We start from the raw sequence: 144,179 nt of genomic DNA, 5'->3' as shown, positions 1-144,179 counted from the left end.
ATTCACTTCATATCTAGTGGTAGAATTGTGCACCCAAATCTCCATGCTATTCTTGTTTTGGCACGCATAGTCTTTGTACCACCTGATGATAATTTATATTCATGGCTTTCTTGATGTGTGTAGAAAAATGTTTCCTTGTAGTCATCTGCTGTCTTCACTTATATTTTCTACCTTCCAATCTATCTATCTATCTATCTATCTATCTATCTATCTATCTATCTATCTATCTATCATCTATCTATCTATCTATCATCTATCTATCATCTATCTATTTATCTATCTATCTATCTATCTATCTATCTATCTATCTATCTATCTATCTGTTTATCTATCTATATATTTATCTATCATCTATCTATCATCTATCTATCTATCTATCTATCTATCATCTATCTGTCTATCTATCATCTATCTATCTATCTATCTATCATCTATCTATCTATCTATCAATCTATCATCTATCTGTCTATCTATCCATTTTTTTTGATTGAGCATTTTTCAGTCTTGTTCTCTGCATCTTGGAGAGTTGTGGGTTTGTGTTAGTCACCATCTGCTAATAGAACCTCTTCAGACAAGAACTGAGAGATACACTGATCTGTGGGTACAGTGATAAGTCATTAGGAATCATTTAATACCATGTTCCTTTGACAATGTAATAGTAGAATGTTCTCCCCTAGGACCTAGGACCTGACTAGCCATAGGTTCTTGGCCCAATAATAGTATTAGGTATAATATCAGTTAGATACACATTTGTTTGCTAATAAGGGCATTTGTTAACTAAGTCCTAGCATGACCAAGTTGAGCATGAGGCAAGTGTGATGCCTAGGAAGGAAAATTAACACTAAAATTCATGCCTTTCTAAATTGTTTTTGTCTTAGAAACTTCCGTCACTGCACAGCCAGATGGTGGGATCATGAGGCACTGTGACCATCTAGAAGAGATGGACTTCTTCTAGCCTCCAAATGTGGCAGTCCATAGGCATGTACTTACCTTCAATATCAACTCTTGGACATCTCGGGTCTGATGTTTATTTGCCAAGCCAAATATAAAACATCACACGCAGAAACTGTCAATTTGTCACGAATGTTTTCAGTTTTTAAATGAGCTAAAAACAGACTCTTGGGAATAACAACAGAAGGGGTTTAGGAATAATATGATACTGACTGAGCACCAACCTAGTTTTATTTTAGAAGAATAGATATTGTGGAAGGACACGGTATAATGGCTTTGAAAGACAAAATTAGATCAAATTAGGAAAAATGAAGATGATAAGGCAGAAAGCAAAAATATGTTTCCCAACTTGATTAGTTGCCTCCAAAGGTAAAGGGCAAGTTACACAGTTTCCTGAAATCAGTATGTACCTGTGTATTCTAGAGCGAGGTGAAATCTGTCCCCTTTCAGGTACAGATGGATGAATGACATGGGTGGCCTCTTTCCTAAACTAGTTTGGACTGGCTTCCTTGTCCCGTTCATTGCTCTGTCATAAACCATTTTCTGTGCTCTCAGTAGCTATGGCTATACCATTAGTCTCCGTACAGAAGCCCAGTGCCAAGGAGTAACTTGAATGTCATTTCCTTCGGCAAGTACAGGACACAGCCTCTCCCAGAAGACTTCTCTGACAGCCATTCTAAAACACCTTTGCTCTTCTTTCTCTGTTTACTCTTCCTGTCTTTAATGTTCTCTGTTGCCTTCAAAACAATAAAATAGCATTTTAGCCACACTAATACCTTGTATGATTTACTGTTCCTCTTAGCACATAGCAAGTTCTCAGATGGTTTATGTGAGTTTTGAACAGAATATTACTGTCCATTGTTCATGATCTGGTTCACACCAATGTCATTCACTTGGAGAGTTCTAACTCTTCTGTACTGTTTAAGATCAACACACCCCTTAAGTCTGGGGTTTAGACGCTTTTTTCTTGAATCCTGCTAGATTAAATTGAATCCTGCAACATTCAGGGATTGGTGTCATTTCTAAACCTTTTCAGGAATGTCTGTTGGTTGTTTTCTCCCAATACATCTCTCTCCATTTCAAGCAGAGTTAGATTCTGAGAAGCTTTGCCAAAGGAAAACAGAAGAAGGACTTAAAATATACAGCATTGTCTGTGTTTTGCAAAACTTATTATGTTAATCACTATGAAAGTATTAGGATATTGGCACAGTGGGAGAGAAAAAATGAGGCAGGAGAGAAAGGACTGGGAGATTCACAAGGAAGAAGACATAGGGACAAAGCTCCAAGGTGATGTCACATAGTGTAGGCAAGCATTGTTGGAAGATTGCTAAAGGGCATCATGTTCAGTCAGTAAGAGACAATCTTTCAAAAGACTGTCACAGTCCTAACCAGACCTTTGGAGTGTCAGTGTTCTTGAACTTGATAAAATCACAGAACCTGAGAAACAGTGGCCTTGCAGGTGGAAATACTGAGTGAGAAGAAGCCTTTTGTATGACTTTCAAGCTGGTTCAGAATTGGGTTGGTCTGAAAAGGAACTTGTATACCATTCATTGCAAATACAGCCTAATATTTTATACTTGTTACTCTATTGATTTATTTTGCTTGTTAAGTTGATATAATATGCAATGCTCTAGTTTTTTATTTTGCATTTGTATTAACTCACCTCAGCTATGCAGAAAGCTTTTACCGAATAGTGTGATTTGAGACAATAGTTTGCCATGTAGTGAGTTAGCAACTAGGTTTCCACAAAGAGCTATCCTAGGAGAGCTAAGCAGAAAGACTTGAATTCATCTTATTATCTTCATAGTGGTCACATTTTGGGAAATAGTTCAAATGCATTCAGAAATACAGCAGTAATTGTCCCTATTTTCTCAGTTTTTATGAAATTACTTTATCTCACTGTAGCTGCAGGCATCTAAATTTGCAGTTTATGAGAACATTCTATCCCCATGATGACAAGATTTGAGACTTGGTTTTAGTATAAATGTTAGGCAATCTCCCATTTTCAAACCAGAGTAGATATAGAAACAGGAAAAATACAGTATCAGTTGGTATGCTGTGTCTGGCTCATGGCTATCTTTTTTAATAATATCAACCATTTGTGTGCCGTTACCAGGGAGGAAGGGCTGCAATATTCTTTGGCTTTGATGTAGAGCTCTATGTTAGTAAAATTAGAATTGCCACCTTAAAATTTAGTATATGAAAATGTCCATAAAACGTGGCGAGATCAAAGTTGAATATGGAATGTGAATTTTTTTTTGGAGACAGTGTCTCATTTGTCTCTCAATCCTCAAACTTGTCATGCAGCCACGGATGACCTTAACATTTTGATCCCTTAGCCTCAGTTGCTTCCCAAGTGCTAGAACTATAGGCATCTGCCACCAATCTAATTCATGTGGTGTTGGGATAAAAACAGGACCTGCATAGTAAGCAGTCACCATACTAATGAACTACACTCTCACTCCCATCTGACACACACACACACATACACATACACACACACACACACACATACACATACACACACACACATCTATTTATATACACATGCATCATATACATACACACATCATATACATACACATACACACATACATCGTATAATACACACATACATCACATACATACACACACACACACACCCACACACACACATCTATTTATACACACATACATCGTATACATACACACATACATCATATACATACACACATACATCATATACATACACACACACTTCATACACATACACACATACATCATATACACATACACATACATCACACACATACACACATACATCATATAATACACACATACATCATATACATACACACATCATATACATACACACATACATTATATACATACACACATATATCATATACATACACACATACATCATATGCATACACACATACATCATATACATATACCTGCACATCTGGAGAATCTCCACATATAGTTTTAGTTTCATGTAACTTGTTGGTTATAAAAACATATGAAAATACTAATCTGATTATCTCTGAACAGAAACTCTGATATTTATTATTATTTTTTATTGTACTATGCACACATTAGTAGTACCAACATTGGTGCAAACACCAGGTACCTTCCTCTTTCTAGATCTGATGGGCCCTTCATCTTCTTGGTGCCCTGGAGACAGAAGAGGAACCAATATGTAGTTAACACTTCTGAAGGACAGGTGGTATCCCTGAAGAGAATGTTTTTTTCTCCCGTATGGCCCAATGTGACAAGGACAAGAAGCATAGTAATTGGATTAGATTTGCCAAGTGTTTTGTTTGTTTAAGTAAGTTTCATTTCCATATTAAATGCAATCAGGAGATTTTATGTTAAACTCTAAATTTCTAGTTTCTTTTAGATCCCTAGGGTTTAGAAAAACTGTCAGTGTTTATATAGGCTTACCCGGTCTTGCATGTGGTGTTTTATGAAATTAATTAATTTGTACTTTACCACCAGAAAATTAATGTGATATCAATGAGAGTCCTCTCAATTCGAGTCAGGGTATAGAACAATTTCTTACCATTAATTTGCTTTAAAAGCCTTCATCTCTCATAGGACATTAAGGTGATTTGGAATGAGATCTTTTCCCAGAACCTATTTGGCTTTTGAATTTGACCGACCTCACTAGATTCATACCAGTGATTAGATATCCAATCTCAGGATTTCTTTTCACTCTAAGAAAGTATTGCAGTATTTTACTAAGATGGCTTGGGTCCATCCTTAGTTACCATAGTAGAAATCCAAAGCAGGAAATTACAGTGCATTTATTTATAAGTGAGTTTTAAAGAAACAGTAAATGGACTTTGGTGGCTTATGCTTATAATTATAGAACTGGGAAGGTGGACTGGAGAGTCAGACATTGTCTCAAAGCTCCAAAAAGAATATAAAAGTTAGATTCTAAACACTGAAGAGACTAGTTTTTAGAAAAGTTTACAACATATTGGCTTAAATGGTATTTTAAGAAAATAACTAGAGTTTTCCTCACCAAAATCCTGAAAAGAGAAGTGATTTTGTTTTTCATTTCTGCAAACCTCTTGGTTGCCTGCTGATTATTGTATCTGGTCCATCGATTCTGCCAACTGAGCTCCATCCACAGATGTTCTGATATTACACATTATTTAACCCCCTCGAGGTTGATGTGATAGTATTGTAGGAGAGTGAGCATGAAAAGAGGCATCTTAATAAACTCTTAGGTACTATATAATAAGTATAAGCGTTAGAAAGACCATCATTGCTCAGTTATTTTCAAAATATTATTTGGAGGTTGCTGGGAGCCCTTAAACATTTAGAAGGACAATATGAAGCCAAAAAAACCTCATTTAATAAAAAACACATCATCTTGATAGGATCAGTTGGCTAAATTCTTTCCTTCTCCTCTTCTACCTCCTCTGTTTTCTCCTCCTCCCTCATTTAGAGTATAATTCCTTCTGCCTGTGGATATTACGCAACTGAAGAATTCAGGTTATCAGACCGCAGGCAGATGGACAAATAACTTTCATGTTATGGTTTGAATAGAAAGACATTATTCTGAAGACATCAGTCCCTAGAAGCGTATGGTTACATCAAGAGCAATCCAAGCTGCTGGAATCCAGCATATGCTAGAAGAAATCACAATTTAGTCAAATGACCCTTTCTAGATGATGTATTTTTTTTTTCTTTTTACAAAATGTTGTTTGGCTTCATAATGTCCTTCTAAATGTTCAAGGATTCCCAGAATTCTCCAAATAATATTTTGAGAATATCTGAGCAATTATGGTTTTTCTAGAGATTATATGAATATTCCCATCTTGTGCTAGAGATTTCATAGTGCTGCTTCAGAAACTGAAGGCAGTAGGGACAAATAATAAAGTACGTGCACTATGTACATTTTACAAAATATAAAAATAAAATTTAACTTCTAGCCTTGTAAGTTTCACACAAGGAATAATTTACTACATATGCATTCTTAAGTAAGTTGCTTAACAATAATAAAAATGAAAATAATGAACAGAATAGTGAGGAGTCAGCATAGCGTGATTGCAGACATGTTTAAGAGTGTAAAATCATTATAGCATGTACAATACAGAATGTTTGAAATGCCTAATTAGATTATGAGCACCTTTGTGTGTCTCTGTGTAGATTATGTGTAACTGAATGCATGTGTCTGCAGAGTCCAGAAAAGAAGACTATATCTCTGAAAGGGGGAATTACAGGCATTTGTCAGCTACCTAATGTGCATGCTGGGAACTGAACCTGAGTTCTCTGGAGAAGCAGTTGGAATTCTTAACTGCCAAACAACGTCTATTAACTCACAAATGCTACTTTTGGATTCATATATATTCCTTTGGTCTTTTTATAGCTTCTCATCTACTACAAAGTGGCACTAAATTAATCAAGTATTTGAAATTGTAATAAATTATCAGCTGTATTTTGATTATATATACACACACACATATATTATAACTTATATGGTGGTAGATGATAAATCACTTTGTAGAGGTTGTCTATGACCTGAGGCTCAAATTCTGCCCATTACCCAAGGCCATTAATTTATGTGTTGTCCTTGGTAGTGTTTGAACTAAAAGGTCATAGTGAATCCTCATGGCTCACAAAGTCTAAGATATTGGCTCTCTGGCTCTTTATATATGGACAGAAAAAATCCTGTATCTAGTTTAGAACATTGACCTGAATATTCCTTAAATAACCACAGAAACATGGTTCAGTTTTCTCTAAGATGAGCACTCCATGACTCACATGGTTTTGAGGTTACTCTGAAGACATCAGTCCCTGGAGATGTGTGGGTTACATCGAAAGCAATCCAAGCTGCCGGAATCCAGCATAAGTAAAAATCATTTACCAGTATATCAATGATGACTGAGCCAAATGACCCTTTCTAGCTAGTATCCTCTCCGTTGCATTTCGAAGTTGATTTCCAAGGCTCTAAACTACCCATGGAATCTTCCTCTTGCTTTCCTGGGTGCTTATCATGAAGAAGCAAATGGTCAAATATATTGTTGTGATTCAGGAGTGGCTGCTCAGTTCCTGCTTGATGCACTTCAGGACTGTGCTATTCAGGGCACGTACTGGTGAATTTCTGGTTGACTTGTTGGGAATAAGAATTCTTCTTCCTCTTTCTCCTCCTCTTTCTCCTCCTCTTTCTCCTCCTCCTTCTTCTTCATTTAGAGTATAATCTCTTTCTGGCTGTGGATACAACTGAAGAATTCAGGCTATCAGACCACAGGCAGATGGATGAATAACGTTCATGTTATGGATTGAATAGAAAGAGTCCATACCCTGTCAAACATCCTCTGCCTTGTTGAAAGCTTGGTCTCTAGACGGCAATGAGACTCTTAGAAGTTCTGTGAACTGTAGGAAGGAGCGTGAAGCTAGAGGAGATAGGCCACGGGAGGCATGTTGTTGGGGGTGTTTTTTTTTTGTTTGTTTTTTTGTTTTTGTTTTTTAATGCATGGTCTCTTTCTATGAGGTCAGCAGTCTCTATTATGTGGTTAGTTTGACTCACCACAGACCCAAAATCAATGGACCTGTCAATTGTAGCTGATGCCGCTTACACCATGTACTTTTGTCTTCCTTTGTATTTTTTCATTTTTTATTGGTTAATTTATTTATTTACACTTCAAATGCTATCTTCCTTCCCAGTTTTCTCTCCCTAAGCCCCCAACCATCCCCTTCACACTGCCTCCATAAGGGTGCTCCCCTACCTGCCCATGTACTCCTGCCTCAGTGCCCTAGCATTCCCCTACCCTGGGTCATCAAACCTCCGCATGACCAAGAGGCCCCTCCCAGTGATGCCCAACAAGGCCATCCTCTGCTACATATCTAACTTGAACCATGGGTCCCCACCACAACCACTGTGGACTCTTTGATTGGTAGTTTAGTCTCTGGAAACTTTGGGGTGTCTGGTTGGTTGATAGTGATGTTCCTCTTATGGGGTTGCAAACCCCTTCAACTCCTTCAGTTCTACCCTTAACTCCTCCATTGGGGTCTAGGTGCTCAGTCCAAAGTTTGTCTGTGTGCATCCGCATCTGTATTGGTCTTGCTCTGGTAGAGCCTCTCAGGGGACAGTTATACTGGGCTCACGTTAGTAAGTACATTTTTGGCATCAGCAATAATATCTAGGTTTGGTGCCTGTAAATGGGATGGATCCCTAGGTGTGGCAGTCTCTGGATGGCCTTTCCTTCAGTTTCTGCTCCATTCTTTGTCCCTGCATTTTCTTTTGACAGGAGAAATTAGGTTATGGAAGTTTTTTTGGGTGAAAATAGCTCTTCATAAGCTCACAAGAAGTACCAGATTAGGAGGTGTGGTCTTGTTGAAGGAAGTCTATTCTTGGGGGTGGGCTATGATGTTTCAAATGTCCAATCCAGGACCAGTGTCTCTCTCTCTTCCTGATGCCATAGGTTCCAGATGTAGAAAGAGTTCTCACCTTCGTCTTCAGCACACACCTAACTGCATGTGCAAGTCACAATGCTTCCCACTATGGTGGTAATGGACTAAACCTCTGAACTGTACCCCTCGCTTACATGTCTTCCTTTATAAGACATGCTGTGGTCGCCATGTTTCTTCACAGCCGAAGAGCTTTGACTTAGACACCTAGGTTCAATGCTCACCTAAAGAAAGGACAAAAGGACAAGCAAAAGAAAGGAAATAACAAACCTCTGAACTGAAATCAACTCAACAGGAAACCGTGAAGCCAAAGGATGGTGTTTGAAAAGCTGAAGGAAACAGAGATGACTTCGTGCAGATTCAGGGAAAGAAGAGAAGATTTGAATGAGCCACATCAAGAGAAGAGAGACATAGGCATGCATAGGTGTCGTGGCAGAGCCTATGATGGACGGCTGCAGAAACCTGCCTGCTAACCAAAGGAACACATTGATGCGCAAAACACCAAGCTCACTCAAGAAAAAATGGGTGCTGGTAAATATCTTTTCAGTCACAAAAGAACAGACATAATATGCAGTCACTGATAATTGGATACTAACCCCAGAAAGCTCTGAACACCCCAGAAACAACTCACAGACTATAGGAAGCTCAAGAAAAGAAAAAAAAAGGGAAACTAAAAAACCATTATGCTTAATCTTTACACACCAAGAAAACTTTGACTAATTCCAGGTTACATCTTGTTTTACATGTACTTTATGCTCATTGTAACTAGTAAGATCTTAGTGCACACTATCAAACCTTTAAAAAAACCAAGCACCGACAAAAATGTATTCATATACATTTATGCAAAAATGCTTAAAATCTTTACATTTATCTTTATTTTTTAAAATAAAATTGTTCAATTAAAAAAAAGGAAAAAAAAAAAAAAAAAAAGAAAAATAGGTGCTGTATACTGCCAATATCTGTGAAAGGACTTGCATTCAAAATCCCAAACCTCACAGAGAAAATGCCATGATGTGACCAAAACCCACTTCTGAAAATCCCAAACACAGACATACATATGGAATTCCTGGAGACAGAAAGGGAGAGACTGTAAGACTGCAACATCACAGATCTACAGCATCGTTAGAAAACACATTATTTTTTCCTTTAATATTTTTACTGGACATTTTCTTTATTTACATTTCAAATGTTAGCCCCTTTCCAGATTTCCTCTACATGCTCCCCCAACCCCTCCCCTTCCCCCTCCCTCTATAAGGGTTTCTTCCTTTCAAATCTCTCAGAGCAATCAAAGCCCAACACAGATGGATGTAACTGATGTGCAAACCAGGGTCAGATTCATTGTGGTAAAGACATTTGTATCTGATGAAGTTGGGATTAATTAGTTTACTTCAGTGATTCAACTATGAACAGCTCATCTGTGTTTAAAGAGACAATGCTATTTGCAAAGTGAGACTCTCTACAGATAGAACTGTAGGGAAGACACTCCCTGTCCTTGTTGTTTCCTCTTAACAATCTTTTTCTTAGGGGTATTTATTTATTGACACGAGTCATAGTGTAGCTATAGTAATTGCAAATAATTTTTAATTCTTCCATTTGCCTCAATTGATTACTTGCTAGCATCCCTTGAGCTTTGTTTTATTAAAAACTGTTTAAACAGATGCCATCACTTTCATAATAGCCATTGAGATTAAGAAAGGAAAAAGTAGATTTTTTCCCCTCAGTCACACTGTCAGGAATAGGGGACTGAGTTGAAGGCAGGTGTATTTACTTCTGAGCTCCTCTATGCTTTTATTGACTAATCCTTGGGTGATTCTAGAACCCACATATGGCCTGTCTACATTGTCTTCTATTTTGAATTTACGTTTATCGCTCATAGTCAGAGGTGAGATAATTCACACTGGCACTTAATAAGATTGATTGGGTTGTATATTCCTTTAATAATTATTTTTTATCTCCTCTTACTCTTTGTTTTTACAAAATTAAAAATTTTTATTTACTTATTCCAGCTGGCATGTAAAATAATGGGTTTCATTTGGAAATGTTTGCACATATATCTTAGTGTGCCTTGATTGACCCACCCTTCTTATTTTTATTTATTTTTTTGGTGTGGAGGAATTGAGCCCAAAGCCTTGTGTATGCTAGGTAAGCACTCTACTGCTGAGCTATATATTATTATATATAATCAGCATTGGTCATTTTAAAGTTCTCTCTCTCTTTCTCATATGCACACATATACATTAAACACACACACACACACACTCACACACACACACACACACACACCTTTGTCATATGGCCTGGGCTAGCTAAAACTTACTGTACATCAGAAGCTTGTCTTAGACAATCTATCCCACTCTTACCTTTAATGCTAGATTTACAAGCATGCATGCACCACTTTGCCCATGTGTTCCACTTTTTTTTTATCAACCCATTTTTCCCTTACTCTCGTTACATTAAAGCCCTTAGAGAGCTTTTGGCTTCTGAACATATACATCGAATAGATAATAGCTATGTGATGTTTCTTCTCTAGGGAAATCTGATTTTTGCCAATAAAGAGAATTTGAAGGATGGAATCTCAGACGCCAGCCTGCAAGTTCTATAAAAGTGTGATGTGGGTGAGTGTCCAGGGAGGCTGGAAACCACAGAACATGTATGACTGGGCTTTGTTTTTCCCTAAGGATGAACCATGAAAAATTGGTCTACTTTAGACTGTTCATTTTTTTCAATATTAGTAAGTAGGAATTTTGTCAATTTTTTTCTCTTATTGGAATCTGACAAATGTGTAGCAGTAAATATTTCATTAAAGCATTCAATATCATTAATGGTCAGAGAAATAATTAAAATCACAATATCACTAACCAGAACTAGACAAAACACTTGTTAATTGCATGATAAATAAGCTGGAACTGAGTTAGTTGAGAGCCTCCTTCCTGCTCTCTAGAGTTCTTATTGTTGGAAGATCCTATGCATTCTTTTGGAGGAAGGTAAGGTAATTGACAAAGAACCTTTCTCAGCTTTGGGCTCTTTGAAGTACAATGCCACCTTTGTCTGGCAAGACATGCCCACTGTTGCAAAAGTGGCACAGCTCATTTGGGGGTAACCAATTGATCCCCAATTGGATTTGAGATCTGCTCTATAGGAAGGACTATATATAAACCTCGCTAGAAACCCATGACTGAGAAGGTCATGGGCCAAAGGGCACATTGTTGTTTAGCTAAATTGACTTAGCATCAAACCAAACCATGATGTTTATATTTATAACCATTTAACTCTCATCCTTAACCCGAGACACATCTCTGCAGTGTACTATGCTCATTGCAGACCCATGGTTGCCCAAGTTGCTTAGACTATGTGATGGTTGCGTATCCAGCTCTAAACAGGTTATTTGTACCATCCTTACTGAGCCTCAGTGAACACTGATGGAGAGAGATTATAGAGAGCACCAAGTCCTCATGCTTACAGAGCACTAGGGAAATCAGGAATGTTGGACTTGCAGGCTTTCCACTTCAATGGAAAGGATTTACAACTGTTATCCACAGGGAAATCTGGGATTGGATGTAGCTATCCATTGCTGTAAATGTGGTGATCTCCTGCTGTCTGTTGAGTCAGGCCTCCCCCAAAGATCCCTGACTATTATGTTCATCCCAGACTCCTAAGTGTTTCTCAGTCAATAGAACACATTCTTATGAGAGGTCCCATGTGCTTTGAAAGAGTCTATTACTATACTTATACTAGGTTCCCTTTACCTAGAAACTTATCCTGAGCACTTTTTCTCATCAATAGATTTCCAATTTTCAATGAGGAAATCACACAGGTATTTTGTAAAAGAGTGAGATGTAGTCATAGCTTAAGCTTTGCTGTAGTAATTGCCATGAGAAAACTTTTTTCCCCCAAAGTTGCACTGTGTTTAAATATGTCAAAAATAAACTGATTGGGCTCAGACTCTAGAAGATCCAACAAACTCCAGGAACCCAAGTCATGTTGAACCAGAATTCCATTTGCCTCCTGTGGATCATTCCTCTGCCATCTGTAGCATTCACGGGGACACTCACAGGAGTAGAAAGGATATTAAAGCTAGTGGGTTAGGAAATGCTCTCTTTAGGGCATGACACAGTTATTTCAAATGTGGTCACATAGAATTGTTTGTACTGGGACTGACTGCAGAAGACTTGGCCTGGCAACAGCCAATCATAGACTGGGGAGGGGATCATAAGGTCATATACCTGCATGTTGAGCTATTAGCTACCAATGGATTCTGGGGAAGAGACAGTTACCATCATTAGATGTGTAGTCACCAATGAACCCTTGAGGCTCTAGCGGATAGTTCCAAACTCATGACTATGCAGAAGATTTTTAAGACTGATGTGCCATGAAAGGGAACACAAAGACTTGAATGTGGGAAAGGAAGCAGATGGCAGGTATGGGAGGGAGTTAAGAATGTGTGTGGGTGCAAGGAAACATAAAATATTGCAGGGTAGATTATGTGGTAAAACACGGAGCCTTTGCAAACTATTGATAGGAGTGTTAATTAGCACCGAGAAAAACAGTATAAAGATTCCTTAAAGAAACTCTACAATAGGTTGTCCTATGAAATATATTGTAGTGAAGGGGGTATGTAGCAGGCCCATTCCAAGGTATCTACTTGAGAATTCACACCATGAAACAGATCTGGGAAAATGGGGGGGGGAGGGAGGACCTGAAGAAGGGGTAGAGGCAGATGAGTGGACTTGTATACATGTAGGCGGACAGCAGAGCCATGAGGACAGAGAAGGGGGCAGGGAAAACGGAGAAGAAAAAAAGGGGGATAGAGAGACAGTAGGGTACATGTGGGAGGGGAGAGAGACAGAGACAGACAGAGACAGAGAGAGAGAGAGAGAGAGAGAGAGAGAGAGAGAGAGAGAGAGAGAGAGAGAGAGAGAGAGAGAGAGGTGGGGCAGTCTTCTGAAGCATTGCTAGGTTCCTGGGAGTAGCCTAATGAAATTTCCTGTAAGCTAGCTGATTGTATTTCTGAAGGTATTTAAATGAATATGCTGTGGAGTTGAGGGGTCCTTTCACATTCACTGTAACATTTGCAATAGCCAAGATGTAAAATCAACCTAAATGTCTATTGAAGAATAAACAGAGAATGAAAATGTGGCATACAAACATCATCACATGCTCTTAGGGCATTTCTTTAAGAAGAAAATTCATCTAACTTGCAACAACATAGATGCACCTGAAATCCAAGTGAAAGAAGCCAGACATAGAAAGTCAAGGTTCTCATATATGTGTAATCTAAGTGGTTTGACTCATTCACAGTAGAGTATTTTCAGGAAGCATCATTCCTCAGGAGCTACACTTTATGTTTTGAGACAGGGTCTCTCATTGGCCTAGAGTTCAGCCAATAAGATAGACTTGCTGGTAAGAGTCAAGCCTTCACAGTGCTGGGATTATAAGCACAAATGATTATACCCAACATATTTATGTGGATTTTGTCAGTCAAACTAAAGTCGTGTTTGCATAATAAACTGACTTAGATCTCTCCTCAGCCCAATATATTATATTTTAAAGAGCTGTGAGAAAATTAGATTTTAATTGTTCCTATCTTCACAGATAACAAGCTTACAAAGTAATACATATGACTTTAATTTAGCTAAATTATAACATATAAATCCCTAAATTATACATGTATTTATATAGTATATGTAATTTATATTTTTCAAGTAAAATAAAAAACAAAACTAAATTCTATAATATAGTTCAATGTTGTCTCTTTTCAATGATATTTACAATTTTGTTATTACTTATCCCCTGAATCCAATTAGTACTACCTAAATGAACAGGTGTGTGGTTGTCCACAGAGGCAGGAGCAAGGTACCATGAGCCACATTCTCAAAGAAGGATGACTCTCCCTACTTTAGTGCTCATCAGCTTCCAATAGCTGAAGATGAGGCCAGAGAGCTCTAGCCACAGTCATGCTGGAAATTTGGCTGGCTTGATCTTGCATGAGTCTTATGCATTGATGCATACAACAACCTGATGTGCCCAGGTTACAGTTGCCCTGGTGTCAACATTTCACAGAATTCCACTCTATTTGGCAGCTCTCACATTCTTTCTTCTTTCTCTTCTTTGATGTTCCCAGAGCCTAAGAGGATGGAAGGTTGATATGACTCGTACATATCTGAGTACTCAGAGATACTTATACTCAGCCCTTCATGTGAAGTCATTAACTACTATCCACTACAAAAGGAAGCTTCTTTAACTAAAGTTGAAAACAATAGAAGCAATACATTTATGGATATTAATGTATGTAGTTTGATGGCATGGATACTGAGTAAAACAACACCTCCTACTGCTAGCCTATGATGCCTCTGGTTATGGACAGCTGAGCAGGTTTACAATTCTAGATATGAAATATCTTCTGTAGACTAGAACTCATGTCCAATCAGAAAGCAGTTGGTTACCCCATAACCTTCATGCCACTATTTCAACTGGGCCCATGGTAGCGTCTAGTGTTGGGTAAGATTATCATGGTGTCTTTTCTCCCCCTAGTAACCTCTATAGAATCATTTGGAACTCTGTAATTACTCATCAGGAACAGTTTCCTAGTCAGTTTGAGGCTGATTTGTTAAAGGCCTGAACCCAAAGTGAATGGCATCTTCAGTTATCGTGTCTTACCATCTAGTTACGGTTGGTAGCTGAGAACAGTGACCAAATCCTGTGCTGTTTTGGGAACCCCAGGGGCCTCGATAACCACTGACAAGCAGGAAAATATCCTGTGCCTGGAACGAAGATTTTTCTTTAATAACCCACGTTTTCTGAGATAAACATTTTCCACCTATGTTCAAACTCTTTTATTCTCTTTTAAAAAATGTTTAAACTGAAATTCAATTACATCATCAAAATAGAATTACATCATTTCCACCCTCCCATTCATCTCCCAACCCCTCTCAGGTATGCTTATTACATTCTGTTTAATTAGTTTTTAAATTAACGGATTTGCATAAAACTTCTTTATGTATTCTTAGACTTGACCAACCACCATTACTATCTCTTTGCCCTATCTTCTTATCCCCACACGGACCTTCAACCCTGAGTACATCCTTCATCTCTTTTCTTGTCTCCTGTGTTCTATTGTCCACTTGTGTTCTGTGTCTACTTGATTTTATTTGTGGGGATGGCATATCATAAATATCCAAATAACTTTCAAAAATTTACCTTTTATTTGGGTTGCTTAAGGTTTAACTGCCGAGTATTATTTATTATTTGTATATTGTACAAAATAACAGCTCTTATGAAGACATTTAAAGGCTGGAGAGACGGCTTAGCTAGTAAAGGTTAGGCTAACAACCAAAAAATTAAGATGTTTAAAAACATGCAGCATGTACTTTGAGTATACATATCTCTTTTCACCTTTTCCTCTTTTCAATGGCACTTCCCGCTTGTCAAACAGTCTTCCACATATTTGCATGGATAGTTTCATTTTCACATTGATGCATTATTCCACGGAAGAAGGAACTGATCCCATGCACAATATGCTTTGCCATGAAAGGTTAGCACTTCGCTTCTGTTTTTCAAATGTGACTAGGTACAATGTCTCCTGTAGACCTTGCCAGGTATGTTCACATGATCGCTACAGATGAACTAAAGCACAAACCCAAGAAGGACTCTATACAAACGCATTGTCCACACTCCACATACGTTCACAGCTGGATTAGAGATGTTTTCGTGGGGAAGAAGGACAGCTCTTGTGAGCAAATATATGATGGTTTGTTCCAGAGGCACTACTGTGGGATCAGATGAGCTTAGCCAGGGTGGCCCGAGTGTGTGTCCTAGAACGTTTTCATAGAGATCCATGCTGAAGGCTCTTAAGTCACCAGTGGGATCCCTCTTGATTTCCTCCTATCACTTTGTTTATGGCAGCTTCCCCCTGATTGCTTGTTGTCTCATTTCTAGAACTGTAATGCTTTCTGGCTTCTAAATACTCCCTTATTAACCTGCCAGCCTTGAGGAAACCAGTGGGGAGTCTACAAAGGCTCTTCATATTCTGGGCTCAGAATATTCCATCACATCAGGGTCACGTAACTTTTCCAAGATCTCAGCTCATCAGAATCAAATTGGAGCCTGCTGGCTTTGCATAGAGAAACGAGGGAAAAATAAAATATATCGTTAATTATCATCTTCTGCTCCCAGAGGAAGGATATTCTATAACTTGTCAATTGAAGATGTCTCCCCAGGTGTGCAGTTAGAAGCCTGGGGAATTTTGGCATGATTTCATGTTTCTATCCACAAGCACTGTTTATTAAAAATATAACCCCAGTGAAAAAACTGAGTGTGGGAGATGTTGGGTTTTGTCTTTTGTTTTCACTTAGCAGATTGGCTGTAATTATAGAACACAAAACACAAAGTAGATAAAACATAATAGAATCTGGAATGGTCAGTAATATCATGATAGGCTTCAGGAAACTGAGGCAGGGGAATTGTTCTCAGATTGAAGGTAGCCTAAATTACATAGTGAGTTAGAGGGGAGTCTGGACTACAGAGCAAAATCATGTTATAAAAATCAAACAAGAACAACAAAAAATAGAACACATAAATAGATTATTTGTATATGAAATGTTATGACTTCAAAAAGTTTAATATGGGGCTTAATTAGCTTCTACCACAGAAGCTTCATCTTTCCCAGACTGTGCCTAGGGTAAGATGCTAGGTGGGCTGGCATGTCTTACTTGAAGAATCTATCAGAAAGGTCAGAGGTAAGAAAGAGTTAAGTGAGCTGTAACAAGCTTGAGGTAAAAAAACACTGGACTCCATGAGATATACTTATAATGAATATGTCTATAAAGAAATGCATGTGTGTGTGTGTGTGTGTGTGTGTGTGAGAGAGAGAGAGAGAGAGAGAGAGAGAGAGAGAGAGAGAGAGAGAGAGAGAGAGAGAGAGAGAGAGGAGAGAAGAAATTGTAGAGATTTTAATAATTTTCAGATTCAGAACCTAATTCCCCTATTTACTTTCAATTTTTTTTTGGATTTTGGTCTGAGAATTCTTTGAAACCCATACTCAAAGTGCTACAGTGTAGCTAAGTTTTTTTTCTTTTAAGTGAACCATGTGAAGCTGCAGAGTTTTATAAGTCAATGATAATCAAAGATTGTCAACTCTTTCATGACTCAAGCTGACCTATGGGCCACATTAGATTTTGACTTAGTTTAGGTACAAAGACTGGGTTAAGTGTCCTGGGCAGAGCAAGCCACACTGAAAAAAAAAAAAAGCTATAGGAGGAGAGAGCCAGGCATATGGACTTTCTTCTTTGTTAGCACAGGGTTCTCTGGCAGATAAGTAAAGGAAGAGCTGTCCTTCTTTGCTGCTGCTAATATTATGATGCCTACCATGTACTTCATGTAAAAATTAAAGATACATTTGCAACCTTACAAGGAGCCCATGAAGCAATTTCCACTGTCATTCTAATATTACCAATGAAGAAATGACCCTGTTATAGATACATTTGTCAGCATGAGAAGGCTATAGTGCTATATTGACACAGTTGACACACAATGGTCAGCTTTTGAGGGCAGAAGATTATGCTTGGATTTCAGCTACTAGGCTGCCTTTAGACTTAAGATTACAACTGTCTTAGTCGAGGTTTCTATTCCTGCACAAAACATCATGACCAAGAAGCAAGTTGGGGAGCAAAGGGTTTATTCAGCTTACACTTCCATATTACTGTTCATTACCAAAGGAAGTCAGGACTGGACCCCAAGCAGGTCAGGAAGCAGGAGCTGATGCAAAAGTCACAGAGAGATGTAACTTACTGGCTCTCCTTGGTTGTCAACTTGACTATATCTGGAATGAACCACAGTCCAGAATTGAGAGGCTCACCTTTGATCCTGATCCTGAAGCACAGTGGCTAAGGATCTTAGGCCACGTAGGCATGGAGGTCTCTGAGCTCAAGGTCATTTGGAACAAAACAAGTCCCAGATCCAGGTGTGGTGGTACACACCTTTAATCTGGGACACACCTTTAGTTGGAGACCTACTTAAGGACATTGGAAGAAGGAAGGCTTGCTCTCTTTACCTGCCTGCCTTGTGGGACTGAGCATCTGCTTGGACTTCCACTGACAGCTGCTGCTGACCATTGTTGGGGAGCTGGACTACAGACTGTAAGTCACCAACTCGTACCTTCCTATATAGAGATTACCATAAGTTCTGTGACTAATACAACAACATTAGTTTCTGCCAGAGCCTCAGCCTCAGAGTTGACAGTGAACTTTCCCCTGTATATTTAATCATACATGCATGCATTTATTATTCATTTTCCCGTTATCTATTGTATATATAAACATATGTGCTCTCGTTTCTGTTCCTCTTGAGAACCCTACTATCCCAGAATCTGAGGTTGAGTATTGTTATACTGCCGTATGATCCTGCAGGGTTGGGAGTGATTAACTTGTGTAATGTCTGGAACGTAACTTACTACAGCATATTATCCCCACCTCGACTCTGATTATAGAAAGTGTCTCTCTGTAGTTCTTCACATGAAAATGTGTTTGTCTTATTAGATCATTGTCAAAGAAGGTAGAAGCATTTGTTTTCCTGTATTCTAGCATAGGACCCACTATGTATTCTTTCTCAATACATAATGAAATAATATGTAAGGTGCACTTGTATGCCTAAAATGCTCTAGGATATGAGTTGTAAACGTTCTATAGAAGACAGAATTTTTGTTGAATTTTAAGAAGTAGATATAGAATGTGTTTATTTTTAAGTTAGATTGACACATTGTTCAAAATGCAGAGAATAACTGACTGTTGGGTTGCCAGCCCAAGTTGCTACATCTACAACACAATCTACACCCAGAGCTCAGGGAACCTTGGGGAAGAGGAGACAGAAGCATGGTAAGAAACAGAGGACCAGGACATTACCTGGGAGATTGTGTTTTCTATATTTGAATGAGAAGTTATATAGATGAGATTTCAATAATATGTTTGTCCAAGCAATACCTGAATGATGACACCAGCTGACATGTCCTTATGGACAGGGTGTATCTCCGAGTATGCTGAGAAGGAGAAATTATTCTTTCCTAGGAATATGCCATATATATTATTCAGAATTTAAAAATCATGTGTATGAGCAATAACAAATGGTCTCATCAGGTTGTGTTTGTATATTTATATGCATATGAACACGTAACAATAATAATTAAAGAGAAAATGCAGAAAATGCTTGAAAGTTGAAGGAGGGCTTTGAGCTAGAGGAAGGAGAACAGTGAGGGGCAAATTTGAAGATGATCATCATATATACATATATAAAATTTCATAGTAAAACAGTTTAGCTTTTACAATTAATGAATGCCAATAAAAATGAAAAGAAGTCAGATTGTTCCTAAGCTACACTGAATTTCTAGCACTATTGACACTTGTCTTTAAAGTTTTACACTTCTCCAACAGCAAAAGGCACAAGACAGCTCCTAAGACAAAAGGTAAAAATGGCATTTTGCTAACAATGAAAGGAAGAAACAATCAAGGTCCATTGCGGAAGAAGGCAAAGTTGTCAAGTATTCATCTGGGAAAAGCAGCGAAGTTTGATGTCTTGTGCTAGCTCTGCTTGATTAACAGTGGCTATCTGAGAAGCATGTGAGAAGGATTTGAGATGACAGGGGCCCTGCAGCAAAGTGCCCTGTAATGTCCTCTTGGGACAAGTAAGGAGTAGAGAGAGAGAATATTCTGTGTTCTCTCTCTCTCTCTCTCTCTCTCTCTCTCTCTCTCTCTCTCTCTCTCTCTCTCTCTCTCTCTCTGCTCTCTCTCTATCTCTCTCCTCTCTCTCTCTCCCTCTCCCTCTCTCTCCCTCTCCCCTCTCCTCCTTGCCCTTCTCCCTCCCCCTCCTTCCTTTCCCTCCCCTTCCCCCTTCTTCCCTCTCAGTACAGAGAACAAGAATAAAACTCAATTTGAAAGGGAGCAGAAAGCAAGTTTGAAATCACATTCAAAACATTCTAAGTGTTTAGGGGAAGTCTTATTCCTCAGATGCCAACTTAGTCACATCCATAGCCTTACCAGTTTCTTTCTTTCAGTCACCAACCAGATTAAAAAAAAAAAAAAAACAAAACAAAACAAAAAAAAAACTCAAACTAACAGTATTGGTGCAGGCTTGTTCACAGGATTAGAATAAACAGTCATCTAGGTCCATGTGCAAAGCTTATACTCAGAACATTTAGTGAGAGCCTGTATGTCACCATAAACTAGGCATTAATTCCATAGTTCATGTAGTCGGTGGCTGCTTACTTTGACTCACATATTTATTAGTCCATTCCTCTGGGCACACCAGACACCCATGTAGAACTTCTTCAAATCCAGTACATATTCCTGCATTGGCAGGAACATTTGTGTATATACCCACTTGCCTCTGTTTTGTCTGACATTGTCTTTGTTTCCTCTTGGTTCTTGCTAGGCACTGTAGCTTAGAGCACAACTAAGGGTAACTTTTCCTTGTGTTTTTCTTTCTGATGGAGCCATCAGTCCCCCCACTGCCATTCCTTTGGAGGTGATCTGCCTTTTCTTAGAAGCTTTAAAATAGTATCTTTGTTTTTCTTTGTCGTTTTCAGACTTATTGCTATGCCTAAAAGTGAATTTTATTCTTTTTTCTTTTACTTCTTTTTTTGTTACTTGAGATATATTTGGCTTCCCCTATTTGAAGGCCTTTCAGTGTTATTAGAAATTTTCACCATTGGAAATTTTTTCAAGTGTCATCTATTTCTAATTTTCAAAATAATCTCCCGATTCTCTAATTAGGCTCCATTACAGTCATTGTCGATCCAGGCTCCTTTCAAGTTTTTGTATTTTGAGTTTACTTATGCAATAACCTGCTGCTTCATTTTTTACAAGATTAATGATATAAAATGTTCATTTATTTAGTATTTCTTAATAAATTAATTTAGAACTTCATTAAATCTATTCACTATATGACAGGCTACTTGTTCATAATTGTATTTTTATTTAAATTTATAATATTTTAAAATCTTTTATATCAATATAGTGTGTTTATACTGTTTCCACACCTCTCCTTTTTTTTTTTTTTTTTTTTTTTTGGTCCAATTCCTTCCACGTGTCCCAACTCCCTCTTAAATTCATTACCTCCTCTTCTTCATTTTTGTACACACACACACTCACACACACACACACACACACACACACACACACACACACAGAGAGAGAGAGAGAGAGAGAGAGAGAGAGAGAGGGGGGCACACAGGAACACAGACATACTCACACATTTACACCTATATTTTATTGACCACCTTTAGTGTTGCTGGTATGCCCATATGTTTAGTGCAGACTACCAGTTTTATTAGTTGTTAATTGTATTGAGCCACATATAACACAACTTTGTGACCTATAATATTGCACTGTTTAGTTACTAAACTTGTTTGTTTCAGAAATCTGTTACTTTTTTTCCTCTGTTACATATTTACCCATTTCTAGTCCTCTGTCTAATTTTTATTGTTTTTAGTACATTTGATTTTTTTTGTTTAGATCTCACTTCTTAGTAAGATTAATCACCCAATGTTTTTCTTTCTGCTTCTGGCTTGTTTCACTTAGCACAATGTCCTTTAGGTTATTCTGGGTGATCTCAAAAGGCAAGACTTCCTTTCTCAGGGCTGAGTAGCATCCCATTGTATGTGAAGTTTTTTTGTCACTGCCCACCAGTGTTATAGAGGTTGGCCATCATTTGTCTGTTGTAAAGTATGCTACAATGAACATGAGAGAACAGATATTGATTGGCAAATTTGGGACAAAAATTGATCAGAGGGCCATCTGGTTCTTTCTCTTTCTTTCTTTCTTTCTTTCTTTCTTTCTTTCTTTCTTTCTTTCTTTCTTTCTTTCTTTCTTCCTTCCTTCCTTCCTTCCTTCCTTCCTTTCTTTCTTTCCCTCTTTCTTTCTTTCTTCCTTCCTGTCTTCTTTTTCTTCTCTCAGGTACTAAAATCAAGATAGGCAAATTCCTTTGCCTTCTCATCTGGTAGCAGCAGGCTTCTCAGTGTATTGGGCGTGGGGATTTGGGAGAGTGTTCCTTAGGTCCCTATAGAGTAAGCAACTGAGGTCAGAGGGTGATAATTTGTCATTTTTCCTCTGAGAAAAACTACCCTTGTTGTATGTATGCCCTTAGAGTTTCCAATTCACCTAATTTTTAGGATTTGGCTTTTTGTATTGGCTTTCCCATGTATGTCATCTCAATGGTGCATTTAACATGAATCGTAAGAAGATATTTTATCTGTCTTATTCAGAACAGTTGTTCAAGCTGTGAAACCTGCCATATTGTTGAAAACAGAAGCAAACAGTAAAATGTAAACATGCTACTTTTCATGGGCTTAGGCTGAGAATATTTAGTCAGAACTCATAGAATATCTGTGTTACAAAATCATAGAATATTGACGTTCTTGACTTGGAGTTTTTAAAGTTGCAAATGTATGTATCGGGTCAGAAACCTTCTTCTGTCCTGGACCCTATTATGAAAATCAAGGAGAATTTCTATTGAGTCCAGTTGGGGACTTCTTGGCTCATTTCCGCACATCGTTAGTCACACATGAAAGACCATGCAGCATGTAGGCAGTGGAGAATGGTGAGGTATGTGCTGTATGATGGAGTAGCCGAAGCATGAAAACACGATGGGGCAGAGCTTCATCCTCTCTGGGCCCAAGGATCCAGTCACCATAAGTTTTTATGGGGAAGAACAGGCTGCTCATCAAGAGGACCATCTGGGATCACTCACCCAGATGAGATTTCCCTAAGCAGTTTTCCCATGCTTGGCTCTGCTTCCAGAATGGGTGCGTTTCTGTCATCTGTTCCTTGAGAATATTTTGAAATATCAGTGTTGAAAATGTTAGAGCCATTTCTTTTTGGCAAAGGATGAAGCAGGGTGCTAATTTATCATGGATGTACACATTTGGAAAGTAAAATATTCCCTTGTCGTGAGCTGTTAGCTTGGTCCAAATACGTGAGTCTGAAACAATTGGATGTAAACAAGCTTGTGGCTTGGAACGACATCATTGCAAGTGAAACATTAACAACTACTTTCAAAGAATGAAAACAATTTTAGGCTTCTAACTCTTCCGTGTAGTGTTCTATCACTTTATAGTACTTTGACTAGATAAATAGGCTGTGAATCTTAAGATAAAATCAAGGATGCTGCTTGTAGTAAAATTGCCCCTGGTCTTGTTTAAGTCAAGTAGGTGTGAATCAAAAGAAGTGGAAAGGACTCTTGAGCCTGTCACTTGCAGTTCATGAACTTTCAATGTTATGTTGCTTTGGAATTTATTTATTTATTTATTTATTTATTTATTTATTTATTTATTTATTTATTAAGAATTACATTGTGTGTGTGTGTGTGTGTGTGTGTGTGTGTTTGTTTTGTTCTAAGATTTTCTCTTGTGATTCCTCATTCCTCTATAGCAAGGTACCAAGCCAGACATAGATATTCTTTTTCCTCTTCAATGCAGGTATTGCAGTGGAAATCCTCTATGTAGCTTTGCAGAGTGTATTACTCAATCCACTACACATGGGCTGGGAGTAGGTGAGTCTGTTTATTTGAGTGAAGCTGGGAAACCTCCTGAAGGACTCGGCATTGAAGTCAACGTTTTAAAAGTTTGCTTTATTATCCTTTGTAGGATTTCCTCCTCTCCTTTTCTTACACAGAGAATCAGACACTCCTGGGAATTGCAAAGTGATAGCACCAATGTGCAGGCTTACATGCTGGGCTTCCAATCTACCAACTAAAGCAAATGGAACATTAAAAAAACATAATTACACTCTTAGGAAAAAAACAACAACAAGTGTTTTAAAGGCATCAAGCAGCATCTATATATTCATCTGAAGGCTGTTAGTAGAACACTGACTTCCAGGCAGCTAGAACAAGGATTTTAAAGCCCACACCCACAGTGACACACTAATTCCAGCTAAGCCATACATCTTAATAGTGTCACTCTCTGGGCCAATTGTATTCAGCCAATTGTATTCAAACTACCACATTACACTCCCTGGTCCTCATAGGTGTGTTCAAACACATGAGTCTATGGGGGCCAATCCTAGACATAACATAATGCAAATATATTTAGTTCAACTTCAAAAGTTTTATATTCTATAGCATGTTACTTCACATGTTTGCCCCAGCAAAATATCTAAGACTTTCCAAAGAACCTTTACGTTTCCACGTCAGCAGCAAACTTCTTTCTCCTATTCTGCTTCTACCCCCGTTATCAGCTTCCCTCTGAAGACATGCCATGGCTCTAGTTAGTATCTCCACCAAAGCAGCACTGAGAATGGGTTCCTTCTCAAGGACTGGACCATAGTTCAGATCAGATATTGGTTGGTTACTTCCACAAGCTTTGTGCCACTATTGTGCCAATATATTGCAGGCAGGACACCGTTGTGGACTGAAGGGTTTGTAGCTGGGCTGATGTTTATCTTTCTCCTCTGGTAGTGTGCAGAGAATCTTCTACTACCATGAACACTAGTCACTCAGAGTGAAGTCTTTAGTCAAGCAATGGCCTGACTTCTCCTTGTTCAATGACACATATAGATGTTTTCTTCAGTAATAGTGTTTTACCATCAAAATTGGAGAAGTATTAAGTTTGTTTTTTGCTAATAGAGCAAGATTATAATTTATTAAAAAAAAGACAATGCAGAAGGAAGCTTATGTGTGACTCTGTGAAGATTTTGCTGTAGGCTTAATTTACTGCCTTGGGAGATGAGCCTTTCTTTTGGTGGTAGGAATCTTTGAGTAGGCCACTCGCAATACCACATTAGTATTATTATTTTTTTTTTTGCAAGGATTCTGACTTCTAGGGCCCTAACAGTAACTATTGGCACTATAGTCTGTATTCCTTATAAACTTTGATTCTGCGTGTACAACATTACAAAGTAAGGCTATCATCATGAGACATGCATGCTTTGTCACCTGGTACAGCATTGAGGAGTCTTGCTTAGAGATCTGCTCTCCAAGAATGGCCATGCCATTGCAAAGACGCTGGATTGTAGTGACCAGATCCTTGAGTTCCAAGGAAAGGCCAGGAGAGAGGCATCAGGAGCTGTGGATCTAGAGCCAAGGCAAAGAGACTAGAAAGGACTAGGGAGAAGTGTTCAGTACAGGGCAGCTGAGAAGTGAGGCCAGAGGAAGACAGGGAGGCCATGGAGTCTAAGCTTTTAACCAGAAATTGTTACTAAGTTAACCAAAATAGGGGCTAACTTGACATCTCTATTTTAATAAAAAGCTGATAGACTTGATGCTCCAATGGCTGTCAGCAAATCCAGGTGAGCTGAGTAGTAGAGAGGTATGCCGGCCTGGTGGGTAAGTGAGAGGTCAATGACTGAGAAGGTGAGAGCTGTTGAGTTCATCCACGCACATTTTATTTAAATAGTCCATTCGACTTCCTTCTGCTACTTTGGCCCACTTGGTGGATTTCTTCCACTTTCAGCTTAAATATAACCTCCTGTAGAGAGGCCTTATCTAACTCCCTGTCAAGGATTACAATCCTATTTTTCTTTTCCTGCAAAGCAGGAAATACTATTTTTCTGCCAAATAAAGGCATAGAAAGATTAATTCCAACAGGAATGATAGAGTTGAGATTTGAGCACAGGGCTTCAGTTTCACCAGAAGAACGAGTAAAATGAAGTAAATGAAGGGAAAAGAATAAGCATATGTCTTTATCTATGGGAACATAGAAGCTCATATTGATACCCATAGGTCTGTATTTATGTTTGCATTTATAATGGTATTTTGCTGCCTTAGTTCACACATTCTGAATATTGTGTAACAACATTGGAACTATGGAATAATATACTAAGTATTTATTTGTCTGACACAGGGAGACCCAGGTAACTTTTAAATCATAATTTTAAAGAATATTATACTTGAAGCAGGGGACTGAGCAAGGCAGATCTTCCCAACTGACTGTTAGTCTGCAAATTTCTTCACATGTTTTTCTCAGAATACAAAAATTGCTCAATCCATTTTGGACTCCTATAACAGAATACCACAGCTTGAGTAATTTAATAAACAGAGGCATCAAACAATTACATAGTTGTTGGAATGTGCTGAAGTTAGGGCAGGCTGAAGGCATGCACTGCTGCTCTGTAGGAAACAGTATCAACTAAACTTCAAAGACTTGCTAATCTGTTTATTAGTGATATGCCTTTCCTATTGACAACGAGACATAAGGCTATGTTAGGCCTCTGAGATTTCAGTGGGCATGGTAGTTTCAACTACTCAGAAGCTAAGCCATCACTCTCACAAAGCAATAATAATATCAATAATGACAGAACACCCTGATTTTTATAGTGAAGCGTGGATACCTGGCAATATCTCTGCCCATAGAATATTTGGTGACATAGCTTTACAGCCTGGTCTTTTCCCATACAATTTCCTGCCCAGGTAATTTTTAGTTGTCATCGTCATCATCATCATTGTCGTTGTCATCATCATCATCATCATCATCATCATCATCATCATTATCATCATCATCATCTTCAAGAAATTCAAGAAAACAATGAAATATGTTCTTTCTGATGTCAGTGAGTAGCAAGCAGCATGGTTCATTAACACACTGAGCAAATGAACTAAGAAGCCTAGTTGTTGAGAAAAAGGGCTTGTGAACTTCAAAACAATCATGACTTCAGGTAAATTCTAAATCACATTATTGCCCTGCCAAACAAGGGCTCAGGCATTTGTGGACAGCTACCTCCCTGTGGTCTTTATGAGGGAGGTTAGGGATTCAGACTCATTTGTGGCTCTTCTCCAGGCAAGTTAGCTTGTTAGGTTGTTGTTTGTCTGGGTTCTTCCTGCTGGATTTGCCTCTTACAGTTGCAACTACAGCTTAACATTTTCCATTTTCAAATGAACTTAGCCACTGGAATTGGTGAAACTTCATTACTCCTTGACATAAATCAGGTTAGTTGGGCTGGGTATTTAATTAGGTGGTCGAGTGCTTGACTTGTGTGCATGAAACTCTGGCTTCTGTGTACAAAACCACAAAAATCGGGAATGATAGTGCACATCAGTACTGCCATTCTCAGTAGAAGGGAACAGGCAGATGAGCAGTCCATGATCATCCTGGTTGACTACTGAGTTTGAGGTTAACACGGGCAACATGAGACCTCATTTCAAAATCAGGACAATCAGATAAAGGCATTAAATAAGTACCTTTAAAAGTTGGTGAAGTCCAGAAAGATAATATAGCATTTGGCTTCTCACCTTTATTGTTTCTTTAAGATTTCCATTATAATGGTCTACCTCTTATCAATGTGTACTGGTGTATATTTCTGTATTTCTTCTTTTTATAATTATTGGAAGTCTGTAGGAGACATGACCAAGTATGAGGGAAAAATACAAGATCAAGGTGAGGTAGAAATCTATAAACTGTATTGTCTATGTAATACACATCTTAGTATCCAATATATTTCTTAAATACACTCTACACATTCTTACTTCTCCCATGCATCAAAGAGAGCCCCTTGAAAATTTGAAATAAATACTTCATTCTAAATTTCATCTATTAAAAATATGGTTTTAATAAATAACAAGAGCCAGGGATTTGCAACCAGTGAACTGATTTTAGTTCCTCTTTTGTATGACCAATACTTGGCCGTGAGAGAGTCATTTAGCTTTCCGCTCTATGAGGGTCTCACCTGGAAAGTGAGCAGGTCTTATCGAGTGATGTTTGGACAAGAGGTCCTACTCTTTATTCTGTGGCTTGTCAGCTGATATTAGCCTGACTCTATTATTTTCCTCATGCTAGTTTTGTTTCTGCAGATCTCTCTCAGGATTCAGTCATCTTTCTTTGACCTTCTGGTAATTTATTTTGACTGTATTGATTACTGTGAGTGCCATTCATTTTTCATGATTAAGAAACAGGAGTGTTCTTTGCCTTCATTCATCCCTTGGAGGCCTGTCTGTGTCATGAATTAAATACCAGACACTGAATATGGCAGTGTAAATTGCTGCAAAATACAGATATGACAAACACACGAAAATGCAAAGACCAACAAGGCAAGCAAATCATGCAACCAGCAAAATTTAAGTGTGGTGTCAGAGACTGAAAAAATCCAGAGCAGGAGTTAATTGTCCACAAGGACTGAGGGAAGACACTTGCTTTAAATCACCCTTTCACTGAAATAACATGGCGATAGCTTTCTTTAGATTTTTTTTTTTTTTTTTTTTTTTTTTGGCTTTTTAAAGCTTCAGGTAAAACATTTTGCTTCAGCGTTAAACTTGATTATATCAGTAACTCCCTTTCCTGCTTTCCTCTGCAAATTTCTCCCACTTATCTTTAAGCAGGGCATCTTGAAGGACATTTTAGCTAGAAATGAAGGTGACCAGGCAGACCACAGTTCAGGACACATGCTCACTCAAGCCTGAAATGTGTGTATTTACCTGAAGGAGCTGAAAGCCTCAAGAGTTCCGTTTATGGATCAAGGAATGGCGCAGCTCTTAACTGCACTGGCCTTGGGGATGCAGCAAAGAGGAGCACAATTCACTTCCTTTATCCCTATTAGAACCAAACTAGTCAAGGAAAAGGATGCCTAAGTACCTCTAGTGTGCTTCTCAGTTTTAAATACATCAGAGCCTTTCCTAATTCTCGCAAAGTAACAGAGTGTTGGCCTTTGAACTCAATGCTTCCTTCAATATTTTGTTTTATATTGCAAGCTAGTTTTGCACATAGAAGCAGTTTTATTTCCATGGAGAAAACAGAAATCATAAAAGCACAATGTTTTTCCACATACTTTTCTATGACTTTCAAAGTTCTCCATAGTCTGGGTGAGTGTTGTGTACAGACTTCTTCTGAAATGTCTCAATTAGATATGGTTATATTATTTGTTGCAGTTCTTACTGCTGGAGGATCCTTGGCATCTAATGATATTAATTAAAATTTTATTCTTAATCCCACACTTCTTTCATTCAAAACAACATCAATGCCAAGAAAGCAAAGGGGGAAAACTGAGGGCTTCTTTCTTGACTTCTACTGTCTGTAACTGTTACTGACATATGTGGACATACGTGCAAAACTAAGTCAAGTACTTATAAAACCTTTAATACTTATTTGTTTCTCTTGTTGTTTGTGTTTTTTGTTTTGTTTGCTTTGGACTTTATTTCTTTTGAGGCAGAGTCTCACCCTGTATCCCAAGCTAGACTGGACATTGCCATGTAAGTGAGGTTGTCTTAAAACATAGTCATTTCTCAGCTGTTACCTCTTGACTCCTGGTCTTAAATGTGTGATAGGGATGAGCCACTGCATAGCCTTTGTCTTCAGAGTCCTTACTTTTAGAAAAACATGAATAACATGCATTGTAGGAAAATCTTATCCTAGATAAATTTGGCTCGCTAAATGAAAAGAAACCCATATATTTTTATCTGTCTGAATGTCTTACAGTTAATGACTCATAAGAAAGAACAATTAAATATAACTATGCATTATTATTTAATTCTCGATGAAGCCTTTTAAATATATGCTTAATTGCATTGTCAAAGACATTTATGAATATATTTAAAATTAGAAAAACATGGATTGTGTGTGTATTTGTATTTGCATACATCTGTGAATAAAATGTTACTTCTCCAAATATAGTCAATGTGTTTTCTAATCATATCATAAAGCCTGAATATAGTTTATTGTTTTTTTTGGGAATGGATCAAAAACTATAATAAATGTAGCATAACTGGAGTTTTTTTTTTTAAATTTCAACTCATTTAAAAATGAGAAATAGAGATAATTCTCATATAAAAGTACTGCTCAAGTTATTAGCATTTTTTCAGTGATTTAAACTCTAGACTTGGCATATTGAGATTTTTCATTTTGATTTTTTATATTTTAGAACTTTGAACTATGTATAAGAGGAATTTTTAACAGCTTAAATGAGGTAGGTTTTTATAATTTTCAAAAGCTTGAGGTAGGTGTAAAGGGAATTTGTAATAGATAAAACATTTGCCTAGGTGTTAAGGAATTTTATGAAATAATTTCTGTTTTCATACAACCTTTTAATAGTTCTTGAATATAAAGCTTATTTTATTAAGCACACCCTTATTATTAAAAGTCAAATTATCTTATGAGCAAAAGGCTGTATTTTTTACCATTATTAAGTTCCAGTGAGAGCAGAATAAAGTCTCAGGATTAAAGATTTGTGCTGTGCTTCAGAAATGTGATCATAGACCCTTCTGATATCTTCCTCCTACAGATACTCTTTAACTTGATTGTGTGAAGAAACACATCAATCCCATGCATATTTAAAAATATGAAGCAGCGGTCTTTTCTTAATCTGTTGATTGCCATTTTATCCAGTTGACAGTGTCTTTTGCCTTACAAGAGCTTTGCCATTTTATGAGGTCCCATTTGTCAACTTTTGATGTTAGAGCATAAGCCATTGGTGTTCTGTTCAGGAAAGTTTCCCCTGTGTCTGTGTGTTCTAAACTCTATTCCACTTTCTGTTCTGTTAGTTTCAGTGTATCTGGTTTTATGGGGATGTCCTTGAGCCACTTGGACTTGAGCTTTGTACAAGGAAATAAGAATGGATCAATTTGCATTCTTCTACAGGCTGACCTCCAGTTGAATCAGCATCATTTGTTTTTTACTGGATGGTTTTAGCTCTGTTGTCAAAGATTAAGTGACCATAGGTATATGGGTTGATTTCTGGGTCTTTAATTCTATTCCATTGATTTACCTGCCTGTCTCTGTACCAATACCATACCATTTTTAATCATAATTGCTCTGTAATACAGCTTGAGGTTAGGGATGGTGATTCCCCCAGAGGTTTTTTTTTTTTTTTAATTTTTTTTTTATTGTTGAGAATAGTTTTTATTATCCTGGCTTTTTTCTTATTCCAAATGAATTTGCAGATTGCTCTTTCTAATTGAGTTGGAATTTTGATGGGGATTGCATTGAATCTGTAGATTGCTTTCAGCAAGGCGGCCATTTTTACTATATTAATCCTGACAGTCCATGAGCATGGGAGATCTTTCCATCTTCTGAGATCTTCAATTTCTTTCTTCAAAGACTTGAAGTTCTTGACATACAGATCTTTCACCTGCTTTGTTAGAGCCACACCAAGGTACTTTATATTGTTTGTGATTATCGTGAAGGGTATTTTTCCCCCTAATTTCTTTCTCAGCATGTTTCTTTTGAATAGAGGAAGGCTACTGATTTGTTTGAGTTAACTTTATAATCAGCCACTTTGCTGTAGTTGTTTATCACCTGTATATCTTCTCTGGTGGAATTTTTGGGGTCACTTAAGTATACTATCATATCATCTGCAAATACTGATATTTTGATTTTTCCTTTTTAATTTGTATTTCTTTGACCTTCTTTGTTGTCTAATTGCTCTGGCTAGGACTTCCAGTACTATGTTGAATAGGTAGGGGGAGAGTGGGCAGTCTTGTCTAGTCCCTGATTTTAGTGGGATTGCTTCAAGTTTCCATTTAGTTTGATGTTGGCTACTGGTTTGCTGTATATTGCTTTTACTAGGTTTATGTATGGACCTTGAATTACTGTGTGGAGCAGAGTCTGAAGGAAAGGCCATCCAAAGACTGACCCACCTGGGGATCCATCCCATTTATAGACACCAAACCCAGACACTATTATGGATACCAGGAAGTGCTTGTGGACAGGAGCCTGATATGGCCGTCTCCTGAGAGGCTCTGCCAGAGCCTGAGAAATTCTTGCAGCCAACCATTGGGCTGAGCATGGGGTCCCAAATGGAGGAGTTAGAGAAAGAACTGAAGGAACTGAAGGGGTTTACAACCAGATCCCCAGAGCTCTCAGGAACTAAAACACCAACCAATGAGTACACATGGAGGGATTCATAGCTCCAGCTGCACATATATGAGAGGATGGCCTTGTTTGACATCAGTGGCAGGAGATGCCCTTGGTCCTGGGAAGACTTGATGCTCCAGCGTAGGGATATGCCAGGGCAGGAAGTTGGAAGTCAGTGGGTGGATGGGGAAGCATCTTCACTGAAGCAGGGGGAGAGAGGGTGGAAAAAGGGGTTTCTAGATGGGAAACCAGGAAAAGGGATAACATTTGAAATGTAAATAAGTAAAATATCTAAAAAAAAAAAAAAAAAAGAAGAGGAAAATGCGAAGTAGTTGACTGTGATTTGCTTTGTGTCCTAACAAAAGCACTGTTATACCAGCTATACACAGTTTCTGTGATTGTGTGACATTTGGAATTCCAGGAACTTTTCAGAAGTCACATAACTGTGAGAGGCCCTGGAGAGGCAGTGTGAGCTTGTTGGCCATGTGTGGAGGTTGTGGTTTGTTAGTAGCCATGGTCAAAGAAAAAAAGCAAAAAGTTTCTCTCTCTCTCTCTCTCTCTCTCTCTCTCTCTCTCTCTCTCTCTCTCTCGTTCTAACTCCTTTCTTTTCCCCCCTCTTTCTCCCTCCTTGTGTCTTAGTCTTAGTTTATATTCCTGCACAAAACATCATGACCAAGAAGCAAGTTGGGGAGGAAAGGGTTTATTCAGCTTACACTTCCACATCACTGTTTATCACCAAAGGAAGTCAGGACTGGAACTGAAGCAGGTCAGGAAGCAGGAGCTGATGCAGAGGCCATGGAGGGATGTTACTTACTGGCTTGTTTCCCCTGGCTTGCTCAGCTTTCTTTCTTGTAGAACCCAGGACCACCAGCCTAGGGATGGCTCCACCCACAATGGGCTGGGCCCTCCAACCTTGATCACTAGTTGAGAAAATGCCTTACAGCTGGATCTCATGGAGGCATTTCCTTGACTGAGGTTTCTTTCTCTGTGATAACTCCAGCTTGTGTCAAGTTGACACAAACCCAGCCAGTCCACCTTGTCTCTCACTTTCCCACTTTATTGTTTCTTTCCTTTTCAGTATTAGTGTGTGAAACTAGGAGAACAAAGGGTAAAGGAAAAAGCCTACAAAATAGCAAAGACCAGCTTCAAGGACCCTTGGAATCTAGGAGGCATCTGCATATCAGTCTCACAGATGTGTGAGAAATGCTAGCACTATGATTGAAGGTACTATGAATTATTTTTATTGACTTAGTCTTTGCACTTCAGGAAAAAGAAGGTGATAAGTGATATGTAGCTTAGATACATCCTTATGGAGTTGCCATATGCTTTCCTTCCTTCTTCCTCTGAGATTAAAGGAAATGTGACCAGCCCCGGGTTCTGCTCTGAGAATTCAAGTGTCAGTAACACTCAATACTTATTTCCATTTATTTTTTCCTTGGACTCTTTCCACTAGTGCTTTCAGATTCTGTCATATGCACATTTGAGGTACAGAAAGGCCAAAGTTTCAGAAAGTGATTGCCATGGGAAAGATGCTTTGCTCACCATAGAGCCTCAGAAGGTGGCCATGCTCCCTGCAGACAGATGGGGAAGCTTTTGGAGTCAGGCAGACACACAGGCTCAGCAGGCTGTTGTGATGTCATTGGCTGGGTAAGTCTTCCTTGCTCCTAGGATGATTATGTACAAAGAGTAGCCCAGAGTGCAGAGAACTGATGATGGTGGGGTTTGGGATATGATTCTGGATGGTTGGTTTGCTTCTGAAAACCACACTAGTGGGCTGGTTATTTACCATCCCTGGGAACTGTTTGAATTTAGTTGAGAGAGCTCACTACTGTCGATAAGACCCTAGAAATCAAAACATCAGAATGGAGAATAAAAGGACAGAGCTGAAAGTTTGTCACTTTCTTTGCCTTGTAGACCAGGACCAAAATGTAACCTGGACATCGGTTTCCACAGAAGTTCTAATAACAACAAGAATCTTATTGGTTTAGAGTGAGACATGTTTTGAAAAGCTGCACGGGATTATAAGGGATTCTCTGGCTTTCGTCTTTTGCCAGTGTTTCCCCCACTTTGAAACATAATAAAAATAATTCCCTTGCTGCCTTTGGCAGAGTGTATATATTTAGTTAGGCCTGCAGAAGTCTCAGCTTCTATTACAACCAGGGGTTCGATTTTGATTTTTGAGCTGTGGTTTATCACCCCTCTCTATGACAAATGCTACCGCCAACTGCTAAGGAAATAAAATTCCCAATCCTTATTATGTGTAAACACATACTGATAAGATCCCTGGAGGAGAAGCAGAGATAACAAAAGCAGGAATGTGATTTCAAATTATCCACAGATTTAAAGCCAAGGAGGGGAATGTGGCGCTGTGTGGAATCCAGAGTGACAGTTAAGGATGCAGTAATGATAAATCTCTACTGGGCTTTTGTTCCCCGAGGCAGGATATGATCTGTGAGTTTGTGTAGAAGGAATTTATTGTGTAGTCCTGTATTACAATAATGTCCTTTGTGTCACCATTTGGAAGGGCCAGGGCACCAGGCAGAAATTTCGAGGCAGCACGGAAACAGCTCCTATAAGTACAAAATGCTGCCAGGCCTGTGTGTTGAATTGTCCCTGACACTCTGGACTTCATATGACCTTCATTAAGGACTCAGTCCAGGGACTAGGACTGAACCATGTGTTTTCTGTATTCCCCCAGGCCTCTATGAGGCTTGCTCACCTCATTTAGGAAATATGGTCTTATGTTTTGCAAAGGCTATCTGTCTCTAACAGTATTCAGCCTTGAGCTGAACAGAGTTTTTTTTTCCCCCTCAGTCATAATGAATGAAGTTATGTTGCTTGCAAGAAAATGGCAATACTTGTATTGAGCAAATTAAGCCAATCTTAAAAAGACAAATATAGTATGTTTTCTTTTGCTGGTGTTTCTTGGATTTGATATCGATGCATAAAATTGTATAAATATGTACACACACATAAAATTAAAGCTCTCTAAGAACAAAGGTCACTAAAGAGAAGGAAGTGAGAGTCGTAATGAAAGTATTAGAAATATTCTCGGTGTTCAATGTATACATTTATGAAATATTTATGAAGGTAGATGTTTAAAAGGTCATATTTAATGAGTAACATTGTCAGTGTGTTTGTGAGCTATCATTGTCATTGGTATGTGGGGCATATTAGAAAACAGAAGATTAAATAACACCACAGTCTACTCTTTTGATAGTTTGAGAAGCTAAATATGCAAATGGATAATGAATAGATCACATACCAATACTGAACTTTAACCTAGAACCTATGGCATTCTTCCTCCAAGTCTACCCCTATCTATGGAAGCCAGCCTGGTGAATCAACCTACCATAAGTGTTACTTACAGAAGGCCAGATGACCATCCCTTGAGACAATCCCAGAAGTCAAACAGTAATCCTGGTGACAAATGCCCACACATGAGCAGGAGTTAATTGATAGCTGATAGCATTCTTAATTGAAGTTAGAAATTTGGGGGTTAAATTTTCAGCACCATGTATTGGGAACTTCATATGAAGTGTTTATATACCCAGAACCAGGAAGATGGAGTTAAGGTCAACTTGGGATACATGAACCCTTGTCTTAAGATAAAACAAAAATGAAAAAAAAAAAAAAAAAAACCAACAAACCCATAATTTATCTTCTTATATCCACTTTAGGACCAAAGAGAGAAAACTAGGTATGAGCTTTGCTCATCAACCACTTTCAATTCCTGCTTCCCACCTAACTGGGCCATGGCCTTCCAGCCCAACAATCTGCAGTCAGGATGCCTCAGAAGTCTTCTTTCAATGTAATGTTTTCCACAGTTCTTCGCACCTTTGCATCTCTGTTAAAACACAAATAATAGTGGTCCATTCCTTTGATGATGAAGATTTGTAATCAATAGCCTCTATCGTCCATACTTGGTTAGGTTTTATTTCATCGGTTCGGGGGTGGGGGAGGGACAAGGGACTGAGTATAGTCACTTTACCCATCTCACTTTACTGACAGCGGAGAAGTCGACGATGGCAAGGGTTGCATGATGGCCGCTGGCTGTGTAAGTGGACATCCTGACCATTTACCTGGCAGTAAGGAGGCCATAGGAGCTCGGTGGATGAGAGTGTCTGTGAACCTGTGTTAGCAACGAGCTTGGAAGCAGATGGAGAGATGGAAAATCTAAGTGGATCCATGCCTCCAAGGTCCCAAGAGGATGACACAGAAAAGCCAATGGCTTCGGAAGGGCCATAAAACACAAGCGGAGTGATGCTTGGCAGCTGTTCCTTGTCCTGCTGAGACATTTCCAGACCCTACAGACTTTACCAGTTTTATGACCATATTTTTCTGGTCTTGAAACTGCTCTCACATAGCCTTGAGATTCATTTAAAAGGATTTTCCTTCCCACTTCAGTACATTTAAGTGGCCTCCAGGTGGAAGACTGACAACAGGGAGTTAGTTTCCTATGGCAGTAGATATGGAGAAGGTAAAACTCTTGAAGGGTGAGGCTGTCAAACTGTCACCAGAAGAATCTAAACCAGCAGAGCACCAGAGTGTTCACCTACCATTCTACCAACCAGCAGTCACTGGTACAGTACAATCGTGATTAAGGCCTTTCGACTAAGCAGTGTGTCTTCCTCATCACACAGATTTTCAGCTAAGGCTGTTGTGTTTTTTTATTTCTCAATTATTTTATTGTGCATTGCCTGGTTTGTATGTTATCAGCTCTACAAGTCATTTGCCTCAAAGCTGGAATATGCTTTCCTAGTTTGGCTCTCTGGAAGTTCCAGGTTCTTGCCTACCCATCAAGAATAATGGTTTTCAATGGTAACTGCTCATTAGAACAGTCTAGGGAGTTAAAAAACACCTGTCATCAGATCCCACCTCAAGCCAATTAAATCATAACCTCTTGACATAGTTTTAAAAATAACTTCTCAGATGATGCTAATGTGCTTAGGGTGATAAAAAGTCATCTTCTGGGAGCCAGATTTTCTTGACAGGAAGTGTCACCTTGAATTGTATTCACTTTGTTTGAGAGTTGTCAAATCTTAATAAAGCAACTTCTACTTTGCCAATGTTTTAGTGATATTAGCGCAGATACCTCAAAATGGCTCTGGAGCATTGTCTAGTTTGTTTGATTACACTTATCCTAGGGTGTGTGTGTGTGTATATGTGTGTGTGTGTTTGTGTGTGTGTGTGTGTGTGTGTGTGTGTGTGCATCTATGTGGTTTACCTGATTTGCAGTAATGGTAGTAGAATGGAAGAGATCACAGAACACAAGCTGCCCCCTTTTCCCACTGCTTACATCTTGAATTTGGAATTTATATGTTATCAGGAAAACAGGCAAAAACAGAAAGAGTGAGTCCAAGTCATGATGGTTGTTTAAAACAGCCATAAATACACAACATCACATATCGGTGCTGATGCAGTGTGCTTTCAACAATGCCAATGAGCATCTAACGTTGAGCTAAGGACTCAGCGTCTAGACAGGAGTTTGCTTTGGCCCTGGTGAGTTAGAGGAAGCTTTGGGTCATGATCTGATCGCATGTGCAGTGCACTGACCACACTTCCTGGCCTTAGCAGTAGGTGTGGATGTATCACTGGGATGAGTTTTTCTGAGGGACGTGTTTACCCACCGTTCACAAGAGCAAAAATACATACAGGCTCTTTCACAGAAGAGAGATGAAGTCAGAACTGCAAGGACCCCTGTTAAAAGCCCTCAGTAACTAGAGAGTTGTGACCATCAGCTAGCATGCCAATGTCTTCACTAACCTGCAGCTGCAGAGGGTCTGGCTCCTGTGCTTACTGGAACTGGAGCTTTCTTTGCACAAACACTGTTGACCGTGGCATCTGAGGTCCCCATGGAGATGCACAGTATAGGTAGGGTGTGCAGTCTTTCTGGCTCACTTTGAATGTGGCTGTGCAGACATGGCTGCTTTAAGTAGCATCTCAGTTTCACTTGGGCTCTTGCATTGATAGAACCACCTTTCTGTAAAATGGGTGCACTTGTCTTTAACACTTGGACAAAACAACCATTGTCCTTGGCTTTGACCTTCTCATCCATCTTATTCTCCAGTTAGGTGGACCTAAATCCACCTAATTCTACACGCCTTCCTGGACACAGGGCCTTGCAGTGCTTGTAAAGTGCTCTGCTAGACTCAATTATGCCTTTTTTCCTTATAGTGACCTGAGCCCCATTCTTGCAGGAACTCACACACTTTAAATCACACTCCAGCTTCACCCCAGACTTCTCCCACAGGCATATTCTCAAATATATTTGCCACTAAAAAATTAAACCATAGAGGATACTATACTTTATTATTAATATTTTGTAGCCACAATGTCACTGATCTAATGCTTCCAGAACTCCACTCAATACAATTTGTTCATTCATCCAACAACAGCCTGTGCATATTTATTAAATGCCAAGCACTGATTGGAAAGTTCATTCAGGTTGATGTGTACTTTGGGGTCATGTTTGTACTGGGTGGTAGAGGAAAGAAAGATGCCAAGGCGGTTGTACCCATCCAGGACAGAAACAACAGGGGCAGTGGTGTGAACCACGCCTGAGTTCTTTAGAGGCGGCCTGGAGCGCCAAGTGGTGTGGGGACCGCATGTGTGAGCTCGGCTCCACACTAGAGCGGCGTCTTCGGTGTCTGTGGAATGAGACCGAGGGGGGCCTATAAAAGGACAAGCCATCATTTTAATATTTATCATAACATGTACGATATCATACATGTTTCTAGTTGTTGACAAAGCACCTTTTTTTTTTCAGTTGAAAAGAGAAGGCAGTGTAAGCGTTAAACAGAGGGATGTACCACTTAATTTGTATCTTATGAAAGTCAGATTTTCAAAATATTTACTTCATCATTATTTTTCCTGTTGGATACTCTATTTTATTTCACTTTATGACCATTCTATGAATGTTATATTTTTCTTTAGTTGTATTTTTTTTCTGCTCTATCTAGCAGAGTCCTGAATGGTTGCTAATATGCTCTCTTTTCCTCCCTCCCTCCCTCCCTCCCTTCTTTCTTTCTTTCTTCTCTCATAAATTACATCCTGACTGCAGTTCCCCTTCCCCCCATCCCAGTCTTCTCTCCTCATCCCCTGATCTTCCCTAGATTCCCTTCTTCATTTCCCTTCAGAAAAGAGCAGGCTTCCAAGGGATATCAACCAGACATGTTCTCTCAAGTTGCAATCAGACTAGGCACCTCTCTCCTCATAGTAAGGCTGGATGAGGCAACCTAGCAGTGGGAAATGGGTCCCAAAAGCAGTCAAAAGAATCAGACACAGCCCCAACTCCCATTGTCCCACAAGAAGATCAAACTACCCAACCATAACATATACGGAGAGAACCTAGTTCAAACCCCTACAGGCTCCCTGTTTGTCCATTTAGTTTCTGTCCATCCCCATGACACCTACTTAGCTGATTCTTTGTATTTTCTTGTGGTTTCTTTGACCCTTCTGGCTCAAATCAAATCCTTTCTTCCCCTGTTCCCCAGGATCATGCTGTTTGGCTGTAGGTTTTTGTGTCTCCTCCCAACAGTTGCTGGATGCAGCCTCTTGGATGATGATTATGGTAGGCACCAGACCACAAGTATAGCAGAGTATCATTAGGAATTATTTCCTTGACTCCTTTGCCTCCCATCCTGTGTTTGGCTCTATCCTGTGTCTCTGAGCATCTCTGAGCATCTCTGAACATCCTCTGGTTGTTGGCTTTCTGGGCACTATCAGGCATGAGATCCCTCTTTGTGACATGGCTCTCAAGCTAGACTGATGATGGCTTCTCACCCCCACAAGTTCTGTGCCACCTTTACCCCAGCACATCTTGTTGGAAGGACTAACTCTGGTCCGTTTTGTGGCTGTGTTCATCTCTCAGCTCTCCAACTGGAAGTCTTGCCTGGTTACAGAAGATGGCCAATGCAGGCTCTGTTATCCCATTACTGGTTGTCTTAGGGTAACCCTCATAGATTCATGGGAGTTTCCATTGCACTAGTTTTCTGCCTCACCCCTGAAATGCCTCCCGGTTTCAGTTGTCTCTTCCACTACACCATTCCTCCTTTCCCCTACCTGTTTCCCCCTGTTCCAATTCACACCCACCACCAGCCCCCCATGGAATCTATTCTGTTTCTTTTTCCTAAAGAGATGATGATGTGTTTCCTTCTGAACCCTTTGCATTACTTAGCATCTCTGTGTCTGTGGATTATATGTAATATGGTTATCCTTTCCTTACAGTTAATATCCACTTTAGGTGAGTAGATGCGATGTTTGTCTTTCTGTGTCTGGAGTATCTCCCTTTGGATGAGTTTTTTTTTTTCTTGTTCCATTTATTTGCCTGCAATTTTCATATGCTTTTTAATAGCCAAGTAATACACCAGTATGTAAACATGCCACATTTTATCCATTCATTTAACAGAATAATAGTGGTAGGATTTACCCCAGGGCCCATGACCTACCTAATCTCGTGTTCTTGGCTATTTTTAGCAGAGTTAGATTCAGGTTCCATTTTATGGACTAGGTCTTAAATCCAATCAAAGTGTTTTAAATTGCGGACCCATCTCTCTGCCCGCTATAAAAAGCACTGTAGCAGTTTTATGACTGGAGAAGAATGCTGAGCCGTGATTGGACAGTGTAAGATGATTGTCATGTTTACTGATTTGAATGAGAAATGTTCCCATAGTTTCAGGCATTTGAGAACGTGGTCCCAGGTTCTGTTTTGGGAGGTTTGGATGGTGTATCTTTGCTGGAGGAAGTATAGCCCTGAGCAGAGGATTTTGAGATTAAAGGCTTTTGCTTTTGCTTCTTTGTGCCTGCAGTTCAATATATAAGCTCTCAGCCTCATCTTCCTGCTAGCACGCCTCTGGAACCATAACCCCAAATAACTCTTCCTTTAAAAAAATTCCATTGTTCATGGTGGGTTTTGTTTTTGTCAAAGTGATAAGAACATAACTAATGTACTTTCACATATAATTATGATATACTATGTTCTATAAACATAATACGCTATGCTCGTCCATGGGTATAGGTGAGACAGCCATGGCAGTAACTGGGGACGTGGAGGGAGAGGAAGAAGGATGTAGAGCCAATGGGACTTAATGATGGATTGGAAGTAGCTGAGGTGTGAACAAAGGGAATTTACAGCAGCTCTTGTTGTCATTGTCATTGTTCTGAGAAGTGAATAGACTTTCTCCTCCTTCCTTCCTTCATTCCTCTGTTCCTTCAGCTTTCCTCCCTCTTCTTCTTTCCTCCTCACTTTCTTTTCTCTCCTTCTTGATCAATGAGGACGGAAGTGACTGTAACAGCAAATGCTGCACTGCTAAGAGATTATATTTCATTGAACTCGTTTTGTTACGGGAAATTTGGAGAATCGTTATACATTAGATGTGTGTCTGGAAAGCCTCTTAGACATGCATATGGTCACATCAAATCAACAGTTGAATATACAATATGAAAATACAGACCCGGGAGTCATTGTGCAACGAATAATACATATAAACTTAAAGGACTAAGTAAGATTTTTGAAATGAAGGGTTTGGAGAGAAAAGAAGAGAACCTAAGCTAGGAGCTTTTCCAAGAAGAGAAGCTCCGTAAAATTATTGCTGAACAGAAAGGATATTCACCAGATCCTAGTAATTTTAGAACAACCCCCATGGCACAAACATACACAAGCAGTCCCATGTGTTTCAAATAGGAGGAAGAAAGGAATAATGGACTAGGGACGATGTGACACCAAAAGAAGGTTATTTTTAATAGTGGGTTACCAGAGCATATATGTTGTCAGCTGGCTAAAGAGACAAAGAGAAGAAAATTAGTAGCCAACAGCAAACTCAGAGCCTCTTTAGTGGAATCTCCCCCTCCTACCATCTATTCTCTTCCAGCAGAATTAATTATGTCCTTGTAGTTAGTCCCACAGGGCTTGCTTAATTATATTTATAACATTTTGTTATGGTTAATTATGTAAATTTTTGTGTCCCAAGTGGATTGTTGAACTCCTTGGGAGAATGGGTATTCTTTCTTGATTGGCAAGTCTGGGAAGGCTTTTATTAAGCACTTTGCATGTGTGATCTCAGCTCCTATTTACAACAGCCCTTTCTGGGGACATAATCTTTATTTTATAGGTGAGGGAGTTTTGGCTCAAGGGGGCTCAATGACCAATAATACGGTTGGTGAGTAAGAGGCAATGTAAGACCCTGCCTCTGAACTGTAAGCTTTCCCTAAGCACACTTTTCCTTTAATGGCTCCTTCCACTGGTTTAGGAAGAACATTTCAATACTATGTGTGCTCTAACTCCCAACTCAAAGACAGCAGATGAACTTCAACAGAACTACAGATAATAAACCTAAGGAGGGAATACTTACTTTTATCCTTCTGTTTCGAATTACACCTTCCATTTGGTAATCTAGGAGGAATACCCCACATGGTCCTTGCCTACCTGGTTCCACTGTGGGCATCCTGTGGAGCTTCTTGACCAAGAGAAAGGCAGATACAGGGAACATGCATTGGGTCCAGGAGCCCATGCCATTCCCTTCTGCATCTTTGTAGCTGAATTGCCCGAGTAAAGGTGTCTTGCTGTAACTAAGCAACCACCAAAGTCAGAGTTCAATCTCTATGTTTTTAACGTCCACTGTGCTGATTGCCTGACTTTGGTGTTTTTAATCTCTTAAAAATCTTTTATCAAACACATCCTGTAAATTTATTACGTCATGAAATTAAAATAAAAAGGCAGAAAATGTCATGTAACAATGTTAGTCCTTATCCCAGTCACCAAATACACTTGCTCTTTTGCTCCGTATCAATTTAATACAAAGAGAATTTTTTTCAACTAAGGAAAGAAATCTATTCATCCTAGAGCCAAATATTCACTGTACATGACAAAGATGAACCCACAGAGCTCTGCACTGTGTTCACCATATTTCCTCAGTGACACTCTCTAATCTAGGAGACCCCAGTTCGGTTGGGTTGATCCGACCCTGAATTTTAATATCCAAGCATCTCCATGTTTTCCGGATGCCTTTATTGGTTTGCCGCCCTTTTGTATATAACCTCGGAACCACAGGATGTGTACTCACAGTTGAAGCTATGATTAAATTGGCAAAGGCTATTTTCATTTTTATTGACTAGGATTTGTTGCCAATCATTCATTCAGGAGACCTGCACTGATTTCCCATCCTATGCTCAAAAAGTGTGTGAAGCATGGTGAAATGTTCAACCAGAAGACAAAGCTCTGAGAAGGCAAGCTTATGGTTCAGAGGAGAGACAAACTATCAACAGGAAACCTCAACATGAAAAATGCCTCAATATGGAAAGGAAAAGGAAACTGAGGGCACATGGGTGAATCTGTTAATGTTATTAAGAGCACTCAACAAGGCTTTTGCAGAGGAGCATGCTTGAGGTGAACGGAGTGTAAGCCATAGTGACTTCAGAAGAAGGTGCGTTGGAGGAATGGAGAGGACATTTCTGAAAGAAAAGGTCTTTGCAAAGGTTAGCTTGTGAAAAAGCAGGCATCAGGGTGTTAGGAATGTGAGGCCTACTGAGAAGCAAAGAAAGATGTAGCTGGCAATGGCAGGATCACAGTGGAAAACAGCGACTAGGTTTGTTAAAATGAATGCATTCCATGGGGAAGAAGTACATAACTATGGGAACAGTTTAAGAAGATTAGTAATAATAGCCCAACAGAAACATGGAACACTTGTTTTAAGAACAGATGACACCAGAACAAAGAGGCTAAAAATTGCTACAATAATCCAGTTTTGTATTTTTGAGGATATAAATGTCAGCCTATGAGTGTGGGACTCAGGAATGGAGATCATTCAAAATACAAATTGAGAAGATTAAGTTGAAAAAAGGCTATTGTTTTCACGTTGCTAGAGAGGCATGGGGGAGATTGGGCAGCCTCCTTTCCTTTCCTCCTTCCTTAGGAAGACTGGACATAGGTAGACTGCCCTTAGGTAGACAGTGCTTTCTTAGCTTTCAGGAGAAGAGTCAAATATTGAGTTGGCCTCCAGTTATGTGTCTGATTCAGTCTTTCATTGCTGAGAAAAATATCTGAGATAAGCAATTTAAAAGGAGAAGGGATGCCTTTGGCTCCTGGTGTCAGAGGCTTTGGTTGGACCTGAGATTCTTCAGCATCATGGTGGAGAAAGTATTGTAGTACACAGATGCTCACCTTCTAAAACCAGGGAGGAAAGGGATAGGGTAGGAGAGTCAGAAACTAGCAGGTCAAGTTTCTAGGTCAGTGACCTACTTCTACAAACTAAGCCATCCTAAAATTTCAGCCACTTCTCCTAGCTGTGTAACCAGATGGGGTTAATACACAAACCTTTAATACATAGGCCTGTGGAGCACATTTTATAAGCAAAGGACAAGGACAGTACATTTGAAGTACTTGCTTCTTCTCCGCCCCAAATATATTTTTATTAGATAGTTTATGTATTTGCATTTCAAATGGTATCCCCCTTTCCCCATTCCCCCCTCTTCTATCCTCCCCTCCTTCTGTTTCAGTGAGGATGCTCCCCTTGCCACCCACCCAATTCAACACCCTGGCATTCCACTACACTGGGGAAACAAACCTTCACAGGACCAAGGGCTTTTCCCATTGATACCAGACAATGCCATCCTCTACTAGATATGCAGTTAGAGCCATGGGTTCCCCTCATGTGTACTCTTTGGTTAGTGGTTCAGTCCTTGGGAGCTCTGGGCAGTCTGGTTGGTTAATATTGTTGTTCTTCCTGTGAACTTGAAAACCCCTTCAGCTCCTTCAGTCCTTTCTCTAACTCTTCTATTGGGGTCCCAGTGCTCAGTCTGATGATTAATTAGGTGAAAGCATTTCAATCTGTATCATAAGGATCTGGCAGATCCTCTGAGGAGCTATCCATATCAGGTTCCTGTCAGCAAGCACTTCTTGGCATCAGCAATAGTAACTGGGTTTGGTGACTGCATATGGGATGGTTTACCAGGTGGGGCAGTCTCTGGATGGCCTTTCCTTTAGTCTCTTCTCTACTCTTTGTCCCTGTATTGCCTCCAATGAGTATTTTGTTACTTCTTCTAAGAAGAATCCAGAGTTTTGTCTTCCTTCTTCCTGAGCTTCATATGGTCTGTGAATTATATCCTGGGTATTCTGAACTTTTGGGCTAATATCCACTTAACAGTGAGCATATGTCTTGTGTGTTTTTTTGTGACTAGGTTACCTCACCCAGGATAATATTTTGTAGGTTCATCCATTTGCCTAAGAATTTCATGAAGTCATTGTTTTTAATAGCTGAGTAGTACTCCATTGTGTAAATACCACATTTTTTTGTGTTCATTACTCTGTTGAAGGACATCTGGGTTCTTTCCAGCTCCTTGTTATTATAAATAAAGCTGTATTACAGAGCAATTGTAATAAAAACTGCATAGTATTGGTACAGAGACAGGCAGGTAGATCAATGGAATAGAATTGAAGACCCAGAAATGAACCTACACACCTAAAAAACAGCATTTCAACAAATGGTGCTGGTTCAACTGGTGTTCAGCATGTAAAGGAATACAAATAGAGCCTCTCTTATCTCCTTGTACAAAGCTCAAATCCAATTAGATCAAGGACCTCCATATAAATCCAGATACACTGAAATAGAAGAGAATGTGGGGAAGAACCTTGAACATATGGGCACAGGGGAAATTTCCTGAACAGGATACCTGTGGTTTATGCTCTAAGATCAAGGATAAACAATTGTGACCTCATAACATTACAAAGCTTCTGTAAGGCAAAGGACACTGTCAACAGGACAAAGCAGCAACCAATAGATTGGGTAAAGATCTTTACCAATCCTATACCCAACAGAGGGCTACTATCTAATATATACAAAGAACTCAAGTAAGTTAGACACCAGAGAACCAAATAACCATATTAAAAGCTGGGTTAAAAGCTAAACAAAGAACTCTCAACTGAGAAGTATCAAATGGTCAAGAAGCACCTAAAGAAATGTTCAACATCCTTAGTCATCAGGGAAATGCAAATTAAAACAACTCTGAGATTCCATCTCACATCAGTCAGAATGGCTAAGATACAAAATTCAGGTGACAGCAGATGCTGGTAAGGATGTGGAGAAAGAAAAACACTCCTCACTTGCTGCTGGGATTGCAAGCTGGTACAATGACTGTGGGAACCAGTCTTGCTGTTCTTCAGAAAACTGGACATAGTACTACCTGAGGACCCAGCTCTACCACTTCTGGGCATACACCCAAAAGATACTCCAACATCTAATGAAGTACTTGTTTCTTGTAGCTTTTAGGTAGTACTTGCAACATGGGTAGGTAGGAAGTTTTTTTCAAAGCATGTAACATTTAGCACTAAGGTAGAACATATGCTAAAGGTTTAGCTGTTGCTACTCATCAACGTGTGGTTGCTAAATCATAACAGCATTATTTTTTCCACACGGTCCTATTCTATAAATAGTTATTATCAATACGTTAAAAAATGTTCAAGTCTGAACTGTATCCATCCCAGACTGTTTCTTATTATCCTTTCAAGCCTTTCATGTATTAACTCAAACATGACTCTACCCAAGAGAGAACCACCCATCTGGTGTTCTCTTCTTCCGTGTTTGCCACTTCATGGTCATGGGTAGTCCTGATCTTAAGCTTTCCTTTTGCTCTACTGCACTTTGACAAAGGTTCTCTCAGCCCTTCACCTGCTGTCTCTAGCTGCATCAGCTCTTCATTGTTGCTGGAAAGAAAACATAAAACCAAGCTCACTGGTGTCTTTTTTACCCTTTGCCACTGAACTTCAAAGGGTGCCTCTTAAATTGTGCCTGGAAATAAGATTTATAATCTCTTTTTATACTAGGTGACTATTTATATACCCTTTGTTCTCCTCAAACTTCCAATTGCTATCAGTATGTTTCCTTCAGTGTTAGGAAACAAACTTTATTTCACCTCTCACACAGAAAACTGAACAATTTACACAAAACATCTGTTAAATATACCTGCTGTTCAAATAAACTCTGAATTTTTGCATTCTTGCACATTGGTGATACAGGCAGGGAGAGAGGGATGAAGGCATCTTCTTTTGGTGGATTGATGACAGGTTCTTGTTTAGCATGATTAGGTCAGTTGAAACTATAGCACATGGATCACTTCCATGTCATGCCTACTTTTTTACAGTTAATTTCCCCATTCTCAATTAAAACAGATATTACAGTCTCATGTTTTTGAGTTTCCTGATGGGACCTTGACCAGACTTCCATTAGATTATGGATGAATTCATTAGCACACACAGTGTGTCTCACATCATTACTTACTTCACAGCACCTGTACCTGACAAACCCCCTTAAGGCCCTTCTGTTTAGCATGGAGTTTCTCTGTTCTTTCTTTTCTTTCATTTGATAATAGCGTCTCACTACTTCATGGGCACTTTTCTGTTCTTGTGAATCATATCTCTAACTCAGGAAACAAGAACTCAGACAACAGAGGACACATCAATAAACTTGTTACACTGAGTCTGGCCAGGAAGTAGAGGCAGAGAATGCTAGTACCCAGTCATTATCAGGCATTCCTGTCTGAAAATACCCTACACACGCACGGACACACACACACACACACACACACACACACACGAGAGAGAGAGAGAGAGAGAGAGAGAGAGAGAGAGAGAGAGAGAGAGAGAGAGAGAGAGAGAGAGCTGTATCTCCTAAGTGTTTTTTAATCCAATTAAGTTGGCAATGAAGATTAACCACCACAACCTTAAAATGTGAGATAACATATTTTATATTGTACTCATTGAAATCATAATTTGAGGCTAGAGATCTATAATTTACAAAATAAATAGCATCAGTTGTCCAGGAAATGACACAATTACCTTCTCCTTCACAGCTGAATAAACTCCACTGTGTATGCATGGCATATTTTCTTTAGTCATTCGTCTTTTCTGCTACATTTTCTAGTCTCCTAGTTCTTGTCTTATATAAGTCTCTCTATTCTCTTTCTGGACTCCATTAGAAACACAGCAGAGCAACAGTTTTCTGTCCTTGCTAGTCTAGAAGCCACTAAAATAGAAGGCTCAGGTAGACCTTTTCTCCTTAACCAAGATATTGTCTTAAAGAAAGGCAATCCTTGTTATATGATGGAGCATTTTTGGGGTATATGCCCAGAAGTGGAATAGCTGGGTCTTCAGTTAGTATTACGTCCAATTTTCTGAGGAACTGACAGACTGATTTCCAGAATGGTTGTACCAGCTTACAACCCAACCAACAGTGGACGAGTGTTTTTCTTTCTCTACATCCTTGACAGCATCTACTCTCATCTGAGTTTTTGATGTTATCCATTCTGACTGATGTGAGGTAGAAGATGATTATTTGGTTTTGCATTTCCCTGATGACTAGGGATGTTGATCATTTCTTTAGGTGCTTCTTGGCCATTTGGTATTCATCAGTTGAGAATTCATTGTTTAGTTCTGTACCCCATTTTTAAATAGGATTGTTTGATTTTCTGGAGTCTAATTTCTTGAATTCTTTGTATATATTGGATATTAGCTCTCTATCAAATGTAGGATTGATAAAGATCCTTTCTCAATCTGTTGGCTGTCATTTTGTCTTTTTGACAGTGTTCTTTGCCTTACAGAAGCATTGTAATTTTATGAGATCCCATTGTTGATTCCTGATCTTAGAGCTTAAGCCATCAGTGTTGTGTTCAAGAAATTGTTCCCTTTGCCTATGTGTTCTAAGCTTTTCCCCACTTTCTCTTCTAATGGTTTCAGTGTACCTGGTTGTATGTGCATGTCTTTGTTCCACTTGAACTTGAGCTTTGTACAAGGCAATATGAAAGAATTGATTTGCATTCTTCTGCATGCTGCTTGCCAGTTGAATCAGCACCATTTGCTGAAGAGGCTGTTCTTTTTTCATTAAATGTTTTTTTAGCTCCTTTGTCAAAGATCAAGTGACCATAGGTGTGTGGGTTAATTTTTGTGTCTTCCATTTTGTTCCATTGATCTACCTTCCTATCTCTATACCAATACCATTCTATATATATATATATATATATATATATATATATATATATATATATATATATATATATATGTATATATGTATATATGTATATATATGTGTGTATATATATATATATATATATATATATATATATATATATATATATATATATATATATATATATATATATATGTACTATAGCTTGAGGTCAGGATGGTGATTCCCCTGGAAATTCTTTTATTGTTGAGAATGGATTTTGCTATTCTACATTTTTTGTTATTCAAAATGAATTTGCAAATTGTTTTTTCCAACTCTATGAAGAATTGAGTTGGAATTTTGATGGGGATTGCATTGAATCTGTAGATTGCTTTAGGCAAGATGGCTATTTTTACAATGTTGATCCTTCCAATCCATGAACATGGGAGATCTTTCCACCTTCTGAGAACTTTATCAGTTTTCTTCTCCTGTTCATAGCAGCCTTATTTATAATAGCCAGAAGCTAGAAAGAACCCAGATGTCCTTCAACAGAGGAATGTATACAGAAAGTGTGGTACATTTACACAATGGAGTACTTGCTATTCATCTATTAGAAACAATGACTATATGAAATTCCTAGGCAAATGAATGGAACTAGAGAAAATTATCCTGAGTAAGGTAACCCAGTCACAAAAGAACACACATGGTATGCACTCACTGATAAGCAAATACTAGCTCCAAAAATCTCTGAATACCCAAGAAACCATTCACAGACCATATGAAGCTCAAAAAGAAGGAAGGCCGGAATGTGGATGCTTCAGTCCTTCTTAGGAGGAAGAACAAAACACTCATAGGAGGAAATACAAGGTCAAAAAGAGGAACAGGGATTGAAGAAAAGATTATTCAGAGGCTGCCTTACCTGGTGATCCACCCCATATGCAGCCACCAAACCCAAGCACTATTGCTGATGCCAAGAACTACTTACTGGCAGGAGCCATCTAGAGATGCCTACTCACATGCTCTGCCAAAGTCATACAGATACAGCTAACCATCTGACTGAACACGGGGACCTCAGTGAAGGTGCTAAAGAAAGGACTGAAGGAGCTGAAAAGGGTTGCAATCTCATGGGAAGAAAAACATTATTAACTAATCAAACCTTCCACAACTCCCATCCACTAAAACACCAGCCATTGAGTACACATTGACAGACCTATGGATCCAGTTGCATATATAGCTGAAAATAGCAACGTCTGTCATCAATGTGAGAAGAGGCCTTTGATCCAGGGAGGGCACATTTTCCCAATGTAGGGGATGGTGATTAGGAGCTAGTGCACACTTGTGAAGACAAGTGGAGGAGGAGGGTGGAATGGCAGCGGGCTGGAGAAAAAGGAAAACATTTCAAATGTAAATACAGAGAGTATCTAATAAAAAATAAAATGATGTGATAAAAAACAAACAAACAAAAGAAAGGCAACTCTTCCAATAGGAATTTGCTTAAATAATAAATACATAACTGTCACCTTGTGACATTTCTAAAGCATTTGAGCAAGCAAATCTAGCTCTTACAACTGAAAAGAAATCTAAGTATTCAGGTCTTATCTAGGTCTGGATTCTGGAGCTTTGGGATATTTCTCTACTCCTTGCAAAGCAAAATTAGAGAGTCAGTCCTTGGACTTCCTCCTGCACAGGAGATATGACATCCCAGCTGTCAACTCACTCTCTACGGTTGGGTTCGTGCTTGGCAGTTCTTGTTTCTTCCCACATCTTGATAGAATGGGTCGCTTACTGCCATGTCAGACTTCTGGGTGGTTATTTTGGAATCCCGATCTGTACTACAATTGTGATTGATGGCAGCAGGCAATGTGAGAAGAGAGAAGATTAATTACTCTTACCTCAGGAAAGCACATGGCCATCTTAATTGCTCCTACACAAAGGTAACTATTGGCCAATTCTGTCCAAAAAGTCAAAAAGCGATTAGCACACTTAATGTGTTGTAACCTTTATTTGTGATTTTTCCCACAATCTGGAGCTGATCCCTGGGTAAATGCCACTCTGATTCCATTAAAGTTAAATTTCAAACAGACAGTAAAGGGCAAAGCAAGAGCCGAAAGTAATCACAGCAAAGAGGGCACATCTGCTCCCCTGGAGTGTCCATCTTGCAGCTGGCGTTGAAGTGGATTAATCCCTTCTCAGAAACAGCCAGGCAGCTTGAGTGGTGGGACACTATTAAGTGACAAGATGAGTCCATTTTTGGGATGAAGGCAGAGAATTAAAGTGACCCGAACAAATCACCGCAATACCGAAGTGCATCTCTCCTCGTCTCTAGAATTGGTTAAAGTTCTTGTCTTGCTGAGAACACAAAACAGTGACTTTTGCCTTCACCAAGAACTTTAAATGTAAGCAACTGGGATATTCAGAAGGTGATGTGTGACTCCTAGGAGCAGCCAGAAGTGCTTAGGTCACGTTCCAGAAGCAAGTCATGGGTTTTCACAGCAACTTACAAAGTCCTTCAAGTCATGGAGAAATACTGAATTGGTGGCATGGATTTTGAGCTTTATCTCCACATGATGCCGACTAAGGAAAAAGGTAATGATTCATCATTTGAAGTGGTGTTTGGGATCTTTCCACTGAAGGCTACAGTACCCATGTTGTTTTCCTAAACTAAGCACTAGGATATATTTTTGTGTACTTACATCCAAGTACTTAGATTCTGAGTCGTGGCCTGACCTGAGCATGGTGGCATATACCTTCAGCCTCAGCAGGTGGGGAATGGAGACAGGATGATCAGGATTTCAAGATCATCCTCAGCTGTATCATGAGTTCAAAGCCAGCTTACACTACACAAAGTGACAAATCAGAGAACGGTTTAATAGAATGAGTCAGAGATAGAATATGTCCAACTCTCACAAGAACAGACAGGTAAAAGAATCTACTTAAGAGAGCACCACGAGTTGGGGGGTGGGGGGAGGAGAAAGAGAGAGACAGAGAGAGGGAGCGAGAGGGATGGGGGCAGGGAGAGAGAAAGAATGAGGATGAGGAGGATGAGGAGGAGGCAGGTTTTGCTCAGAGAGTTTCACAGAGACAGGCTGAAGAGAGAACAAACTAGACACAGGTAAAGTCAGAATGAGCCAGAGAATGAGAAGGAACCAGGAGATTAGAACAGGTTGCTAGAGTTAGTCTGAGTCCAAGCACAGTAATTCAGGAGAAGCCCAGGGAAGCCAGATTGAATGAGTTAGTGTTGACTAGTGTAGCTGAGTTGAACCAGTCAGCTAGAGATCAGAAAATAATCTAGGAAGGGAGTATATTTATTAATCATCAAGTCTCAGAGGCTGAAAATATTCTATGCCAAGATTAGATTGTTCAGAGGCTAGAAGCTCCTAGGACTAAGTCTAGGCTACCAGATGGAGGCAGTAAGCCTCTGAGACTACAATTACAAGTGAATAAAAGTTACTTTTACACTTAGTGTATTTATTGTGTATCAAGTTACATAGTATCATTGGAAAAAACACTGGAGTTTATGATAATTCACTACCTTTGTAGAGAACCCATATTTTTCTTTAAATAGTGAGTGAACATGTTTAATGTGTATTTTTATAAATGCCAGATTGACTCCCAGGAATGACACTCTCCATATAGGTCTTCGTAGTTTTCCTTCCCAGACACTTCGAAATATAGCACACATTCTCAATTAATCATTTACATCAGGTAGACTTTTATAATGATAGAGATAAGTTACATGTGTTTCTACCTAAATAGTCTTTCCATTATGCCTTTTGAAGCTCTTCTGTCTGTGATAATCAATCATATGAAAATAATGATGTTTTTAGAAAGCTTCTTCTGAACAAGTTTGAATTAGCAAGAAAGGGAACTGGCTCTCCGAGATCTCTTAGCTGTTCTTTACCATGGTGATCTTTTGTTTGGACTATTTTGTTTTCTTTATTTTCATGGTGTCATAAACATAACATGATATCCCCATATAAGAGAACTTTGTGTGTACAGTACACTATTATGTGTTATAAGCACATGAGAAAAGAGACATCTATAACATTCTATAGTATTACCTCTTTCTTGTTCCTACTAGCCCCTGGTAAAAACCAGTGTACTTGCTGTTTCTAATAATTTGATTACTTAAGATACTTTAAAAATATCATTCTACAGGATTATCCTTTTATGACTGTCCTGTTTCATTTTGAACAGTATTGTTGAGGTTTGTACATGTAATCATCTATGGTAGGATTGTCTCTTTACATGACTGAGTCACGTGTGTGTGTGTGTGTGTGTGTGTGTGTGTGTGTGTGTGTGTGTCTTTGTGTGAATCTCTCCCTGTGAATGTGTATGGGTGAATCTCTCTCTGACATCTGTCTGTGTGTCTGTGTATCTGTCTCTCTTTCCCTGAACCTATGAGTTACCACGTACGTATCACATTTACTTGACCCATCTATCTGTTGATGGGTATTTCATGTGTCACTAAATTTTTTGGTCACTTGAAATTTTCTGTAATTTTATCACTACTAAACAAGCTCTTAGTTTCTCTTAGCTTCTAGATCCCAAGTTTCTAGTGACAACTTTGGAATTTTTGGTTTCTTTTTAAAAAGCCAGAAATATTATAGGAATATTTTCACTTTAATCCTGGATTTAGGATAAGGGCCTGCTTCATATTGTGCACATCTGACTATAATTTGCCTTGTGCACTATGATTTTTTTTCCAGTGGCAAAATGTTTCTGTGGATGTGTGATATTTGGAATTCTGGGGACTTTCCAGAGGAAATATAAATACTAAAACCCCAAACGGCATTTTTTGCGATCGGTCAGTTCCTGTAGTTGTTAGTGAGCTTTGTTAACTAGTCATTCACAAAGAAGAAGATGAAGACAGGAATGAGGATGAAGAGGAAGATGAAGAGAAAGCAGAAACTGAAGAAGCAGAGAAGCAGAAAGAGAAGGGGGATGGAGGAAGGAAGAGGAGGAGAAAGAGGAAGAGAAGAAAGAGACGGAGAAAAAGAAAGAGGAGGAGGTAAATCAATGCCCCAATGCACAGGAAGTAGTCTAACAGTAGCATGACCCCCTTTCTCCTTTATTCTTTATTCTCTCCTATCTAGTGTTATAGGATTGAAAGGGTAGAAAGGTAGTAGAGAAGGGTAGAAAAAAGAGGAACGCATAAGGTAGCCAAAGACTGGTTACACAAGTTAGGTTTTAGTTGATCCCTAAAATATTCCCTGTGGTTGCATGTTCAATTATTTCCAAAATTTGCTTTAAGCAAGACTCATCCTTGAGAACTGTAGCTCCAATTGTGCTCACCTCCCAGCTGCGTTTGTGATTCTTTGCTACTAATTTTAAAGACCTATGCATGTTAGAAGTTAATGTAGCTATGATTAGAAACAGGCACCCTGCACTTTACAAGTCTTGGTGGTAAAAGTCTCTGAATTTCAGGTGACAGCAGATACTAGCAAGGATGTGGAGAAAGAAGAACATTCCTCCATTGTTGGTGGGATTGCAAGCTGGTACAATCATTCTGGAAATCAGTCTGTCGGTTCCTCAGAAAATTGGACATAATACTACCTGAAGACCCAGCTATACCACTCCTGGGCATATACCCTAAAGATGCTCCAACATGTAGCAAAGATGCATGCTCTACCATGTTCACAGTAGCCTTATTTATAATAGCCAGAAGCTGGAAAGAACCCAGATATCCTTCAACAGAAGAATGGATACAGAAATTTTGGTACATTTATACAATGGAGTACTACTCAGCCATTAAAAACAATGACTTCAACAAATTCTTAGGCAAATGGATAGAACTAGAAACTATCATTCTGAGTGAGGTAACCCAGTCACAAAAGAACACACATAATATGCTGTCACCCACTCACTAGCAGGTACTAGCCCAAAAAGCTATGAATACCCAAGAAACAATTCACAGACATTATGAAGCTCAAAAAGAAGGAAGTCCAGAATGTGGATGCCTCAGTCCTTCATTTAAGGGAGATAGAAACACTCACAGGAGGAAATACAGGGGCAAATAGAGGAGCAGGGATTGAAGAAAAGATCATGTCATGTAGAGAGTGCCTCACCTGGAGATCTACCCTTTATGTAGCCACCAAACCCAGTCACTATTGCTGATGCCAAGAAGTTTTTCCGGCAAGAACCTGATATGGATGCCTCCTTAGATGTTCTGCCAGAGCCATACCAATACAGATCACAATGCTTTCAGCTAACCATTAGACTTAACATGGGGGGCCCAGTGAAGGAGCTAGAGAAAGGACTGGAGAAGCCGAAAAGGTTTACCACCCCATGGGAAGAACAACATTATCAACCAATGAAACCTTGCCGACCTCCCAGGGACTAAAACATGAACCAATGGGCACACACGGAGAGACTCATGCATCCAGCTGCATATGCAGCAGAGGATAGAGGATGGCATCAGTGGGAGGAGAGGCCTTTGGTCCAATGAAAGCACGTTTTCCCAGTGTAGGGGAGCACCAAGGTGCTGAGGTGGGAGTTGGTGGCTGGGAGAGGGAGCACCTTCATTGAAGCAAAGAGAGGGGAAGGATGATGTGAGTGGGGGGAAAGGGGTTAGCATTTGAAATGTAAATACAGAGAATATTCAATACAAATGAAATAAAATCCCCGAATTTCTAGGGATATGGTGACATTTGGCTGATCATCTTGTCACAGAAGGGTCGTGTTTGTCATTACTATAGTAAACTACCTGAGGCAGATCAACTTTCCAGAAAAGAGGCATATATAGCTTATGGTCTTGAAAGCTAGAAGGAAAACAATACATTTCTGGCGGTGATCCTAAGGTGGAAGGCAGCAGAAGCACATGTAAGAGGAAGAGGTCATATTGTCAAGCAAGGTTCAAGAAGCTGTGATTCCATAACATTTTTTTCCAATTAGCTGTAAGGACCTCTTAAAGGGCCAACCTCCCAAAGTCACCTCACTGAGGACCAAGTTTTCAATACATGAACAAATCATTCATCGGTTCTCTCTCTTAAGAAAAGTAGTTTTGGATGACAAGGTTGGTGTCAACTCTAAAGCAATGCTTTCAAGTTCTCAAAAAGTTACAGGAATTTTCCATCTGTGAAAGGTGTGATTTCTAGGTAAATGGATACAAGTTCCTTTGTAAAAGCTAGGAGAAGAATCCATATGTGTGGCTTGTCTTGGGCTCCTGGACATTGACAGATGTCCCCAGAAGGGAGGGATAGAGAAACAGACAGACAGTTTCTCCTAGTTGACTCTTATTAGTCTTAGCATTGAATGAAATATGGTAGTGCTTAGGTTTCAGGTGAAGAAAGTTATTATGATCAACTGTTCAAATACATATCGCTGCTAGGGCTGACACATCAAGTTTATTATTTGCATTAAGTGTGCTTATGGCAGTAACTTTGACCTGATGGGATATTGTTACTCCCTGGTCTGGTAACCTAGAATTCATTTACAGCACACTTTGTGTGTGTGTGTGTGTGTGTGTGTGTGTGTGTGTGTGTGTGTGTGTGTGTATGTGTGTGTGTGTGTGTTTCTTATATAAGGTGGTAGAATTTTTCAATTATTTTACTTTTTAATCTGACTCTCCCTTGACTATCGCACTCCTGGTGTTTGTTGGTATTTGACTGAGCCATGTAGCTTAGAGGCAGTGTGGAGTCATGATGGTAGAGTTTGAGGTTACCAGTATCTCCTTGTAAGGAAATTGCATCTAGTGGTGTGGCAGTTGTATTTTATGCTCATTATTTAAATGTCCATGTGCCCTATAATTTTATTTTTCTCATTGGAATGAGAAGATAATGAAAAGAATAATCAACACTCTTAAATTTTGTAATTATATTTATGTACAGAAAACTTAGTGTACATTTAACCCAGTTTACTAGTGAGTTCTTTAGCCTTTGCCTTTTCCAGCTTGGCAATGTGAGCCTCAAACTTAGGACCCAGGATGTTGTCTCCCCAGTGGTGGCGGCTCTTGTCATATCTGTCATTATAATTGGTCCTAATAGCTTCCACCAGCTTAGCCAGAGCACCCTTGTCTTCTGAGTTAACCTGTGTGAAGGCAACAGTGGTGCATGTCTTCCTGTGGACCAGCCTGGGCTTTCCCTTGTTGATGCAGTAGGGCATCCCCGTCTTTTGACACAGGGCAGGTAGGAAAACCACCAGCTCAATGGGATCTACAACATGGGCAATCACCACCAGCTGGGCCTTCTTGTTCTCCACCAGGGTGGTGACTGTATTGACCCCTGCTTGGAGGATAGGTGGTCTTTTATTAGTTGGGACGTCCTCTTTGCCTACAGCTTTCTTCTCAGCATGGACCAACAGCCTTTGCTTCTTCTCTTGCTTTGTCTCTGGCCTGCAATTGTGGGTAAGCTTAAGCAGCTGAGTAGCTGTTTGCCTGTCCAGGGCCTACATGAATTAGTTAATGGCAGGAGGTACTTTGAGCTGCTTAGAGAATGGCTCTTTGCCTCAACAGTCTGATGTAGCGTGGCCATTTGATGAAGAGAGATCTTTTGGGCTGAATATCCTGCCCAAATGCAGGAGTTTTTGGGCCTTTTTTAATACAAAGGATTGACCACCATTTTGGCCTCCTGCTTCTTGATGACAGTCGACACTGGGGCCACCTCTCTCTCCTTGGCCTTCTTTCCTTTGGGCATCTTGCTCGGCTGGGGGAGAGAGCAATAATCAACATTTTTACTCAAGGCATATAAGGGTGGAGACCCCGCAGGGCAGTAAGAGGCTGAGAACCTTTCTTTTCTCTCTTCTCCATAACAGCCATCCTGTGCTTCAGCAAGCCAGGAACAGGATGACTGACCTTCTACTAATAAGTTCTCTGTCAATCCACTGAACATAGTAAGTTGGAGAGAAATATAGCTTTTGTTTGTTAGGTCTCTGGTTGTTCCTGTGTCAGTCAATTCGTTTTCTGAGTAGCCCACTGGAAGGTAATTAGAGAGCTTTTAGTTGTTGACAGGGAAATATGATTAGATAAGAAAGAGTCAGGCATGCATTGACAAAAGAGGTAATGCATTCATAGATGTCATAGTTCATAGTTTAAGCAAGCATCGTTACACAGGCAATGGGCATTCATCTTTCTTTGGTAATTACTTTAAAATCATACGGACTTGATACATAATCTTAGGTGCCTAAACTCAGAGATTTGCTTCTGACATTGCACCTAGAACAAAATAATTTTGGTCAGAGAAGTAATCTCATTATAAATGTATATATATATATATATATATATATATATATATATATATATGCATATATATATGGATGCATATACATATACATGCACACACACACACACACACACACACATACACACATCTTGGAATACGTTTTTCTAACTTTTGGAGTCTTCTATGCCACAGGTAGTGTTGCATAGAATCCTTAGTATTTTAACAAATATTTTTCTGCAATATCTGTGTAATTGTTTTCTGAATTCCTAGTGTGTACTTTTCTGTATCTGAAAATGTGGGAACCACAGGAAAAATCTTGTTGGCCTTCAATAACTTTCAGGTATTATATGATTATTGTACACAGTGAAATTGACGGATGTGGGGGATACTTTGTGCTTAGGATTATAGCCAGTTTATGGTTAGCATTTCTCAAAAATTGAAGAATTTGCCTTATTCAGCTCTGGGTTTTCAGTGGAGTGAGTGGTGCCTGGACTATGACAGGTGCTTTCTGAAACTTTGTTGAGTAACTGAATATGTCAGGAGGCATTTCAGCAGTTTAGCTCACAAATATATATTGAGAGACTACTGTAGTCGGCTCTGGGCTATAATTTAAGGAGAGGAGATAACTCTTGATAAATAAGGGTAAATGAAATTTTATACCTTGAAATTTAGAAAGTACTGTAAGCAGAGAGCAACCAGAACACAGAGGAATCAAAAATGATGAAATATGATCTGAGTCTCAATCCTGGTAGGATAGTTTTTTTATACTTCTCTTTTATATTTCATTCCAACTTTAGTTTTCCCTCTCCTCCCCTGGCCTCACACTTCTAGCATCTCTCTCTCCCAGATCTACCCCCTAAGCGTCAGAAAAGATGTCCTTCTAGGAACATTAACTAAACCCTGAATAACCAGCTACAATAAGGGCATTCACAGATTATCACATCTAGGTTGGATAAGGCAACCAGGTGGAAGGAAAATGGTGCCCCAGGTAGGCAAAAGAGTCAGAGACAGCCCCCATTACTGCTGTTAGGCTGCCAACAAGAACACAAAGCTACTTCACTATGACATCTATGTAGAGGATCTAGGTCAGACTCTTATAGGCTCCATGATTTCTCTGAGCCCCCATGTGTCCCAGTGTCTATAGGTCCTGTTTCTACTATGTTCTGACCCCTCTGGTTCTTTCAGTCCTTTCATCCCCTACTCTGCATAGCTTCCCAAGATCAGCCTATTGTTTGGCGCTCTGCATCTGCTCCCGTCAGTTGCTGGATGAGTTCCCTCTTTGGTGATGATTCTGATAAGCTCAGGTCTCAGAACACTCTGAAGGCAGGACAAACTGTAGGTCGAAGGTTTTGTAGCTGGCTTGTTGGCCAAATCTGTTCACTTAAGGCCTTGCCTGGTTAGAGAATATGGCTGATTCAGGCTCTTTGCCCCCCACTACTAGGAGTCTTTGCTAAGGTTACTCTCATAGATTCCATTGCATGAGGTTTCTCTCTTGCCAATGTAACACCCCACAATTCTAGTAATTTCTCCCAGTCTTTTCTCCCTCCCTACCACCCTAACCCTCCTGTTTCCAACCCCTCATGCCTCACATAGTCTACCCTCAAAATCTATTCTATTTCCTCTTCGCAGGGAAATTTTTGTCTGCCCATAAGCCCTCCTTGTTATTAGCCTCTCTGGGTCTGTGAGCTGTAGCATAATTGTCTTATTTTATAGCTAATCTCAAGGTGTGACCTCATTCAGGACAATTATTTTCTAGTTTCAATCACTTGCCTGTAAATTTCATGATGTCATTGTTTTTAACAGCCGTGCAATACTCCATTGTGTAAACGTACCATGTTTTCTTTATCTGTTCTTCAAGCTAAGTCATCTAACTAAAAACAGGGTATAAATCTAAGCAGAGAATTCTCAACAGAGGAATCTCAAGTGGCCAAGAAACATTTAGAGAAAAGTCCAACATCTTCCGCCATCAAAGAAACGCAAATCTAAACGATGTTGAGATTCCATCTTATACCCGTAAGAATGACTAAGATTGAGAACTGAAGGCCCAGCATGTGCTGGCAACAATGTGGAGCAAGCACACTCCTCCACTGCTGGTGGGAGTGCAAACTTGTACAGTCAATATGGCAGTTTCTCAGAAAATTGGGAATCTATCTACTTCAGGACCCAGTTATACCACTCCTGGACATATACCTGAAGGATGTTCCGTCCTTCCACAATGACACTTGCTCTACCATGTTTTTAGTTAGCTGCTTCAGTCCAGAAACTGGAAACAACCTGGAGGAAAATTTTAAAGGTAAAGTAGGATAGGGAAAGAAGCCTTTGCTCTAGAAAGAAGTAACATACTCTGAAAAAATGGTACATAACTCACTCACTACTGAATAGTGCAGAAAGAAGCCAGGCTGAAGCCAGTTAAAGCCAGCTGAAACCAGCTGAATCCAGGTCATTTAGAGCCATGGAGATCATTTGGGCCTGATTATAGCTCAGCCTACTGGAATTTGCTTACCCCAGCCCTCCTTCCCTTCCTTCCTTTTGTCCTTTCTTCCTTCCTTCCTTCCTTCCTTCCTTCCTTCCTTCCTTCCTCCCTTCCTCTCTCCCTCTCTTCCATCTGTCCTTCCTTCCTTCCTTCCTTCCTTCCTCCCTCCCTCTCTCCCTCTCTTCCATCTGTCCTTCCTTCCTTCCTTCCTTCCTTCCTTCCTTCCTTCCTAACTCCCTCCCTCCCTCCCTCTCTTCCTCCCTCTCTTCCATCTGTCCTTCCATCCTTCCTTTCTTCCTTTCTCTTTTTTAATTGTGTGACTCCTGTGATAGATAGAATGCTCATGTTGCCTTCCCCATTTATATGTTAAAATTTAACTACAATATGATCATATTAAAAGGTGTACCTTGGGAGATCATTATCTAGAGCACTAATTGATATATCTTTGCTGTCTGTAAATCCCTGTTTGTAGGACTTTGAATTCATTAAAACCACTCCTCTATTCTTCAGTAGCCCTGCTTTAATGTCAGTTATACAAACCAAAGAAAAGCAAAATCCCATTGGTTTGCATTTGAAATCTTCAGCAATTATATAAGGAGGCAGTGAGAACATTGTATATTTTTTATTCTATTTTATTTATTAATCATTCCACTCATTTACATCTCAAATGATATCCCACTTCTCTTTTAATACCCTCCACCAGCCTTCGTCCCACACCCACCCTCTCGTTTGCCTGTGAGAGAGTGCTCCCCCACCAACCCACACACCCCTTTCCTACTACTCCAGTATTCCCCTGGGGCACCAACCTCCCTGTGACCAAGAGCCTCCCTTCCCATTGCTGTCAGGCAAGGCCATCCTCTGCTACATACGTATCTGGAGCCATGGCTCCCTCCAGGTACACTCCTTGGTTGGTGGTCTAGACTCTGAAAGAGCTGGGGTTGCAATCCCTCTCTGCTCCTACAGTCCTACCATCAGCTCCTCCACCCGATTCCCAGAATCATGGTTCGCTCCAAGTATCCAAATCTGTATTGGTCAATTGCTGGCTGGACTTCCTCAAGAACTGCCACTCTAGGTTCCTGCCAGTAAGCATCTCTTGACCATGGGCACTGTGGGCGAATATCCTCTTATTAGTGAGTGCATACTATGTGTGTTCTTTTGTGTCTGGGTTACTTCACTCAGGATGATATTTTCTAGTTCCATACACTTGCCTGAAAATTTCATGAAGTTATTTTTTTAATCACTTGTAGTACTCCATTGTATATATGTACCACATTTTCTATATCCATTCTTCTGTTGAGGTACATTTGGGTTGCACATAAAGCTGCTATGAACATAGTGGGGTATGTGTTCTTGTTATATGTTGGTGTGTCTTTTGGGTATAAGTTCAGGAGTGGTATAGCTGAGTCCTCAGGTAGCACTATGTCCAATTTTCTGAGGACCTGCCAGACTGATTTCTAGAGTAGCTGAATGAGCTTGCAACCCCACCAACAATGGAAGAATTCTTTCTTCACATCTTCACCAGCATCTTCTGTTACCTGAGCTTTTGGTTTTAGCCAGTTAGACTAGTGTGAGGTGGAATCTCAGGGTTGTTCTGATTTGTATTTCTCTGATGACTAAGAATGTTGAACATTTCTTTAGGTGCTTCTTGGCTATTCCATATGATACTCCTCAGTTGAGAATTCTTTGTTTAGCTATGTCTCTTACTGGATCCTGTCCTTCCTGTGAGCCTGTGATCCTGAGAAGCTGGTTATGTCAGAATACCTGGGAATTTGAGCTGCAGTTAGGGTGTGGATTGAGTGGGATTGGGTCCAATGTTGGTTTTCTGGTCCCCCAAACAGGTAGGAACCATAAGGTGCTGTATATTTTCTTTGAATATGGACTTTGTTATAGGAGATATATCATTAAATGTATCTTTGTATTGTAGCTGAATATTGATAATTATTCCAAAGTATCTGCTGTTTGAGGAAAGCACATTTAAAACCCTGCAAAGCTTGCATACTCAGTTTGCGTTTTGATACTTAGAATAAGTACAGCAGACAGGACATTTCAGACAACACATTGGAGACTGTGACAAACAGTTCTCTGAATTTCTGTTCTGAATTCCCTGCCTCTTTTTTTTTTTTTTTTTTTCAATTTCTGTTACTTCTCAGCAATGATGCATAAAAAATGAAGTCCAAAGCCTTAGAGGCTTTTCTTTGTAGCTATGCTCCTATTTAAATTGGCGTCTTACAACTGTGACTAATCTGGGTCAAACTTGTCACTTCCTAATTGAATCCCAGAGGGTGACTGTAGTTTCTCCAGCTTTGTATTTCCTTAGACAAATGATGGTTCTCACTCTGGATGTGGTTGGTGCCAATTGTATTATTGAGTCACAGTGTAGAGGGTGGCCATGGGGGAGGGCTATTATTCAGACTTTGTTTCTTTTGTAGCATCGATAAGAAGTCAGTGTGATGGTGAAAAGATGGGGAAGAATGCAAAGGAACTGAAAAATTGGGAAGAGAGTAGAGTTAGCAGGAAATCTTAGCTGATTAACTGAGGAAATGAAGAATTTCAGATGAGTAGCAACTCAAATATTTTCTGCCTCCTGTTGGTTTTTGTTCATACAAGCTACTTATTGAAGGGCTAATCTTTTTCAAATCTTCAGAGATATTAGCCGAGCTGTTTATCAAGACCTGTTGTATTACTGCCCCTGGAGGCACTGCAGATGTGGCTTCTGTGTCACATGTACTGATGTGACAAAGAAACTCAGGGTTCTAACCTATAAGCATCTGGATGACTAGTAGCCTAACGTTCCCTGAAAAATAAGAGCCTGAAATGACCACTAATCTGGCATCAGGCAGGCCTAGATGAATTCCAGGACAGTGAGTGTGCTAGAAACTAGAAGAACCTCATTTGGGACTCTGGGCCCTGGGTAAAAGTGAGTCCATGCTAGACAGCCCTCACAAGGGGCCACTGAGACTAGGCAAGGAGCCAGATCAAGACAACCACCAGACATAGGGCCCTGGCAGGAAGCATTCCTGAGATGACCATTAGTCCAATAATGTGCAGGGGCACGAAGGCAAGAACAAGAGAGGACCAAGAGAGTAAGAAAACAAGATAGTGAGGAGTGGGCAAGCAGCCCCTTTCATAGTGTCAAGCATACCTGGCTACTTCCAGGTAACTGCGGGGCAGAGCTTAGACAGAGTACTAACAGGCATTGGTCCTATAGATCCAAAACTGCAGGGCAACAACAGGATATCCTAGAAGAGTCCCAGTGAGGTTTCAGTGCTGATGGAGTACAACAAGCTCTGCATCAGACCAACACATCATTGCAATGAACATTTGCAAACCAAGGCATGTGGACAGTGGGTACACTGGGGACACAGTACACTTGTTATGAGATGTTTTTTCTTTGTTGGAGGGGGAAAGTTGCAAAGATGGAGGACAGTTACAAAGGAAGAGGGAGATGAGTGGAACGGGGGGGGGGGTGCATGACGTGAAATTCACTTGGAACCAATGCAAAGTTAAAAATGTATAGAAAACAAACAAAGACAGTCTTTGTCTATAAGAAATTCAGGAAGTTCACTCAGCAGACAGTTACTGATCACTTAAGAAAATCCAACTATCCTTTGAGGTATTATTCACTAGTAGGGTCTTGTACCTCGCTTGCTGGTTTCTGATTTGCTGTTTCTGATCTTATTTCACAGAATGGAGAGTGGTATAGCTTTAAATAAGACCCAAACTGAAAAAAAAAAAAAAAAAAAAAAAAAAAAAGACCCAAATTGGATAGTCTGTTTGGCATCCTCAATCTAATCAATCCTCATCAGAGTTTGCGGAGTGGGAGGGGAGCGTGGTCAGAGATCTCAAGGCTGCTTACTGCCAGCACAAAATTTGTGTGGCTCAGCAAACTTACAGCAGAGTCACTGATGTTTCTTATGTTTTTGCTTTCATCTGTGTGAGATTACATATCGTAACTTCCCAACTCTTTACTATACTATGTTTTTCAGAATATATTTTACCTTGTTACTACACTTTAATGACTAGATTTATTTGTAACTATACATTATTTTATTTCATGAGTACATGATAGTGTCCTTTACATTTTCTTTTTTAACAGTATTTTTATTGATTATTTGGAAATGTCACACAATGCATCCCAGACATATTCACTTCCCACTACTAGGTCTAAGCCCTCACTCTTGTGACCTTCCAGAACAAAAGGAAAAAATTATACCAAGTATATTGACCATATACTTGCTGAAGTGAAGAGACTGAGCAATTCTGACTATAGGGTACAAACTGACAGCTCAAAAAACTAGGCCTAAGTTTCTGTTTCACAGAAATGAGAACCAGGATCCAGAAATGGCCTCATCACCAGCCAATCACAGCCAGAGAGTAGCCAATAAGAAGACACCTTGTCATTTGGACTAAGGCAGAAAATAGGTAGTCGGAGTCAGTAACCACCTTGGAAAGTTCCCAAGACCCTCCAGAGCTTTGACCAATCACTGAAGCACTCATATCCCTAGAGATAAAACCAACCAATCAAGGTAAAGGGCACATACCTGAAATTTCCCTAACCCTGCATGAAAACTGGACCTGCGAGCCCACTTAATGTCTCCATTTCACTGAATGGGACCCTTGCTTGCAAGAAATTCTGCCAAATAAGCACTCTTTGCTTTTGCATACTATTTGAGTCTGAGGTCTTTCTTCAGCGACTATTGGATCCTAACAGGAGCATGATCAAACTCCCAGAGGGAAGCCCCTTAAAGAAAACTGAGCCTTTCTCTACCCATATCCCTGCCAGAAGCCGGAAGCCAACCATGAAGAGCAATACTTAAGCATCACATTCACAACTTTTAAAGGATTGTACTCAATGGCTTTCTGTCTAGACTGTTCTCTTTCTAAAGGGTGGGGGTGGGGGTGAAGGAGAAAGATTGTCTCAGAAGCCTCCTTCTATGTCTCTTATTCTCAATTGTAAGTTAATTATCTTTTGAGATAAGGTCTTATGTAGTCCATGCTGGCTTCCAACTTGATATGCAGCCAAAGATGGCTTGAGTACTGGGTGTCCAGTACATGCCTGGTGTGCAATGCTAAGGACTGAACATTGAGCGTCACGCACAGTTTATCCCAATAGGGCTGGAACCCCAGTCCTACGGTATGCAGTGGTTCCTTTTACCTTTCCTGTACTTTCATATTGGTAGATATTAAGTTTTACTTTTTATCATCCTGATTCATGATGTAATGATTACCTAAGAGCTTAAGGCATTTGTTATATTTTCAGTTCTGTCTTCAATGCTGTGCTGGCAATAGAGTAACTTTTTACATTATAGAATAAGGTTGTTGAATAATTCAGATGAAAATTTCATCTGAAGGTAACCTAATAATTTATGTGGTACAATTAATAGTAATGATAAAAATTACATCTTTACACTAAAAGAAATTTGTTTAAAAAAAAAATCTTACACCACATTCTATTTTCCCACAAATCAAAGTGTGCCTTCTCTAGAAAATGTCACCCTCTGCCATCTGTCTCATTTTCTATTATTCTTTGGTAGTAGACCACTTGCTACAGATAATTATACACCTTGAGAGGGATCATATTGTAGGAGAGATCAAAGCCAGCATGCTTCTATGAGAAAGAAAAGGTTTTCTGACCAAGTAACATCTTACTATACATGTTTGCGTATTTGTCTTTAGGGATAGACAAAAATTTAAAATGTTTAAAAATAAAGGTCACAATTAAATTTCAACCACTGTTTTCATTAACTCCCATATTCCTATAAAACATTAATGAACAATAATCAAAGTATATTATAAATTTTGTTAATAAATTTATATTGATTGATCGATCTTCGCGCTATGTACATGGTCATACAATGACAACTGGCTGGATGTTGTTTTATATAAATCCATTTATTAATTTTAGATCAGTAGAATTATACAATTAAGACCTAATGGTATTGCAGGCAATTTTATCACACTGTGAACTCTGAGATTGTGTTATTTACTGAAAAAGAAAACCTGCTTCTAGCCATAGTATGACTCAGTCTTTAATTCACATCTTTAATCCCTTTAGCTATAATATAGGGACACCCTTAGTACACATGTTCGATCCCAACCAATGAGGGTAAAGTTAGTTTGTAGAGAAAAGCAATTAAGTTTGAAAGTGAGGTCCAATTGAGTGGCAGGCAATGTGATAAATCAGACACAGATTTGACAGAATAGGGTATGCACAAGTCTCATAAGAAGAGAGAGAAAAGAAAGGCAACATAAGAGGGAACAGTGAGAAGGACAGAGAAAAGAGCAGTTTTACTGAGACAGTTCTAGAGAGACAGGTTGTAGAGAGGGACAAGCAAGACCCAGGGGAAGAAAGAGTGAATTAGAGAATGAAAATGACTTAGAACTGAGCTATTAAAAACAATGACTTCATGAGATTCACAGGCAAATGGATGGAACTAGAAAATATAATCCTGAGTGAAGTAACACAGTCTCAAAAGAACACACATGGTATGCACTCACTAATAAGTGGATATTAGCTCAAAAGCTTGGAATTCCCATGATACAACTTACAGAGCATGTGATGTTCAAGAAGAAGGAAGACTGAAGTATGGATGTTACTTATAAGGGAACAAAGTAATCACAGGAGGTAGGGGGTAGGAGAGACTTGGAAAGAAGAAAGGACGGGGAGAGGGAAAAAGGGGGGGGGGTCAGGATTAGGTGTGGGAGGAGATGGGGAGATGTACAGAGGGTCAGAAAATTGAACAGAGGTGTGTAACAATGGGGATGGGGAACTGGGGGTAGCCAATTGAAACTCCCAGATGCCAGGAAAGCAAGAGGCTCCCAGGACCCATCCCAAATGTAGCCACCAAACCCAGTCACTAATGCTGGTGCCAAGAAGTGTTTGCTGACAAGTACCTGAAACAGATGTCTCCTGAGAGGCTCTGCCAGAGCCTTACCTATACAGATGTGGATGCTTGTAGCCAACCATCAGACTGAGCACAGGGACCCAAATGGAGTATTTAGCGGAAGGACTGGAGGAGCTGAAGGGGTTTGCAACCCCATAGGAAGAGCAATAATATCAACCAACCAGACCCTCAGAGCTCCTAGGGACTAAACCACCAACTAAAGAGTACCTGTAGAGGGGTGTGTGGCTCTAGCTGCATATGTCTTATTGGGCATGAATGGGAGGGGTGGCCATGGTCCTGTGAAGGCCCTATGCCCTAGCATAGGGAAATAATGCCAGGGTAATAAAGTAGGAGTGGGTGGGTGAGGGACCACCCATATAGATGCTGGTGGGGGGAGGGGATGGTGCCTTAGTCAGGGTTCCTATTCCTGCACAAACACCATGACCAAGAAGCAAGTTGGGGAGGAAAGGGTTTATTCAGCTTACACTTCCAGATTGCTGTCCATCACCAAAGGAAGTCAGGACTGGAACTCAAGCAGGTCAGGAAGCAGGAGCTGATGCAGAGGCCATGGAGGGATGTTGCTTACTGGCTTGCTTCCCCTGGCTTGCTCAGTTTGATTTCTTATAGAACCCAGGTCTACCAGCCCAGGAATGGCATCACCCACAATGGGCTGCCCCCCCCCCCCCGATCACTAGTTGAGAAAATGCCTTACAGCTGAATCTCATGGATGCTTTTTTTCAACTGAGGCTCCTATCTCTGTGAAAACTCCAGCTTGTGTCAAGTTGACACAAAATCAGCCAGTACAGATGGGATAGGTTTTTATTTTTGTTTGTTTGCTTGTTATGTTTTTTTGGAGGGGGAACTGGGAAGGGGAATAACATTTGCAATATAAGTTAATAAAGTACCCAATAAATTTTAAAAAAGGAGTTAGAAGATTAGAGCATATTTCCAAAGTTAGTATGAGGCCAAGCAGAGCAATTCAGTCAGAGGCCAAGAGAGACGCCAGGTTGAATCAGTCAGCTGGAAGAAGAGTTTGAGCCAGAACAGCTGAGTTGACCCGACAGAGTTCATCATAAAGAGCTAAAAAGGGCGAGCTTATTTAGCAGTAGGTTTCAGAGGCTGAAAACATTGTAGGCCTAGATAAGACTGTATGGAGGCTAGAAACTTCCAGGGCTAGGCCTAGACTGAGGTAGAATGCCCCAGAGAACACAATTACATTATGTGAATAAAAGATACTTTAACATAATGGTACAGGGGATGTTTAAGGGGGAGGGGGTTGGAAGGGCAGGGTAGAGGAGGGAACATAAGAAGGTATAATTAATACTACAAACATTTGAAAAGGTCATAAAAGCCTACTACTTTAGAAGTTTTCTAAAATATATACACGCAAGCATATAAAAATGTTAAAATGGAGTTCTCTGTAGTGAGACAATGCCCTATTTTACAGAATAGAATGACAAACAAAAACTACAAGGCCAGGACTGCTTGTCTCTTTTGGACTTTTTGGCAGGTGATGTCCCACAGAGACCGAAACATTACAGGTTACTGACAATGTGCTTTGTAAGATTCTATTGCTGAGGACACATAATACGTGTGTCATAAAACATGGAGAATTTAAGCTGGTTTTTACCTGAAAGCATCATCTCTATCTCTCAGAATGCTGGAAAGTGCTCAGTACCGGGGAGGAAAAGGGCTCACCAATTTCACCAGGCTGTGACTCTTGCGACCTACGTCAATGACTAGTCTGGCAAGACATGCCTTCTGGTGAAATAGGTTCATAGAAGAAACCAAGCATTTTTGATTAGATTTAATGTTTACACCATGAATTGGAACCCATATCTGAATCCATTATGAGGTCCAAGAAAGTCTGGCTAAATGGGTCATAGCCCTAGGAGAGAACTCACTGTTATTACTCTGCTTAATGGACAAAGTACCAAACTGAACCCTGATGACTTGTCATTATACCCAAAGACTAATCCATTTGTGAATCTTCTTCCTCTTTTGCAGTAGATGGTAATTAACAGGGATCTCCACTGGTCAAACCGTGGAGAATAAGAGACTATGGAAGATCTATCATGAAGCCAGACATCTATATCATACCCCTTCCTTCCAAGGCTCAGAAAGCTTTGCTTACAAAATGAAAGCAAGATGGTAAGAGCCAAGGATGCTGCCCATGAGTAGGTAACTGGTTTTTGTATACAGCAGCTGTATGTATGGATTCACAGCAGTTGAGATAGCACACAGAAAAACTGTGTAGGCTCAGGGCAGACAACATTCCAGCGTAGAATGTGGAGGGGGCTGAACGTTCACACTTCATGAAGGTGTTAGCAGTTTGCTGCTGGGAGAAGGAGAGCCAGTTCTATTTAAGAGCACAGCTCCTGGTTGTGAAGTTCACTCAACCAAGAACATATGGCTATCACAAACTGCACCGGGTGGATTCGAAAAGAGGACTCAAAATTGGACGGATAGGGAAGACTCGAATGAATCTGGAAGCTGTTGGGGGAATGATGAATTTAATCAAAATACATTGAATGAAATCCTCAGAGAATAATCAAAACAAGAAAAATACTTTAAAAGTAAATGTAAGATTTGATTATTTTCTACCTTATAGGAAAATTGAACAACTTATAAAAAAGAAATAAGAACTTCAGTTTCGTAATAGCATTAGATGAAATTTCTGTTCAAATCTCAATTTTGATAATTATAGTTATCAGAGGTAAGGGGTAAGGGAAAATTATGGCTTCATGGCTGCATCTTCTCCTTGGATATGAAAAAATAATTTGTATAGATAGATACAAATATATGGAAAGAAAAAAGGGGAAAAGATAAAAAATTAAAGTGTTAATACTCGAGAGAATTATTCTTTGTAATATCCTTTCACTGCTTATATGAATTTCGAATGATTTTTTAAAAATCTCACAGAAACAACATTAAACGAACTAGAAAAAAAATTCTTCCATCTTGAAAATTTTCTGTACTCATTCTGTATAATTTTAATACTACATTAACTTAATAATTTTGGTTTAAAGGGCAGGTGGAATAAGGCCCTTTTTAGAAAAAAATGTGCTTTCTTGAATATGAAAGCATTACTATGAAACATTTAAATGAGATACATAATTCTAAAGCTGAAATGAATTGCCTGTTCACTTATAACCTGTGCTCTGCAGACTAATTATATATACAAAAGCCTTAGTACATATTCATACCAAGGATTACTTACCATGAATCTGCATGAGTCTTTGTTCTAGCCAATGTAATAATCGTTTACCCAAATCCTGAAAATCCAAGATGTTCATTTCTCGTTGCTTTCCACATCAATTTGTATGAAACAGTATATGAATAGTCATGGTTGCTGTAGAACTCACTGGCTTTTATCAAGTATTTCTCGTTTTCTGGGAATGGCGCACATGGCAGCTAGATGGCATTGCTTACTTTCAAGGTTCTTTCCTAAGACAGAATGATAAAGAAAGTTACAGCAAAGCTGGAACTGGGCCAGGCTTTCAATAAGGTGGCGTGTTCCTCCTTCCAGATGGGGAGAAGGGCACAGTTGACCAGGAGGTGGAGGGAAAACAAGTGAGCCTGGGGACATCTCCTTGCCATAAGCCTCTCCAGCTGTCATCTCAGCTGCATGACAGTCAGATATTAGGGGACATACAGTCACTTAGAGGACACTTTTCCCAGACTCATCTCGGAATGACTTTGCAAAGGGATGTGGCTCTTGAAGCTGGAAGACCATGGGCTGTGTGGCAGATGGCCACCCTGAGAGGTGAGACACTTGGCTGTGTTCAGTCTGGCAACGATGGGAGGCACAGATGTGCCTGGTATCAGCGGACCACCCCCTTCTCTCTCATCATCTCCTTAATTCATTTGACACTTAAGGATTTCAACCATCTTGAGTAACTTCATCCACAGCTACGGAGTCCCAAAGGATCAGTCATGCACTTTCTACCATTAGGCCTTTTTTTTTTTTTATTTACCTGTACTTATGGCTGGCTTTGTTTTCATGCATAGGAATGAGTTCTCTGACGTTACTAAAGAATAAAATCACATGCTATGCTATCTCACCTTATTCATTCTATGTTTACTCGGGCTGTCATTGTATGACCTGAAGTATCCTTAGGAATATCGTCAGATCTATAATTTATATATTAAGAAAAAGATTGAAGTTTTTTCTGTTAGTTTGTTCCAAATTGATTTGACTGTGAGGACTTTGATGGTTCTTTCAATGACTCTGTAATATCAGGAGTCTGAATCTTCTCATCACTAAACCATTCGATATATGCATGTAAATGTTTTTGGCTAATACCACAGTGTCTATTATGTGAAGTATTGGAAAAATGATAGTGGTTATCCTTACAAAAGCTACATGGGTTGTTCACTATTGACACAGCGAAAAATGCTTGATATATCTATCTGCTCTATTTTTTTTCAGCATCCTTAGTAACACTCTTTGCAGTAACTAAAATTTACATATATCACTTCCCTGACACTTCCCACAAACCAAACTTGATCCATTGGACCATCGATGTTGCTCCGTTAACCTTGGCCTGCAGAGAAATCCAGTACAATCTCATGATACTTCTGTACTGCAAATGTGTTTAGTGAAGGTGGTATGCTTTGCTTTTCTCTACTGTTTCATGTCTGTTGGCATTTTTGCAAAGCACAATGTATAGGCATTTTCTGTATTTCTCAGCCTAATTAGATTTGAGGGTATTTGAAAGAAGACAGAAGCTTGTCAACACAAACTGCAAACAAGTAACTTTTGAAGACAGATTCTGAAGTCTCTACTTGACTAGGCTATAGTTGAAGGTCATTTTCTTCTCCCTAGCCAGAGAGAAATTTATTATCATTGATCATCTTTGTAAGAAGTAGACTTAGGATCAAGGGGGAAGGGTTCAGAAACATGTCTCACATCTGCAAATCTCAGGATACACGAATACATTTAGGGTAAGGCTATAAGAACTACGAATAAAGTAACACATTCTTCTTGTTTATGCCTTTGCCTCCTGATGATCCTGATAATATTTCTGCACCCTTTGATGATAGACCAGTAGGGAGAATAAGAGGGCGTAATACTTTATGACCTAGCTGGTGAGTAACTGCATAATGTGTGCATTAGATAGTCAGATAAATAACCAGCTACCCACACTGTCCAGACTGAAATGATAACTTTTAAATTGTTTCTTGTTACAGTTTTCCTATCTTCATTGGGGTTATAACATCCAAATAGAAGTCATGAAAAAAAAATCAAATACAACACAATTTGCATGTTCTGGAATCCAGACTCTGCCTTCCTTATTAATTTACTTCACTCAAAGGGCTTTGATGAGTTTGATGAGGAATGTTTTGATGACTCTGCCTCTGCACAGTTGCAGCATCACATAAATGATTGTTCTACAGCTTTCAAGAGAATCCTGTCACAGTGTCTCACAAGTTCTTTTTACTCAGCTCTAATTGCATAGATTGTTATATAAACAGATGTCCGATACACCAAAGTCTACTCCACTTGGGAACTATAATTATTCTGAGTTCATATGCCAGTGAGCTAAAAGAAGCCTCTTTTGATATCATCAAGAAACATTTTCATTCAGTCTGAATGTGTGCAGAAAAGGCAGCCACTGATCAGTCTCCTTTGACTTTATGCTACAAGGAACAGTGAGAAAAGTCTCATTATTTTTCTCAAGGTACTTACTTATGTTCCCTTACAACCACAAGATGACTGTGTATAAAAACGTCACCTATGTTGGTATGTTTAAAGCAAAGATGAATTTGATAGTGTTTAAGCTATGGTCTTTCACAGGTAAGATGTATGTCAAAGATGCAGAACAAACAGTAGGGAGTGAACTCAATTATGCATGTATGGTTCTTTCCAGTTGTTTACATTGTGTATTGTGTTTCTTCTAACACAATAGACAATAGATTCATACATAAGACTAGACTAGAATGCTACATCTCCCCCAAGAGAACACAAATTATAAAAAATATTTGTATACTTTGGGATTTTGACAAAAAGGAGTCATGGAGGGATGTGTGAGGTGACAAAGGATGGTTGAAGAGTACATTATTAGGTGTCATTTTTTTGGTGGGGGTCTCTCAACTTACTGGTGCTTGCTAGTTAGACCAGTGTGCCTTTGTCTCCCTATCCCACGAGGTATTACAGCATGAGCCATCTCCCCAGGATTTTCCATGTTAAGTTTTATTTATCTTGAAAGAAATAATGCAAGGATATTATACAGATTTTAGGAAATATAGTCAGATTTGTGTCCTTAAAGATACATACAACTACAGTATAAACTATTGGAAAGAGTCTGAGTAGAGAGGATACGAAAGACATATCTGGGGGTGGAGGGTCTAAAGTCTGTGGTCTCCAGAAGGAATGAGTGACCTCTGAAGTATATTTTATAATGGAAGTTGATAAGAATAGAAAAACTTTATGATATTAAAGTTAGATTTGTAGATTAGTATCCTTAGAATCTTTCTTATGGATACTTGGGTAGATCCCTGAGGATGCCCTATACCTCCAGCTGGCTACAGCCAGCTGTTTTTTGCTTTATTTTGGGGCCATGATTTGGTTCAAATCATAAAGGTCCCTCTAGTTCATTTGAATATTTATATTTGAATACCTAGTCACCAGGGAGTAACACTATTTGAAAAGATTAGAAGGATTAGGAAGCCTGTTCTTGTTGAAGAAACTGTGTTACCAGGGTGGACTTTGACTTTTCAAAAGCCCATGCTGCTAGATTTTCTCTCTCTCTCTCTCTCTCTCTCTCTCTCTCTCTCTCTCTCTCTCTCTCTCTCTCTCTCTCTCCCTTCCTCCCTCCCTCCCTTCCTCCCTCTCTTTTCCTCTCTTCACACCATGGATTAGGAAACAGAACTCTCAGCTCTTTCTCTAGCACCATGACCATCTGCATGCTGTCACGTTCCCTGCTATCATGATAATGAACAAACCTCTGAAACTGTAATCAAGGCCCCCATACAAATGCTTTCTTTTATAAACATTTCCTTGATCATTCTGTCTCCTCACAGCAACAGAACACTGACTAAGACAGGCTATCTTTCAGGAATTCACCACTGAAATATCAGTGACCAGCTACAGTTGTTTCTCTGGTCTGCATATTAGTAGATGCTTAGAGACTAACCATGTCTAAGACTTACAAACATATTTTTTAACTTCTTGGTCTCAAATTTTTGAGATTTTTTTCCCTATAGGCATTTTATCATACAGCCCTAGGTAATCCCAAGGAATGAATACACATGGATTTGTCTAGTCTAATCTTATGTAGCCTCAGCTTGCTTTAAATTCACTATGTGGACAAGGAACCTCTTAAACTCCTGATTGTCCTCCCTTTACCCCAAAATCGCTACAATCATGGGCACACACCACTATGCCTATGACTAGCATTCAAAATTCACTCCCCTTTCCCTAGAGGCTGCCTTGTTCAACCTTCCTACCAGGCCACTTATGAGTTCACACATTGCTCTTCTTGCTTTTGCTTCTCAATGGCTCACTTTCACTCAGCGCCTTAGCACTTCAGCAGTGATCTCATGTCTGCTTCCTGAGCATCAGAATGCATTCTAGAATACTCTTGTGTAGCAACCACTTTGTAAACTACTTTCCAGTTTGGGTTTCACTAATTGTATTCTCTCTGTTTCTCTCTCTCTCTCTCTCTCTCTCTCTCTCTTGGTTGTTTCTCTTATCTCTAATCACTCACTTTTATTATAATTTATAAATTTTTCCTTATATTTTATTTACTGGCTCAACCTTGGATTCTAAGCAATCCAAGCCATCTTCCTTTTTTATGTGTTCTGTTGGGTTTGACTGTATTAGCATCTTAGTTATCCTACTGTGTAGGTCAAAGTTAACCTGGGACCTCTAGATTATTATTCGCAGCTCATGGCTAGCCTTTAAAATGTCCTATAGCAATAGTTAACTGAGTGGTAGCCATGGAGCTTTTTAGAACTGCCCATTTTTTTCTGAATTATTCAGAAAACTGATCGTCCCCCATTCTTCTTTCTATCTCATTTCTAAGCATTTTTTTTTTTTTTAACACTGCTGTTTTCCCCAACATTTTGGGCTTCTAGACTCTATCTCAGATCTCACCTTCCTCCATGTGGCTGTGGCCTCTACACTGGCTTAAATGGCATGGTGGTTTTTCTCTCTAGCCTCCATCCCCCTCTTGGAAGCTGCTGAGACATCCTGACTTCCTTGGAGTTTTTTTTTTTTCCTGTTAAATTCTAATAAAATTGTTTTTGGATATAAAACAAAGTCATGAACCAGACACTGGTATTGAATCACAAAACAAAATAAAAATAATAAATATTAAAAACTAGAAAGTTTTATTTTATATAGAGAGAGCACTAATTATATGAAGTAAATTACTTCTTACCACAAGATGCAGTTGATTGATTATAGGCATTGTGGTTTGAGGTTATCAATAGTCAGAATCCAACCATTAACTTAAGGAAAGAGTTGGTGATTTCCCATGTGGACATGGTAAGTAAAAGCATTTGCTTCATTATTAATCCCTCTGAGCAATTCTATGATATATTATATCCATATTTTTGTACACATAAAAGCATCAGATAATTTATTTCCCTATAATCATACAATAGAGCTGGGACTTGGAGTATTGTTTTCTGATTCCAAACCCCATTGCTTTCTCATGAAATTCTTGATTTTTCCACATGTAAAAATGCTGTTTCACCAATAAAATGGTTATATTTTTAAAAAACAATATTTTTTTAATATGGAAAACTTATTACTCTGTTAAGTATAGGGATAGGCGGAATTCAGGGAGTGCAAAGTCGTTCTAATAACTGCAAATATTTTAACAGTAATTAATGCATTTTGAGGTCTGAGACTTAAGTGTGACTCAGTAGCAGTTTGTAGGACTAAAAGTTAATTATCTAAACAATTATGCAAATATCAGGCCATCATGGAACCAAACAAAATTCACCATTCAGAACTCTTATAGCATTTTTAGCTATTCCTTATCTTGTATTCATTATTTTAATGACTTTGGAAGGAACCAGGATATTATTCTCCATTAGCTACTGCTTTGTTCCTATGACAAAATGTTTGATAGAAGAAACTTAAAGTAGAATTTATTTTATCTTACAACCGCAGTCAATCATGAAAGAAAGCATGACAGAGATTACAGATGCAGGAGTGTGTGTGTGTGTGTGTGTGCGCGCGCGCGCGCGCGCGCGCGCGTGCGCACGTGTGTGTGAGTCTTGTTCACATATTGACAGACCAGGAAGCACTGGTCTTTGGCCATAACCAAAAACAGATGTCACGTTCAAGATCTGCTCCTCAGTGACACACTTTTGGAAACTTGACCCCAGGTTCCAAATATTCCACAATCTCCTCTGACAGTATAGTCAGCATTAGAACAGAAATTTAAATGAATGAGCTGTGGGGAACATTTCATATACCAAGCATGATATTATCTAAAAAGGGAATCCCATTAGTAGATTGCAAAATTGACATTCTAAACATTAGTATTTTTTTTTACCCTGTATTAGGTTTCGTCTTCTTACTACAAATCCTGTTAGTGTACCTAGTTCATTGATTTAGACTTTGTAGACCCCCAGTAGAAAATTAGTGCTGTTATGGAAGATCCTGTAACGCAGTCCTATAAGGAGCAGAAACCATTATTAGATCTGTGAGATAAACATCTTGAAGATGAAGGCTCTGTTATGGCATCAACAGGAATGAAATGACAGTTAAGTAAGGTACAAAGAAAAGAAAGTAAGACAGTAACATTGTCAGTGGTCTATGGAAATGTGTCCTTTACCATTACAACTTGTTTTTGACTAATATGTAACTTCTTGCTCTTCCTTGGAGTTCTAATTCAAAGTTACCATGAACATATACTGTACCCACAGTATATGTACCATGGAGTGGTTGGTTTTCTTCGGCAAGAGTGAACTCATACCAACAAGTATAATGTAGTCTTCATGAATGGACCCATGGTTCCAGTTGCATATATAGCAGAGGATGGCCTTGTTGGGCATCAGTGGGAGGAGAAGCCCTTGCCCTTGCCAAGGCTTGTTGCCCCAGTGTAGGGGAATGTCAGGGTGGGGAGGCCTGAGGGAATGAGTGGGTGAGTGGGTAGAGGAACACCCTCTTAGAAGCGGGGGAGGGGTTGGAATAGGGGGTTTCTGGAGGTGAAACCTGAAAACAGGATAGCATTTGAAATGTAAATTTAAAAATCCAATAAAAAATTATAGTGTAGCCTTTAGGGGGAATGACAGATTGATTTTTTTTAAACTTTCTTAAATTCCAAGCCCCCCCCCAACCAAACTGAACAGAACAATAAAATGAATAGTGACCTCATCCAGCTTCAGTTCCTATATTTGTTTAAATAGGGACATTAGCCAAATCAGTAAATTTTGTTCAGATGATTAGAAACTTGCTTCTAATTACAATCAAATAAAGATTAAGCAGGGCATCAATATTCCTTGAGAGCTGAGTAATGTGTGAGGTATTCAAACAGGCTATACACTTCTTTATCTGTTGTGAATGTTGTACACATTAGTGTATGTGTGTGCACATGGGCATATGAGTGTAGGGGTTAGAGGTTGACAGTGAGTGTATTCAAATATCAATTTTCACCTTGGCTTTTGAGACAGTATCTTTCCTTGCACCTAGAACTCATCAATGGCTAGACTGGCTGGCCAGCAAGCTCTGGAATGCTCCTGTCTCTTTCTACTTGGCACTATGGTCACAAATAACCCTTAAGCACATCTGTCAGTTACATGGGTGCTAGGTATTCAAACTCTAACATCCCCGTTTATTTAGTGGGTATTTTACAGACAGAGCCTCTTCTTACAGGCAGGGTTCAAGTACAAGCTGTGTTTGACTAAATTGTCCTCACAACTGCTTTCTGTTTCAGGACACAGAGTTCAAACAAGTGTCATTCATGTTTAGGGAGACTGCTTTCAGGAGATAAAAGAAATTGATGAGTTTACATTTTTTTTCTCTTGTTCTCCTAATTATCATTGAGATGCTCCTGTGCTGATATGTAAGAGATGTGTAATCATTTTGAAACCTAAGAAAATGGTAGCTCTTAGTGTGTGTCTCAAAAAAATTAGTTGATTTAAGTCTCATGAGGCTTTGCATGCACCAAATAATCCATTCCAAAATTCCCATTCCACACTCATCCTTGAAGCTGTTCTTATAAAACCACAGCAAAAGCAAAAATGAACAACTGTAATTCAAGACATAAATAATCAAGATACCGAAACAAACCAGATGGATGAGTGACAAATGGAAGGCTGGAAGCAAACTGCAATTTCTAGTGCTGATCTCAACTTAAAAAAAAAAAAGGACACAAAGCAAAACTGGCTCTTCCTACAATGTCATGTATCATCAGTACATTTTTGCTTTAAATAGCGGAATGACCATAGTTTCTCCGCCCCTCCCCCCAATAATGTCTTTTCCCAAGAGCTTATGATGTTCTAATGCATTGTCTTTGCAAATGGACTGGAGCTCCTCATCTTTTCCAAGTAAACACTCTATACAGTGCTCCCCCCCTATTCTATAGTGGTAATAATTACCTTTATTTAAATAAATGGAGGCTCTTTATTGGTATTCATGAACCATAATCCATGACCAAGCAAACTACCTTATAATGATCTTTTTTTGTCAATTGTACATTTGAATGAAAAATAGATGAGAGCTTTCCAATTTTAAAAAGTCATATTGTAAATAGCACCAGCGATTATTTTATTTACCATGTAAAAGACATTTTTAGCTTCATTACTAACTATTATATTTTTTCAAATTGATTTCTTTTAAACATTAATATAGAAACTGGGAAGTTGGCTGAGTGACATTTGGCTAAATGATGATATAATTTATTATTATTCCTTTAGCTAATAGTGCTACTTGAAGTCACATTAAATCTTAAATTATCACTTGTAAATTTTGTGCTGTCCTGTTTTCCAGGAGAAAATGAAAATGTGCACACATAAAATTCAGGGACTCTGTCAGCTGAATGTTTATAGCTCCCCAGAGTAAAGCAGATGAGAAATATCCCATCAGTTTCTTATAGTTTCTTTTCACACACAGAGTGCATATCCTCCTACTTACGCAGGCACAGGATTAGCTTCTGGCAGCATTTTGATTGTCTCAGTGATTGACCATGTTTGTTCCTTATTTATATATTCATTTAAATTTGTGGGCTGATTGTATTATTCCCATAGAACCTAGAATATAGGGCCTATTTCTGTGTAGAAAATGCATATATAAAACACATATACATGTGTCATTTGTGTGACAGATATTTACAGATAAAAGCACTCACAGTCAAGACTGATCACACACACACACACACACACACACACATACACACACACACACACTCATACTCACACACACATCCATACACACACATAAGTACATATACACATCCCATCAAAATTCCAACCCAATTCTTCATAGAGTTGGAAAGAGCAATGTGCAATTTCATCTGGAATAACAAAAGACCTAGAATAGTGAAATCCATCCTCAACAACAAGAAAATATCTGTGGGAATCACTATTCCTGACCTCAAGCTATATTACAAGACAATTGTGCTGAAAACTGCATGGTACTGGTACAGAAATAGGCATGTGGATCAATGGAATAGAAGATCCAGAAATGAGCCCTCACATATATGATCACTTGATTTTTGACAAAGGAGCTATAAACATTCAATGGAAAAAGGACAGCCTATTCAACAATGGTGCTGGTCCAACTGGCACTCAGCATGCAGAAGAATGAAAATAGACCCTTTCTTATCTCCTTGTACAAAGCTCAAGTGCAAGTGAATCAAAGATCTCCACATTAAACCAGGTACACTGAAAGTATTAGAAGAGAAAATAGGGAAAACCTTAGAACACATAGGCACAGGAGAAAATTTCCTGAACAGAACACCAATGGCCCATGCTCTAAGGTCAAATATGGACAAATGGGACTTAATGAGATTGCAAAGTTTCTGTAAGGCTAAGGACACTGTCAAGAAAACAAAATGTCAGCCTAAAGATTGGGAAAAGATCTTTACCAACTCCACATCTGATAGAGGCCTAATATCCAAGGTATACAAAAAAACTCAAGAAGCTAGACACCAGAGAATCAAACAACCCTATTAAAAATGGGTTACAGAGCTAAACAAAAAGTTCTCAACTGAAGAATATCGAATGGCTGAGAAGCATCCAAGGAAGTGCTTGACATCATTAGCCATCAGAGAAATGCAAATCAAAACAACGCTGAGCTTCCACCTGACACCAGTCAGAATGGCTAAGATCAAAAATTCAGATGACAGCAGATTCTGGCAAGGATGCAGAGAAAGAGGAACACTTCTCCACTGTTGGTGGTATTGTAAACTGGTACGACCATTATGGAAATCAGTCTGGCGGTTCCTCAGAAAATTGGACATAGTACTACCTGAAGACCCAGTTATTCCACTTCTGGGTAGATACCCCAGAGAAGCTCCAACATACAACAAAGACACATGCACCACAATGTTCATAGCAGCTCTATTTATAATAGCCAGAAGCTGGAAAGAACCCAGATGTCCTTCAGTAGATGAATGGATACAATAATTGCGGTATATTTACACAATGGAGTACTACTCAGCTATCAGAAACAATGACTTAATGAAATTCTTAAGAAAATGGATGCATCTAGAGAATATCATCCTGTGTGAGGTAACCCAGTCACAAAAGAACAGACATAATATGCAGTCACTGATAATTGGATACTAACCCCAGAAAGCTCTGAACACCCCAGAAACAACTCACAGACTGTGTGAAATTCAAGGAAAAAAAGGCCAAAAAAAAAAAAAAAAAAAAAAAAAAAAAAAAAAGAAAATGAAATACCATTATGCTTAATTTGTACACACCAAGAAAACTTTGACTATTTCTAGGTTACATCTTGCTTTACATGTACTTTATGCTCATTGTAACTAGTGAGATTTTAATGCATACTATCAAACCTTGAAAAAAAATCAAGTACTGACAAAAAATGCTTAAAATCTGTACATTAATCTTTGTTTTTTAAAAATAAATTTGTTCAAGTTATAAAAAAAAGGAAATAAACCAGCATGCCAGTTAACAAAAAAAAAAGTAGAAAACATGATACTGGAAACCCTTCATCATGCGATGTGGATGGGCTAGCATGTTCTCAGAACACAGCTACTCAATTTCCCAAATTAAAAAAATAAAGTATTCTATGGTTCTCTTTTCCACACTTTAGACTCAGTCTGTTTTAAATAACAAATATGTTCAGATATCAACTCATAGTCATAGCTCACCAAATTCACCTGTAAATAGTAATATGAGCAATAATTAATAGAAATAGTTTAAATGTAGTTATTCTAAATGTAGCAGCAAAATCCTTAGTAGATACAACAGAATAAGAAAAATGCCCTTAGTCTTGGAGCTGTTGGTCTGAAAGCTTTTATAGACCCATACATATTATAGAGTATTTTATCATTGTTTTTGTTACCTCACAGAACATGAGGCAAGATGCCATTGCTAAAGACACCAAACACTTGAGTCATGGAAAGAAAAAAATGTCAGCTGGAATCTTCATGCTAGTGACTGTCTTTCAGATGAGTCATACATAGGAGACAAGTATTCATCAATTGCATCTAGATGTGAACACTTCACACTACAACATCAACCTACTTCACAGGACAAACCCACTGGAGTAAGAGTGACACGAATTTCATAGGATTAAACAAACACTTTCTGTTTAGATTTAAGTTCAGTTCCACAAGAATGAACTCATACCTGACACCACCATTAGGGACCTAAAGCTAAAGAGGTCATAAGCTGGTATTGAAGGGCCTATTACTATTACTGTGCTAAAGTACTAAACTGAGTCCTAATGATGTCTCCTCTACCTCCTCTACCTAAGATCAGTGAACTTCTCAATCCTTCCTCATTAGAAGGGTTTCTCTTTTCCTGTAGATAATAATTAACATTTAGATTACAACTTATCAAAGTACAGAGAATAAGTAAAGACAGATTCTTTAGTCCTAAATGACATATCTATATGACACCTTGAGGTGGTTTGAATGAGAAATGTTCCTCATAGGCACAAGTATTTAAACATTTTGTTCCCAGTTGGTGGTACTTCTTCATGGACATTTAGGAGGTTCAGCCTTGCTGGAAAGAGTATATCACTCCGAGTGAGACTTTGAGCTTATGTTTATCATCACTGTACTCCCAGCTCATTCTCTATTTTGTGCTTATAGTTGAATATGACCTCTCAGCTTTCTGCTCTAATGCCTGCCTAATGTGTTATTCTTCCATTCCAGGATAGTCTCATAACTGCCTGGAAGCATAATCCTAAATAAACCCTTCCTTCTATAATTTTCCTTGATCAGAAAAACAGAAAATTACTTACAAACCTCATTACAAGATTTAAGGGACATGTACAAATTCAAAATACCTCCTTATCAGAATCTCCATACAGTGCTTTATACCCTATGAAAGAACAACATTCAACTTTATATGAAAAAAGCATAAAAATGCAGGGTTACTAAAACAATTCTGTACAATGAGAGAAATCCTGGAAATATCATTACTAACTCCATGTTCTTTACTGTACAGAGCTACAGTAATAAACAACATATGGTATTGCCATAAAAACAGACAGGTTAATCAATAGAATCAAATAGAAGACTCAGACATAAATCCACACACCTATGGACAACTGATTTTTGATAAAGAGGCCAAACTATAAAGTGGGGAAAAAAAGCATCTTGAACAAATGGTGCTGGTCTAACCAAATGTCAGCAGATAGAATAGTGCCAATAAGACCTGTATTTATCATCCTGCATGAAATGATGTCTAAGTGGATCAAAGATCACAACATAAACCAGATAACCGAATCTGATAGAAGAGGAAGTATGAAATAGCCTTGAACATATTGGCACAGTAGACAACTTTCTAAACAGAACATTAATAATGCATGTACTAACACTGACAAATAAATGAGACATCATGAAACTGAAAAGCTTCTATAAGGCAAAGGAAACTATCAATAGGACAATTGTCTACAGAATGGGAAAAGATGCCAGTTCACTAGGGAAATAGGAGTACATTTCCTTTCCTAGGTAAGGAAGTTATCGTGTTGTGTACAATGATAAGAACTTGTATATTCATAATCTCTGTGACCAACAAATATCAAACTGAAACACTCACATGTAGGCATAATAAGCATGTACAATTAATGTACTTGTGAAAAAAACTAGGAACTACTTGTTTTTTTTAATGGTGATTATAAAAAATATTTTTGAATAATTATGCAATGAGATACTGAAGGGCAATGCACAGGAGTAAGCGGTTATAATACACAGCAAAACAGACAAATTTTTCTACCCAGAATGGATGAACCCATCCACAAAACTCAGAACTCGTGACTCTAAAGCAGAATGGTCCATCACTGTTTTAGTTGGTCTTCCAGTTTTAATGACAATGGACCCACAGGTTCACATATTTGAATGCTGGGTCCCCAGTTGGTAGGGCTTGCATGGTAAGGATTAGGAGGTGCAGACATGATGAAGAAGGCATGTCACTGGGGATGGGCTTTGGTGGTTCACAAGTCCAGCCATTCCCAGTGTGGTCTCTTTGTTTCATGCTTATGGGTCCAAGTGTGAGCTCTTAGTATTTGCATCAAGGCCATGCCTATCGACTGATGCCGTTCATCCTGCAATGGCGGTCATGAACTCACCTCTAAAACTGTAAGCCCCAAACAGAATATTCTTTTCTTTTTTCTCCTATTTTTTTCTTTTATTGGATATTTTCTTTATTGACATTTAAAATGTTATCCCCTTTCCCAGTTTCCCTATGCCCTAACCCTGCTTCTATGAGGGTGCTCCCCTACCTACCCACTCCCTTCCTCCTCCCTGCCTTTACACTGGGGTATTGAGTATTGACAGTACCATGGGCCTCTCCTCTCACTGATGCCCAACAAGGCCATCCTCTGCTACTTATGTGGCTGGAGCCTTGGGTCTCTCCATGTGTACTCTTTGGATGGTGGTTTAGTCCCTGGAAGCTCTGGGGTTTCTGGTTGGTTGATACTGTTGTTCATCTTATGGGGTTCAGTCTTTCCTCTAACTCCTCTTTTAGGAACCCTGTTCTCAGTTTAGTGTCTTTCAAGAGACAGCTTTATCAGTCTCCTGTCAGCATGCACTTCTTGGCATCAACAATAGGGTTTTGTGACTGTATATGGGATGGATCCCCAGTGGGGGCAGTTTCTGAATTGCCTTTCCTTTAGTCTCTGCTCCATACTTTGTGTCTTTGTCTATTTTGTTTCCCATTTTAAGAAGGACTAAAGCATCCACACTTTTGTTTTCCTTATTGAGCTTTATGTGATTTGTGAATTGAGTATTATGAACTAAGTGCATATCATGTGTGTTCTTTTGAGATTGGGTTACCACACTCAAGATGATATTTTCTAGTAGATTTTTGATAAGTTGCTGTGGCAAGCATGTCTTATTACAGCAATAGAAATGTGACTAAGACAGTAGACTGTTATGATTTTAATTTCTACAATGGTGACACATAATTGTTCATGACTATCAACATTATATAATGTGAGGTACTATGTAATGGAACATGATATAGATTTTGCTTGAATTATGTTAGTCATTTTGCTTCAGAAGTATTTAAAACTTATTAAACTTACCTTTTTGTAGCCCTAGTTACTTTTCTAGTTATGTTGTAGAAGGAAGGGTTTATTTGTAGTTTAAACTTCCAGAGGGGTAGAATTCACCACTACCATGGTCAGGAGTATGACAGTAGGGAGGCAGGCATAGCTTTGTGTAGCAACTGAGAGCTTGCATCACTACCCATGAACAGGAGGAAAGTTCACTGGGGATGGTGGGGGAGCTTTTGAAGCCTTAAGCCCCTTTTCAGTCTCCTCCAACAATGACATCTCTAACCATTCCCAAATAGCCACCGGTGGGGACCAGGTATTCAAATGCTTGACTTATGGAAGACAAATTATTACCATTCAAACCAATATAATAGCTTTGTGAGAAACATATACTACACGAATATTAAGGGAATTTAAAGATACTACTTTCTATGCATGATATTATTTTCAGTGATTATTTCTGTGACTATAGAGATAAAAATATGCATTAAATGAAGAGAGACAGGAAATTTAAAGTTTTTAAGTATGTCTTATTTATTTGTAAATAGATATGATATGATGATATAGTCAGAAACAATTACACATATTCTCAACAGTACTATTCACATTTTAATACAGATCTGAATATAAATAACAAACATATATGTCAATTGATTTGGCAATATAAAGCCTTCATTTGTGTACAAAAAGATGATAGATAATTGGAAAGCATAAAAGACTCAATGGAAAAAAATCAATCAAACTTTGTAAGATACATACATAGAAAGTTTAGTGTACAATGAAATTTAAAATAGGGCAGTTACTAATTAAAACACACTAATAAAACAACATCAAAGCACAGTTGGAAGCAGAAGCCTAGACATGAAGAATTGAGTCCAACAAGAGGTCTGAAAGACCATGAAAAATAACCACTTCTTGAAGGATAAGAATCAATCTAAATAAATGCAGAGACATAGCATGTCCCTGAAAGAGAATATTTAACACTGCAATGTGCTATTTCTCTCTAAGTTTATTTATGAATTTAATCTCATGTTATATAAATTTTTTAGAAATTATTTATGGAATGTGACAAGTTTGGTTTACAGTCAAAGTTGAGCAGAAAAAGTATTAAAAAACTAGAGAAGTTTGTGAAAGCCTAAAAAAGGGGAGTTGTTTGATCTCACTTAAAATAGCCAGTATTTTGCGGTAGTAACCAAAGCCAAATAAGTAATCATTCAGAAACACACAGCTTGTTTGGACAGGGAGAGAGAAAGAGAGAGAGAGGGAGAGAGAGGGAGAGAGAGAAAGAGAGAGAGAGAGAGAGAGAGAGAGAGAGAGAGAGAGAGAGAGAGAGAGAGAGAGAGAGAAAGAGAGAACAAGATCTTGTACATAGGGAAGTTCACGTAGGAAAGATAACACTGTATACTTCCCTTGATGACTTCAATAAAGAAAAGGGATTCTATTCTTAAACAGCCACAAGAACATCAAGAGACAACTTGGAATATGATTGATGTGTGCCATACTTACCATGCATACATACAAAACACACACACACACAAATATACAAACACACACACACAATTGTACTGAGAATGTTCACTTATAATTTAGGTATTTAAAATGTTTTCTATGAAAATTACTAAGTTCAAAAGTCATAAAGAAAGAAGTTGTTATATTTATTTTACATATAATCAAAAGACCCTTAAAGCAAAAGAGAAACCACAGTTATAAGAGAAGTGACAAATTGAAAAACCTGTTTTGTATGTTACAGACCAAATATTAGTCATTCTGATTTGTAAGAAGGCTACTGATTATGAAACAGAAAAAGCATTAAACAATTACCTTACTAAACATTGCAAAGTTTACTCTAGAATTTGTGTATCACCATTAGGAAGCACAGACATAAATGAATAGAAAATGGTATTTCTTTCTTATTATGGCAGGAACAATTACAAAGCTTGATATTTTCAGTACATACAAGGATGTTTTAAAAAACTGTGTGTGTGTGTGTGTGTGTGTGTGTGTGTGTGTGTGTGTGTGTGTGTGTGTGGTGGGTGTTCTGCTTCGAAGTTCTCTAGACTTTTGGAGTATGTCTTAGTAAAATTTGTTCTGCATACTTTTATCCAGGAACACTGTTGTTAAAGATATTTTGCAGAAGCTAATACAACCACTCTGGAAATCTGTCTGGTGATACCTCAGAAAATTGGATATAGTACTACCTGAAGACCCAGCTATTCCACTTCTGGGCATATACCCCAGAGACACTTTAATACACAACAAAGATATATGCACCACAATGTTCATAGCAGCTCTATTTATAATAGCCAGAAGCTGGAAGGATCCCAGATGTCCTTCAGAAGACGAATGGATACAAAAATTGTGGTACATATACACAATGGAATACTACTCAGCCACCAGAAACAATGACTTAACCAAATTCTTAAGAAAATGGCTGCATCTAGAGAAGATCATCCTGAGTGAGATAACCCAGTCACAAAAGAACAGACATAATATGCAGTCACTGATAGTGGGATGCTAACCCCAGAGGCTTGCACTCCCCCAGAAACAACTCACAGACTGTATGAAGTCCAAGAAATAAAGAAAACAAAAAATATACATATATTCACAAAACAAGAAGACTTTGACTATTTCCATGTTGCGTTTTGTTTTGCATGTACTTTACACTTATTGTAACTAGTAGGTTTTCAATGCATACTGTCAAGCCCTTGAAAAAAATCAAGTACTGACTAAAAAATATATTCACATGGTTTTATGTAAAATTTATTTTAATGTCTGAAAAAACAGTACTGACAAAAATGTATAATTTCAAGCAAAAAATGTTTAAAATCTGTACATTTATCTTTGTTTTGCAAAATAAAGTCATTAAAAAAAAGATATTTTGCAGAAGAAAATTTCAGTTGCCTAAAGATTCAGTGAAAACCTGGACTCTACCTGTGTGTGTTTCAGAGCAGCCACTTGAACTCCAATGCATGTGCACTGTAGAATGACTACAGGCAGCGTTTACATACACACCAGCACACAAAGATCCGTAATGTGTATTGTGACTGCTACTGCTAACTATAATTATATCATTTAGACAAAGAATGAAATTAACATTACATGTATACCTGTGTAACCTACATCCATGCATAGAAAGTGATACAGGTGTTTTCATATTGCCCATTATTCCTGACTACTGGAGAGGACAAGGCTGAAATCCAGATGTGGTTTTTTTTTTATTAGAAATTAAATTCAATTGCTCGTTTTTACTTGACATACTGAAGATTTATTTTATTTCAAGTTATGAATACGTGTCTGAGTGTATGTGCATGCAGATGCAGTGCAGGTGAATAGAGACACCAGGAGAAGGTTCTAGATCCCCAGGAGCTGGACTCAAAGTGGCTATGAGGGTGATGAGATTCAAACTAGATCCCTCAGAAGAGCGGCATGCCATTTTAGCCTCTGAGACACCTTTCCAATTCGTTGTATTAATTTTTTTTAAAATCCAACTTCAAAAATCATTTAAAATAAACCAAAACAGTTAATGTGCAAGCAGAGGGTATACAGTTCAATATCCGGAGAGACACCTTGGTACAAAAATCAAAAACCTCATGACGTATCTGGCCATTTCCTGTATTTACCTACCTGAGGTACATTTGTAAAGCAAACTTCTCAAGCCATTGGTGGGGATAGAGTAAGCTACTAAAAAATAAATCTTGCACTTTTAACTGAGGAAGATAGGCTGACGTAGTGCCTATATCTGTGATCCAGAAAAGAGAAGCTCCAGGGTGCAGGCATTCCCTGAGTTCTGGTTGTCTAAATTGTTATTCTCACTACACCCAAAATTCTAACAGTCATTGGTTAGGGTCATAGCGGGGTTGAATGTCAGACTCTGTTTTGATTTCTGAAAAAGAGGCATTGTTTTAATTAGCCACTAAAGGTAGGTGTGTGATCAAATATTCGGTATGAAAGTGCTTGTAGATGAGCAAACTAGAAATTGCTAGACTTCAGGGAACATTTATCAAAGTAAGTACCTTCTCCCTGGAAAAATACACTTAGACCTGAAATTTATATTGCAGTGTCTCCCGTCGATCTCCCACTTGATTTCACGCACAAAGGGAAAAGCATATTTGCCAAAAGTATTTAATGCTATCATTTTTCACAATCTCAGCCCTAACTAAATACACATATAAATCTCTTTATATAGTTTCAAGAACCACACTTGTCTTACTATGGTCTGTTCTCTCTCAGTGTTTTCTGAAATATCTAAAGTGTAAGACAGGAATTTTTGCAACATAGTTCCACTTTGTTATTAAATTTATATATTAAACAATACACATTATTGGTTGGCATTTAGTGTATGTGATATGTGTTTGTGCTTGTGTATAAGTGGGTGTACCTGCAAGTGTTTGTGTGTGTATATGTGTGTGCTTGTGGAAGTCAGAGGTCAATGTTATGTGCTTTTCTCAATAACTTCCCTCCTTAGTTCTTAGATAGGCTATTTTATTAAACCTGAAGATCACTAATTACTCTTGGCTGTCCAGTCAATGAACTCCAGGGTTCCCTTGTCTATGTCCTTCCAGTCCTAGGATTACAGACACACACAGCTTTGGTTGACTATTTATGAGCATGCCAGATATATGAACTCAAACACTCATGTCTGCATAGTAAGGGCTTTACTAACTGAGCAATAAACCTGGCCACTTGTCTGGCATGTTACTAACAATTGATTCATCCTTAATTCACAACAAGTACTTTCCTAACTGCAAAATAACTCAGTAGAGGAGAATCTAATGAACTTTCTATGTTCCCTTATCTGGTAGACTGGAGGACTAGATTCAAACCAAGTCACTTGGTCTCCTGTGTCTGTGAAGGGTGGGAATGTCCTGTCCTAGAACTTTATGGACCCATAGCCTCTCTTTAGTGATGAGCTTTCCAGGAAGGTTGTCATGGCTGAGTTTCTTTGTCCTTGACTGCTCTCCTTCTATGGGACTTTTCCTGACGGACTACACATGCTCACTCTAGATGAGCAAGAATCTCAGTGTTTTCAAAAAGTCCAAACCTTGTGCTGGAAGTGCAAGAAACCATTTTTGTTCTTGCACACGCCATTTTTTCTGCTTGCTCTGCTTCAGAGACTTAATCTGTCCTTTCCTCCAAAAGGTCCCCTTCAGACTATTCAAGAAGCCTTCTCTCTCCCAACAACCAACAGCCTTTCTCCTGTGAAACTACACACAGCATATGGCACTGGATTTTAGGTTGTTGCTTAAGCATTAAATTTACTGTCGTGTTTCATAGGAATAGAACATGACGGAGAGGAAGAAATTGGGCTGTTTCCCTCTATACCATTGCCTCTCTCTCTCTCTCTCTCTCTCTCTCTCTCTCTCTCTCTCTCTCTCTCTCTCTCTCTCGATGCTTTTCTCTTAAGCCACTGACACACAAACCAAGCTTCTCCTTTTGGAAACCGTCTCCCAAATGTATCTGCTGGCACAACCGTTCAGGTACAGTCTCAGTTTCCCTTCTTACAGACTAAGGAGCTCCCGTCACACTCATGGCCCTTCGTTTCTCGCTTCACTTGATGCTGAGGCTTCTGTAGAACTGGCTTAATTCGTGCAATTTCTGTTCAAATGCTTTAAGAAGGCAAAGATATTTCTTTAGGCTAGAAACACTTCCCAGCTTCTTAAATAGGCTCAGCTCCCACTTGAAAAGAAAGAGCATCGTTGATATGCTTTGGGAATTGAAGAGCAAGTTAAATATATCTCCTCTTTGGTTGATAATGGGGAGGACTCATAAAGAAGAGGCCATATTTCAGTCAGAGTATTTGACTGCTAGTTAGAAAGACCACAGAACCGAGACAAAATCCACTAATTACCTGTTTTACATTAATAGTGTATGTTTATATGTGTCTGTTGGACATTTGCTATGATAACAGAAAATTTAGGACTTTCAAAAAAAGATATGATATTTGCAATAAGGCCAAAAAATCGAGTATATTAGTGACTTCTCAGAGAAAATATTATTTCTATTATTGTTATAAAAAATACAGCATGCATGCAGGGTGCCGGGCAGGCCCATGCCAAGGTGTGACCCTGAGACACTATGGGACAGACCTGATATAAAGGAGGTTTATTTGAGGGAACGGTAGTGAGAGAGAGGCAGACAGACCGGAGAAGGGTGTGAGTACAAGGAAGAGGGAACAGAGAAGGACAGGGGAAGAGAAAGAGAGGGAGAGGGAGGGAAGGAGGGAGAGAGGGAGGGGGAGGAAGAGAGGGAGGGAGGGAGGGAGGGAGGGGGAGAGAGGTTGGCCGACAATACATGAGAGAAGAGAAAGAAAGAAAAGAAAGGGAGACAGAGAAAATGAGAGAGCGAACTGGGGTAGCAAGCAGTTTTTTATGTACCACCCAGAATGCCACCTGCACCTGTTACCTGTTATGGCTGCAGGGAATGGCAGCAGTTATAACGGTTGCTAGGTTCCTGCGAGGAGTCTAGCAGCATCACCTGTAAGCCAACAATTATGATGATGAAATACTTCTTCCTCTTGTTTTTAATGATTACTTTTGAGCATTTCTCCTGAGAACCCAAGGAGCCTATGCTACAATTCCAGTTGCGTAAGTAAGGCGTTCTCTAGTGTGAGTGTTCACTAATAAGCCGATATCTGGAGTAAGACCCCACTGTGTAAACACAGAGACAAAGAGTGGAGCAGAGACTGAAGGAAAGGCCACACAGAGACTGCCCCACCTGGGGATCCATCCCATATACAGTCACCAAGTCCAGTCACTATTGCTGATGCCAAGAAGTGCTTGCTGACAGGAGCTGGATATAGCTGTCTTCTGAGAGGCTCTACCTCTCAGGAAGTGGATGCTCATAGCCAACCATTGGACTGAGTATGGGGTCCCCAATGGAGGAGTTTGAGAAAGGACAGAAGGAGCTGAAGGGATTTGCAACTCCATAGGAAGAACAATATCAACCAGCAAGACCCCCAGAGTTCCTGGGGACTAAAACACCAACCAAAGAATCCACATGAAGGGACCCATGGCAATAGCTGCATATGTAGCAGAAGATGACCTTGTCAGGGGCATTAATGAAGCCCTTGGTCCTGTGAGGGCTCCATGCCCCAGTGTAGGAAGATGCCTGAGTGGGGGTGGGGTCGGAGGAAGTGGGTGGGTGGGGAAGCACCCTCATAAAAGTACGGGGAGGGGAAAGGGTGAGGGGATTGAGAATCTGGGAAAGGGATACCATTTGAAATATAAATAAAGAAAAATATCCAGTAAAAATAATTACTTCATTTATTTATATCACAAATGTTGCCTGTTCTTCTGGCCCCTCCCCTTCATCAATTTATTTAGGAACAACCTCACCACAGAAGTGAAAGATCTCGAAGATGTAACTTTAAGTTTCCGAAGAAAGACACTAAGGAAGAGAATAGAGGTAAATACCTCCAATGCTCATGGATTGCAAGAACCAGCACTGTAACATTAACCATGCCAGAAGCAATGTGTAGATTCACTGCCATCCCAGTCAACATCTCTGTGACCTTTTCCACAAACAGACAATAAAATCCCAGAATTTCATGGAGCACAAAAGATGCTGGGGATCAAGACAGTCCAAGGCACAAAGAACAACTCTGTAGAGATTAAAATTCTCAAGTTCAAGCTTTATTAGAAAACCACAATAGTAAAAATAGCACAGTTCGGAGACAAAAATAGATAATAGAAAAAAATAGAAGACTCAAAAATGACTACATGTAATTATAGCCAACTGATAACTGACTAAGATCCCAAAATACTGTTTAGAGGAGAGAGTATGGTCATCAAATGATGCTTTTAAAACTGGATGCACAAATACAGAAGAATGAATTAGACCCATATTAATTTCCCTGCCTGAAAAATCAAGTCCAAATGGATCAATCTTCAGGGTGAAACCAGAAACACTGAAATTGCTGGTAACACATATATGCTTTTATGGCTCCAACTAATGCAAGGTATACTATCAATTCAAAGTACTAAGGGATCTAGGTAATGATCTCTTCTTGGTAGTTTATGGATTGAGAAGACTGTGATCACGGAGGTTAAGAAAGTTGGCCATAGTCAGAGTGGACTAGTAAGTCCAAAAGAGCCTGCATGTTTCTCATCTATTGGTTTAAGGCTTTTCTTCAAGCCCCCATCATGAATAAGATTCTTGACAAAGTTAGTATAGACAGTACAGGTCTCAGAATGTACAAAGATCTAGGAACTGTTTAATCTACCCAATACTATACCAACTGCTTAGCTAAAGATGGCATGGACCACTCCTACCCATCCTTGTAGAGAAGTAAGAGGAACTGGTCTTCTTTTGTTATGTTTAGTTTCAGTCTTAGATCTTCTTAATTGTGACTGCTTTTAATACCACAATGAATGGAAGGCTCAAGATAGGGGGAAGCATGCATTTATTCTTAGCTCATGGTTAATAACCCTAACTTAATTAGGTCACTAAGCAGACAGAGCTCTGTTTCATGATTACTAAATGACAGGGTTTGGAAAGGTTGTCATTAATGTCTCCAACTGGAGCTCCGTTTTATAAATTATGACAACCACTTCCCATGTAAGTGAATTACAGAGAACAAATCAGGTATTTTACCTCATTCCTTTTCTAAATGAATGTCTGTGGGAGAAGGTGGTAGGATTACATGTGTGGATTGGAGAAAGGAGGTTAGGGCTGAAGAAAGTAAGTGGTAAGATGCTATTGGCAGCTAGCACAGCAGGCACAGGGATGGCTTTTTAAAGGGATTCAACGATATTGTCATCAATTATTTGAAAATCCTGGTTTGCCTACTTCCTGGATACAGGAAACAAAAAAGAAAGAAAGAAAAGAAAAATCTCTACTTTGAAATGTGAAATTACCACTTGAACCACGAATAACTAAACCCCAAGCCAAACAAGCCAAGAATCTCCCTGTACACTTCAAGTCCTATAGCGTCGCTCTCAGACCCAGATGTATCATGGAGATACCTGTACTCATGTAAGTAAATTCATGTAGAGCTCTAAGCAGAATTCTCAGTAGTTAAATTCTCTTCTTGAGTATATTTTAGCCAGGGTTTTCAGAGCCTTTTCCTACATGGGTCTCAGTTTGCTTTTTATGCCCTTACAAAAAATCTTTTTTATATCTCCTCTTCGTGCTCATTAGGTCACCACTGTGCCCATTGGCTATAGAACCATCCACTTGCATATTTTGTCTCCAGAGTTTTATGCCAGCTCTCCCCACATTACAGTTCATCGAATTAATCCTTCTTATTGTTTTAGTATTATATTTTAGCAAGTACCGACTACTTCCCTAAGATATGACTTGCTTGTGAGACTAAGAAAAAGTTCTCCTGTTCCAGGAGCATACTAAAAGAGCTGCAGATCACATGGTAACTTCCTCCAAGACAATGAAGCATGATTCTTTGGGAACAATGAAGTAGTAGTTTGTGCAAAAAACAAAAAATCTAGAAGCCTCTTGATTGCTTTAAAATTTATCTTTGAAAGCAGGAACATGTATGCCAGAAGCTAAAGAAATCTTATTGAAGGAGCCATCTGGTCACAGCTGTGGCACTGGGGAAGAGATGACCTAGCCCTCAGGAGATTTCAGCTCCAGACACATGGGGACAGGTGTTCTGGCTGGGTTGGACTGGCCTATAGATAAATTCATCCAGTGAAATTAGATGCTTCCAATTTCCTGTCTCCCCCTTTCCATTTCTTCATAATGAATCTGTCCCTCACTGTGATAAACAAGAGCTTCAGCTACAGGGAGACATTTCTTACTGTCATTGTGATTCATGGCAGCAAGACTGAATCTAAGGAGAAGTATCCTAATGACTGGAGACAAATATTTATCTTAAGGGGGAAACAGGCATCCTGCCTGGAAAAATCTGGTATAGCAATAAAGCAGTTAGGAGTTCTGCGTGTGGGAGCACCCGAGAGCTGGAATGAGTGTATATTAAGATAAATAGTGCTTTTCTCTAACTTCAGTATAACTGACAAGATGCCTTTGGGGTGTCTACAAGGGCTCATATGGAGGAGAGGGAAATTCTTCCTTTCTCGTCTAGGGCATTCATTGCTACAGAAGATGAGTTAGATAGTACTAGCTTGAGCAATGGCAGCTGAACACCTGTAAATGACTTAGGATGGACAGAAACATAGGCATAGATGTAAGTGGAACATTGGGGACCTGGAATATAGCAATGACTAGAATTCCCAAGAGGCCTGGACTTCCCACAGAGCTTAGTGGAGCTCTGGGTCTCTCGGAGTTTTCCTTGTAATAGATCGGGTGGTAATTGGATTTAGAGGCATGGGGTTACTTCGGATTTTTCTAGGCAAGGCGCTGCAGATATATAGTACATGTTTTGTTTTGTTTTTTGTTTTTGCCTAAATATCTCTGTTTAGCCATCTGGTCAGAACTGTGGAACCAGGGAACTCCTATCCCTCAGGAGATTTCAGCTCCAGACACAGATATTGTCTAATAAATCTTTGCTTTGTTTATCTACTCAGGATTATATTTGTGAGTGCATCATAGATTCTGACAGCTGTTTCCTGATAACAAGTTTCATCGTGCGAATTGCATATTTCCATGACACATTTCAGATTCTGCCTGCTCAGAAAAGAGATGGACGCAGACGTGGGAACTGGGAGACAATTCCCTTTGCTGCATCTCTTAAGTCGCCTGCTTTTTCTGGACTCAACCTCTGACTTCCTCTGATGATTTTCTGTGTATGCAGAAATATTTGAGTAAAAAAGATGATGTGAATGCCTATACATTAATGTATAAGTACAGCATAACACAATATCTGCTGAAATGTAGCAGTGAAATTGGACACATTAACATTTAGGTTTTATTACCTGTGAAATAGAAGTAATTATTCATTGAACTCAGCTGGTCGTTGTGGGCAATCAGTGTGTGAATTTATGCTAAGTTCTTACATATTTGATAATCAAATGTGTTTTTAAAAATTTTGATAATCAAAAGCTTTATTTTACTGTAAAGTCTACTAGGATGTTTTGGTTTCCTAATGATGCTTTATAGCTTTTGATGAAATCTGTAAAACAGCTCAAGATAGAAATTTGTAAAAATATGGTACTGGAAGTTGGCTCAGTTGTTAAGACTAACTGCTGTTCTTGAAGGTGACCAGGTTTGGTTATTTTAGCCACATGGCAGCTCACAACCATTGCCAACTGTATTTCCAGGAGATTTGACACTGTGGTCTAGCTTCTGTGGGCATTGTATACATGTGACACACATACACACACACACACACACACACACACATACATAAATAAGTGAAAACAAAAGACAATAAAAACGAAGCACATAAAATACACATATTAAAAATTTCAAGATAGTCTATATTAGGTTCAAAATATAAAATTATGAACCTTGTAGATATAATTAACATTTTTGACTGTATTTTTGCTTTTAATTTCCAACTTAATTTCACTGAAATAAGTGAAATGAATTACTTATTTCTCAGTCTGGACTAATTGGTGTACAGCTTGAGGTTGATTTAATGAGTGCTCTGTGTGTTTTGAAAATAATGGCATTCTACAATTAAGGGATGTAAAACTGTTCCTGGTTGGATCTTTTCCCCCACAAACAATTACCAGTTTATTTTTCCCATCATAACATTCTTATTGATTTTTTGGGGTTTCACATTCTACACCCCTCTACCAATTTCATTTCCCTGCACTTCCCCCACTCCTAACACTTTTTTTACTACCCGACAGCAAAAGAGGAGAAGCATTTATGGGGCAGACCACTGAGACTTTGATAATGCCCTAATAAATTTATAGATTCTGATTGCATTTTTGCCAGGTTGACAAAAGCCTGAGTTATTTGGGGTGAGGAACTTCAATTGAGAAAAATGTCTCCATCAGATTGGTCCTGTGTGCACATCTATAGGACATTTTCTTTTATCTTTGACACATGTGGGAGGGTCCAGCTCACTGTGCGTAGTGTCAGCAATGGATAGGTAGTCCTTAGGTGATATAAGAAAGCAAGATGAGCAATTATTGGGGGAAAAGCCAGAGACCAGTTTTTTCTACTTCAGTTTCTTTCTCCAAGTTCCTACCCTGACTTTCTTTTGTTGGGATGTGTTACTATGTGAAAGTTTAAATCAAATAAATATTTTCCTTTCCATATTTCTCTAAGTCCTGTTGCTTTATCACAGAAATAGAAACCTGGATGAGACAAAGTCTTATATAGGATTATTGAACTGTAATATTAGTTACTTAATCTTCTACAGCCTCATGTAAAATCTTTCTATATTATTGTGCAAACTTGGATTGTTTGCATTAACGAAGGGTATTTTTGCCCCCATTTGATCTCCATTTATACCTCTCCACCTTTACGTTTTTGTAATACTTGATTAAATATATGCTGATTTGTAATTCCTATATTTTTCTGTTAAACTTGACCCTTTATCATTATATAGTAACCAATGCTTCTAAGATAGATACTTTTAAATTTTCTTTTGCTTGTAACATTCTTAAAACCCATTTCTTTTATGTCAGTCATCCTTTGGAGTTCAACACCATCATTGGCAACATGGCAAAACCTATTTCAAAGCATAACCACACACATTATTTTTGAATTATTTTCTACCAGTGATTGTTATTTCTGAATCTGCTATTTACACTCATGTTTATGTATTTCTTGTTCTGTGTTATGGGTTTTTCACGGTGAGTCTCTCCCTCCTCCTTCTTAAGAGATAAGTTAAGGTTGAATCCTCACAGAAATTTCCATTTGATTGATCTGACTGCCTGGTATCACTTAGAATGAAATTCTTTCTCATGGGAGTGTGTAAATCACCCAGGTGGTGCAAATTCAGATATCAATGGTACTATAAGGATCGGGTTGGAATTATGGAAATTTTAAGAAGGATTTTTCTCTCTCACTTGGCACTGCTCTGAAGACAGCAAAATTCTCGGAGTATTTCCTTTGCACAGCGAGCTCATTTTTTTACCCACTTGTCCTGTGAGTCTGAGTTTTTGACATCGCTGTTCATTAAATTTCTAGCTGGGAACAACTTGCTTTCTCCTCTCTCCTCTCCTTGTACCACCATGGAGGCTCCAGATATATGTTTGCTCTCAACACACAGACTGGCTCTGATATTTGCTAATTTTCTTTTTGTTATTAGATAGTCTGTATTTACATTTGAAATGTTATCCCCCCCCCGCCCCTGCTCCCCCTCCACATGTCTCCAGGAAATCACCCTCTCCACCTCAGTGCCTTGGCATTCCCCTACATTGGGAAAAACGTGCCCTCACTGGACGAAAGGCCTCTTCTCACATTGATGCCAGACACTGCTGTCTTCTGCTACATATGCAACTGGAGCCAATGTGTGCTCAATTTGTGCTCAATGGTTGGAGTTTTAGTCTATGGGAGTTGTGGAAGGTTTGGTTGGTTGATAATGTCTTGGGTTTATTCATTTGGGGCCTTTTAGTATTTATTACAGTACCAAGTTTCGGGAGTATATTTAAAAAGACATGGTTTTAGTTTGGGTGTTACTGCTGTGAACAGACACCATAACCAAGGCGACTCTTATAAGGACAACATTTAATTAGGGCTGGCTTACAGTTCAGAGGTTCAGTCCATTATCACCAAGCTAACATCCAGACAGGCATGGTAGAGGAGGAGCTGAGAGTTCTACATCTTCATCTGAAGTCTGCTAACAGAATACTGGCTTCCAGGCACCTAGGATAAAGGTATTAATGCCCACACCCATAGTGACACACCTACTCCAACAGGGCTACACCTTCTAATAGTGCCACCCCTGGCCCAAGCATATACAAACCACCACAAGCATCATATAGATTTTTGAAAGTTTTTAAAAAAAAATTTAATTTCTTTCACACCTCCAGCACTTTGAAATATTATCCTTTGTGACAAATTGTTCATATTATTGGAAACTGGAGCACCTGAATATATTCTTAAGAAGAAAGTGACATGCTGAATTTTGAAATATTTCAGAGAAGACAAGTTTAACTTAGCAGTATGGCATGTTATTAGATACCCCTAGAAACTTACAGTATGGCAGATGTGTCAGGAACAATGGAGGTATTCTCTTAAAATTGGAATAATAGGAGGACATATATTCTGTGGTTGTAGCTTATAGGCTATAGGAAGGAACGCTATGATTATTCTTTTTCTTACATCAAATGGTGACAGCATTAGATCAAACATGAAATACACTTACAGAAGAGGACAAGAGCACATATGGCTAAAAATAATCATTAAGAAAATAAAATTGCTACCTCCAAGGAGTAATTCTGAGAGCTTGTTTCTAGGAAGCGTCAGCCAAAGTCACACTGTGAACTTGGACTTCATGTGTTAGTTCATCACCGTGCAACCACATGTCCAGTGAGAAGAGCTGACATGACGAGCGCCTTGCTTTTGTTAGGTTGACGTTGTCAGTCTGAAGAGGGAAAGAGTGACCGAGGGAGAATTTCCTCAGACGTTCCCACTCTTCATCTTAACCCCGTGTTCACTGATACACAGGAGAGGAGCAAAGGGTAGCTGTAGAAAATGGGGTTTTGTTTCTGATCTCATGACATTATATCTGTTAGGGAAAAAGTAGATAGTGTTTTACGACATGAACAACAACAAAAACTCTTTGTTATTCTATTTCTTTGTTTTAAATGTTCTAAACAGAGACTAAGTTGGTATAAGGATATAAATTTTAAAAATGAGAGATTTCTTCTTCTCCACCTTTCTTCCCTCAAAAGCAACAAACGAACAAACGAACAAACAGCAGCAACAACAAAAATCACCCCCACCACCAACAGCAAGAAAAACTCAAGGGCTACCCTGATGTAATGTTTTTATACAACCCAATAAGAGAAACGTCCTATAAAAAAGCATATTTAGAGATTGCATTTCATGATCTTATAGTAATAAATAGTGGAGAGGAAGAGATATTTAAATTAAATAAATATGCTCAAGTTATGCTCAAGTGTGGCTCACAGTCTCCAACTGCTGCCTGTGGATCAAGATGTAGAACTCTTAGCTCCTTCTCCAGTACTATCCCTGTTGCATGCTGCCACACTTCCTGCCATGACAATAATGAACTAAACCTCTGAAATTTTAAGTGAGCCTCAATTAAATATTTTTCTCTTAAGAGTTACCATTGTCATGGTGTCTCTTCACAGCATTAAAACTCCAAGGTAGAGAAGCTCTACACAGTTAACACAGCAAGTAAGAAAGAAGCAAGCAAGCAAGCAAACAGAAAAAGAAAGAAAGAAAGAAAGAAAGGAAGAAAGAGAGAAAGAAAGAAAGAAAGAAAGAAGCAGACAGTGTTGTACAGTCTGAACTGTTATTTTGAAGACAAGGTGGAAATCTGAGCAAGCCCACACTCATACAGACCCCTGCATCCTGTGGCTGGTGGCTGGATTTCCACAATCGGATATAGAACTAGACTCTTAATTCCATTGGACTTCTAGGTAGAATCCTGTACTGGCTGCTGTCATCTTCCAATTTCTCCAAAGTCAGAGTCATCAGAAAAGAAGGAGTTACAGTTGAGAAAATACCTCCATGAGATCCAGCTATAAGGCATTTTCTTAATGATCAACGGGGGAGGGCCCAGCCCATGATGACTGGTGTTGTCTGTGGTCCCATACTCCATTAAAAGGCAGGCTGATTAAGCCATAGGAAGAAAGCCAGTAAACAGCACACATCCATGGCTAATGCATCAGCTCCTGCCCCCAGGATCCTGCCCTGCTTCAGTTCTTGTCCTGACTTCCTTTGGTGATGAACAGCAACTTAGATCTGACTAAACCCTTCTTTTCCCTACTTTCTCTTTGGTCATAATGTTTTCATCAAAGCAATAGAAACTGAAACTAAGGTCTGGCTTTAACAGAGTCAGGATGTGGATGATTCAGGATGACCAGAGAGTTCAAGTCTTGACCAGCAGATAAAAAGGCTAAGAAAAAGCTTCAAGGGAAACAAGAAGATGGAAAGGAAATCAGGAAAAAGATAGGTTTGCTTGGCAGATACTCAGAAAACCTTTGTTCTCTGGAGACTGCTCTATGCTTTTAAAGCATATTTGAGTGTTTTTTAAAAAATCTGTTTTATAGCAAATGTTGGTATTTTCCAAATAAAAACTAAAAGTAAGAAATTGTTTGGTATTCTATATAAGTAATAATTTCAATATTGGTTAACATTAATAACTTCTTTCATAAAAGTTATTATTTTTATGTATCAAGGAAACTGACATTAATTTCCACTTTGCAAATTGATTGAATATCTGACTTAATATAATATGCTTGTATTCACATATCCATTCCTGAGTTCAATCTTTCACAGTTTATTTTGTTTAAAAATATAAAGAAATTTTAGCAGCATAAATATATGTTTTAAAGGAAGCTATCGTCTTTTCCCATTAATTAATAATTTATTTGCTTTACAACCCAATCAATGATTTCCTCTCCTCCCCCTTTATATAGTCCTTCCCCAAATTCTTCCCTCCCTCCAACCGTCCCATGGGCAAGCACTAATCCCTGGCAGTATTAATGATACTCTGTTATCTTGCAGACAGGCGTCTAGTATAATGAAGTCCTCTGAGAAGCTTCATTCAGCACCTGACTAAAGCAGATGCAGACACCCACAGCCAAACACTGGACAGAGCTTAATAAGTCTTATGGAAGAGTTGGGAAATAATTGAGGACCCCGAAGAGAATAAGAACTCCACAGGAAGCCCAGCATGGTCAACTAACTTGGACCCTTGGGGGCTCCTAGAGATTAAACCACCTATCAAAGATCATAAAGGGGTTGGACCAAGCCCCTGACACTCTCTGCCACTGCACATATGTAGCAGTTGTTCAGCTTGGCCTTCATGAAATTATATTATTTTAAATTTTTCATAAATACTCATCTTTGAGATATAATTGATGCTCAATAATTAGGTTGGCAGGATGGCTCAGTGAGACCAAGCATGCATGATGACCTAAGACCTACATGTTAGTAGAAAGGGACTGACTCCTGAAAGTTGTCCTATGATCTCCACAACCATGCTGTGAAATACCATTGTCTGTCCATATTCACACACACACACACACACACACACACACACACACACACACACTCACACTCACACTCGTGCGCATACACAGTAAATTTTCTAACATCTCTAGCAGACACAATCTTACAGTAAATCCTCTGCCCTCTCCCTTTTTCCATCTTTCCACTCCTCTTCTGAAATGGTCCCCAAGCCTCAATATAGGAGGTGTTTATAGATGTATCTACTGGGACTAAGTTCAACAAGTTCTTATTTGATTGGTTTTGATTTTTCATAATGGAATCTATCTATAAACAGGGAAAGTCCCACAAGCCCTTATACAAAGAATTATAGGCAGCTAAGGGGTGCTGAGAGAGAGAGAGAGAGAGAGAGAGAGAGAGAGAGAGAGAGAGAGAGAGAGAGAGAGAGAGAGAGAATATTAATCTTTCCCAAGGAAGATCACACTTAATGATTATCCAATACTAAAGGTCAGCCCTGAGAATATACATCCAAGTAACCTTAGACAGACTGGACAGTTACAACTATTTATTTAGGAGTACATATGGATATGCCTATACATATATGTATATAACAAAAATTAATGAAAGAAAGAGACCATGAAATTGAAAAGGAGCAGGTAGGGAGAGATCTATGGGAGAATTTTGGAGGGGAGAAAAGGAAGGGGACAAATGCTATGATTATATTACAATCTCAAAAGATAAAAAAGTTAAATCTTAATTTTTTAAAAAAACAAATTGAAAAATGAAGGGCAGGGGAGATGCCTCTGAAGGTAAGAGTTCTTTTTGAGTTTTACACTACAGCACCCACATGAAAACCAGGCTTGCCCGTATGCAACCCTAGTATTGTGGTAGCTGAAGACAGGCAGATGCCAGAAGCTCATTGGCTATTCATCCCTAGGAAAAAAACAAATTTTAGAGTCAGTGAGGGACTGGGTCTGTAAAATGAATGGGGAGAGGACAGTAAAGGAAGACTCTCCTTGTGTCTTCTAGTCTCCATGTGTGTCTACGTGGACCTATCCACCTACTTATGCATTCACACACATACCCATACTTACAAATGCACCAAGAAGAAATCAGAAAAATACAACCCATGAACCAAAAGCAAATGGGAGAGTGATGGTTGAGAGATGGAAAACAGATGATAGGAATGTTTAATCACTGTAACTTAACGCCTTAGCAGAGTACCAGGCTATGGGGTAGAAAGTGGAAACTGAGGCAGAATTTGTCATATGACTGAATTTGAGGAGTCTGTGTGCAGAGCTAAGAAGAGCTAAGCAGCCAGGAAGTCTCCATCATTGAGTAGAAGGAGAAAGCAAGCTGAGTCCACAAAGCTGAAGAGCACAGCTTTCCTCCAAGGATGCTTTGTTGGTCAGCATATACTTATGAACAAAGAAACACCTACTTATGTGGGAAAGAAATTACCCTGAACGCTGAGAAGTAGCAGGGCTGTGTCCATTCTTGCTCGTGCCCCTTTCGTATCCATGTATGTTTTCTATGAGTGTACACCTGTGAAATTACCAATGGGTGTGCACATGTGAATTCCCATGGCAGCATTAGTGGTACTACTCGACTACGCTTCCACCAATGGCTCCACTGTTTTTCACTGTCTTCAGTACTTCTATTTCAGCCATTCTAGTGGGCAGTATAGTGTCATTTCATCTGTTTTTAACTGCTCCCTTCTTTATTACTGTGGTATGGATTCCCTTTCATACATTCATAAGATCATTTCAATATAATTAACCAGTAAAGTCACTAACACAAAACAGTTCCTTATTATACTGGAATACAAGATTTCCCCGTGATGCTTTACAACGTTTGTAAACACCTCCTGCTTAGAGAAGAAGTCAGAGTTATTTGACTATTTGGGAAACCTCCACTGACAATGTAAAAATCTGGGGGGGGGGGGAGGCAGAGTCACTATTTCACAAATAGCTACAGAAAAGCCTCAGGGGTTGTACTCACTAGTGATGATTTAGTCTGAAGAAGTTTGCTGAAGCATTAATACAAGCCATTGCGAGAATCTCAATTTTAGTGGTTCTCATCCTTCCTAATGCTGTGACCCTTTAATATGGTTCCTCATGTTGTAAGACCCTTAACCATAAATTTATTTTTGTTTCTACTCCTTAGCTGTAATTTTTCTATGTTTATGAATCATAATGTAAGTGTATGGCATGGAGGATATCTGATAAGTCACCCCCAAATGGGTTGTGACTCACAGGTTGAGAACAACTGGTCTAAAAGAATCCAGTTTGCAAAGAGAATCCTGAACCAGCCTTTGTGAAAGGCTCGCTGTTTTTGACATATGGCCAATGCCCCTCACCAAGGGAGACCATGCGATGAAAGGGGCAGAAAGGCTATCACATAATTCTGGAAATATTTATCTCTGCAAATGAAGAATAAATAAGACAGTTTTCTGTCGATTTTAAATAACTCTTCTATGTAAATAGAAGTAAAATTGAGGGGTGTCTGGTTGAACCAAAATAGTCTGCACATGGCCCAGTGAAAATCAGCTCTCATGAAAGAGTTGGCTAATTATTTTTTATTTGGTGCTGACATTCCTGAAATACCTCCACCACCTGAGGCCTTACGCTTGACTTTTCTCAACTGCTTGATTTCAATGTTTAGAAATTGTAGTGGGTGTCTAAATATGCCATGAGCAGAAAAATCCCGATGAACTATTAATGGCTGCCATTATATGCCATAGCCACTACTTCTGTGGAACACAAAGTGTGTGAACCACCCCACAGAGAATCAAACACCTCCAGGTAAACATGCACAAACTGCTCCTGGCATTCATTTTGATGAGACTCATAGCTTTTCATGTCAATTCTGATGCTACTCACTTGGGGAGAATGCCACAGTGACTCATGAGCCGGGCAAGCCAGGCAGTGTTCTGAGGAGTAGTAAGGAGTCCTGCCTAGACCTTGTCTACTAAAAACATAGGGGAACAAATGAATTGACCTTTGTTGAGTCTCCGTGTCATGATTATGCGCCTTTTTTTTCTATGTAAGTAAGAGAGCCAATGAATCAAAGAACAAATGTTCTGGGACTGTGACAGGGAAGGTGGCGTGTGCTCTGGCTGTGGACGTGGGCAAATGAACACCAGTCATTTTTTCCTGTTCACAGATGTCAGTGAAGCTATGAACACTTAGGGAAACATCAGGCATCTTATGAAAACTTCCGTTTGCGTTAACCCTTCATTGACCACAATGGGAATGCAAGGTATGTGTTATTAACTCATTGTCCAGGTATGGAGATTGAGAAGTAAAATGGTTACATCCCTCTCTTCCTTCAAGTTTCTGCTTCTCTGAAACTCACCTTTGCTGGCCTCTTCTGCTTTGCTGGGCAATGTACTTATTTCCTTAAATCTCTGGACATTTTCTATCACAGATTTCACAGATTTGTGCTTTTTTAAAGTTTGGGTGATCAGATACAAAGTACCAGTATTTAAATTTGCAAACATATGACTGATGGAGGAATATTTAATTTTAGGAATGTGGAGACTTTTTCCCCCATGTCTTTTAAACAAAAACTCCAAGTTAAAACAAAGCAATGGAAAATGATTGCTACATTGTATTTACTTCAATCAATCAATATTGTGGAGTAGTCACTCTATGCCTTTATGTATTGTGTATATTACACACACACACATACACACACACACACACACACACACACACACTTCCTATTATAAGGGCTTGGAGGAAGTGAAACAGAACAGGAAGATTTTTCTAGTATAGGTGGGAATATAAATTAGTTTAGCCTTTATGAAAACAATGTAGAGATACCTGTTAAAAACCAAAAATAGAATCTCCACATGACCTAGTAACCCAGCCTCTGGATATGCAGGCATGGGAACCAAAATCACTCTGTTAGTTAAAGCTAACATCCCTATGTTAGCTGCAGCTTTATTTATTGATAGCCACACTTTGGAATCGGCTCACATCCATCCGTGGATTAAGGGGTAAAGAAAACGTGCTATCAGCCTTAAAAAACTGTGAATCTGGTCACTTGCATCGAGGTGAGTGAAATCTAGAGGAGACACAGAAAGACCAACACTGAATCATTTCACACTGTGTGAAGTCTAAAAACAGAATTGAACTCAGAGAGGGAGGAGGCAGAGCAAAGGCCACTAAAGACTGAGGGAGGGCTGTGGGGGAGGGCACGAGAGGCTGTTCATCTTACCCAGTGTGCTGTTGACCGGCATGAGAGATAGGGTTATACATCTGTGTACAGCAAGGTAACTGAAATCAATCGTCATGTGCTGCACAGTCTGCAGTCACTGAGAGCAATTGTAAATGTCTAAAAAATAAAAAAGGACTGATAAGAAAAACAATGGATATTTAATTCACTTGATTTACTCATTCCACACTGGATATGTGTATCGGGACATGATGTAAAGTTGTATACAATATCAGTATACAATAACGACTTAGTCTAAAATAGTCATTGAAAATAAAAAAAATAGCTAAGTGTAAGCCAGTCTTTTAGAAAATTTTAAGAGTGTACGCTTGCGGTAACATGCTTCTGTGTTTCATGTCCTTCAGTCTTTGCTATATTTACTTTAATAATTGTTCTTCCAAGTCAATTTTTGTCCTCGCTTTTAATAGTGGGATTCTGTATATTTAAAATGGACCTTCTGATGGTGGTTGGTACAGTGTATATTTATCATTATGTGTGTCTAAAGTTTTGCTTAGTCCCTGTCCAAAAAAAATCTGTATTTATCTTCTACATAGTGGTTTTGACAAATTAAACAGCTGAAATTAATTGAAACAGTAAAATTTGCATTTGAGGAAACAGAATGTGAGGGGTGTTAGGGAAAGCTATAACAAAAGACAGTCTAATGGTGACATATCCACTAGCTGGTGTAGGCGGTAAACTGGTGCGACACAGTAGCTGCCTTCAGTCAGACCAGAAATCACTCACAGGAGATGGCTTAGTAGGAGAACAGTGGGGATAGTGGATACACAGTACTCAAGAGATGATTAGATAGATAGAGTAAGGGGTAGGAGATGATTTTAAATCTTACACTTAGAAGATTAAAAAAATGTTTATAGAGCAGCTTTCTGGTTTGTTTACTCAGTTTTGGAGACAGGATCATCTCACCATGGAGTTGAGGCTGTCCTCAAACTTGCATATCCAGTGTTAGGATCCAGAGTATTGAGATTATAGTCATCTAGCAGTATGCCTGGACAAGTTTCCCAGCTATGGATCAGGTGAGAGGTATGAGGCTAGCCTGGTCTACCGCCAGAGGTACAAAGAGAAACCCTGCCTCACAAAACCAAAACAACAGCAACAACAAGTCAGTCTTTACGCATGATAGTCAAACCTCCTATTACTGAACTACACTCTTAATCTTTACCTATTTAGTTATAGCATGGGTGTTGCCTGTTGCGTGTAATTATCAAAAAACAATCCACGCTATGGCTGGCTACTTTCCAGCCATGGAAGTCTCCCTGCCTCCCTGGTTATCCCCATGAGGTAGTCAGCCCAACTTCTCACAGTTCCCTTGTGTGATACAGAAACAAATGAACAGAGAATATCTGACACACTCATTCCAGAAAAAGCACAGCTGTATAAACATCTCCTTTGAGCTGTGACAGAGTAACTCTTACAAAGTCAGCCCCACACCAAGAACACCTGTAAAGGCTGGGTTAAATAAAACAGAAAACTAACAGTTGTCAGAAGGCATCAGGAAACATCCAAGGCAACAGAGACCATTTGGGACAAAGACTGCAGAGGAGGAAGAACAGAGCTAGGAGCGTGACTCAGCACTGACTCTTTGGAGCATCCCTGGGAGACATTGCTGACTCAGCGTTTGGGGTAATTTCCCAAGCATATAAGCAGAAACTAAAAGGTCGGCTAAAAGTCCACAGAGCATTAGCATACAAACCACTAAAGAAGAACAAGGGAAAAAAATTCCAATGAGGAGGCAAAATCTTGAACATTCTAAGAGTAGGATTTATGAAAAAGAGTTCCCAAATAGATATCTATTAAGAAGGTGGAAACTATCTATCAATACTGAATACGCTTCAGTAGAAGCAATTATCAAAAGATTTCATAGGTAATTCTACCTGACAAAACAGAAAATGTTCCAAAGCCTATGCTAACATGACCAAGTGGTAAAATGGGACAAGAGTGTGTCCCAGTCAGGTTTGATACATAACAGATTATATATTAAAACTTGATGACATGTTATATATTTATGATTTTGAGGGTCAAGAACTGGCAAGCAGCTGGGCATGCTAGCTTTGCTTTTGGGGTCTCTCATTGTGTGTTGGGGGGTTTTCTATAATTTCTATATGTAGAAATTACTATGCTGGGCTTCCAAGGTATGCATGTCTGGCAACTGGCCCTGGCTATTGGATGCCAGGTCAGCCTGGGTTGTTAGCTGACAGGATTAAAGTGGCTTCCACAGTACTGTGCGCTCAGTGGACTTGGAGTTTTTCCAACTGTAACTATTCTGAAACATCCAGGCCTAGGCTGTAATACCTTCATTACCAGCTATAGAAAGTGCCCAGAATCACTTGCAGGTGTTTTATGATGAAAATAAATCACGTTTAGCCATGGGCTGGAAGGCCTTTTAATGTAGGCACTGGGATTACTCGGTATCACCTGTGCTATTTGGCTAAAGCACAGCTAGACCAGTGTCCTTTCAAAGGTAGGATAGACCGTGCTTCTCAGTGTGAATAATGCTGGCAAGTGTCTACTTTTTAGACTGTCTTACATGAGGAGTATACCATTTTCAGCCCTTCTTCTCCCTTTTCTGATTCTTCCTTCCTCCCTCTTTTGTGTCTCTCTGGAAGACCAGCTTAAACATCTTTATTTTTCCTGGCTAGATTATGTCAAGTGCTGAACTTGTTACTTGTGGTTCAGTTACAAAAGTGAAATAAAAAGACACATATTTTGTCATTGCTACATAGGACATTAAATATCAGTTCTGGGCTATCCAGGAGAAGAGAGTGTGAGTCTGATGTCAACAGGTTTTTAACAGATTTTGCCATAATTTTATACTCTAAACTGCTTCTTTAGGGCTGTGTGTTTTCTGAGAATGCTGTAGGCTTTCTACTTGTCTATGACAGTAGAGAGAGGTGAGGACCAAGACAGGCTGTAAGTGAACAGTGTTCAAAGTGTGTAAAACACACACACACACACACACACACACACACAGAAAGAGAGATACAGAGAGAGACAAAGAGAGACAGAGATAGATAAAGACAGAGAGAGAGAGAGAGGGAGGGAGGGAGGGAGGGAGGGAGGGAGGGAGAGAGAGAGAGAGAGAGAGAGAGAGAGAGAGAGAGAGAGAGAGAGAGAGAGAGAGAGAATGAGAAACCTTGCTTCTGGCATCTACTGAAATGTCATCTAACACTTTCCTGACTACCAAACATAAAAGTTTTACTGGACACACATGACAGAAAAGAGATACTTTACAGAATTAATTCAGGAAACTGATAAGCAATGAAGACAACAAAAATTATGTATGCGTGTGTATGCATATGTTTATATGTTTTAGGCATTGGTAAAGTTTTTATTACTATCATCTACACTCTGCTATTACTGGAAATTTAGAATATTCTGTTGTCTTCTGTATGGTTTTGCCTGACCCTCTGTTCTGGTCTGTAAAAACCATAGTGTATTTACATGTAAGTTTAAAATGTCAGCATTTTCTGTCAGGACTGTGTTAATATTGCATGAGTGATTTAATATTTTTCTTTTTGACATAAGGAGGAAAGTGTATGTGGGGAGTGGAAGTTAGGCAGCTCCTTGCCCTATGAAAAGCTACAAGTTTGGGTTTTTCCCAGAATCGCCATGCTTGAACTGAAGGGACTCAGAGCCATGTCTATAAAAATCTGATTTTTACAACTCTTACCATCCACCATGCTATGCAATAATTTTATATTTCATTGAAGATTTTGTTCAAAGCACAACTTCATATAAATATATTTTCTGCATTCTTCTTAGATTTAGTCCTTCGGCATTTGAAGCTAATTTGGGTGATACATGTTTCGTATTCATCCTCCATTGAAGAAGAGCACAGTGGCTTTGTAAAACAAGATCTGATCTCAGGTTCCAGACAGATGGAGTTAAGAACCAAGAAATCTGAGTCTTCCACCTGCTCTGTTCTGATGCTGGGTTTCTCTTGTGTTGTCAGTGTTGTGTTGGTCCTTAGACTTTTGCCACAGGTAAGATGCAGACACCTGGGCAAAAGATGCAGACATCTTACCATGGGGCTTACACAGAGACTGGGGAGTGTTCATACCTTCTTCTGTTCTCCCACATTGTTATAAGTTCTATACAAGAATCTGTTCAACACGTAGGGTGTGGGAATATTTGACTTTCAACTGAGTCATGAAAAAACATTACAAGTCCATGAGCCTTTTTTAAAGACAGCAAATCTGAGGAATAATTTTTTTTCAAGATAGGGTTTCTTTGTATAGCTTTAATTGACCTACATTATGTAGACAAGGCTAGCCTTGAACTCAGAGATCTACCTGTCTCTGCCTCCTGAATCCTAAGAGGCTGACTTGTTTTCCTATTGTACCATCACCAGTTAATGCTACGGTGTGACACATACTTATTTTTCATAAAAACATGCCTATAGCTTCTCTCATCAAACTCTTGTTTAATGGACACAGAGTAGCCCTCTGAACAACATAGCTGCTTTGAAGACATCTTAAAGATAATTTTAAAAATGGAAATTCTATTAAGTAAAATTAAAATATAGAATCTAAGATATTTGACCTGACTATGATATACATTATAATTAAATTAAAGTCTAGTATTCATTTCAAGATGTTATCTTATTCAAACAATAAATATAAATTATATTGTAAATATTATAATATTCATTATATTTACAAAAGAATATATTAAGCATCTACTATATGTACTAATCTTGTCAACATTTAGCTCTTAGATAGGAGAATACACAAACTCATAGATAAAATAAAATATTTATATCTATGGTCATTTTATGGTTAAGCAGAAAATAAAGTATATTGTAGCAATTGTTAGCCAATTGGTATTTAAGGTGAAGAATATTCTAAAATATATGGACTCAATTCATTAAAAATTCAATACACCCAATATTGTCAGAAGATGACTGGGAGCTATTTTTTCTTCTTAATAAGATGGACCATAAATTTAGAGTAAATTAATATTTGTGTAAAGAATAACTTAATAATGAGGCAATTCCCTACCTCACCAACTAGATTGTGTATCATGGAATACCTCTGCTTGTTCTTTGGGCTTAGAATCTCTTACACTAAAGAGATATTAGTAACGAGGTATCAAGGAAACACAACTCTCCCTGAAGGGGATCCTTCCCTAAGGGCAGCTTTTCAGTGTTGGCAGCTGTGTAGCTAGTTTACTGGTACACTGAGATAAAGTCAAGAGAATGTATTCTCGGCCTCTGCAGCCTTTGAAATAATCTTTGAGCTCCTGCCACACAGACCCACAAGATAACGTGGTAGTTTATCGTGGAATATCAAGGTCCTCTTTATTAGTTTCTCTTCTTCATTATGGTACAAAATATACATAAGAAAATGTATCTTCTATAGCATATATAAACAATAAATAAATGCTACTTTCCTTCAAGGAAACCCTAAATAACTATGACAAGAGCTTAGTGTAAGAATATAGATAGATACTTTATAGACTGTATTTCTTTTAAAAAATGAGAAAACAAGTTGAGAAGACAAGGGTGATTGTATCATGTTCTAACAGTTACCATGATGGGGCTCCTATCAAGAATAGTTAATGTTTGTTAATATGAGAAGCTCCATCTGTATGTTTGGTTCTATTTAAAGTAATATGCACTCAAGGGAAATGGTGAAAGGAAAAAAAATGACGTAGCTGTACAATAAGAAGGGAGTTATGGAAAAATTGTATGGTACAAGGAGCTAGAAAGAAAAACTACAAAGAAGTGACCATGCATATGTTGTGTGTTGTATTTAGTGTAGGCAGATGAGAAATCTCAAAGGAACACCTTGAAAAACTAAAGGGATTATAATGTACAGTAAAAGGGAAAACTTGTGGATAATATGAATCTGAGTAACATCTCATTTTACACACTTAAACAGTACAAATTGAAACATGACATGCATAACGTATGAAAGTAAAACTACATGGAACAGCAGAAACAGCAAAAGCGAAATGTACAGACATTATTATCAAGAAGAAAACACATTAGAAAGGCATTGTAGACAGAAAATATACAATACAGTGGCCACAAAGGGTTATTTCTATAGAAAAATGCTGGACTAGGAGCTGCTTCCACATACTATGCACCGCTCCATCCCATATGTGATGGAACACCATGATAAAACAAGTTAAGGCAGAGTTTATTTTGGCTGAGGGTTGCAGGGGTGAGATGTCCATCCATGCATAGAATGCACAAGAGTGGGGAACTGAAAGAGCAGGAAGTGTGTTGAGCTACAAACCTATAACTCCCATCCTTTGTCTCTTTATACATTTTCCTTGAGATTGTTTCAGAGTATTTATCAACTCTGTTTCTAGTTGTCTTTTTAAAATGTCTTTTAAAAAGCAAATTCTTTAGGTATGCCACCCATAAATACAAGGGTATAAGGTATAACTTTAATTTTTCATCTAAATTAGTATTGTCTTCCACTGTAATCAGATCTGTTTTGGTTTATTTTCAGTGTTGTATTTTAAAGTCGGTTCCATCCCTTTTGGTTTTCGGTTTGTCTTTTTCTTTTCACTTGATTAAACAAGTCTTATTAATTTTCTAAAAATTAGATATGCTACAATAGTTTATTTTGAATTTTTTTCTGAGGCAGGGTCTTATTATGTCTCCAGCTCTACATAGACTAGGCTGGCCTCAAATGCACAAATATCTGCCTTTCTCTGCCTCCCCAGGATTGGGATTAAGGGGCTGACCACCACACCTGGCTTCAATCTAGAATTTTCATTAGCATCTGTGTCCTTCGCTACAGTTTGAAGAAAACCATTTTTCTTTTCTTTCAATGACCTTTTCTGGTGCATGCAAGAATTGCCCAACATGATAATAAAGAATTATTTTCTTTGCTTCCCACACATTACATGCAGAGTGACCATAATGTGTTCTTCAACAACAAGCAAAAAGGATGACTTAAACTTTAAGTGTACTACGGGTTTATCCTCTGCAGTAGAATGATTTCCTGAACCAACCCCTGTCTTATTTCATACTTCTCAGTCCATTTGTGAGATGCTGGATCCTGTGCCTGATGGAATCAGTGACAGAACCACTGTGAAGCCAGCTAGAAGCCAGCTAGAAGCCAGCTAGAAGTCAGCTAGAAGACAGCAACACACCAGTTCTCAAAGCAAACCAGAGTTCACAAGAGTGTAATTATTACCATCAATTATATAGTCACTATTCTCATGACATTGTAATTATTATTAAAATCTAGATGTTTCTAGATGTTTCTTGAGTGAATGTTCATTGCTAGGACAAGGAACTGCTTAGATTCATGATTGACTTTAAAAACGAAATTATGTCATTTCTTTGAGCAACTGCATCCCATCTGCTATGGAAAAAAAAAAGAACTTATAAGGGGTATACGATATAAAATGAAATTATACCCATCATCAAAAATGTGCATGAACCGCTTGCTCAGAGTGTTAATGCATCCAGGGTCCAACATAGTTTTAAATGTGTTCATAACACCATATGGTGAGCAAATTGCAGAAATTGAAGACCATCATAAGCATATGGGTTTATCCCACATGAGCTGAGGCAATTTTAGGGTCTGACAACATCTAATCAAAAAGCTCGCTCCTTTCAGTGTCAAAATAGATTGGTATTGAATATTGTCAGCATGAGCAATCTTCCTTTTTTTGGTGTGGGTATCTGTATACTTAGACGTGTAAAATATAAAGAGATCAGAAAGAAACGACATTTGATTTCATGCAAAATAGTGTCATTACAAATAGTTCATTGAGCTGTGTCATAGCTTCTTGGTCATTTGAAACTGTTGCTTTCTGGTTTTCATGTCAACATTCCCAACATTTCTCTAGTGAACAAAGCTGTTAGCACTGAGCAGAGTCATGGTTATTAGCATGGTACATTTTAATTTTTAATTTTTATATATTTCTCTCAAAATCATAATGATTTAATGTTTAATTCATGTTTCATTTTGGCTTATTAGTGTACATTTGATTTATTTCATCTATTTTTCCTTTTTTGTACCACATTTGTAATATATTTCATTAAGGAAAAATAAATTATTCAAGAACACTTGATATCGTGTTCTTTGGGGGTTTTAGTTTTCTGTCAAAATTCTCTGAAATATTTTTAATTATATACTTATTTTTCTGTGTGTATGTGCATGTGTGCATATATGTGTGTGTGTGCACATATATGTGGTCATGTGGGTGCACATGTATACAAGTGTGTGTGCATTTGTGCATGTGCTGTGAAGGCTGGAGAATAAAAGCATTGAGCGTTATTCCAAAGGGGTAGTTCACTTTCTGTTTTAAAACAGGGCCTCTCAGCTGCCTGAAACTTACCAAGTGAGATCTGCTGAATGACCACAGAGCCCTAAGGATTCATCTGTCTCTAATTCCTCAACATGACAATTATGTGGATGGCACTGCTGGGTGCCATGGCATTGCCTTCTTTGGGAAGAAGCAGATAGCTCTCTGTGAGTTCCAGCCTGGTCTACATAGCATGCTCTAGGCTAACTAAATAGACAGTGTGTGTGCGAGAGCATACCCAGCTTTTTATGTGGACCCTGAAGATGGAACTTAGGTTAACTGAGCCATTTCCTTAGACATTTTATTAGATACTTAATACTTATAATAATGGCTATTTTGGTTGTCAATTTGACTACATCTGGGATGAACTAAAATCAAAAAATGGTGGGCACACTTGTGAGGAATTTGTGGTTAATTAAAACATTTTAAGTAGGAAGATCCACTTCTAATTTAGATCTTTGAGATGGGGAGATAAATCTTTAATCTGGGCCACACCTTCTGCTGGATGCCTATATAAGGACAGGGAAGAAGAGAAGCTTTCTTTTCCTGCTTGCTCTTGCCTTTCTAATAAGTCCACCCTTCACTGGGTATAGTGCCTACTTCTTCAGGATTCTAGTGTATACTGAAGACCAGCTGGGACATCCACTCATGGTTTAAATAACTATTGTATTCTCAGACCTTCCATTCACAGGTAGCCATTACTGGATTTCACTGTATTGTCTGGACCACAGCTCATAAGTGATTCTAGTAAACCCCCATTCTACATAGAGAGAGTCAATCTATAAGATCGGTTACTCTGGATAATCCTAACGAATTCACTTATTATATGTCCATAATAATAACCTCAACATTTAGCTCAGCAAGATTTTTCTAAACACAAGATGTGGCAAATACATTTCAAGGCTTTTTTTTTCCTTCCAATTTCCAGAACCCTTTGGTATAAAGCTCAAAAATGCAATGAATCTCCTGATTTTTAGTTATGTACTTGTTACAATTTATGGTCACATTTAAAGTAACTCACACCAATTTTTTTTTTTGTATTTATGCCTCCAATTTTTGAGATTTGATTTCTGTTTCTATTCCTGGTTTCCATCTGCCTGGCTTTAAATTTATTTTATAACCTGTCTGAAGCAGTTACACTTTCACAAAAGTATCTCTTCAGTTCCAAAGATAGATGACCTAGAAGGACCTCTGAAATACACCTGGTCCTATGGAATTTCTTTCCTACCAACACCTCTGAAGAACAGAGCACATTTCTGTCCAACACAGCAGTTCAATGGAATCTAAGTTTTAAATGGTATGGCCAGCCATAGGTGGGAAAGGAACAGAATTTGCCCAGAGGACTTTGTGGAGTTAAGCGGATGTTCAGGAGAGTCAGATGAGATGGATGATAAAACTCTTCCAACCCAGAGTCTCATTCTCAAGGCAGAGACACAGGGCTGGAGATCTGTTGTTACAGTCTGTCTCAGAACTGCAGCTAGGACTCAGCTTTTTTTGACCACTCATCTAAAACTTGGTCTTCAATAACATATCAAGTTGCCACATTTATGTGTCCATGTCCTAAAACATCTGTGTCTTTGTTTGCTAATAGTGTCAACTGATTTTGAATAATTTAATTTAGAAAACTTTTAAAATCACACTGACTAATTCATGAAGTTGGGGAAACAGGCTCTGATCAGATGACCTGCTCCCCATTCCCAGAAATCAAGAGACATTCATTCTTAGTATGACTCAGCAGTCATACTCTGTTCAAGGTGCCATGAAGCCATGTTGGTGTCTGTACCCACACTCTGGTAGGTCAGGAACTTGATGTTCTGGTCAGAGGTCTCATCAGACACCATCAGAAAGGGAGCCACGTCCCCAAGGACATGACTTACATAATGTTGATCCTGGAACACAGAGAAGAAGGTTGGGATTCAGAACAAAAGCCATGCATCCACTCAAAACCCTTCCTGAGGTGGTCTCCTTCCAGTACCATATTCAAGCCTTCACTTTCACTATAGTCATCCTAATAGAACTTTTCAATGAGTGTGCTGTGTTCTCAGTAGTGCTGTTCCCTTCTGTCACTGCTCACAGGTAAAACATGCAGAGGGGGAGGTGTTCCTGGAAGGAAGATTTGCACAAAGGAATGAAATGAGAGTAGACAAATCTCAAACAGTTATCCCTGGAGTGGAGGGATTTGTAGGGTACTAATGTCAGCTTTTCTTTTTTCTGGTGAGTTTTTGAGGAGGAGAGATAAGAAAGCAGGTTCTGGAGCATGTGAGATCAGAGGCTATTGAATGCTGGGGAAAAACATGGGAGCATAAATGTGTAATGGTCAGACACAGGACTTCCCCCTCTCCTGGGCTCTGTTCTTCTTTCCAGGAGACTGAAAGAACGAACAAGAATGTGATGTTAAGAGGGCACAAATAGAGTAAAAAAAAAAAAAAAAAAAAATCAGAGTGACCACAGTGTGGAGGCCAGGGCCGACTGTGAGGAGAATGTAGCTTCCATTTGGTTCTGGGGTCCAGGAGGAAATAGGAACAGGAAATTCTCATCAGCTTGCTCCTGACATTACTTCAGCCTGTGCTCGGCTTGCTCGGGTTTGAGAGAGGTCCATGACCCTGAATGAACAGATCAGATAGCCCCTCCTCTTCTGATGAGTGGAGAGATATCTGGGTGTGGCCTAGGAGAGGCTGAGCACAGGGAGTGGATGGAGATCTGTGATACAGAGCAAAGTGAGAAGTGATGTGTAACTCTGATGGGAAAATGTCACCTCCCTAGAGTCAAGAAAACACCTGAAAAACAGAAATGTAACATGGAGTAATGGGAATTAATAAGGTATTGCCTTGAGTTGTACTTGGAGTCAAATTATATTGGAGAACTGGCTGGAAAAATCTATCCTAACGGGTCTTTCTGAAAAGTTTTTTTTTTTTTTACCTGCATATATTAATATATGCTATGCCATGAAAAACACACAATTTGAGAAGAATTTTAGCTCCTGAGCATCACTACCTCCACAGTCCATTTTTAAAAAAGCTACAAAATGGAAAGCAAGCAGCAGCCCAAGTGGATGAGATGCTAAAGGGCAGGGCGCTTGTGGGCCTGCCAGTATTTACAGCCATATTCCCCAGCAGGAGAAGCGAAAGTGGGGGATTTTTGTTCCCATGTGAATCAGAGCAATACAGCTTTATAGACTGCTTCAGGATTGGTACCATTGAAAACCAGAATAGTAAAAAGCACGAAAAGATAAGTAGGAGGCAGCTAAGGAGAAATCCAACCTGGAATAAGTGAGGAGCTATTTATGCCTCTGGGAAATCTCATCTTCAGTGCCAGCTGCATTCCCACCTCCTACCGCTCTCTAACAAGCCTTGGAAGCATCCTCCAAAAATGCCATAATGGCTTGACTTTGCTTTGGCTGACACTGGCTTCGCTCAGGTCTCAGAGGGAGGTTTCAGCCACTGGGGGTTGAGGTTAAATTCCGGATTAAATTACTTTGTTTTTAAACATTTTATAGGAATGAATGTGTAGTTTTGTATGTGCCACTGTGGGCTGTGCATGCATCCATTTATGTATACATGTTTGTGTGGGTAAGGGTTTCTACATGCCTGTGTGAAAATGCTCAAGCATACACACGCATGTAGAAGCCTAAGCATGGTGTCTGAGGTCCTCCTGGAATGCTCTCTATCTTTTACATAAAGACAGGTTCTTCCAATGAAATGCAGAACTCATAGTCTACGTAGTCTGGCTTGAGCCAGGATGCTCAGAGAATGCCCTGTCTCTGTCTCTGACCACTGTAGTTATAGGACGGCTGCTATGCCTACCCAGCATTCACATGGCTCACACTGTTTGGCCGCATTTGTCCACTGAGCTATGTCCCTAACCAGTTTATAGAATTTTTATAAAAAAAAAATCACTTTTCTGTCCACAAGATGAGCTTGCTCTTGGGATATAGTAATAAAAAAGAAATAAATTTATATGCGTTGTGAACCATAAACTAAGTCACATTTAAATTTTACTGATTTGCCCATTTTTGTAATGAATCACCTACACAGTAGTAACTTAAAAGTGCATCATGCAAACTTTAAACTTGTAAGGACAAACAATCTGAAAGCTCTCTCACAGGAAGTATGGGAAGGACATCCTCAGAATATAAATACCCCTGTCCAACTAAAAGCACCATGTACAAGCTTTTTCTGTTGAGGCAGACTGCAGTGATCTGACATCTCCTTATGCGAGACTTTTTAGGATCTCTTTGCCCCTGTGGGTTTTTTTCTTGGTTTTTAATTCTTCAAGGTCAGTTAGTTACCGTCTTTCTGTTCAATGTGTTATATTTCAGACTAATAGGAAGAATTTGTTTGTAAAATAAGGATTACATATGTAATATTACAGAAGACAAATTTGTAGTAGCAGAAGCAAAGTGTACTTAAGAAAGAACGTTGTGGGCTAGGCAGATGACTCAAGTCTAAAGTACGCGAGGCACAAGCATAAAGACCCCAAGTAGATCCCAGAACCCATGTTAGAGTGTGTCCATGTTTTCTTAGGGATGGGGAAGCAGCCTGTCCTCACTTCTGGTCTAGCAGAGTTAAACATTTCTTAAGTTCCGTACGAGGTCTGTCCCAGTGAATAAGACAAAGAGCAGTTAAAGAAGAGAACCGATGTTCTTCAAGCCTTTACACACACACAAGCACATACACATATGAACACGCACAGACATACAGCATTTTGGGAGACTTCAAGCTATGAGATCAGGCTTGCTGAACATTGCTCCACAGCCCAGATGTAAATTTATCACCAATGTTAGGGACTTCCATGTATTTTGTATAAACACCAAATGCACATTAAAACAAACAGACTAACTAAGGCCGGTTTGAAGACCCATGAGCTGCCTGACTTCCGAGTGATGTCCACACTTTATTGAAGTGCTTGCATTCAAACACCCATTCCATGTAGGAAGAAGATTGTGTTCCATTTAGTATCTCTTAAACTGGATGGCTAAGAATCCTCCTTTTCCTGTTCATTCTTATGATGCCTCCTGTCCTGAGTTTAAGAGGTAAGGACTATGATTTAGTGCTCAGCAGTTTCAAGCAGGCAGTGAAAGAACTCATCTGAAGAACAAAGGTCATAGTAGAATCAGTCTAGCTTTTTTTTTTTTTTTTTTTTTTTTCATAAAGCCAGGCTTCAGAAGCAAGCAACCTTGTCGGTTCTGCTGGTTAAGGTAGAGGAACAGGGAAAACCAAACAGGGTGAGGCATCTCATGCTCTTAATCCAATCACTTTGGAGGCTGACGTAAGAGATTTCTATCAGTGTGTCTAAGGCTTGCCTTGGGTTATATAGCAAATTCTAGGGAATAATTGAGGCCATTCCTCAAATAGCAAGGAAAAAAAGGAAGGAAGGAAGAAAGCTGGACAGATAGACAGACAGACCAGATCATTATCTTTGTAGCTGAGTCATTTAACACAAATAAAAGTGTCTAAAAGCCTAGGCAGTTAGGGATGCTGGGAATGGCAGCATTGCTAAGGTGGGTTGCTCTCCGTGTCTGTTGGTGGAGATCCTAGGAGGTGTGAAGGCTGCAGTGACTCTTGAAGATCCTTCAGAAGCAAGGCTCTCATGAGATTCACAGTGCATTTGTGGAAGCAACACGGTATATATGACAGCGCTTTGTGATGTGAGACACAAATGGAAGGAATCACCGCAACCCCACAGCTCTGAAGACTTGATAAGTCTACACACTAGAAAAATGGAAACAAATAAGAACTTGTCCTCTCTCTCTCTCTCTCTCTCTCTCTCTCTCTCTCTCTCTCTCTCTCTCTCTCTCTCTCTCTTTCTTTCTTTCTTATGTAGAGAGCCCTGGCTGGCCCTGATTTCCTATGTAAGTTAGGCTGGCCTTGAATTCAGAGATCTACCTGCCTCTGTGTAGTGGGTTTGGCCTAATGCTGCTTGTATTATGTTAATTTTGGTCCCCAATGCTGTGCTGAACCCTCTACAAGAAATTCAGAAAGCACTTGGTGGTTATTAATTACAAGGGTGGCCAGAGTGACAATCAGTGACAAAGGGAACAAACTAAAGGAACTTATGGCCCAGATCTAATAGATTAAAAAAAAAAAAAAAAAAAAAAAAAAAAAGAAAAAGATACAGAGTCAAGAGGGAGCAAAGTAAAACAGGGTGTTTTATTTTGTTTAAATGAATAAGCCTTTTGAAGTGTAGAAATCCATTACAGAACTTTCTAAAATGAGTCACAAAAACCATTAAGTTGAGAAGAGCTTGATGCAGTCTCTGGGTGAGAAAGGGGGGAAGAGCAATGGGAGAAAAGAGCAGCATGGAATGTAATGGAAGAGAGGCTGGATGTCCAAAATTCGGCTATCAGAATTCATATCAATTACTCTTCTGAAGGAACACAATCCATCAAGGCAAAGAAGGTGTGGTGGGAGGAGTTTGAGGAAGACGGGTCCAGTGTATCCTCTGTCAGGAAGCACAGAGAGTTGGATAAGGATGCCCAGCTTTTCTCCTACCTATTGAGTTATTTAGGCCAAGACCTAAGTCGATGGACAGCACCATCTCTTTGAGGAGGCCAGCTAAGAAACTCATCATTCCTGAGCAGGACTTAGGTGAGAAGAACTCTGAAAACGAAGGGAGCCTGAATTCATCACTAAGGTTTTGAGTGCCCCTTGCTGTTTTAATTTGGTATACATGCACATAGCAAGTTTTCATGTGTGTGTTTAGAGATGGGATAAGCAGAGAGATTAGTAAGAGCTGTGGATCTTTTCAGTTCAGTTAAATCGTACTGTGGAAGCTCTTTCACGGATACATGTAGGAGTGTGATTCTCTAGTGATGCTAAAACCTGTTGAAGTTGCAATCAATATAATTTATCACACATCCAAACTGGTTCTGTAGATCAAGGGTTGGAAAAAGCAAGAAAGTACATAGCAATGAGTGTATAAGCTGTTAGTGTAAAATTCTCTCAGCCTTAGTACTGGTTGAAGCTTCAATAAAGGAGGACAAAACAGAAGGCCTGAGTCCTGTTCCTAACATTTTGAAATATGGTTCCTTTTCCAGGAGATCAAAAAGAACTAATGAACAAACAAAACCTACAAATATTCAGAAGACTGAAAGAATAGCACACCAACAGATTTGGTAAAAAAAAATTAAAGACTCAAATGAGTGCTATAGATTCTTTGCCACCATATATCTGCACCTCAGGTAGATGAGAGTACGCATGTGTGCAGTCCCAACATCAAACAGAGACAGATAGGTACTAGGAAAATCAAGGAGCAGGGCTTAGAAAAACAGAGTTGATGAAGTTACAGACAAAATCAAACCAAAACAAACAAATAAATAAACAAAACATGAGTAGCCAGCCGTCTCAGGCTTGTGTGAAGTCAGAGCTTAATATGGACAAGTATGTCAGGAGTTTTTCTAGATTTGTCCAAGAGGATTAGCTGGGGAGGTAACAGGGCAGATGCCCAGTTCTCCTGGATAGCAGTTTTCTCCTCAAACCTACTTCGTATTATCATTCCTCCCACTGAACTTCCTCCCGTTGAAAGTACTCTGGCCCTCTCTCTGTTCACATCAACTGCCTATCATAACTCTTCTTGACTTATTATTTCTTTGTGTCTCATTCTGCCTATGAATCCATGCCCCCTACCTGACCAATCTTCAGAAGAAATAAGGGGGCCCAGAGAGCAAGAGATGGGAAGTAGAGAGTTTGCCATGGAATCTATTTACCTTTGCCCCCTTTTCATTTTAGAGGTCTAAATCCAGGAGGAAATAAATGTGTAAACGATTCAATCTACATGAAGTTTTTAACATGAAAATATATGGGCTGTGTGGCCATGATCTCCTCTAACTATAGCTGGTGGACAGAAATGAAAGGGGTTATCTTTTGTTTCAATATAGGTAAATAGGTAGTATTAATTTTCCCAACTTTCATCTTCTATGAAGTTCCATAACACTGTGGCCCATTTCCAGAATGTCACACAGTCACTTTTGGTGGGGACAGCTCTCTTAGAACTGCAGAAGAGATACTAGCATATGCAGGAACATTGACCATGTTACTTTGAGGTCTCTTTAATTTACCTCCTACGACGATCTGATGGGAATACAACATAGGACATTATCTGTTCTTAGCTTCAAGTACTAGATTTCACTTTATGCAATGTGGATGATCTCAAGCAGCATATAAAACTTAAGTATTCATTAAACAATGTTGTCATAAACCCTTAATGATCCCCATGAATGCTTTTGAAAATAATTTGGCTTGCTCTTTGCTCTTAATTGTGAATCATGCTGTAAAAGTAAAAATACAACCATAGAGCTAATTTTTAACAAAACTTTCTCCTTGACATCCAAGGTCTCCCACTAGACTAGACATACTCCATATTTAACAGCAGCATTTTATTACAGTCAATCAAGTGCAGTGACCTTCAAACTGTGAGATGTTGTTTCCCCAATGAACTGCGTTATGCTTACGCAATCCCTTTTCTATAGACACTGTTGATCTCACTAAACTTTGTAAACTGTAAAATAGAGAAGATATAAAGGGTAAGATATAAAGACATAAATATATAGATAAGATTTAGAGACATACACTCTGGTTACATCTTAGCATCTCTCAATTGCCACAGAATCCTCCTTGGCTTCCACGATTGAAGCAAATGGTGGAACATAAAGGAAGAACTCAAAACAAAACAAAAAACATACTAAGAGGGTAGCCAGCTATCTGAGTTGCCTTTCCTTTCTTCTGTTGCCTTGGCAACAGTTACAGGCTAAACCTATCGTTTCAGGCCTATTTTGAAAACATATTTCCTGAACCCTGTGAGTGTGACAAGCACAACAGGCTGCTCATTTGCTAAGCATGACAGTTATGACAGAAGGTATACATTTCTCCCTGGTGATAGAAGCCATGGTATGGATGAGAAATGGGAGGCATCTGAACCGCAGGCAACACAATGAGCCTCTCTTCAAATACATTCCTTCTTCTGGTGATGTCCTGAGTGCGGTCCTAGGTTCCATGAAGAGGTCAAACAGGTATCAGATGTGATTCGCATCCCTCAATGACGGTAACCTCAACACAAGTCCAAACCACAATCAGGGCTTAAGGACAATATTAAACATATAAGGAGTCAAGGAGCAAGCAATGTCACATTAATGTAAAGACTCAGTTGACACACTCCAGGACTCCTTGCTCTTTCTTCCCACATACTCATATTTGCATCTGATTTGAGAAACTTCCATATGATGTCTGCCATGTATCAGACCTGTGTATTCACCCACGCACAATATCTTTTAAAGGTGTGTATCACATGTGCCTGACATCTAATTGTGTATTAATTTTCCAAGATCCTTTCTTTTCTCTGTAGAATCCAATTAATGTCTATGCATCAGCATTTCTGAAGAGAGACTAAAATCTGTTAGGTCTGGTTTTATTTAAAGGTTGTAATATACTGAACTAGGTAGGAGAGAGAACCAAGACTCTGAAATGTGCACAGATTAGCTTAAATACCAGCTTGCCCCTGGGTAGGTTTTTTTTTTTTTTTTTTTAAACCCTTACTGTATACCGGTATTTAATGCCTGGCATGTGTACGTTAATGATTTCTGTAGTTGGTTGTGCCCTGGGCTTTGTTGTCCATTTGTTTATGATTGAACTTTTGTAACAAAATGAATTTAGAATGCCCAGGCAGTACAGGATTTCACATTCTAAAGCATTGTGAGCATCCTTTTATTCCATTGCCATACATTTCCAGACATAATTGATTTCTCCGAATGGTCTCTATCGCATTAACCACCTGCACTGATACTGTGAAAACGGATCTTGTTTGCCTGTGCGTGCATCTGAGCTGTTCCAAGTAATTATGACTCAGCTCTTTGTGTAATGCGATATTTAGCAAATATGTCTTGTCGATGATTGTTTCCATCTTCAAATACATCAAGTCGTTATGCTGGGACCATTGCCATGAAGAGCTTGTGGGATCTGCATTTTTTTTTTTTTTTGAAAATAAACAGATTAAGAAACATCTACTAGCATTATAAGAAGACCTGACATTTTCTACACTTATGAGGCAAGGTCACTACCTGGTAAAGAAAACAAGTTCCAGAAGCAATTTTGCTTGGCCTTGGTATCAGATGGTTTGATTATGGTTGGATGGGTATGATCTTACCCTGAAGTCACCACTCCCTTAATCTGTTCATCTCCTTGAATATAGGATTCAACTCCATTCTGCTTCCCGTTGTCCCTTTATTCCTTGAACCATAAATTTTGTAGTTTTCCTTTCTAAGTTTGCTACCCTTGACCAATATGTACTTTATGAGAGTAAAGAGTCTAAACAGGGTTGTTTTTAGACCTCCTTTGTCATTGCAAGGCGAGTCTCTTCACCTGATCCTCAGGCCAACTATTCAGACAAGGGATAAAAGCAGCCACATTCTTCACCAAAAGATCAGAAAAACAGTCTCTAGACCACATACTAAGATTCTTCTTGTCTGAAGCCTCTAGAGCCAGGCTGCCACAGTTCAAATCACCCTCATCATTAATGTCCTCCAAATTCCTACTAGGATGGGCTATTAAAGCCCACTTAAAGCATTCTACAATTTCCCAAATACAAAGTCCCCAAATCTACATTCCTCCAAATAACACAGTCAGGTCTATCACAGCCATATGACAATACCTGGTACCAACTTCTGTCTTAGTTAGTTAGGGTTTCCTTTGCTATGAAAGGACACCATGATGAGGGCAACTCTTAATAAGGCAAATATTGGGGCTGGCTTACAGATTCAGTCAACTGCCATCATAGCAGAAAGCATAAAAACATGCAGGCAGACATGGCGCTGGAGAAGAAGCTGAGTTCTACATATTGATCTGAATGCAGCCAGGAGAAGACTTCCACACTCGGTAGAGGTTCAAGTTCAACCCCACAGTGATATACTTTCTCCAACAAGGCCACACCCACTTCCCACTGGTGAAGCATATTAAAACGACCACAGTGGCAATTACCTCGAGGTCATTTTGTTATTTTGTCATACACTCTTTCATAGGGGAAGTCTAACACTAGTTCATGTCACAGATTAGAGGTTCTGCATGCCCCCAGTTAAACAAGCTTCCCTTACTGCATATGTCTTGCTTTCTAGATTCTCATCTGTGGATAGAGTTTGACTCATGGCATCATTATCGAGGAGTAGCCAAGTGTGTGAAATGCACTGTTTGCAAAAAAGAATTACGCTTAATGTCTCAACATCATTTTCTGAAATGAACAGTGTGACAAGAGATGTGTGATACGGACAGGAATTGGTACTGCAAACGAAAACCGAGACTCAACAGATCTCTTGCTTTTTTCACTTCTCCATCCTGCTTAACGTATTTAATCATAACTTCTTGTCTTCCCTCTGGTACTGAGCAAAAAGACACATTAAATGTAGCTTGCCTTTAGCCTTTAGTAGCCTCATTGTCTAGGTGACAGAAATCCAATTTGGGCTCTGCTCAGGTATTGTCTACTGTCTAGTCTTTTTCCAATACATCTTAAACACCCCTCCTTCACTACCACTCACAGCTTAAAGACTTGCAATAATGCTTTATCCACCCCAATAGAATGACTTCTTAACCAGATCAGTAGGTACTTCATCAAGTTATCTAGCCATCTGCTTTGCTATTGATGTGCATGAGATTTTGATTCCAAGTTTGGCCTCTGTTTAATCTCAAGCCTGCTACTGCACTATTTAGAGATGTTCTCCCCAACGGTAAAGCACAGCCTAGCCAGGCACCTCTCTTTGCTCTAGATTCTAGAAAGTTCTTGTTCTGTGTCATGGTCTCTCTCTCTCTCTCCACAGTCACAAACTTTTTGATCCTTCAGTTCCTAAATTCAGTGGTGCTTTATCATCTGTACTGGCTGGTTTTGTGTGTCAACTTGACACAAGCTGGAGTTAATAACAGAGAAAAGAGCCCCAGTTAAGGACATGCCTCCATGAAATCCAGATGCAAGGCATTTTCTCAACTAATGATCAAGGGGGGAGGGCCCATCCCATTGTGGATGGTGCCATCCCTGGGCTTGTAGACCTTGGTTCTATAAGAAAGCAAGCTGAGCAAGCCAGGGGAAGCAAGCCAGTAAGGAACATCCCTCCATGACCTCTGCATCAGCTCCTGCTTCCTGACCTGCTTGAGTTCCAGTCCTGACTTCCTTTGGTGATAAACAGCAATGTGGAAGTATAAGCTGAATAAATCCTTTCCTCCCCAGCTTGCTTCTTGGTCATGGTATTTTGGGCAGGAATAGAACCCCTGACTAAGATATCATCTTTTTCTACTCTCCTCCTCTAACCTCTCTGATCTCTTCTTTGGTACCAGAATAGCATTTCTCAGTTATCCTTATTAGGATCCCTAATGTTATGTTGACCTTCAATACTTACACCTTTATGGACTAAACTTCTGTATTGCATCAGGGCTGGATATGGTGACCAGTAGAACAGCAGGAGTAACACATTGTGTCTCTTTGACTAGGTCAATTATAAAATACATTGTCGTTTCAACATTGTCTGCTTTGGACATGCTAAGAGAAATAGCATAAGCACACTCATGTTGCATGATGTAATGACCAATATGAATAATTACTCATTGACTAATGCCAACTTGCAGCTATGGGTATGAGCTCCCTATGGTTGATCTTCTAACTAATCAAACTAAAATGAACACCCACCTAAGAAGTACTGAGCCAGAACTCTCTATCCAAGACACATCCAAAATCCTGACTCACAGAAATTTTCCAAAGAGATAATAGTAGGTAATATTTTAAGCCATAATCTTTGGCGGAAGGGGTGGTCTTTTTTAAATAATAAATGAGGAAATGATGGTATGCAAGTTGCTTCCCCAACTGCATTTCAAAGTATGTAGGTATAGAATACTCATTAGAAATTTTGGAATCTAGGCAACAATGTGGCTATATACTTCATAGTATACTTAGATTGTGTTTTCAAAATTTAAAGGAGGAACCATCATTTTCTGAATGCCCACAAAGGTGCTTTACACTTGCATTAAATTTATATGCAGTTTCACATAGGGAGATAGATACCTACCAAGATATTTTTGAAGACATAAAACATTCTACTCGAGCTGCAAAGTGAAAAGTCAATATTTTGCCTTTTTCATTATTTCTACACTTGGGTTTTAAGTGAATCACTGTCTATGAGAGGATTTAACAAGCTGTAAAATGCTCTGTAGGCCCAGGGCATTATGGCTTGTACCAATTTATTTCCCAGTGAATGTTTTAAGAGGAGAATTTAGTCCCTCTACTATAGTACTTCCCTTGATTTGCTCGAACGAGAAACCAGACAGACATGGTATTGTGATATAAACATCCTTTGAAACTCAAGAACAAGGCAAATGAGAGAAATGTGTGGCATCAAGACCTGCTGTGGTTTGACCTCCTCATCTTCTAGAACATTTTTCTACTGAATTTGTCCTCCAAGCTCATGGCATTAAGAAGCATGGCATTTGGTTTGGCTATGTTATAAAGGCTCTGCCCTTCATGGAGAGTTAGTGATCTAAGTTCCTGATGATGCTTGTTAGGTCTTTCTTGCCCACTTACCATGGGCACTACTAAAGGAAATCATATATGAAACATATCATGGGAGTGCTTACACCTTAAACATAATCCTAAACTATAGGAAAATATTTTCTATCTTTTAAAAATAAGTTTTACTGGTACCATCATGTCTTTTTAAGGTTGTATTAAATGATGTCTCTAAAGGAAAATATGTCCCACTTGAGTGGGTAATTCAGGAGCATTTAAAAGGTTAAAGAAAATAAAAGTGGAGAGGTAGATACTGAGATCCAGGAAAAGTAGATAATTCGATGATAGCAAATGTACTATTTGGTAGACAATTCAGCCAAGTGGCTTCAGCCTACTTGAAAATCAGCTCATAAGTGTGTGTGTGTGTGTGTGTGTGTGTGTGTGTGTGTGTGTGTTTGTGTGTGTGTGTGTGTGTGTGTTTGTGTGTGGTGTTCCAGAAGTGTCACATGTCACATGTCCCTTCTCTACTACTCTTTCCCTTATTTTTTGAAACAGTGTTTTTCATTAACTGAGCTCCCTGACTCTATGATTGGCTACTATGATACCAAAATAGGAACAATATAACCCACAGGTTAAGGGTTCTCTTTGCAGTGAAGACAGTTCAGATTAACTTCCTATTTTCCCTATGTTAAGTTCTTGCTAGTTGAAGTTTCTATTTGTAATTAAGAATAATTTCCTGTTTCTTAGATCTGATGTAAACTGTTTGCTACTCTGTTGTGCCTAGGAACACCTTCTCTCCCTATAAAACGGTTCCTAAGAGGCCAGCAGGGGCTAACCTCTCAAGTCTCAACAGCCAGTTGACCAGTCCTGAGTGCAGCCAGCTGGGCTACAGCATCTCTATCAGATCTCGGGCTACTGGATCCCGCCTTTTTGGTGTGACCTTGTGTTTGTCTTTTCTTTAATACCCACTGCATCACACCTGATCAGGCCATTTCCCTGAAACTATGTATTATGTGGAAGCTACCTTATGTTCCGTTATTTAAACTGTCAAGAGAAAAACCTCCTAGCTATTTGGCTATAGAAGCATATGCCCTTACCTCAGAGATTTGAAAAATCTCCCTAGGAACAAACCCAAGCCAAGCTGACAGCATCATTTCTCTATCCATGTACAACCTTTTTGATATGAGTGTAACATTTTTTTAAGAAAAAGTTTACTAGTCTTATTCCATGATATGAATAAAGGTTCATATTTTAGTAGTCAGAATAGCTTTCAAACACTTTCCCTATTTGAACCATACAATTTATTCAAAGCTATCAAAGAAAGTAATTTTTAGACACACAACCTGTACAAAAAGATGCTAAATGGCACTTAGTTTAGTTTTTGTAATATCTTTACTGAAAAACTTTAAATAGTGATTAGCAGCTCCCCATAACTGGAAAGCCTGTACCTTTCACATGCTTTGCATCGGTTTGCAGAACTTGTCATAAACATGCATTTATGCTGTGGTCTTAACTTGCCCTTATTACATCAAGGTGACAAGATAATCCCATAAATATTCCTAAATTGCATGGCTGAATTTAGAGACTTATCCAGGATTATGTCAATCCTGACAGGAGTCTCTTAGTTGCATGCCCAGAGATCATCGTTTTTCTCAGACAGGTTCCTTGCCCAATTTAGTCCAAATGCCTTAGACTGTTCAAATTAAAGCAAACCTTTTAAATCATCACAGTGCAGGTCAATGGTCTTCATGCACCATGACTGGAATTTATGAGTGTCATTTTGTCAGAAACAAGTCTCTGTAACTAGTTTTCTGCCTCAGATTTGGGCATCTATTCTACCAGAGATGGCAGCTAGAGAAGCAGACAAGATTTCTCCTCCTTGACGTCTGCAGTCTGTCTCCCCCAGTCTTTTCCACACCTGATTTCTCTGTTCACTGGACTGACAGTCAAATCTCAGAGCCTTTGTTCCACAAAAGAGAAGCTTTCGACATCTGCTGATCCAGAGGTCCTCACACTTGAGTGGGTACCAGACTCTCCCACAAGTCTCCTCAAAGCACATCTCCTCCTGAAGTTCCCGATTGGGAAGTCTGGAATGTGGCCCAAAGACTTGCACTGTAGCTACTTGCCCAATGATGCTGAAGTTATTGGTCCAGGGTAGGTCCTTTTATTAGTTTGAGTGTATCTGAATTTTTGTAAAGGTCCTTGGTCTACTTGGACTTGAGCTTTGTTCAAGGAAATAAGAATGGATCTGCATGCTGACCGCCAGTTGGACTAGCACCATTTGTTGAAAATGCTGTCTTTTACCTACTGGATTGTTTTAACTCTTTGATCTGAAGTGTAGGTTCATTTCTGGATCTTCAGTTTTATTCCATTGATTTACCTTCTGGTCTCTGTATCAGTACCATGCAGTTTTTATCATTATTGCTCTGTAATACAGCTTGAAGTAAGGGATGGTGATTCCCCAGAAGTTTATTTATTGTTGAGAATAGTTTTTACTATCCTGGGTTATTTGTTATTCCAAATGAATTTGCAAATTGTTTTTCCTAAATCTATAAAGACTTGAGATGGAATTTTGATGGTGATTGCATTTATTTTGTTCTGACCACTTTTTTTTTAGTGAGGAAGATGCCAGAATCCAGTAACATTAACTTATTTAAAGACTACCTAAATTGAAAAACACACATGCTTTAGTTATTTAATAGACAGCAACTTTTGATGATGGCAACAGCTTTTAGCCTTAAAGTTTTAAAGAAATTTCGGGATTAACAGGGTCTTTCTTAATATTCTAGAATGCAGACAATGATTTGTACATTTGCCTAATTTTTAAAGGATATAAACAGAATTTCATACACATGGTTGTATATGTTCATGTATATTTATGTTTATGGGGGAGATGTTTTCATCATTAAATACTTTCCCCTGGAGGTTTGTACAAGCAGTTATTGCCTATAAATGGTCAATTCAATTTGGAGAAATCATTAGATTTAGAGAAGGTTTAGAGGAATAACCACATACAGAAAATAAAATAAAATAAAATAATCAAGCAATAGTGGTTTCTGAGTGTGGGGAAGAATTTTTTTCATTTTCCATGATGATGATTTCTGACCCAGAAACTCCAAGTTTGTGATTTTCTTGTAGGATAACACCCTCAGGTTTATGCAACATCTAAACCCAACAAATTCTTTGGGGAGCAATCTAAAAAGTCACCCTGACTCTTGATCTTTGGAATTAAAGACATCATTTTGCATATTTCTTGTGCTCTCTTTTTTAAGACCCAGGAAATGAGAATCGAAAGCAATTTGGAAAGAATGCTGCATATTTCAGTGTTGTCTTGTGGGACCAGGCCAGAGGTATCATCTATCTCTGCCTCTGGTACCAATCTCTTCCCTTTTCAATTTCACATTTAACTTCAGGGTCTCATTCACACACTCATAATCCCTGATGAAAAGCTCTGCCTTGGGATCAAAGGACGACCTGGTAATTACATGATGTAACCAGAGGCCACAGCAAGCAAGGAGACACAAAGTTCAGTTTAGGAAAAAAAGACTCAGAGAACTTGGGCCATAGCTTTGACAATAAGTCACTGTGTTTGCACTCTTACTGAATCACATACCACACTTCAAAACAGAGACATGACGGGCACCCTTGACTAATAATGCATGTGAATTAAAATCCAGCATCTTCCTAGGTGGTACATTAATGGAAGCCTAGACTTACTAACATTGTCAGTAGCTTTTGTGTTCAAGCAGCGGCAAGCCAATTAAAATGGCCACCAGAGCAGATCCAAACCACATTAAATGATTCCAATTAATGTCATATTTAATTTGGGAGTACAGTGGAAGATGTTCTGTACTGCATGCTGGAAATCTTGATTTGGGTTGTGGATTTTACAAATTGTATTTGCGTTTTAAAAGAAAGGCTAGCATTAATCTGCTTATATTCTAAAACAAGCCTTCCATGCTTTTGTATCTTCAACATTCACAATTCTAAGCCAGCTCCTGCAGTCATGTTTTCATGAAATCCCGAGGAGAAGGGACTCATATTTAGAGATGAAATCTCAAAGTAAATTATAAACTAGTAGAGATCTAAGTTAAACATGTCTTCCAAGGGACAAAGGATGGAGTTAGTACTGAGTTTACTGACGTTGCCGAACCTGTTGTATTACATAACATAAAATCAGGGAGTAGAAAGATGTGGTCATTTTTTAAATCTATTGTAAGTAGATATTAGCAAATGGAGCAGAGACACTTCTGTGTTCTCCAGGCAGAAATTCAGATCAGGATTAGATTGATTTATGCTATTAGTTTCTGTTCTGAACTTCAAACTGTAAAAATTCAGGCAAGCTTATATACAAATTTTATGAAACACCTTGCATATAAAGTAAGAATAAATATGCAAAATTTCTATGCACTGTGGAAGGAAAGATGAATGGCTAAAAGCACGGGGCTCTCCTGCAGAGGGTGTGTTCCTAGTACTCACAGGGAAGCTCAAAACTATCTGTAACTCAGTCCCAAAAACTTCGGCATCCCCTCCTGTGTTCTGTGAACATTGCACACATGTGAATGCATACAGATACACAGGCAAATTCTCATGCACATAAAAACAATTTGAAAACACAGCTTAAGATCTTTCTTTGAGAGGGAGACAACAAAAGTGGAAGCATTTAAAACATGAAAATATGCACAAGCATAGTAGTTATTACAGAAATGAAAGGTCATTTCAAAATGATCACACAGTTTGTCCTCCTGGAGAGTGCATCATTATGATAGCATTGGGTTTGGCAAAAGTTGCAGATTTTTTTGTACATGGCAGCACAATTCTGCAGAGCGCCTGAAATTGGGACTATCCCCAGGCTTCATGTAGAAGCTACACTTCTGTTTTATCACATACAAATAACTCAGACATGTACAGGGATATAGATTGAAGAGTCCACAAAAATCTTTTCAGAAACTTTAGTTTTATGTTTTGACCTAAGACTGAACTTTATATAGTCAGGCAAAGCCTTAGCCCATCGGGCCGAGATCACTTGCTTTTTGTCTATACTAAAATACCTTTTCCATAATATTCACAAATAATCTGTAAACATAGTCTTCCCTAGATCTTGATATCAATGTGTTCTTCCTAAATTCTACTTGATGAAGAGCTTGGGAGGTGGTAAGGTTTATTAGAATAGTCTTGTCCATTGGAATCAAAAACTAGGGGTTAATTTTACCGTGTAGTAAGTTTATGCATGTAAATGTCCTAACTTTGTGTTTAACACATGTTGAACATAAAAGCATATAGTTTAAGTATCACATAAGGAGTAACTAAAGTAAAACTAGAATTTAAAATTTTTTTTGCATTTACATTGTGTGTGTGTGTGTGTGTGTGTGTGTGTGTGTATGTGTGTGTGTAGTCACAACATACATGTGAATGTCAAAGGATGATTTGTGATAGTGCTTCTCCTCTGTACCACATGGATTTCTGAGATCAAATTCACCTCATCAGATTTGAGAGCAAAGCCTTTACTTACGGACCCATTTCTCGAGCCTCAACATCTTACTATTCTTCAAAGGTTACATTCACAGAAAAAAACGAAGACAGAACAAAGATTTCTGCTTATCTAGGAGAAACAATCATATCACCTGACTAGTTCTGCAGCAGAGTGTTGGCTGCGGATGATAGATACAGTGACTCTCTCAGAAAATGAGTTTATTGTACGGTCTGCCCTGGGGCTGTCACTGGTGACGAAGATGAGTTGTGAGTCACAGGTACACCCTGGTAGGTTGAGTTAAGGAAAAGCTTTGCAAAGCCCAATGAGGATTCTGAAAGTTAAAAAACACAGTTCTGGAGTCACAGAGGCTATGGAGATATTGTTATATATAGAAATGCCCCTCCTTTCTATATCATAGTCAGACAATAAACTTTCAACAAAGGAAAGCTTTGTTAGGAAAGAGAGGTTAGAGAAGTCCTCAGTGTGACAACTCCTGTACACACAGATGGTGTCAGGTGTGCAAAGACATCTGGTGGGTTTTATAAGGTATTTATGATGATAGTTCTTACAAACCTATGAGCGTTAGACTCATCTTCTTCTGTTCCTTCCTCACCACCAGCTCTGCCTTAAATCTGACGTAACTCCATTTTGATATTAACAAGCTCTATGGGAGCAGCAGCCTATGATTTGCAAAGTTTATGCTACAAAATTCACTCTCCATAATTTTTACCAACTTATGAAAGCTAGTACTGAGAATCACCATGGCATAGCAAGCTGTCTATATTAGATATCTTTTTAACATATATATGTATGCATGTATGTATGCATGTATGTATGTATGTATGTATGTATGTATGTATATATGTATGTATGTATGTATGTATTGTGCCTGCATGTATATCTGTACACCATGCATGTGCCTGGTGCCCACAGAGGGCAGAAGAAAACATCAAATCCCCTAGACTTGGAGTTAAAAACGGTATGGGCCAGTATGTGGTACTGGGAATAGAAACCATGCTCATTGTGAGAGTAGCCAGTGTTCTTAACCACTGAGCCATCTCTCTACCCTCAGACTTTCTTTTATTTAATTGCATAATTTTTAAGATCAAGGATCAGGAGCTGGAGAGATGGCTCAGTGGCTAAAAGCACTGACTACTCTTCCAGAAGTCCAGAGTTCAATTCCCAGCAACACATGGTGGCTCACAACCATCTAAAATGAGATCTGATAGATGCCCTCTTCTGGTGTGACTGAAGACATTGACAGTGTACTCACATATCTAAACATAAAATAATAATCCTTAAAAATTCATCTGGAATTTGTCAAAAAAAAAGATGAAGGATGAAGTTGAACAAGCATATCTATCTGTAATCCTAATTGACATGGAGACTAGGCATGAGAAAAGGAAACAAAAGGCAAAAAGACCCTGTGCAGCCATCTTTCCAAGCATCATTTGAGGCATCAACCTGTCAGCTTCCTTGGAGACAAAAAACATGATTCATATTATTAATACCCTGGAGGCAATAAGTTAATAGTTATTTCAAAGAGCATAAATTTTAAGCATCCCAGCAGAAAATTCACCTAGTTGGCTGTAACTTTTTTTTTTCAAACACTAGCCTTCCATGGCTATATTAAAAATAAACCAACCCTAAAAAGAGCCACAGGCAGCTTGAAACTGATGGTGGTGTTAAAGATGAGATGGGACAGAGGCTGTGGACTCCAGTTCTTAAGAAAAAGCTGGACTGGTATCAAAGATTAACCATAATTTCTGTGGCTATGTTAAGCTGGAATATTGCAGGTCTGGAATCAAATTATCTTTGGCTGTTTTTACCTACCTTAACAGCTTTCCTAGGCTACCTCTGAGTATTAGGCCAATGCTTTGGGGATAAGCAAACAAAGTCTTCCACCAACCCAAAGGTGAAGAATATGGTAATAGCAGGATGTTGGCTTTGAGAATCCTTTAATGTAAAATCTTTGCTATAACCCACTTACCTGATGCTCCATTCATGTATTTTAAAATACCTTGGTTTATGTCTTTTCTTGGTTTGTTACTATAAAAATGTCATGAAACAGTAACATACTGAAACATGGTATTTAGGGGAATGCAAATCTGTATACTCAGGCTGACATCACTCATATTTGGCTCCCAGATAAACTGACTCCTATTAAGGTGAGAGCTGTTTTTACATCTGTGGGTTTAACTGACACAAAGCTAATGACCAAACTGATAGCAGTGAATACCATGATTATTCCTCCTCACCCCAGTTCTAACAAAAATCAAAGGTAAGCTAACAATATATACAGACAGTTATTCATTCTTGACCAGAAAGCTGAAAGCTAAGCTGGTGACAATAAGGAAAGTTAGTCACAAGCCCTTCCTGTCTTACATGCATTTGAGAACTGGGCTGCACAGTGTAGCGCTTGGCTAACCACAAGTAAAACCAAATGATATCAAGATTAAATATTTTCTCATTGTAATCAAAAAGAGTAGAGTGTGTCTTTCACACCTAAGGATTGTGTCACTCCAAAAAAGAAGGGCAGTTGTAATGGAAACTACAAGGAACAAAGGCTCTATGTAACTACATTCTTCCCTGGATGATGACTACATCCTCTTTACTTTATCAAAAAATGAAACTTTCCATCCCCCCTTATCTCCTTATTGAACACAGCAGCCATAATCTTCAACTTGCTTGCTTTGACATTCAAGAAACTCTCTTTTTCTCTGAAACCCCACCTTCAAGCAGATTCCTGTAGACTTCCACCCAGCAATCTTTCAGGATCTCATAAATTCTTAGAAGTTCAACCTCCTCTCTCCTCATCTTTCTCTCTCCACCTGGCAACTTCTGACATATCCAGTTTGCCTGCACTGTTATCAAACCCTGAAGACACATTCCTAGATTTCCCTTTTGTGTCTGTTTTTAAATTTTCTCACCTGTGAGACCAAAAACCTGCAAATGGGACTCTGTGTCCCCAACAACACAACCACTGAATCAACCCATAAAACACATTTTTGCTTCATGAATTTTCCTTTATGCTCATGCTAGTCAAGCACCTCAGGGTGAAACACGGTCACTCTGCAGTGCCTGACTTCATCTATAGTCACTGTCTGCCTTTACCAAACCCAATCTCGTTTCCAGAAACAAACTTCTGTGGTTCATAGCTCACCAATGACAGACCAAAGTTCACTGTCTTCTTATGCCTGACAAAACAGCTTCTAAGACAGACCCATAACCAAAAGTTTTAAACAGATCATATATGTGATTTGTATACATATATTACATATATATGTATATAATATATGGATATATATGTATACATATACACATACACATACACATACACATACACATACACATACACATATACATATACATATACATGTATATATATATATATCTGGGCATTATCATAGGGAAGTCTAGGAAGATGATCTCAGTGTTGAGAACATAAGGCAGGCCAACTGGATACATCGGTAATTCATAGTTTCCAGGAGGAGAGAAAGATGAAGAGAGAGAAGGTTGTGTTTCTATGCATTTCATATACATACACATATACATACATGCACACTCACACCCACATGTACATACATATCATACCTAGAGATGCCCTGGATATTTGTTGGAATTTTGATGAGGATTGTATTGAATCTTTAGATTGCTTTCAGCAAGATGACCATTTTAAAATATTAATCCTGCCAATCCATGAACATGGGAGATCTTTCTGATTTCTGAGATCTTGGATTTTTTTTTTTTTCAGAGACATGTAGTTCCAGTCATACATATCTTCCTTGGTTAAAGTCACACCAAGGTCCTTTTCATTATTTGTGACTATTATGAAGGGTGTCAGTTCCTTAATTTCTTTCACAGCCTGTTTATTCTTTGAGTAGAGGAAGGGTACTGATTTGTTTGAGTTAATTTTATATCCAGTAATTTAGCTGAAGTTGTTTATCGGGTTTAGGAATTCTCTGGTAGATTTTTTTAGGGTCACTTAAATATACATATAATCTGTAAATAGTGATATTTTGGCTTCTTCCTTTATAATTTGTATCCCTTTAACCTCCTTTTGTTGACTAATTGGATCTCTAGTACTATACTGACTAGGTAGGGAGAGAGTGGCAGCCTTGTCTAGTCCCTGATTTTTGTGTGATTGCTTCAAGTTTTTCTCCATTTAGTTTGACTTTTGCTACTGGTTTGATGTATATTGCTTTTACTAAGTTTAGGTATCAGCCTTTAATTACTTACCTGTCAAAGATTTTTACCATGAAGAGGTGTTGAATTTTGTCATATACTTTCTCAGCATCTAATGAGATGATCATGTGTTTTATTTTCTTTGAGTTTCTTTATATAGTGGATTATGTTGATGGATTTCTGTAATCAAACCATCCCTGTATGCCTAGGATGTAATCTATTTGATCATGATGGATGAGTTCTTGGATTTGGTTTGCAATAATTTTATTGAGTATTTTTGCATTGATATTCATAAGAAAGATTGGTCTGAAGTTTTCTTTCTTTGTTGGGTCTTTGTGTGGTATCAATGTAACTTTGTCTTTATAGAAGGAATTGTATAATGTTCCTTCTGTTTCTACTTTGTGGAATATTTTGGAGAGTATTGATATTGGGTCTTATATGAAGGACTGATAGAGTTCTATACTAAATTGTTCTGGACCTGGGCTTTTATTTTTGGTTGGGAGACTTTTAATGACTGCTTTTATTTCTTTAGGGGTTATGGGACTGTTTAGATAGTTTATCTGATCGTGACTTAACTTTGGTACCCGTTATTTGTCTTGAAAAATTGTCCAATTTCATCCAGATTTTCCACTTTTGTTGAATATAGGTTTTTGTATATCTAATGATTTTTTTGAATTTCCTCAGTTTCTATTGTTGTGTCTGCCTTTTCATTTCTGATTTTGTTAATTTGAATACTATCTCTATGCCCTCTGGTTAGTCTAGCTAAGGGTTTATCAATCTTGTTGATTTTCTCAAAGAACCAGCTCCTAGTTTTGTTGATTGTATGGTTCGTTTGTTCGTTTATTTGTTGATTTCAGCTCTGAGTTTGATTATTTTCTGCCATCTACTCCTCTTGGGTGTATCTGCTTTTTTTTTTTTTTTCTAGAACTTTCAAGTATGCTGTTAAGGTGAACGTGAATGCTCTCTCCAGTTTATTTTTTGCAGCCCTCAGAGCTCTGAGTTTTTTCTTAGCATTGCTTTCGTTGCATCCTGTAAGTTTGGGTATGTTGTGCATTGATTTTTGTTAAATTTTAAAGAGTCTTTGATTTCTTTTTTATTTCTTTCTTGACCAAGCTATCATTGAGTAGAGCATTGTTAAGCTTCCATGTGTATGTGGGCTTTTTGTTGTTTTTGCTGTTATTGAAGACTGGTCTTAGTCCATGGTGACTTGATAGAATGCATGGGATTATTTTGATGTTCGTGTATCTGTTGAGGCCTGTTTTGTGACCAAATATGTGGACCATTTTGTAGAAGGTACTATGTGGTGATGAAAAGAAGGTATCTTTTTTAGAGTTTGTTGAAAGAACATTATTTTCTTAGTTTTTTTAGTGTGTAATTTTCCATGTATTATCCATCCTTTGTTTCTTCATCTATTTTAATTGAGAGTTTTGATGTGTATAGTAGCCTGGGCTAGCATTTTCCTTCCTTTAGGATCTGTATGAATTATGCTCAGGATCTTCTAGCTTTCACATCTCTAGGGAGAAGTTCTGTGTAAGTCTGATAGGTCTGCCTTTCTATGTTACTTCAACTTTTTCCCCACTGCTTTTAATATTCTTTCTTTGTTTTGTGCATTTGATGTTTAGATTATTACCCGACAGAAATAGTTTCTTTTCTGGTCCAATCTATTTAGAGTTTTGTAAGCTTCTTCTGTGTTCATGAGCATCTCTTTAGGTTAGGTAAGTTTTCTTCTATAATTCTATTTAAGATATTGAGTAGCCCTTTAAATTTCTCTCTTTCATTCCTATTATCCTTTTGTTTGGTCTTCTCATTGTATCCTGGGTTTCCTTAATGTTTTGGGTTAAGAACTTTTTGCATTTTGCATTTTTTTGTTATATCATTGTTTACTATGGTATCTTCTGCCCCTGACATTCTCTTTTCTGTCTTTTGTATTCTTTTGGTGATGATGGCATCTATACCTCCTGATCTCTTTTCTAGGTTTTCTATTTCCAGGATTGTCTCCCTTTGTGATTTCTTTATTGTTTGTATTTCTAATTTTAGATCCTGGATATTCCTTCACTCCTTCAGTTGCATTTTCCTCTAAGAAATTTTTATGTTTTCAATTTAAGGGCTTCTACCTGTTTACCTGTGTTCTCTTGTGTTTCTTTAAGGGAGTTATTTATGTCCTTCCTAAAGTCCTCTATCATGATGAGATGTGATTTTAAATCAAATTCTTGCTTTTCTGGCATGATGGGCTATCCAGGACTTGCTGTAGTGGGAGAACTGGGTTCTGATGATGCCAAGTAGCATTGATTTCTGTTGTTTATATTCTTGCTCTTACCTCTTTCCATCTGGTTATCTCTAGTGCTACCTGCCCTTGCTGTCTCTGATTGGAGCCTGTCCCTCTAGTGATCCTGGTTGTGTCAGAACTCCTCAGTCCAGCTGTCTCTGTGATCCTGTGATTCTGTGTTCCTGAGATCCTGGGTGTGTCAGAGATCCTTGAGTCAAGCTGCCTCTAGGATCCTGCAATCCTGGTATGACCAAGCTCCAGAGATCCTGTTGTGTCAGACCTCATGGGAGTCAAACTTTCTCTGGGTGTTGCAGGAGTGCATGGGGAGCCAGAGTCTTGTTTTTCTCAGAGTATAGATACAAGCTAGAAGGATCCTCGGCAGGGGGATTTTGTTTTCATGGTTCCTGTGGGGGTCCCAGTTATGCTGGGTATTTAGAAAAATGTTGTAGCCTCAACTGTAATCTTGAGTGTCTCATAGCTTCTGTGCTACTGGGTATGTCTGATCTCCTGGGAGTTGAGATTTCTCTGTGATCCTGGGATCCTGGGCATGTTAGAGTACCTGGGAGTTGGGCTCTCTCTGGGTGTTATAAGAGTGGATACAGAGCCAGCACCCCTGATCTGCTTTGGGTACAGGTTCAGAGAGGAAGGAACCCATGCCACAGGTTTGGTGTAGGATTTTTGTATCCCTGGATCCTTTGCAGACCCAGTTAATCTGGTTGTTGGAGCATGTATTGTAGCCTCTTCACCTGTGATCCTGGGCATGTTAGAACACTTGGGAGTCGAGGTTCCTCTGGGTGTTGTGGGACTTGGTACAGAGCCAGCACCCAAGGTCTGCTCAGGGCACAGATCAGACCAGAAGGAATCCATGCCACTGGCTTTGTGCAGTCCCTGCATTCCTTGATCCTGGGGAACCCAGTTACTCCAGGTGTTGGGGCAGATGTTGTGGCCTCTTCACCTGTGATCCTCGGTGTGTTAGAGCACCTGGGTGTTGGGCTTCCTCTGGGAGCTTTGTGAATGAGTGTGGTGTCTGCATCCAAGATCTGCTCAGGGCATAGGTTTAGACCAAGAGGAACATGTGCCATTGGCTGGACAGAAATTTCTGCATCTCTGGATTCCGGGGGACCCAGTTACTCCAGATGTTTGGGCAGATGCTAACCCCATACGTCTTGATAAAGCCTTTTTTTTTTTTTTCTACTTTCTACTTGGTTAGTAAAAAAATTCAGTAAAGACAAACTTTTAAAACTTAAACAGTGTTGCAAACTAAGTTATTAAATGTGAATGAACTAGAAATGGACTATAGATGGTGGGGTGCATTTAGATAGCAGGTAGTGGAATATAGGAGAAATAAAAATCTGTGTTGTGAAAGTACATGGGAGAATGTGGAAAGCTAAGGGTTTAAGCATGGGTGGCAACAGAGGGAAGAGTAAAAGGGCAGGTTAGGGGGCAGGTTAACAAAAACTTATGATTTATGAGAATCCCTGTAGATCTCCACTAGTTTGTAAGCTCCTTTAAAATATTTTAAAAGGGGGCTTGGACAGAAGTACGCTCATTATTGAACAGTGCTGTTCCCAGAAGACATGGGTTATTAAATGAAGATCTCTGTGCTAGCATGCTATACAAACCTTTAGGTTATTGGCCAAAGAGACCTCAAAGACACCCCAAAATACCATAGACTATTGTTCTGGGTTGACCAAAGGACCTAACTAGATGGTTAAGACTTTACTGTTAAAGACTAACTTCAGTTGCAGGACACAGGGATGTTTTGAACTAACTGGGAAACTTTCTTAACTGCTAGCTAAATTTCATAGTTCCAGAAGGTGCTGTGCAGCCTGCTGAGGAAGAAGAGACAACATAGACCTTTTCCAGTGTTGGTCCTTTTATGGATCAATATTTACCTGTCAGTCAAGACTTGGGACAATGGTGACTGAACTGTTTATGGGGTAGACAACTGCTCTCTTGATTATATTTGAGCTTTGTTCACAAGAGGAACTCATACCTAGAACCATAAACATTATTTTAAAATTCACTAGGAAAGGCATAGGCTTTAGAAAAAAAACTCTACCAATGTTTTGGTAAACAGTCATGCTTTCAACTGTCTTATAACTATTGATGTTTATAACTATGGATATCATAGACTTGTGTTGCTCTCAACCTTGGTTGGAGGAGCTTCATATTGCAGTGAGTGGTAGTAAAGGCTGAGATATATTACTATTCAAAATGTTAAGAAAGGGAGCTGTGAGTGCTCAGACATAGATGAGACATTTCTATCAACCCCAGTTTTTTAAAGCTCATGGTACATTACAGGAGAGTGTAAGTCTAGCGAACAAAGAGAAGTGTTGTGAATGGCTGTCTTCTAGATACAACAAGACTATGATACCTGTGAACTCACAGCAGCTGCATAGAACAAGATCAAGCCAGTTAAAACTTCCATCATGTATGGAAGAGGGACTTGCAAGGCCATGCCCTTAGCTTAGGAACTCCTTATTGGTAGTTGATGACTGCTGAAAAAGAGAAATGTACATTTCTTGGGGAGTATGTTTACTATTCCCCGGGATGATCCCATACCCATGCAACACTCCCTTGACTCTGTAGGTTACAGTAATAAAATAAACACAAAAGAAGGATATGAAATTGGGAGGGAGATGAGATGGTTGGTCTTTGAGGGGAAATGATGGGAAGAGCTAGTGATAGATGTAATCAAAAATATCCCTACATGTATGGGTTTTCAAAGGATAAAAAACAGAAGGATGAAGGTGATTTTAATATGATTAAAACATACATGAAAGCCCTAGTGATGTCCCTACTGTAGGAATGGAATATAACTGGAAAGATTTTACGAACTATTTAAACTGAATTTATGTAAGGACAACTAATGATTCAGATGATTTATACTCATTTACATAATGCAATTTTTTTCTTCTTGTGTAAATAGTCTCATTGCAAAATAAACCAAATGTGTTGCAAACTGAAAGGAAAGCCAATGGTCTTTTTAAGCAGAAGCAGCGTCAAGAACCACATTATAGAATTTATGTATTAGTTCGTAAGTGCCGAGCTAAGCACTCTAATTTTTACTGAGACAATTGTAACTACCCATATTCTATTTCATTTTGGAAATGACTGTAGCTTGAAATATATTTTGTCTTCCCTAAAATTGTCTTTATGCTTTCAATAACATGACATTGCATTCTCTGTGTATCTGTCTGTCTCTCCCTCTCTCTTTGATATATTTATTCATGAGTATGTATAGGTATATGTTTTGCTGCACATGTGTTAGTGCATATGTAAAGCTGGAGTCAACTTCAGGTACCTTCTGCAAACCTCTTTCTACCTGGAACCTAAAACTCACTGGTTTCTCTTGACTTGTTGGCCAGTGAGCTCTGGGGATCTACCCACCTCCACCTCCTTGGTGCCAGAACTACAGAGATAGACCTCAATGTCTGGGTGTTTTTTGTTCATTGAGTTAGTAGTAACAGTGTAAGTTGGAAAGGACTGGAGATTTTAATGAAGTCTTGCTGGGGTGTGTCTTCATTTACATGAGTCTAAACTCTGTGTTGAGCTTTAACTTCTTCATCTTAATCTAAAAGGAGACTGGGAATAGAATAGCAAATGGTTTTATGAGGTTGATAAACAAGAAGACTCATTGTGTAAAGTTTTGGAATAAAGCACACAAAAAGAATAGTTGAATCTATACAACATTTAATTTGTAAATAATGGCAATACATTTGGAGAGTGTAAAATAGGCAAAATTCAAGGTATGCTACCTACTATCTAAAATATTTGTAAGATTGATGTTCAGAGTTTACAAACTACTATTTTTGTTGGGGTGTGTTGTATGCCTGTGTGTGTGCATGTGTGTGTGCATACACATGTGTGTGTGTGTGTGTGTGTGTGTGTGTGTGTGTAATTTATTGCCTAAAAAACAAGTTTTTGATGTGAAATTGTTGCATTAAAGAAATAACTAAGGCACCTAACTCAGACAGTTGTGCTTGCCTGTTTGCTGTCCCTGCCTTTGTTCCACCAATTGCTGGGCTAACATATTATGTTGCACATAAATAAAGAGTGATTCTCTGTCAATTTGGAAATCCTGCAGTGTAA

This window comes from Micromys minutus (assembly GCF_963924665.1).
Source record: "Micromys minutus genome assembly, chromosome: 30".
Lineage (NCBI taxonomy): Eukaryota > Metazoa > Chordata > Mammalia > Rodentia > Muridae > Micromys > Micromys minutus.
Note: the sequence above shows the minus strand (reverse complement) of the source record.